The following is a 144,179-nucleotide window of genomic DNA, read 5'->3' as shown; positions in this document are numbered from 1 at the left end:
AAAGAACTGACATTTCACCAAAGATATTTAAATGACAAATAAGAGCACAAAAAGATGTTCAACATTATTAATCATTAGGAAAATTAAAATTAAAATCACAATGAGCTATCTCTTCACACTTATAAAAATGGGTAAATTTAAAAATAGTGACAACACTAAATGCTAGTGAATATGGGTAGAAATTGTAATGCTCATGTATTGCTGATCAGAATGTAAAATGAAATGGTACAGTAACTCAGGAAAACAGTTAGGCAGTTTCTTATAAAACTAAATATGCAACCCAGAGATAAAACCATCCAACCCAGAGATAGGGCATTTAACCCAGAGATATGAAAAGATCTGTTTAAGCAAAAACCTGTACATATTATGTTCACATCAGCTTTATATCTAATAGCCCCAAATTGGAAATAACCCAGATGCCTTTCAATAGGTGAATGGTTAAAGAAACTGTGGTACTTCTATATCATAAAATACTAGTCAGCAATACAATGAACAAACTTGATACACACAGAAATTTAAGTGAATCCCCAGGGAATTATGTTGAGTGAGAAAAAGCCAATCTCAAAATATTACATATCATATGAATCAATTTACATAACATTCTTGAAGTGAAAACAATGTTAAAACATGAAGAACAGATTAGTGGTTGCCAAAGATTAGTGATTGGGGAGGGTGTTACGCTGACCCCTTAGAGAACTGTTCTGCAGTTTGGCTGTGTCAATATCAGTATTCTGGTTTTGATATATTTTGCCACTGTGTGAAACTATGTATAGAGTACATGAGATCTCTGTGTTCCTTCTTACAACTGCATATGCATCTAAAATTATCCAAATTTTTAAAATAATTAAAATATCAGTTAGATAACCTCTTTGCCAGTTTCTCTTAATCTAAAGCAACAATTATTGAATTATACTTGCACTTACAGAGTTCCACATTACAACATCTTTATGAGTATTTTGTTATCTAATTATTATAAATCTATTCCCAAATACCCCAAGGAAGGCAACAGCCACAGGGTATGCATACAATTATGTCTTCAGTACAATATATTGGTATCTTTAAGGATATGTGTATATATTTAATATTTAGTGATCTCAAGAACTTTTTAACCTTCATCATGTTCAATCCCCTTCTATAGCATCAAGTTCCATGAGCTCAAACAAAGGCTTATTTTATTATTATCTTGAACAATACACTACTGACAAAGGAACTTATTATTCATTCCATCATCAAAGCCATTAAAGATCCAGCATGAATTGTTTTATTATTGTCTTTGCCAATCTCCTCTTCCTTGGCATGATCTCTAACATATTTTTTAATAAAGCAAAATAATTTGTTCTTTGCAAGTAACTACATTTCACCATGAACTTCAGTTTAGGAAACCACACCATCTCCGTATATGCTCCCTGAATGCAGTATGAAATTTATTATTTTTAATAATGAGTTTTAACTAATAAATTTGCAATCTGTCTTCTAACTGAAATATATTTATACATGAAAATATATTTTGGAATAATTTTAATATATAAAGATTTTATCGGGGCTTCCCTTGTGGTGCAGTTGTTGAGAATCTGCCTGCTAATGCAGGGGACACAGGTTCGAGCCCTGGTCTGGGAGGATCCCACATGCCGTGGAGCAACTAGGCCCGTGAGCCACAACTACTGAGCCTGCGTATCTGGAGCCTGTGCTCCGCAACACGAGAGGCCACGATAATGAGAGGCCCGTGCACCGTGATGAAGAGTGGCCCCCACTTGCCACAACTAGAGAAAGCCCTCGCACAGAAACAAAGACCCAACACAGCAATAAATAATTAATTAATTAATTAACTCCTACCCCCAACATCTTAAAAAAAAAGATTTTATCATTTTTGGAGAAAAATGTGGAATTCTGCTGAATAGAAGATGTAATAATAAAGTATTTACTCTGACAAATGTTAAAAAAGCAATTTTTTAAACACGTATCAGGGAAGAGTATATTATTTAATAATCCTGAACTAAAACAAGGTGATATGAACAAATGTCACTTGACATTGAATTTTGTAGACATGTCTGACAACAAAATGAGTGAAAAAATATTTCTGTGTTTTCATACCATTAAATGAAAGATGTGCTACTTGGAACACTGAAGAAATAAGAGAAGGTATTTGTCACAAAATAAAAGATGTATATACAATTACAAGGAATTCTGAATTCCAAGATTATGAAAGCTAAATCATTTATGTCTTTCTAATTATATACTAATTTATGCTTATATTTGAAATTCTAGGAAAAGGAAGAGTAAAATACAATAAAGGGAGTAATCTATATATTCTCCACAAGGATCACAATAACTACTAAAACAACTTTGGTGAATTTCTTTCAATATGTCTCTGTGTGTGTGTGTGTGTGTGTGTGTGACTTGTTATAGTGGTCATAGTGTATTTATTGTGTGTTGCCTCTTTATTTAACTATGTAAGATGAGCAACTTTCTGTGTCTATAAATATAACCAAGCTACACAGTTTTTAACAAATGAATAGAATTTCCTTCTTGTGTCATAATTTATTCATTAATTCATGTATTCTTGGACATTTGTGAATGCTCATAGTGTTGAAATTGGGTATAATCTTGCAATATATATTCTAGTATATAAATATTTTGCATGTATCTGATAATTTGCTTACAATGTATTACTAGAGCATGATATATCAAAACATACATCCAGTTTTCAGAATTTTTGTATTAATTTATTATTTGTCCCTCAGGAAAAAAAAAAATTCTAATTTATAATCTCACCAACCAGATATAAGATTGCCTGTTTTCCTACCCACTTCCCAAAACTAGATATCATAATTTGTCAAATCATAATAATAATTCTTATCATTATTATTACTTTACCTATGTGAACTTTCCAATATTTGACTTTTTACCTAAAAAAGCCTATTTCACAAGAATAAATCCATCATATGACAGTTTTCTAACAGAAAACACTGTTATTCTCATTTTAATTTTTATTACATTAATTCCTAATGAGATTGAACATTGCATGTATATTTGACTATTACTTTTATTTTTGTATTCTTTATATTCTCTATACATTTATTTGTATTTGATTGTTGTATTTTTTAGCAAAAAATGTTCCTAGATAATTATTTTGTTTATAACTTTGTTTTATTTCTGATAGCAATTAATTTTAATTTTAAATACAACAAATATTTTTCAAGTTATTGTTTTTCAGGGGGTATAAATTATATCATCTCCACTTTGATGTATAGCAACCATGAATTTATATGCTCCTTTTTTTATGTTTTCACACTTTGCTTTAAACTCACATCAAAATTTTGGGTTATAGTAAGGGATAGGGGATTAATCCCCTCAGCAGAAAAACATATTCATCTCCTTTAATTTTCATTTTGAGGGATTAATTATTCACTAAATTTTGAGAAAATATTTTCATGTATTTTAAGTGATAAAATATTTCATTATTTGTTTCAATTAACATAAAAATTTAAAATCACTATGGAGTGAAAGATTTAATGCCAGGTTAGAAACATAATGGTCTCTAATTTTCCCTTGTATTCTCAGTCTAAATTGTCTCTATTTTAAAGAGCTGTGGGATGGGAGGTTAGAAAGTTTGCATGACATTATGAACCCTTAATGTAATTAAATGTCCACTCTTAAGACTACAATATGATTTTGACATTTTTAACCAAAATCATCTGACATTTTCTTATGGCTTACAGTTAAATGATCTTTCAAGTAAGATTACCTGTGTGGTTAAGATTCCAAGAATGAAGATAATTGAAAAAGTAACTTCTGTCAGTAGAGAATTTCATACCATACCAATTTGTACTTGGTAAACTGAAGTCTACCTTGTAGATAGAATTACAAAATAGCCAATTAACACTAATGGCAGATCTTTCTGCTCTCCAATTATATTAAAGAAGTAAAGAACGTGAATTTTATTTCAAGAAATCAGACTACTGAGACTATATTATTAAGTAGATACAAGTTTTATTTGATATCTCCAAGCCCCCATTGTATTTTGCCAATCACCTTACCCGAGTATATCCATACTAACAACCTATGCTTGCTCTTTCCCCACCAGACAGTGAGGCACCAGCCCTTCTTATTTTATTTTTTCTGCCCGATAATCATACCATTTAATACCTTTTTCTATTACCAGAGGATTATACCTTCTTATGCAAGCTAAACTTACAGTGATTATAAAAATATATTACTTAAAAATAAAATATAAATATAATAATGGTATCATATAATAACCCTCACAGATGCTATAGAGAGAAGAAATTTTGCAATGTCTTAAATCAAAAGAGTAAATTAATAACAATCATATAGAAGGTAATTGAGCCATATTCTGGGCCAACGTTCTTTTTTTTTAACATCTTTATTGGAGTATAATTGCTTCACAATGGTGTGTTACTTTCTGGTTTATAACAAAGTGAATCAGTTATACACATACATATGTTCACATATCTCTTCAAACTTGCATATCCATCCCTCCCACCCTCCGTATCCCACCCTCCTAGGTGGTCACAAACCACCGAGCTTATCCCCTGTACTATGCGGCTGCTTCCCACTAGCTATCTATTTTACATTTGGTAGTGTATATATGTCCATGCCACTCCCTCACTTTGCCACAGCTTACTCTTACCCCTCCCCATATCCTCAACTCCATTCTCTAGTAGGTCTGTGTCTTTAGTCCCGTCTTATCCCTAGGTTCTTCATAACTTTGTTTTGATTTGTTTTGTTTTCTTAGATTCCATATATATATATATATATATATATATATATATATATATATATATATATATATATATATATATAATATGTTAGCATACGGTATTTGTTTTTCTCTTTCTGATGTACTTCACTCTGTATGACAGATTCTAGGTCCATCCACCTCAGTACAAATAACTCAATTTCGTTTCTTTTAATGGGTAGTAATATTCCATTGTACATATGTGCCATATCTTCTTTACCCATTCATTGGTTGATGGACACTTAGGTTGCTTCCATTTCCTGGCTACTGTAAATAGAGCGGCAATGAACATATTGGTACATGACTCATTTGAATTATGGTTTGCTCAGGGTATTTGCACAGAAGTGAGATTGCTGGGTCATATGGTAGTACTATTTGTAGTTTTTTAAGGAACCTCCATACTGTTCTCCATAGTGGCTGTATCAATTTACACTCCCACTAACAGTGCAAGAGTGTTCTCTTTTCTCCACACCCTCTCCAGCATTTATTGTTTCTAGATTTTTTGATGATGGCCATTCTGACCAGTATTAGATGATATCTCATTGTAGTTTTGATTTGCATTTCTCTAATGATTAATGATGTTGAGCATTCTTTCATGTGTTTGATGGAAATCCATATATTTTCTTTGGAAAATTGTCTATTTAGGTCTTCTGCCATTTTTGTATTGGGATTTATTTTTTTAATTGAGCTGCAAGAGCCACCTGTAAATTTTGGAGATTAATCCTTTGTCAGTTGCTTCATTTGCAAATATTTTCTCCCATTCTGAGGGTTGTCTAGTAGGTGGGTGAAAAAGGATCTTTCTGTGATTTATGTCATAGAGCTTTCTGACTCTGTTTTCCTCTAAGAGTTTGATAGTTTCTGGCCTTACATTTAGGTCTTTAATCCATTTTGAGCTATTTTTTTTTGTGTGTGTATGGTGTTAGGGAGTGTTCTAATCTCATACTTTTACATGTACCTGTCCAGTTTTCCCAGCACCACTTATTGAAGAGGCTGTCTTTTCTCCACTGTATATTCTTGCCTCCTTTATCAAAGATAAGGTGAACATATGTGCATGGGTTTATCTCTGTGTTTTCTATCCTGTTCCATTGATCTATATTTCTGTTTTTGTGCCACTACCATACTGTCTTGATTACTGTAGCTTTGTAGTATAGTCTGAACACAGGGATCCTCATTACTCCAGCTCCATTTCTCATTCTCAAGATTGCTTTGGCTATTCGGGGTCTTTTATATATATATATATATATAGAAATCGTGAAATTTGTTCTTCTAGTTCTGTGAAAAATGCCAGTGGTAGATTGTTAGGGATTGCATTGAATCTGTAGATTGCTTTGGGTAGTAGAGTCATTTTCACAATGTTGATTCTTCCAATCCAAGAACATGGTGTATCTCTCGACCTATTGGTATCATCTGTAATTTCTTTCATCAGTGTTCTATAAATTTCTGCATACAGGTCTTTTTTATCCTTAGGTAGGTTTATTCCTAGATATTTTATTCTTTTCATTGCAGTGGTAAGTGGGAGAATTTTCTTAATTTCACTCTCAGATCTTTCATCATTAGTGTATAAGAATGCCAGAGATTTCTGTGCATTAATTTTGTATCATGCTACTTTACCAAATTCATTGATAAGCTCTAGTAGTTTTCTGCTAGTATCTTTAGGATTCTCTATGTAGAGTATCATGTCATCTGCAAGCACTGACAGCTTTACTTCTTAAGTGATTTGGATTCTTTTTATTCCTTTTTCTTCTCTGATTGTTGTGGCTAATACTTCAAAAACGATGTTCAATAATAGTGGTGAGAGTGGGCAACCTTGTCTTCCTCCTGATCTTATTGGAAATTGTTTCAGTTTTTCACCATTGAGGATGATGTTGGCTGTGGGTTTGACCTATATAGCCTTTATTATGTTCGGAAAAGTTCCCTGTATGCCTCCTTTTGCAGGGTTTTTATCATAAACTGGTGTTGAATTTTGTCAAAAGCTTTCTCTGCATCTATTGAGATGATCATATGGTTTTTCTCCTTCAATGTTTCAATATAGTATAGCACGTTGTTTGATTTCCATATATTGAAGAATCCTTGCATTCTGGAATAAACCCCACTTGATCATGGTGTATGATCCTTTTAATGTGCTGTTGGATTCTGTATGCTAGTATTATGTTGAGGATTTTTGCATCTATGTTCATCAGTGATATTGGCCTGTAGATATCTTTCTTTGTGACATCATTGTCTGGTCTTGGTATCAGGGTGATGGTGGCCTTGTAGAATGAGTTTGGGAGTGGTCCTCTCTCTGCTATATTTTGGAAGAGTTTGAGAAGGATAGGTGTTAGCTGTTCTCTAAATGTTTCATAGAATTCACCTGTGAAGTCATCCTGGGCTTTTGTTTGTTGGAAGATTTTTAATCACAGTTTCAATTTCAGTGCTTGTGATTGGCCTGTTCATATTTTCTATTTCTTCCTGGTTCAGTCTCGGCAGGTTGCACATTTCTAAGAATTTGTCCATTTCTTCCAGGTTGTCCATTTTATTGGCATAAAGTTGCTTGTAGTAATCTCTCCTGATCCTTTGAATTTCTGCACTGTCATTTGTTGCTTCTCCTTTTTTATTTCTCATTCTATTGATCTGAGTCTTCTCCCTTTTTTTTGATGAATGTGGCTAATGGTTTATCAATTTTGTTTATCTTCTGAAAGAACCAGCTTTTAGTTTTATTGGTGTTTGCTATTGTTTCCTTCATTTCTCTTTTATTTATTTCTGATCTGGTCTTTATGATTTCATTCCTTATGCTAAATTTGGGGGCTTTTGTTGTCCTTTCTCTAATTGCTTTATGTGCAACATTAGCTTGTTTATTTGAGATGTTTCCTGTTACTTAAACTAAGATTGTATTGCTATAAACTTCCCACTTTGAACTCCTTTTGCTGCATCCCATATGTTTTGGGTCATTGTGTCTCCATTGTCACATGTTTCTAGGTATTTTTTGATTTCCTTTTTGATTTCTTCAGTGATCACTTCATTATTAGTAGTGTATTGTTTAGCCTCCATGTGTTTGAATTTTTTACAGTTCTTTTCCTGTAATTGATATCTAGTCTCATAGCATTGTAGTCAGAAAAGGTATATGATATGATTTCAATTTTCTTAAATTTACCAAGGCTTGATTTGTGACCCAAGATATTATCTATCCTGGAGAATGTTCCATGAGCACTTGAAAAAACTGTGTATTCTGTTGTTTTTGGATGGAATGTCCTATAAATATCAATTAAGTCCATCTTGTTTAATGTATCATTTAAAGCTTGTGTCTCCTTATTTATTTTCATTTAGGATGATCTGTCCATTGGACAAAGTGGGGTGTTGAAGTCCCCTACTATGTTGTGTTACTGTTGATTTCCCCTTTTATGGCTGTTAGTATTTGCCTTATGTATTGAGGTGCTCCTATATTGCTTTCATAAATATTTACAATTTTTCTATCTTTTTCTGGGTCAATCCCATGATCATTATGTGGTTTCCTTCTTTATGTCTTGTAATAGTCTTTATTTTAAAGTTTATTTTGTCTGTTATGAGAATTGCTACTCCAAATTTCTTTGATTTCCAGTTGCATGAAATATCTTTTTTTCCATCGCCTCACTTTCAGTCTTTATGTGTCCCTAACTCTGAAGTGGGTCTCTTGTAGACAGCATATGTATGGGTATTAGTTTTGTATCCATTCAGCCAGTCTGTGTCTTTTCATGTGAGCATTTAATCCATTTACATTTAAGGTAATTATCGATATGTATGTTCCTATTCCCATTTTCTTAATTATTTTGGGTTTGTTATTGTAGGTCTTTCACTTCCCTTGTGTTTCTTGCCTAGAGGAGTTCCTTTACCATTTTTTGTAAAGCTGGTTTGGTGGTGCTGAACTCTCTCAGCTTTTGCTTGTCTGTAAAGGTTTTAATTTCTCCATTAAATCTGAATGAGATCCTTGCTGGGTAGAGTAATCTTGGTTGTAGTTTTTTATCCTTTATCACTTTACGTATGTCCTGCCACTCCCTGCTGGCTTGAAGAGTTTCTGCTGAAAGATCAGCTGTTAACCTGATGTGGATTTTCTTGTGTGTTATTTGTTGTTTTTCCCTTGCTGCTTTTAATATGTTTTCTTTGTATTTACTTTTTGATAGTTTGATTAATATGTGTCTTGGTTTGTTAATCCTTTGTTTATCCTGTATGGGACTCTGTACTTCCTGGACTTGATTAACTATTTCCTTTCCCATATTAGGGAAGTTTTCAACTATAATCTCTTCAAATATTTTCTCAGTTCCTTTCTTTTTCTCTTCTTCTGGGACCCCTATAATTCGAATGTTGGTGTACTTAATGTTGTCCCAGAAGTCTCTGAGACTGTCCTCAGTTCTTTCGATTCTTTATTCTGCTCTGCAGAAGTTATTTCCACTATTTTATCTTCCAGGTCACTTATCTGTTTTCCTGCCTCAGTTATTCTGCTATTGATCCCTTCTATAGTATTTTTAATTTCATTGATTGTGTTGTTCATCATGGATGTTCCTTCATTAGTTCTTCTAGGTCCTTGTTAAATGTTTCTTGCATTTTTTTCTATTCTCTTTCCAAGATTTTGGATCATCTTTACTATCATTATTCTGAATTCTTTTTCAGGTAGACAGCCTATTTCCTCCTCATTTGTTAGGTCTTCTGGGTTTTTACCTTGCTCCTTCATCTGCTGTGTGATTTTCTGTCTTCTCATTTTTCTTATCTTACTGTGTTTGGGGTCTCCATTTTGCAGGCTGCAGGTTCGTAATTCCCGTTTTTTTTTGGTGTCTGTCCCCAGTGGCTAACATAGGTTCAGTGGATTGTGTAGGCTTCCTGGTGGAGGGGACTAGTGCCTGTGTTCTGGTGGATGAGTCTGGATCTTGTCTTTCTGATCGGAAGGTCCACATCTGGTGGTGTGTTTTGTTCTGTCTGTGGCCTTATTATGATTGTAGGCACCCTCTCTGCTAATGGGGGACATTGTGTTCCAGTCTTGCTATTTGCTTGGCATAGGGTGTCCAGCACTGTACCTTGCTGGTCGTTGAGTGAATCTGGGCCTTGGTGTTGAGTTGGAGATCTCTGGGAGATTTTAGCCATTTGATATTATGTGGACCTGGGAGCTCTCTGGTGGACCAATGTCCTGAAGTTGTGTCTCCCACCTCAGAAGCACAGCACTGACTCCTGGGTGGAGCACCAAGAGCCTTTCCTCCACACGGCTCAGAATTAAAGGGAGAAACAGTAGAAAGAAAGAAAGGAAAGAAAGAAAGAAAGAAAGAAAGAAAGAAAGAAAGAAAGAAAGAGGAGAAAATAAAGTAAAGTAAAGTAAAGTAATTAAAAAAATAAAAATAATAATTATTAAGAGAAAAGATTTTTTTTTAAGTAAAAAAACAAAAACAAAAACATAAAATCGACAGACAGAACCCTAGGATAAATGGTGAAAGCAAAGCTATACAGAAAATCTCACACAGAAGCATACACATACACATTCACAAGCCTCTCGGGCTGGTGAGTGCCATTCAGCACCGATCCTCTCTGCGGGAATCTCTCTGCTTTGCCCTCCACACTCCTGTTGCTCTGCTCTCCTCCACGGCTCCGAAGCTTCCCCCCTCCACCACCCGCAATCTCTGCCTGTGAAGGGGCTTCCTAGTGTGTGGAAACATTTCCTCCTTCACAGCTCCCTTCCATTGGTGCCAGTCCTGCCCTATTCTTTTGTCTCTGTTTTTTCTTTTTTCTTTTACCCTCCCCATGTACGTGGGGAGTTTCTTGCGTTTTGGGAGGACTGAGGTCTTCTGCCAGCATTCAGTGGGTGTTCTATAGGGGCAGTTCCACGTTTAGATGTATTTCTGATGTGTCTGTGGCAAGGAAGCTGATCTCTGCGTCTTACTCTTTCACCATCTTCCTCAACTCCCCCAGCTTTCTTAACATCCTTAATAATACATTGCAGAGGAAAGTAGCTTTTCTATTCATTTGTAAGATTGAAATTAAATTTTATAAGTCCTTAGAAAGATAGCAAAACAAACTTTATAAAATTTATATTTACATAAATGTAGCAATCATAAAAATCTTTGGGGGAGTGTTTGTCCCTGTTGAATTACCATGTTTCAATTAATAAATCCTAGATAATTTCTATAAGCCCATTGAATAATTATCTGGGGCACCCAGTTTCCAAGGAAATGAGTAAGTCATTATTTGTTCTAAGATATTAAAAATTTTATTTTTATCAACTCAGAAATAAGCAGTCTTGTATTTTAAATGCATTACAAGTGTATGTACTTCTTTGAACGAAACTCTGCACAGAAGGCAAAACTGCAGGAAATCCGAAAAGTGCAGTTTGATTGAATATTCAGCTAATACCCTTATCTCCATGTTAAAATGTTTACATAAGCTAGCTAATACTATCAGTCTTGCATGGTTCTCAGTCAACCCCCATACAACTAATCCTGTTGCAAGTGATCATCATTCCATTAAAGTAAATGTAGTAAATTTTGCACAATTCTAGTTGACTTTTATAAGGTTGTCACAAGAAATCCTTTATTAAAATTTTCTTATAAAAGTGTTTTTGCAATATTTGCTAGGGGAGAAAGAAAAAGAGACTGGCACAATGAATTCTATGTTCTTCATTATAACCGAGACACTGCAATTTATTTTACCATAAACCTATCCTCTTTCAGTGATGAATTTATGCAATATACACATTTATGTTTTGAAAGCTTAGGGAGAATGTTACCAATTTCCTTCCTGAACCTAGGACACTGAGTCATGCAATTAGAATTTAGTTTCAGGAATGCAGAGGGACTTGGCCAGAAATATACCTGAGCTGGTATCAATTAATTATTATGGACCTTGATTAAAAGTCCAGAAAAATAGATTATCCTCAGGTCCCTTTAGATTTAGGTTTACATGATGAAACTTTATTTGAAGTCTTGTGTGTGTTCTTTTCTTTTGGAATCCAGTTCTGAGCTATGAAACTTACACTCTTTTTTTTTTTTTTTTTAGTGAATCGCCTTGTCCCTTTATTCGAATAAATTTCTTCACATGAATGCCATCTCAATTTCTTCAGAATAGATGGTAATGTTGCTGAAAACACCCTGATAATGAATTTTATGACTCTGCTCTGAAAAAACAAAAAAACACTTTCATTTGAAAGCAGTTAGTAAACTTCAAGCACTGCTTTAATCAACTCTTCATAAAATTGGTAACATTTACTTTAGATTAGCAATTGTGTCTATTTTTAAACAAGAAGTACCCACAATGTGCTAAAATAGCCTCATCTGTGAGAAAGAATGTTGCTGTCCAAATGTTTTTCATCAAGACCTAAAACACATTTTGCTATTTTGAGTGAAGAAAGAATTTATTTATCCCTTTCATATGATGTGTTTAAAGCAGTTTAACCAACTATAATAGAATTCCCAGGCTCTGTCTCTATGGCACAAGTTATTTTAAGTGTAATATTTCTCAATGCTATTTATTCTGAAATCAAAGTCCCTGTTTAAATTGTTTATAAAAAATAATGTCAGATAATATAAGCAATGATGTATCTGTTTCAAACTTAGTAAATTAAACAATAACCAATATAATTTTGGCTAACATCTCATAAATATAAGCATTTTTATTGACAAAGTGGACTCTATTGCCAAATTACCAATTGGATATCTTTACTGACTAAATGCTTTCAAGGTTCTTTCTGTAACCTTGCCCAGAAATAATATTTTCAGATTTTATTTTAAATGCAAGACCTCAAGAAAAGGAAACAAAAATTTTAAAGTGGAAAGATAAGCATAGATTGAGAGCATTGAGGTAAACAAAAGATAAAGGTGGTTCAAGTCATAGATTATATTAAAAAATACTGTAAACCATGGCAGGTCTTGTCAACGTGTTTACTAAGATTTCTGTCTTAAATGGAACACGGTATTAGTCATGACAAAATATAATTTTTATTAATAATTTTGCATTATATTTAAAATTGAAAAGTAAAATATGGATCAAAGGGAATTACTTGATCAAAAAGCACTCTGCAAATTAATGTGTTTTTCTCTAAAATATATTGGCTATTTACAAATATCTTGTTTTGTTCAAATCATTGCTACATTATTTGCTTTATTTTGTGTGGTAAAAATACTCTTCTTTCTAAAATAAGGGTAATTGAGGTTTAGCTTTCAAAGTTTAATGGATCTATTTACTGTTATAAGCTTACAATCCAGTAAGCATGAGAGAAGAGTCTTAGATTCATGTCCTAATTTCTGTAATGCTGGTGAGTCAAAGTTCTGAAATTTGTGTTATTTTTTAAACAATGTAACTTCTGCTCTAGAAACATTTTAAAGCTGCAGTAATCTAGGTCCCTCTTGCTGTTGACCATCAATAGTAAATGCCAAGATTTCCTGCACTGAAATATCATGAAAGCAATTTAAAATTTAGGCTTCCTTTTTAGATCTGTCACACCCAGAGAGAGGTTGAGGTTTTTTTTTTTTTTAATTTTTCATAAACTTGAATTTTACAGTTTTGAAAGTAACAGAAGGAAGGACCCCAGGAGACTAAAGAAGTACATAAGTTTTAGCACCAGCAAATCTGTCAAGCAACAGGCAGAGCAAAATGCAATTTCCACAAGAGCCTCAAAGGGGATAGATTTGCAAATTTTGTGAAATGGGATTAACCTGAACAGTGGCAGGTCAGGTTTAAAAATGTAAAGCAGGGTTGGTTAAATATGTCCCTGCTTCTTGAATTTGTATGATGATACTTCTCGGTGGACAGAACTATTTGGTTTGAATTATTGTATGGTTATTGATTATTCATGTAAAACAAACCATTTTCAGCATTTCTGCCTTTGCTCATGGGTATCATTTTGTTAGTTATGCTGGATATATTTTTATGTATATAATATTCACTATAGTGAGAATGACTTTAACTCAAATATGAGAATGTTCTGAGCTAGATTTTACTTAATTTGAAGTTAACTCTTTAGACATTGCATTTGTTCTGATGCCCAAACACTCTGCTCTGAGAGCTCTCAACCCTGCATTTTAAAGCCAGTCTTAATATTGTATTTTATTTAGTTTGCTCTTAAGACAAAGCAAGAAATATAACATGCTTGGTAATTACTACATAATGAGTGAGAAGGTACATTTTCTTGCTTTTTACTATTATGTTATTTTTTTCTCTGTGAATTATTTTTTTAATTTTGATTTTAATAACAAAGCCCTCCTTTTTCTGGACTTATTTTTTTCTTCCATCTTTTATATTTCCCCAACCTTTGACAAGTCTATTAGCATACTTAATCATTTAGAAGATGTCTTCAATTGCCAAGATGCCATAAAACCCTATTTTTATTTATACCTGCATTAAATTTAACTCCAGGCTCACACTTCACAAAGAATACGCATTTTGCAAAAGACTATCACTGCAGTAAATTAACGGTGCTATGCTCATGCAAAAAATTGACACAAGGTTATGGGGGCAATTATTTGTGACTGGATGTGATCTTTACTATATGATGGGCTAAAACTGAACCATCTAAAGACATTTTTGTGTTATGTGTTCTTGATGACATTACCTTAGGAGACAATTGATAGAATTATGCACTATTCTTACCACATGAACAGTGTAACAATTAATTTGTCACTTAATCTAATCAGATAAACCTCTACAAAGAGTTGTCTGCCTTCTGATAATGAGCTAGCAACGTTAAGGCTGAAATTTATTTTTGGCAGTCGTTCTGAGATGATTTCCAATGCTCACAAAAGAACATAGAATTTAATCAAACTTTAGAAGGCACACTATCTTCTACAGAGTTGAGAGCATTAGTCATCATCGTATTTGGAGTATTTTTTCATCGTAATGATTTGCAAATTCTTGGAAATTGAAAGAGAAAATACTGTTTAGACTGCCTCTGTACCTTCATAATCTGTGGTGTACTAAAAAGTACAAACAAATAAATAATTGTAAAAATTATGATGGTGCTTTTTTGGACCCTCTATGGTGACCAAATTGACAAATAGCTATAAATGAAATTCCACCCCCAATGTTTACATACCTATACATTGTAGGAAAAAAAGAAGAAATTTGTTTGATGGAAAAAGTACCTAAAAGAAGCCAGTATTTGAATTGATTCATTTTCCTATCTTAAATATCATTCTATTTTCCTCTATTATTCTCTGTTGTCTGCTCAGGGATTAGCAATGGAAGCATGAAGATTTTGATATTTAAACTTGGGTTAAAAACATGCAAATCAATTCATAATTCTTTCTTTACTTCTTATCACAGGTTCACTGAAATATTTCTGTAGTACCTATCGTGCATAAAACATAAAAAGAAATACAATAGACATATTACTAAAGAGTAACATGCTTTTTAATCTGCTTTTTCTTTGTATCCATCATATATATAACTAACATATTTATATCACCCTCAGTCTTCTGTTATTTGGCAGGTAATAAGAAATAGCACATTAACGACCAATAACTTTTTAATCTACATATGTTAAACTATGATTTTAATGAAAAGCACACTAGAAGTAATTAATAGCAGAACAGATAGGTGATGTGGAAGATAGAGTAATGGAAATCAGCTAATCAGAACAGCAAAAAAAAATAATTATAATAAAATGAAAACAGTTTAAGAGATCTCTGGGGTAGCATGAAGTTTACCAACACTTGTATCATAGAGGTCCCAGATGGAGAAGAGACAAATGAGGGAGTCAAAAATCTACTTGATGAAATTATGTCTGGAAATTTCCCAAACCTGAAGAAGGAAACAGATATTCAGGCACATGAAGCTCAGAAGGTCCCAAACAAGATGAACCCCAAAAAACTTCAAACAAAGACACATCATAATTAAAATGCAAACGTAAAAGATGAAGATAATTCCAAAGTCAGCAAGGGAAAAAAATCCATATACAAAGGAACACCTATAAGACTCTTAGTTGATTTTTCTGTACAAATGTTGCAAGCCAGAAGGGAGTGGAATGATATATTCAAAGTGCTGAAAGGAAAAACAATCTGCAGCCCAGGATACTCTACCCAGCAAGATTAATTTTTAGAATGGAAGGAGAGATAAAGAACTTCTCAGGAAAGCAGAAACTAAAAGAGTTCATCAATACTAAAACTACCCCCTCCCAAATGTTAAAGGATCTTCTCTAAATGGAAAAGAAAAAGCTATAACAAGAAACATGTATCTATAGAAAAGGAAAAATTCCACTATTAAAGGCAAATATATGGTAAAGGCTAAGGATCAACCACTTAAACTTTTACAAAGAGTAAGAGACAAAATATTGTAAAAGAAACTCTAAGTACAATAAAAAGTGAGGGGATAAACATGAAGATGTAAAATATGACATAAAAATCACAAAATATGAGGAATGGGAGTAAAAAAAAAATGTAGATCATTTAGAATGTGTTTGGTCTTAAATGACTACCAGTTTAAAACAAGTATGTAAAGTTATAGGTCAACCCCATGGTATATGAACCCCATGGTAACCACAAATCAAAAACCTACAACAGATAAACAAAAACTAGAGATAAAAGGGCACAACCATACCAATAATAAAAAATCATCAGAGTACAATGGAAAAAAACAAAAAGAAAAATAAATGAACAGACAAGAACTACAAAACAACCAGAAAACAAGTAATAAAATGGCAGTAAGTACATACTTATCAATAAATACTCTAAATGGCAATGGACTAAATGCACCAATCAAAACACATAGGATGGCTGATTGGATAAAGAAATAAACAAGACCCCTCTATATGCTGCTTGCAACATACTAACATTAAAGTGATAGCCACAGACTGAAAGTGAGGGGATGAAAAAATATATTTTATGAAAATGGAAGTGACAAGAAAGTGGGAGTAGGAATATTCATATCAGACAAAATAGTAGGGGACTTTAAAACCACACTTACATCAATTGACAGAAAATCAAAAAGGCAACAGTGGTCTTGAATGTCAGTTGGCCTTAATAGGTATCTAAAGGATATTCCATAAAAAAATAGCAGAATACAAATTCTTTTAAGAACACATGGAACATTTTCCTGGATAGATCATGTGCTAGGCCACAAAACAAGCCTCAACAAATTTGAGAAGATAGAAATTATATCAAACCTTTTTTTTCCAAACACAAAGATATGAAATTAGAAATCGAGTACAGAAAGAAAAATGGAAAAAATAACAAACATATGGAGACTAAACAACATGTTTCCTAAAAAACAATTGGTCAAAGAAGTAATCATAAAATACCTTGGTACAAATGAAAATGGATACAAAACTTTCCAAAATCTACGGGGTTCAGTAAGAACAGTTCTAAGAGGGAAGTTTGTAGCAATACAAGCCTACCTCAAGAACAAGAAAAATCTCAAATAACCTAAACATCCATCTAACTGAATCAGATAAAGAAGAACAAACAAAGCCTAAAGTCAGAAGAAGGAATGACATAATAAAATCAAAGAGGAAGTAAATAAAATAGAGATAAAAAAACAGTAGAAAAGAACAATGAAACCAAGAGGGGTTTTTTGAAAGATATACAAGATTGATAAACCTTAAGACAGGCTCAACAATAAAAAAATGTGTACACAAATAAATAAAATAAGACATGAAAGAGGAAAAATACTAACCAATACCAGGGAGATACAAAAAGAATCATAAGAGAATACTATAATTAGGTGTATGCCAAAAGTTGGACAAACTAAAAGAAATGGACAAATTTCTAGAAACACACAACCTTCCAGACTTAATCAGGAAGAGACTGATAATCTAAACAGACCAGTCCCTCATAGTGAAATTGAATATGTAACAACAACAACAAAAATCTCTCAACAAACGAAAGTCCATGACTGGATGGCTTCAATTGGAAATTTTACCAAATATATAAAGAAAAGCTAATACCATCCTTCACAATCTACTCCAAAAAATTGAAGAGTATGAATACTCTCAAATTTGTTCTTTGAGTCCACCATTACCCTGATACTAAAACCAGACAAAGACACTGCTAAAAAAGAAAATTACAGGCCCATATCTTTGATGAATATAATGCAAATGTCCTCAACAAAATATCAGCAAATCAAGATGAACAATATATAAAAAGTGTGATCTATGATCACCTGTGATTTATTCCATGGATGCAAGGTTTGTTCACAAATCACAAATCATTTATTTAATTCACAAATCAAACAATGTGATACACCACATTAACAAAAGGAAGAATAAAAAATCACATGATCACATCATTAGAGGCTGAAAAATCATTGGACATAATTCAGTATCATTTTATCATAAAAATTCTCACCAAAGTCAATATAGAAAGAACATATTTCAACATAATTAAGGCCATTTCTGACAAACACACAGCTAACATCATTCTTAACGATAAAGAGCTGAAAACTTTTCCTCTAAGATCAAGAAAAAGATAAGGATGCAATCTCTCACCACTTCTATTTAATATAATATTGGAAGTCCTAGTCACAGCAATCAAACCAATATATATATATATATATCACCCAAATTGAAAGGGAAGAAATAAAACTGGCACTATTTGCAGATGACATGATACTCTATAGCGAAATCCCTAAATTCACCATCAGAAAGCTGTTAGAACTACAAAATGAATTCATCAAAGTTGCAGGATACAAGATTAACATACAGAAATCTGTTGCTTTTCCATACACTAGTAATGAACTATCAGAAAGAGAAAGGAAACAAACCCGTTTACAGTCACAACAAATATAATAAAATATTTTAGAATAAACATAACCAAGGAGGTGCAAGAACTATACTCTGAAAGTTATAAAACATTGATGAAAGAAATTGAAGATGATACAAAGAAATGGAAAGATAGCCAATGCTCTTGGATTGGAAGAATTGATATTGTTAAAATGGCCATACTATCCAAAGCAATCTACAGATTTAATGTAATCCTTATCAAATTATCCATGACATTTTTCACAGAACTAGAACAAATAATCCTAAAATTTGTATGGACCCACAAAAGAACGCAAAGTGACAAAGCAATCTTGTGGAAAGAAAAATAAAGCTGGAGGTATCACTCTACCAGACTTCAGACTATACTACAAAGTTACAGTAATCAAAACAGCATGTTACTGGCACAAAAACAGACACCTAGATTAACAGAACAGAATAAAGAGCCCAGAAATAAACAAACACACACTTATGTCCAATCTACAACAAGGGACACAAAAATATACAATGGAGAATATACAAGGGAGAAAAAAGCAGTCTCTTCAACAAGTGGTGCTGTTGAAAAGTGGACGGCTTTATGTAAAAAATGAGATTAAAACATTTCTTCACACCATATTCAAAAATAAACTCAAAATTGTTTAAAGACCTAAATGTAATACCCCAAACCATAACACTCCTAGAAGAAAACATAGAAAACTATTTGACATAAATTGTACAAATATTTCTTTGAATTTGTCTGCTAAGGAAAAATAAATAAATCTAAAATAAGCCAACTGGATCTAATTAAACTTAAAAGCTTTTGCACAACAAAGGAAACCATGAACAAAACAATAAAATCTACTGAGTGGGACAAAATATTTGAAATATATAAGGGGTTAATATACAGAATACATAAACACTTCATACAACTCAGTATCATAAAAACAAACCACTAAATTTAAAAATGGGTAGAACACCTGAATAGACATTTTTCCAAAGAAGACAGATGGCTGACAAGAACATGAAACATGAAGAACATGAAACACGAAGAACATGAAAAGATGCTCAAAGTGCTAAAGATTAGAGAAATGCAAATCAAAACCACAATGAGATATCACATCACACATTTCAGAATGGCTATTATCAAGAAGTCTACAAATAAATGTTGCCAAGGATGTGGAGGAAATGGAATCTTCGTACACTCTTGTTGGGAATGTAAATTGGTGCAACCACTGTGGAAAACATCATGGAGTTTCCACAAAACTAAAATAGAACTACCAAATGACCCAGAAATTTCACTCCTGGATTTATATCCAAGGAAAACAAAAACACTAATTTAAAAAGAAACATGCACCCCAATGTTCATAGCAGTATTATTTACTATAGCCAAGATATGGAAGCAACCAGAGTGTCCATCAACAGATAAATTTATAAAGATGATGCAGTATATACATACAATGCAATATTGCTCTGCCATAAAAACGACTGAAACTCTGCCTATTGGAAAAATGTGGATGGACCTAGAGAACATTATGCTTAGCAAAATTAGTCACATAGAAAGATGAACACTGAATATTATCACTGGATACTATAAAACTCTTAGAGGAAAACATAGGCAGAACACTGATATAAATCACAATGTCTTTTTGGATCCACCTCCAAGAGTAACGAAAATAAAAACAAAAGCAAATGGGACCCTATTAAACTTAAAAGCTTTTTCACAAAACCTAAAAGCTTTTGCAAAAAATAAAAATAAAAAAAAATAAACAGGACAAAAGCGCAACCCACAGAATGGGAGAAAATATTTGCAAATGAAGCAACCGACATGGGATTAATTTCTAAAATATACAAACAGCTCATGCAGCTCAGTGTTAAAGAAACCAATCAACCCAATGAAAAAATGGGGGGAAGATCTAAATAGACATTTCTCCAAAGAAGACATACAGATGGCCAAAAAGCATGTGAAAATATGCTTGACATTGCTAATTATTAGAGAAATGCAAATCAAACTACAATAAGGTATCATCTCACACTGGTCACAATGGCCATCATGAAAATGTCTACAAATAATAAATGCTGGAGAGGGTGTGGAGAAAAGGGAACCCTCCTCCACTGTTGGTGGGAATTTAAATTGGTAAAACCACTATGGAAAACAGTATGGAGGTTTCATAAAAAAAAACTAAACTAAAATTAGAACTACAATATGATCCAGCAATCCCACTCCTTGGCATAAATCTGGAGAAAACCATGATTCAAAAAGGTACATTCACCCCAATGCTCATTGCAGCACTATTTACAATAGCCGAGACATGGAAGCAACCTAAATGTCCATTGACAGGGGAATGGATAAAGAAGATGTAGTACATATAGGCAATAGAATATTACTCAGCCATAAAAAGAATGAAATAATGCCATTTGCAGCAACATGGATGGACATGGAGATTATCATACTAAGTGAAGTGAGTCAGACAGAGAAAGGCAAATATTATATGATATCACTTATATGCAGAATCTAAAAAACATAATGTTACAAACTAACCTTTTTACAAAACAGAAACAGATTCACAAACTTAGGGCAGAAACTTATGGTTACCAAAGGGGAAAGGTTGTTGGGAGGGATAAATTAAGAGTTTGGGATTAACATATACACACTACTATATATAAAACTGATAATCAGCCAGGACCTAGTATATACCACAGGGAACTCTAAACAATATTCTGTAATAACCTATATGGGAAAAGAATCTGAAAAAGAATGGATATATGTATCTGTATAACTGAATCAGTTTGCTGTATACCTGAAACTAACACAACATTGTAAATCAATTATACTCCAGTATAAACTAAAAATTAAATTAAAAATTAAAAAAAGAAAGAGGTAGAAACTACTATGTAAAGATTAGATAAGCAAAAGGGTATATTGCACATAATGGGGAAATATAGACATTGATTTTTAATAACCTTAAATGGAATACAATCTATAAAAATGTTGAACCACTATGTTGCACACTTTAAGCTAATATAATATTGTAAATCAACAATACTTAACTTACAAATAATAATAAATAAAATTGACTATTTCACACAAAAAAAGAATTCTATTATAGTCAATGTCATAACTATAAACCCAAAATATAACTGCAATATTTAAAGACTCAGTTGATAACCTGAAAATATACATTGTTCTACATCAAAAGAAAAAACTGATATAACATGTATCATCAAGAAATATTTTTACTCATTCGTTGGATAGTTTTTCTTCTTTTTTTTTTTTTAACTTTCCTGGAGTTTTGGAAATGTTCTGTGCCACTTCCCCTTACCTACACTATTGATATCTTGAAACATTCTGGGATCTGGAACTGTCCAGGGACCCTAATATTATCCTCATTGATAATGGTTATAATATAAAAATAATTTTATATTATATAAGTTAAATATTAAAATTAATGGTAAAAAAATCAATGCTAAATATTCACTTTAGAAAGAATATTCCAATATTCCTTATCACCACAGTCTTAGCAAAGTCAGGGGTCCTCTTGTTTCAGCTCTAATATGAAAAGGACTTGTGAGTTTTCAAAGCTGTCCTTTCAATAGAAAAAAAGAAAAATGAAAAACTAGAAAAAATGAAATCAGTAGCTTTGTACCTTTCAGAGAAAATTCAGGCAAAGCTGCACTCCAAAATATGGAGAGACAGGTGCTTCCAGAGAAAATACAGCTACTGAGATCTGTTTATCTACAGCAGAAGCTAGTGGAGCCATGAATTGGTAGGAACTCTTAAATGGTACTTTTCATGAATTGCTGGAGGCTGGTGGCCTAGCATGAGAGTAAGAAGCTTCTGATGCCCTTGGTCTTAGGGGGACCCCCCCTCACTTTACCATCCAGTTAACACAACAGTTTTTATAAACAGGGAAACAATAAAGATCCCCTGTTGCCCTACCATGGAGACAGAACAAGTAAATATTGTGAAATATGCCCAGAGGGAAATCTCTATAAAAAAATCTTACTCTCCAGGGTGGAGGACTTCTTTAAACAGTGGTTCTGAAATTTCATCCTATTTGGAGAAAGGAATTCCTTTCCACTGTACAGCTTGCAGAAACTCCAGTCTTACCTAAGGAAAATAACAAAAACAAACAAACAGAAACTTTTAACAGAGGACAGGACTTCTAGTAAATACATTTTGAAGGAAGTAGGAATCAGGGGGAAATGGCTAAACCACTGGAAGATGGAGAGAAACATTTGGAAAGGCTGCAGTCCCAAAATGCAGACATGGTAATGGAGAATTAATTAGCATATTATAGAGCACTTCTCTTTCCCCATATTATATTACTACAAGAGCAGGTTGTTATAATAGTATATTATAATGGTATATTATAATGGTATATTTTAGCTTATAATACTGCAAGGCATAGTTTCTCCCTGAATAGCAGCAAATAGAAAAGCCATATAGCCAGGAAAGGAGACCATAAAAAAGGACACTGCATTTCCAATGAAAATTCAATTAACAGTCAAGTTAATAAAAATAAGGGAATTTTATGTGAGCCAAACTGAGCATTATAACCTGGGAAACAGATTCTTAGAAAGCCCTGAGAACTTTTCCGTGTGTTAGAAGTCAAAGGCAAATTCATATACATTTTCAAGACAAAGGATCATACATCAAAATGACATACTGATATTTTACATAAAGTTCACCAATGATACATAGTCCAGGTAAGTATGTACAGAGTGAGCAGCAAGTCACTATGAACCCCTAAAGAGTTGAGAAATAATGCTATTCTTCTAAGAGGTTACATTGTTAGTGTTAGAAGAAAGAAAAAACATTTATTTTGATGGTTGAGCAGTCATCCCCATCTTTGACGAGTTCTGGTTAATGTGTAATGCAGAGGCACACAGCACATTAGGGAGGGAAGAAGGCCCAAACAAAGAAGAGATAATTTTAAGTTTAAGTTTTCTTATCTTGCCTTAAAATATAAAATTTATTTCATCAGCATAAATTTGAAGCCTCTGGAAACTACAACTACAACAAACATTAAATGCACAGCTATTCCTAGACAGATTATCATAACCCCTTACAATGAAGACCTATTTACCTCAGTTCCTGTTACCCAACAAACATGTTTAGTTTTCAACAAAACATTAGAAGAAATATAAAAATACCAAAACAATACATTTATCAGAAGATTCAGACATGACTCAGAGATAGTAATTATAAAATAGAGACTTTAAAATAACTAGTATTAAGTATTAAGAGTTCGAATGGAAAAATAGACATCATGCAAGAACAGATGTGTAATTGAATAAGAAATAAGGAAACTTCTTAAATAATTTATATAAACAAATAAAATATAGTACAAAGAATTAAGAATGCCTTCAATGGGCTTATCAGTAGACTCAACATGACTGAGGAAATAACCAAGGAAATTGAACATAGATCAATAGAAACTTCCCAATCTGAAACCCAAACAGAAAATAATAGAATTAAACATTCAAGAACTTTGGGCACAATATCAATAAATGTAATATATGCATAATCTGAATATCATCAGGAGAATAGAACCAGGCAAAAGAAATACTTGAAGTAGTAAGGACTGAAAACTTCCCCAAATTAATTACAGACATCAAACCGCAAATACAAGAATCTTAGAGAGCACCAAGAAAAATAGCTATTAAAAAGCTTACATCTAAGAACATCATATTCAAAGTTCAGGAAACCAAAGACAAAAGCAATATCTTGAAGGAAGCCAGAGGAAGGGAGGGGAAATGCCTTACCTATAGAAGAACAGTAAATAGTTACAGTGGGCTTCTCATCACAAACCATAAAATCAAGAATAGACTGAAGAATTATGGTAATTGTTGAAAGAAGACATATAAACAACTTAGAATGCTATATCCTGTGAAATTATTCTTCAAAAGTGAAAAGAAAGAGACTTCATCTTACAAAGAGAAACAGGTAATCTCTAATAAATACATTGCTCTACAAGAAATGTTAAAATAAGTGCTTTTCAGGGAGAAGAAAATGCTACAGGGCATTAATTAGGTATATCTTGAAAAAAAGAATACTAGAGCATGTATAAATAAAGTTAAAATAAAGTTTTCTTATTTTTATTGATCTGTAAGATAACTGTTTTACAAAAGCAATAATTGTAGCAAACGGTTAGGTTAATGTTGCATATAGACAAGAAGTGGAGAATGGTGAGAGGGGGACTGTGAGTTTTCTGTGTAAGTTGCCTACATTATAGGTGGATAGGTATAGAGGTATGTGAGGTAGACAATAATTAGTTAAAATGTATACTGGAAAATCTTGAAAACTATTTACTAAAAAAATAAGCATGAATGGTACATTAAGAGAAGACAACTAATTGAAAAATACAAAATTCTCAATGATAACCAGACAAGTCAGAAAACAATGGCAAAGAAAAATAATGAAACAAACAGTAAATACAATAAATAGAAAATAGTTACAAAGATGGTATATATTAATTCAATTATATCAATAAGCACTTAAATTTGAATGATCTAAATCCAGCAAAAAAAACAACAACATAATGTTAGACTGGTTAAAAAAATAAAACAAAAACATAAACCAACTTAATATTGTCTAAAGGAAACATTGTAAATAGAAAGACTGAGATGTAAACGGATAGAGAAAAATAAGCCATGCAAACACAAATCAAAAGTAATCTGAAGTATATATATTTATTTTAGATAAAGGAGTGAAGATTATGAAGTATAAAGAGAGCACTACAAAATTATAAAAAGGACAATTCACCACAAAAATATAACAATATTAAGTATATATGGATCAAATGACAAAGAATCAAAATGCATGGTATCTGGTCTTACATTTAGGATTTTAATCAATTTTTTAACATCTTTATTGGAGTATAATTGCTTTATAATGCTGTGTTAGTTTCTGCTTTATAACAAAGTAATTCAGTTATACATAAAAATATATGTCATATCTCTTCCCTCTTGTGTCTCCCTCCTAACCTCCCTATCCCATGCCTCTAGGTAGTCACAAAACACCGAGCTGATCACCCTGTGTTATGTGGCTGCTTCCCACTAGCTATTTTACATTTGGTAGTGTATATATGTCCATGCCACTCTCTCACTTCATCCAGCTTACCCTTCCTACTCCTCGTGTCCTGAAGTCCATTCTCCATGTCTGCAACTTTATTCCCGTCCTGCCCCTAGGTTTGTCAGAAACTTTCTTCTTTTTTTTTTTTTTTTTTTTTAGATTCCATATATATATGCACTGGTATATGGTATTTGTTTTTCTCTTTCAGACTTACTTCAGTCTGTATGACAGACTGTGTCAATCCACCTCGCTACAAATGACTGTGTTGTCTCTTTTTAGGGCTGAGTAATATCCCATTGTATATATGTGCCACATCTTCTTTATCCATTCATCTGTTGATGGACACTTTGGTTGCCTCCATGTCCTGGCTATTGTAAATAGAGCTGCAATGAACAATGTGGTACATGACTCTTTTTGATTTATGGTTTTCTCAGGGTATATTCCCAGTAGTGGGATTGCTGGGTCATATGTAGTTCTATTTTCAGTTTTTTTAAGGAACCTCCATACTGTTCTCCATAGTGACTGTATCAATTTACATTCCCACCAACAGTGCAGGAGGGTTCCCTTTTCTCTACACCCTCTCCAGCATTTATTCTTTGTAGATTCCTTGATGATGGCCATTCTGACTGGTGTGAGATGATATCTCATTGTAGTTTTGATTTGCATTTCTCTAATGATTACTGATGTTGAGCATCCTTTCATATGTTTGTTGGCAATCTGTATATCTTCTTTGCAGAAATGTATATTTAGGTCTTCTGCCCATTTTTGGATTGGGTAGTTTGCTTATTTGCTATTGAGCTGCATGAGCTGCTTGTAAATTTTGTAGAGTAATCCTTTGTCAGTTCCTTCGTTTGAAAATATTTTCTCCCATTCTGAGGGTTGTGTTTTCATCTTGTTTATGGTTTCATTTGCTGGGCAAAAGCTTTTAAGTTGTATTAGGTCCCATTTGTTTATTTTTGCTTTTACTTCTATTTCTCTAGGAGGTGGGTCAAAAAGCATTTTACTGTGATTTATGTCATAGAGCTTTCTGGATAAGTTTTCCTCTAAGACTTTTATAGCTTCTGACCTTATATTTAGGTCTTTAATCTATTTTGAGTTTCTTTTTGTGCATGGTGTTAGGGAGGGTAATAATTTCATCCTTTTACATGTAGTTGTACAGTTTTCCCAGCAACACTTATTGAAGAGGCTGTCATTTCTCAATTATATTCTTGACTACTTTATCAAATATAAGGTGACAATATATGCATGGGTTTATCTCTGTGCTTTCTATCCTGTTCCATTGATCTATATATGTGTTTTTGTGCAAGTACTATAGCATCTTGATGACTGTAGCTTCATAGTATAGGCTGAAGTCAGAGAGCCTGACTCCTCCAGCTCCAGTTTTCTTTCTCAAAATTGCTTTGGCTCTTCAGCATCTTTTGTATTTGCATCCAAATTGTGAAGAGTTTTGTTCTTCTGTGAAAAATGCCATTTTTAGCTTGATAGGAATTACACTGAATCTGTAGATTTATTTTGGTAGTATAGTCATTTTCACAGTGTTGTCTCTTCCACTCCAAGAACATGGTATGTTTCCATCTGTTTGTATGATCTTTAATTTCTTTCATCAGTTTCTTATACTTTTCTGCATGCAGGTCTTTTGTCTCCTTAGGTAGGTTTATTTCTAGGTATTTTATTCTTTTTGTTGCAATGGAAAATGGGAATGTTTCCTTAATTTGTCTTTCAGATTTTTCATTGTTAATGTAGAGGAATGCGAGAGATTTCTGTGCACTAATTTTGTATCCTGCTACTTATCAAATTCTTTTATTAGCTCTGGTAGTTTTCTGGTAGCATTTTAGGATTCTCTATGTATAGTATCATGTCATCTGAAAACAGTGAGAGCTTTACTTCTTCTTTTCCAATTTGGATTCCTTTTATTTCTTTTTCTTCTCTGATTGCTTTGGCTAAACCTTCCAAAACTATGTTGAATAATAGTGGTGATGTGGACAAGCTTGTCTTCTTCCTGATAATAGAGGAAATGATTTCAGTTTTTCACCATTGAGAATGATATTGTCTATGGGTATGTCATATATGGCCTTTTTTATGTTGAGGTAGGTTCCCTCTATGCCCACTTTCTGGAGAACTTTTATCATAAGTCGGTGTTGAATTTTGTCAAAATGTTTTTCTGCATCTATTGAGATGATCATATGGATTTTCTCCTTCAGTTTGTTAATATGGTGTAACACATTGTTTGATTTTTTTTATATCAAAGAATCCTTGCATTTCTGGGATAAACCCCACTTAATCATGGTGTATGATCCTTTTATTGTGCTGTTGGATTCTGTTTGCTAGTATTTTGTTGAGGATTTTCTCATCTGTGTTCATCAGTGGTATTGGCTGGTACTTTTCTTTCTTTGTGACATCATTGTCTGGTTATAGTATGAGGGTGATAGTGGCCTCGTAGAATGAGTCTGGGAGAGTTCCTCTGTCTGCTATTCTTTGGAAGAGTTTAAGAAGGATAGCTGTTAGCTCTTCTCTAAATGTTAGATAGGATTTGCCTGTGAAACAATTTGGTCCTGGGCTTTTGTTTGTGGGAAGATTTTTAATTACCATCTCAATTTCAGTGATTGTGATTGTTCTGCTTATATTTTCTAATTCTTCCTGGTTCAGTCTCGGAAGGTTGTGCTTTTCTATGAATTTGTCCAATTCTACCAAGTTATCCATTTCATTGGCATATAGTTGTTTGTAGTAATCTCTCATGATCCTTTTTATTTCTGCATTGTCAGTTGTTACTTCTCCTTTTCATTTCTAATTCTACTGATTTGAGTTTTCTCCCTTTTTTCTAGATGAGTCTCACTGATTGTTTATCAATTTTTTTTATCTTCTCAAAGAACCAGCTTTTAGTTTTATTGATCTTTGCTATTGTTTCCTTCATTTCTTTTTCATTTACTTCTGATCTGATTTTTATGATTTCTTTCCTTCTGCTAACTTTGGAGTTTTTTGTTCCTCTTTCTCTAATTGCTTTAGGTGTAGGGTTAGTTTTTTTATTTGAGATGTTTCTTGTTTCTTAAGGTAGGATTGTATTACTATAAACTTCTCTCTTAAAACTGCTTTTGCTCTGTCTCATAGATTCAGGATTGTCGTGTTTCCTTTGTCATTTATCTCTAGGTGTTTTTTGATTTCTTCAGTGATCTCTCAGTTATTTAGTAGCATATTGTTTAGCCTCCATGGGTTTGTATTCTTTACACTTTTTTCCTGTAATTGATATCTAGTCTCATAGCATTGTGGTCAGAAAAGATATTTGCTATGGTTTCAATTTTGTTACATTTACTGAGGCTTGATTTGTGACCCAAGATATGTTCTATTCTGGAGCATGTTCCATAAGCACTTAAGAAGAAATTGTATTCTGTTGTTTTTGGATGGAATGTCCTATAAATATCAAATCAATCTTGTCTAATTTATCATCTAAACTTGTGTTTCCTTATTTATTTTCATTATGGATGATCTGTCCATTGGTTAAACTTGGGTGTTATAGTCCCCTACTATGATTGTGTTAGTGTCTATTTCCCATTTTATGGTGGTTAGCATTTGCCTTATGTATTGAGGTGCTACTATGTTGGGTACATACATATTTAGAACTGTTTTATCTTCTTGGATTGATCCCTTGATCATTATGCAGTGTTCTTCTTTGTCTCTTATAATAGTCTTTATTTTAAAATCTATTTTGTTTGATATGAGAATTGCTACCCCAGCTTTCTTTTGATTTCCATTTTCATGGAATATATTTTTCCATCCCTTCACTTTCAGTCTACATGTGTCCCTAGGTCTGAAGTGGGTCTCTTGTAGAGAGCACACATACAGGTCTTGTTTTTGTGTTCATTCAGCCAGTCTATGTCTTTTGCTTGGAGCATTTAATCTATTTACATTTAAGGTTGTTATCGATATGTATGTTCCTATTACCATTTTCTTAACTGTTTTGGGTTTGTTATTGTAGGTCTTTTCCTTCTCTTGTGTTTCCTTCCAGAGAAGTTTCTTTAGCATTTGTTGTAAAGCTGGTTTGTTGTTGCTGAATTCTCTTAGCTTTTGCTTGTCTGTAAAGTTTTAATTTCTCTATCAAATCTTAATGAGATCCTTGCTGGGTAGAGTATTCTTGGTTGTAGGTTTTTCCCTTTCATCACTTTAATATGTCCTGCCACTCCCTTATGGCTTGCAGAGTTTCTGCTGAAATATCAGCTATTAACCTTATGGGGATTCCCTTGTACATTATTTTTTCTTTTTCCCTTGTTGCTTTTAATATATTTTTTTGTATTTAATTTTTGGTAGTTTGATTACTATGGGTCTTGGCATGTTTCTCCTTGGATTTATCCTGGATGGGAATCTTTGCACTTCCTGGAGTTGATTGACTATTTCCTTTCCCATATTAGGTAAGTTTTCAACTATAATCTCTTCAAATATTTTCTCAGTCCCTTTCTTTTTCCTCTTCTTCTTCTGGTACCCCTATAATTCTAATGTTGTTTCACATAGTATTGTCCCAGAATTCTCTGAGTATGTCCTCAATTCTTTTCATTCTTTTTTTCTTTACTCTGATTTGCAGTAGTTATTTCCACTATTTTGTGTTCCAGGTCACTTATCCATTCTTCTGCCTCAGTTATTCTGCTACTGATTCCTTCTAGAGAATATTTAATTTCATTTATTGTGTGGTTCATCATTGTTTGTTTGCTCTTTAGGTCTTCTGGTCCTTGTTAAACGTTTCTTGTATTTTCTCCATTCTACTTCCGAGATTTTGGATCATCTTTACTATCCTTCCTCTGAATTCTTTTTCAGGTAGATTGCGTCTTTCCTTTTCATTTTATCGCTCTGGTGGGTTTTTACCTTGTTCCTTCATCTGCTGTGTGTTTCTCTGGCTTCTCATTTTGCTTAACTTACTGTGTTTGGTGTCTCCTTTTTGCAGGCTGCAGGTTCATAATTCCCATTGTTTTTGGTGTCTGCCACCAGTGGCTAAGGTTGTTTCTGTGGGCTTTGTAGTCTTCCTGGTGGAGAGGACTTGTGCCTGTGTTCTGATGGTTGAGACTGGGTCTTGTCTTTCTGGTGGGCAGGTCCGTGGCCAGTGGTGTGTTTTGAGGTATCTGTGACCTTATTATGATTTTAAGCAGCCTCTCTGCTAATGGGTGGGGTTGTGTTTGTGTCTTGCTTGTAGTTTGGCATAGGGTGTCCATCACTGTAGCTTGTTCTTCATTGAGTGGAGCTGGTTTTCATCATTGAGATACATATCTGTGGGAGAGCTTTCACTGTTTGATATTACATGGAGCTGGGATGTCTCTGGTGATCCATTGTCCTGAACTCAGCTCTCCCTCTTCAGAGGCACAGGCCTGACACTTGGCCAGAGCACCAGGAACCTGTCAGCCACATGGCTCAGAAGAAAAGTGAGAACAAAGAAGCAAAGAAAAAAATAATAAAATTAAAAGTAATTAAAATAAAAAATAAGAAATTTGTTGAAAATAAAAAATATATATTTTTAAAAAGGAAAGAAAGAAATAAGAGAACAACCAAACCAAAAAACAAATCCACCAATGTTAACAAGCACTAAAAACTATATTAAAACACAAAACAAAACAGACAGACAGAAACTTAGGACAAATGGTAAATGCAAAGCTATACAGACAAAATCACACAGAGAAGCATACACATACACACTCACAAAAAGAGCAAAAATTATATAGATATATAGATATATATATATTAGAAAAAAAAGGGAAGAGAGAAACCAAGTCAATAAACAGATCTACCAATAATAATAAACTCTAAATACTGAAATAAGATAAACATAAAACCAGAAACAAATTAGATGCACAAAGCAAACCCCAAGTCTACAGTTGCTCCCAAAGGTCTCCACCTCAATTTTGGGATGATTCTTTGTCTACTCTGGTATTCCAGAGATGTAAGATACATCAAGTTGATTGTGGCGATTTAATCCGCTGCTCCTGAGGCTGCTGGGAGAAATTTCCCTTTCCCTTCTTTGTTCACACAACTCCTGGGGCTCACCTTTGGAACTGGCCCTGCCTCTGCATGTCGGTCTCCTGAGGTCGCCTGTTATTCACTCAGACAGGATGAGATTAAAGTAGCAACTGATTAGGGGGTCTGGGCTCCCTCAGGCCGGGGGGAGGGAAGGGTATGGAATGCGGGGCGAGACTGTGGCAGCAGAGGCCAGTATGACGTTTCAACAGCCTGAGGCATGCTGTGTGTTTTCCCATGGAAGTTGTCCCTGGATTATAACACCCTGGCAGTGGTGGGCTGCAGAGGCTCCCTGGAGGGGACATGTGGATAGTGACCTGTGCTTGCCCACAGGCTTCTTGTTGGCTGCAGCAGCAGCCTTAGACTTTCATTCCCGTCTCTGGTATCTGTGTTGATAGCTGCAGTTCACACAGTTGTCTGGAACTCAGTTAGGTGGTGCTCTGAATCCCCTCTCCCTGTGTCCCCTGAAACAATCGTCTGTTGCCTCTTAGGCTATTCCAGACATTTTCCCAGACTCCCTCCCTGCTAGCTGTGATGCACTAGTCCCCTTCAGGTTGGGTTCACCCAGTCCTCTCCCTGGGATCAGATCTCCGAAGCCAGAGTCTCAGCCCCCACCCACCCCAGCAGCTGAACAGACAAGCCTCTCCAGCTGGAGAGTGTTGGTTGGCACTGATCTTCTGTGCGGGTAACTCTCCACTTTGCCCTCTGCACCCCTATTGCTGTGCTCTCTAGCTTCCATCCCCTGCAGCCCAGTCTCCACCAGTGAAGGGGCTTCCTAGTGTGTAGAAACTTTTACTCCTTCACAGCTCCCTCCCAGAGGTGCAGGTCCCATCTGTATTCTTTTGTCTCTGTTTCTTCTTTTTTCTTTTGCCCTAACCAGGTACATGTGGAGTGTCTTGCCTTTTGGAAAGTCTGGGATCTTCTGCCAGCATTCAATAGGTGTTCTGTAGGAGTAGTTCCATATGTAGATGTATTTCTAATGTATTTGTGGGGAGGAAGGTGATCTCCACATCTTACTCCTCCACCATCTTGAAGGTCTCTCTCTTTAATCCATTTTGAGCTTACTTTTGTGTATGGTGAAGCAACCGAAATGTCAATTGACAGATGAATGGATAAAGAAGATGTGGTACATATATACAATGGGATATTACTAAGCCATTAAAAAGAATGAAATAATCTCATTTTCAGCAACTTGGATGGACCTAGAGATTATCATACTAAGTGAAGAAAGTCAGACAAAGACGACTATCATATGATATTGCTTATATGCAGAATCTAAAAAAAGATGATACAAATGAACTTATTTACATTACAGAAACCGACTCACAGACTTAGAAAACAAACTTATGGCTACCAAAGGGGAAAGGTTGGGGACGTGGCGGGGAGGGATAAATTGGGAGTTTGGGATTGACATGTACACACTACTATATTTAAAATTGATAACAAATAAGGACCTACTGTATAGCACAGGGTACTCTGCTCAATATTATGTAGCAACCCAAATGGGGAAATAATTCAAGAAAGAATAGATACATGTATATTTATACCTGAATCACTATGCTGTACACCTGAAACTAATGCAACATTTTTCATCAAGTATACTCCAATAAAAAATAAAAAGTTAAAAAAAAAAAGAAAAGCTGATAGTAAACAATACCTTGACCAGAATTGGAGAGAATAAGCTAATCTCAAGTTTTGGAAGCCTGGACTCTAGGGACATATTTCCCTTAAGGGCATTTTCCAATCCCAAAATAAATGATGGAAAAGCTAACCAATGTTTGACAGTTTTGTGTGGCTCAGGGCAAAATAATTTGAAGCCCTGAGCCTCTCAAATGTAGAAAAATGTCTAATAAACTCTCTACTATTTCATGTGGGGAAAAAGAAATCTACCTTTTTTGATTTTTCCTGCCAGAAGGACAAGGGGATTTTTCTCCAGTCTTCACTGTAAGAACCTGATAGGACACCTGAAACTAACAGAACATTGCTCATCAACTGCACTCCAATATAAAATAAAAATTTTAAAAATGCATTAATAAAAATGATGGAACTTCAAGGACAAATAGGCATATCTACTACTATAGTTGGAGAGTGCAAACCCCCTTTCTGAGTAACTGATAGATTCAGAAGGCAGAATTTCAGTACAGGTAAAAATGACAGTAGGAGCACTCACCATCAACATAACCTCATTGATATTTACAGAATCTTCCATCCAGCAACAACAGAATACATATTCTTCTCAAATTCAAATCTAACTGTCACCATGGTACACCACAATTTTGGCTATAAATGCACCTTAACAAATTAAAAAATAAATACTAATCATAACAAATTAAAAAATATACAAATCATAACAAATATGTTCTGAGAAAAGTGTAATTAGGTTAGAAATTAGTAACTGTAACTTGTAAAATCCCCAAATATTAGAAGATTAAGAAACACTCTTTTTTTCTTTTTCTTTTTTAAAATTTTTATTGGAGTATAGTTAATTTACAATGTTGTGACACTTTTAAGTAACAGATAATTTAAATATATCTCAAGAGAAATTAAAAATATTTCAAACTAAATGTAAATGAAAACTGATTTGTCAAAATTTGTGAGGTGATTCCCACTTCCAACATGGCAACATAAGACTCTGCACAGACTGCTGTTTTACAAAACTAGATTAATATATTTTTTAAAAAAAACCACCCAAATATTTGAGATGAATGTCTTTGAAGTGAATGCCTCAGTAACCAAAAGCTTAATATCAGCCCTTTTCATTATAATCAAAAATATTTTTGTCAAGCACTTACATTACACACAAACATATTTTTTAAAAGCAATTTTATGTTCACAGAAATACTCCATGGAAATTGCAGTTTCCATATACTAATATTTCCCCTACAAGAATTCCTCAATTGCAACAATTGATAAAAAAAACACTGATACATTATTAACTGATGTCCATAGTTTACATTAGGATTGACCCTTCATGTTGTACATTTATATGGGTTTTGACCAATATATAATGTCGTTTCCACCATTTGAGTTTCACTGCACTAAACAACTCCTATGCTCCACTTACTCATCCCTTCTCTCTCTGCCTGAACAAAACCCCACTCATCTTTCTACTGTTTACAGAGATTTGTCTTTTCCAGAGTATTTTATATTTGGAGTCATGCACTATGTAGACTTGTCAGACTTGATTCTTTCAATTGTGAATATGAATTTAGCATTCTTCCATGTCTTTACATGACTTGATAATGCAATTATTTTTATCGATAAATAATATTACCTCGTATGGATGAAGCACAGTTTGCTTATCCATTCACCTATTGCCATAAATTTTGGATGATTCTAGTTTTTGACAATTATCAAAAAAAAAGCTATAAACATTTTTGTGCAGGTTTTTGTGTGGATGTAAGTTTTGAACTCCTTTGTGTAAATACCAGGCAACAAAATTGCTGGATCATATGGTAAAATTATGTTTATTTTTGTAAAAACCTGCCATACTGGCTTCCCAAATTGCTGAACTGTTTTGCATTCCCAATAGAAACAGTTAAGCGTTTCTGCTATTCCACATCTTTACCAGCATATGGCATTGTCAATATCTTCTGTTGTAGCCATTCTAATAGGTGTGTAGTGGTATCACTTTGTTAGTTTAAATTGTATTTTTCTAATGAGATATGTTAAGCAGCTTTTTTTCTGCTTTGAAAGTTTTTACTATGTTTGATTTGGAGAATATGACAATTTCTGTTTATTTTCTGTGAATTTGTATTTGTATTCTTTACCTATTTTTATTATGGATTATTCCATTTTTGTTCCAATTGTTACTGATTTTTTTTTAAAAAAAGCTTTATTATTTAGGGCAATTTAATTTTCACAGAAAATTGAGCGGAAAGTAGAGAGAGTTCCCATATACCCCCCATTCCCATTCATACATAGCCTCACTCATTATTAACATCTCCCACCTGACTGGTACACTTGTTACAAATGATGATCTTACACTGACACATCATTATCACCCAAAATCCATGGTTTATATTAGGATTCACTCTTGATGGTGTACATTCTACGGGTTTAGACACATTTATAATGGCATATGTTCACCAATATAGTATCATATAGAGAAGTTTCACTGCCCTAAAAATCCTCTGTGTTCTGCAAATTCAGGCGTCCCTTATCCTTAACCCCTGGCAACCACTAATATTTTTACTGTCTCCATAGTTTTTGTTTTCTAGAATGGCATGTAGTTAGAATCATACAGTATATAGACTTTCCAGATTAGCTTCTTTCATTTAGTAATATGCATTTAAGTTCCCTCTCTGTCTTTTTCATGGCTGGATAACTCATTTGTATTTAGTGCTGAATAATATTCCTTTGTCTAATGTATCATAGTTTCTCCATACATCTAATGAAGGACATCTTGGTATCTTCCAAGTTTTGACAATTATGATTAAAGCTGCTATAAACAAACATCCATGTGTAGGCTTTTGTGTGGACATAAGTTTGCAAGTTCTTTGGGTAAATACCAAGGAGGGTAATAGTTGTATCATATGGTAAGAGCATGTTTAGTTTTTTTAAGAAACTGTCAAACTTTTTCCCAAAGTGGCTGTACCATTTTGCATTTCTACCAGTAATGAATGAGAATTCCTCTTGCTCACACCCTGACCAGAATTTGGTGCTGACAGTTGTCTTAGTTTGTCCAGGCTGCTATAACTAAATACCATAGAATGAGTAGCTTGAAACAACAGAGCATTATTTCTTACAGTTACACAGGTTAGGAAGTCAAAGATCAAGTTACCACCATGTTCAAGTGAGGGCTTGCTTCCTGGTTCATAGCCAGCAACTTGTTGCTGTTTCCTCACATGGTGGTAGGGGCTAAGGAAATTGATGGGATCTCTTTCGTAAGAGTATGAAGTCCATTTATGAGAGCACCACAGTTATGACCTAATCATCTCCCCAAAGCTCCCACCTACTCATACCTTTGAAAAATATCTATATCTATATCATCTCTCTCTCTCTCTCTCTCTCTATATATATATATATATATATAATCTATATCTAGATCTATCTATCTAAGTAAACAAATAAATATATAAATAAAACCTTTGAGTTTTGGGATTTCAATACATAAATTTTTGGAGAACACAAATATACAGACCATAACATCAGTGTTCCGGATTTCAACCATCCTAATAGGTGTATTGTGGTATCACATTGTTGTTCTAATTTGCATTTCTTTAATGACATATGATTTGGAGCATTTTAAATGCTTATTTGTCACCTCTTTGTCTTTTTTGTAGAGCTGTCTGTTTAGGACTCTTGCCCATTTTTTAATCAGGTTGTTCATGTTCTTATTGTTGAGTTTAAGAATTCTTTGTATATTTTGGGTAACAGCCTTTTATCAGATGTGCTTGCAAATATTGTCTCCCAGTCTGTGCCTAGTTGTTTTTTTTGTTGTTGTTCTTTGGAGGTTTTTTTTTAATAATCTTGACAGTGTCTTTCATCAAGCTGAAGTTTTATATTTTACTGAATTCCAGTTTATAAATTCTTTTTTTTTCATTGATAATGTCTTTGGAATTATATAAAAGTCATCACTAAACAAAGCAAAGGTTATCTAGATTTTGTCCTATTATCTTCTAGGAGTTTTATAGTTTTGTGTTTTACATTTAGGTCTGTGATCCTTTTTGAGTTAATTTTTCTGAAGAGTGAAGAATGCAAGATCTGTGTCTACTTTTTTTTTTTTTTGGCAAGTGAACATCCAGTTTTTCTTAAAGATTAAGTGAGTCTCTTGTAGGCAGCATATAGTTTGGTCTTGTTTATTTTTATCCATTTAGCTACTCTAGAATTTAGTCTATATATAAAAGTATATAATAATTACATATAAAATAATTATTGATAGGTAAGAATTTACTAATGCCATCTTAGTTGTTTTCTGGCTATTTTGTAAATTCCTTGCTTCCTTCTTCCTCTCCTGTTGTCTTCCTTTGTGAATAAATAATTTTCCAAAGTGGTATGCTTTGATTTTGTTGCTTTTGTCTTTTGTGTATATACTGTAGGTTTTTGTTTATAGTTCCCTTGAGACTTACATAAAATATTATAGTCTGCTTTAAGCTAATGATAACTTAACTGCTATCACATACAAAATCTCTACCTTTACTCTCCTTGTTCTTTTGGTGTTATAATATTTCCCTGATTCTTCATAAATCCTGTATACTTGCATAGGTACCTACACATTTGAAGAAGCAGTAACCTGTTCCAGATTTTATGTCCTGACTTTTTGTCAATAAAAAGCCTTTACCTGCATGTGGTGGAATGCTGGATTATGCTGTAAACCTGAGTTTAGTAGTGTAAGATGCCAAGTGCAGAGTCATTTGGTGGATCCAAGTCCAGAGGAGAAGTTTTATGGGTCAGGTCACTGCAGTCCATAACATTGACAACTTCATGATCCTTGGAAAGAACTGCATGGGATTTCCAGTGTCTGCAAGGACTGCTGGGATCCTCAGCTGCATCTCCAGATCCAACAGTTAAGAATTAGTTCAGGCAGTGGTATTGGCTGAAACTTGGTGTGTGCACATACCTGGCTAGAGGTGGAAGCTGCGGTTGCCTGTGTGGTGGCAGAAGCCAGCTGCAGACAAAATGTAGTGGCAAGGACATTGGAAAATAGCAGGGGCTGGGGCCAACTGAAGGCACACTAGAAGCCCAGGCTGTTGTCATGCACTTGTATGATTGCAAGGGCTAGTGGCAGGAGCACTCGTGATAGTTGAGATTGGTGATAGGGTTCAGGTCTATGGCATGCAGGTACACAGGTACAGGGGCTAACCACAAGTGCAAGCATAGCAGTGAAGGTCAGCTGAGAGGGTCTAGGCTGGAGTCTTGCACGTGCACAGTGACAGAGGCTGGAGCTGGCTGCTAGTGTGGGTCCTGGCCTGTGGCAAGAGGGATGAGGGAAAGTGGTGAGGACTTGGTCTGCTGTTGTCTGAAAACATGAAAACATTTGAAGGAAAACTTCAGCAGAGTGGTCTGTGGTGGCTGTGCTAGCCATTGGTTTCTTGTGTAGTAAAATCTGCTGGGATCCTCTACAGGTCAGCCTGTGGGGTCAGTAATTAGGTCTTCAGTGATGAATTCTGGAGGGGCCTACAGCATCTGAAAGTGTTGTTGAGGTTCTCAGACACTGAGTGGCTGATTCTGATAGCCCCTGCCCTTCTTGTTTGTTCCTTATCATTTCTAGATGTCTCAGTTTTGCTGGTCTCTGTACCAGGTAAAACAAAATGAGTCCTTCTTGCAGTGCCCCAAAAGGCCAGGAAAGTTGGTCATTCATCCCATTCTCCTTTTCCCAGTGAGGGGAAGTCTTTTGGGCTGAGCAGTTCCCTCTTGGTGCTGAGCAGTGGTAGCCTGGAGATGGAATGATGCAGGAAAAATAAAACTCCTCTTTCTACTCCTTTTTTATGGTTATTATCAGTGGTTTTTAGGTTGTTTTTTTCTCTACTGCATTGCTAAAGATTCCTAGGTGAACAGCTGAGCTCTCCCAGAGCATTTTTGTTCATGGATAGCTGTCTAATTGTTAATCTTTATAGAAGAATGAAAGCTGGGTTCTCCTACTCTGCTGTCCGGTGATGTCACTTCACTCCTCATTTATTTAGTTATTCAATCATTTATTTGACTATAGAGTCATGGACATTTATTTTGTACTCTTGGTTATAATCTCACACTATACTTTCCTAAAAGTATTCCAGCTTTGACCATTGGAAAATGTTTTGATTGCCTTCTATGTGCATTTGGCAGATTTCAACATTATAGATTCTTTTTATCTATGAATCTATCTATGTATTTATTTATCTTTGTATCTGTCTATCTATCTACCTATTATTATTAATTTTTTTCATCTTGAGTGCTTTCTTATTTTCTAGTACTAAAGTTGCTCCAAGCTCATCTCATATATTACCTGCTTCGGTCCTAGAATCACCAGTTTCACCAAGAAGTCCTTGTTCTTTTTATTGGAGAATGGTATTCGAAGCCAAAATCTGGATGCTAACTTTTCTCTTTGCTACAGGAGGGTCCTCATTTCCAGGTCCTTTCAGGTGATATATAAAACAAATAAATATGTGCATATAATAACTTGTGTATATACACATATCTCAATCACTATATCTATCTATCTTTATCTGTATCAGTATTAAGCTACACATGTGTTCATACTGATGTATCCAACTCAAATTCATTATCACAATCATTATTCTAGGCTGCTCCACTTATTCATCTGCAACTTCCCACTTCACAATACATGGATGGTGGATTTAAAATTGTTAACCTCAACATCATGGGAAAAAATATTTTTTTCAACTCAAGTGCTTATGTGCGCTTCTGTTTGTCTTCAGTCTTACAGATTCCACTAATTTTCAGAATGACTTGAGTCAGTACCTTCTCCTTCCATACATTTCAGTAATTTCACATATCTGTAGTAAAGTTAGATAGCTATATTACATTCTATAATGCTGTGATTCTCAAAACTCCTAAGTAACTTTTTAAAATTTGGATACATTGTCATTCTTTGTGCTATAAATTTTTATGGGTTTAAAAAAATTATATTGTCAAATATCCACCATTAAATCTTCATGCAGAATGCTTTTACTGCCTAAAATTACCCCTGATTCCCCTCTTTAACCTTTCCTCCATGTGAACCCCATGCAACTACTGATTTTATCGATATTATAGTTTTGCCTTTTTCCAGAATATTTTATAATTGAAATCTAGCAGTATGTAGAATATTCAGACTGATTATTTTCACTTAGCAATATGTATTTGCAACTCATCCATGTATTTTCAGTGCTTAATGGCTCATTTCTTTTTACCACTGAATGACATTCCATTGAATCCATGAATCACAGTTTATCCACTGATATATTAAAGGACATCTTGGAGGCTTTTGGTTCTAGCGGTTATGTACTGTGTATAAACATATGCATAAGGCTGGTATAAACATCAATATAATGTTTTTTGTATGGGCATAAATTTTTAAATCAATTGGGTATATATCTAGAAATGCAAGTGCTGGATTATACGGTGTGTTAGGGTTCTCCAGAGAAACAGAATCAATTGGAATTGTTTCTGTTTCTCAGGAGAACCCTAATCTATTAAAAATAGATTATATATAATATGCATAACTGTTACATATATATTTATTTATTATAAGAAATTGGTTAATGTGATTATAGAGTCTGAGAATTCCAAACCCAATAAAGCCAGTGGGGTAGTGCCAGTCCTAATCCAGAGACCTGAGAACCAGGAGAGCCAATGGTGTATGTTTCAGTGTGGGTCTGCATCCAAAGGTAGAGGAAGACTGATGTCCCAACTCAAAGATAATCAGTTACTATAAACAGCAAAAGGAAACCAGGCTATGCCTGCAACACATCACTTGGAAATCTTATCAGCTAAATATCCAAGTTGATCACTTACAAATCTTACCACACAGTTGTAGGACACAATTCAGTTAAGCATTCTGCCACTATGTAAAAAGATCTACCTTACCTCCAGTTTATAAAACATTTTTATTTACATCTGATACCTCACCAGCAGTACCTTTAACATTCATATTTATGTATCATTCTGTTATGATAATATATCTATTATCTAATATGATATATATATATATCCTCTTCTATGTTTCTCACTTCCTTCTCAGCCCTCACCATCAACACTTTTAATAGACAAATTTCTACCAACATTATATTTAAGGCAAGGTGGGATTTTTATATCAACCACTTCAAAATTTTTCCAGACCCTGGAAATATCCGATTCCAGAGCCACTTCCATAATTTCAGTTATTTGTTAGAGTAGCACCCCAATTTCAGGTACCAACATCTGTGTTATTTTCCTGTGGCTGCTGTATCAAATTACCAAAAACTTGCTGTCTTAAAACAAGAAAAATTAGTTTTCTTGTAGTTTTGGAAGCCAGAAATAAAAAATCAGGATCACTGGACTTAATTCAAAGTGTTATCAGGGGAGAATATTCCTTACTTCTCCCAGTCAAACAATTAAGAAGTCAAACATTTATTTATAACTATTATAAACTTCTGGGAAAATGAGTTTTTAAGAATAGCCTATAAAACTTTGAATGCAAAGAAAAATAATGGGTAAGGAGAGCTAATTACCTTATTTTTTTGTGGCTAGTTATATAAACATAAAATTTACCATTTTAACCATTCTTAACTGTACATTTTAGTGGCATTATGTATATTCACATTGTTGTTCAAGAAATACCACCATCCATTTTCAGAACTTTTTCTTCTTCTCAAACTGTGACTAATTCTGTTTCCATGAAACAATTCCCCATTGCCCACTGCCCAGTGCCTGTTAGCCACTGTTCTTCTTTCTGTATCCATGAATTAACTAATCTAAGTAACTTAGTAATTGAAATCATACAGTATCTGTCCTTTTATGACTGGCATATTTTACTCACCATAATGTCTTCAAGGTTCATCCATGTTGCAGCATGTGTCAGAATTTTCTTCCTTTTTAAGACTGAATAATATTCCATTGTACGTATATGCCACATTTTGCTTATCCACTCATCTGTTAATGGACATTTAGGTTATTTCCACCTTTTAGCTATTGTGAGTAATGTTGCTATAAACAATAGGGTACAAATTTCTGTTTGCATCTTTAGTTTCAATTCTTTAGAGTATAAACCCAGAAGTAGAATTTCTGGATCGTATTGTAATTTTATGTATAAATTTTTAAAGAATGGATTACGTTATTGAAAGTTATAGTGTATTCACTTGTTATGAAACTTCAACAAAAATATTTAGAATTTATTGAAATATAAATACTCAATGTAATAGAATAGACACAATTGGAAACTGGAATTTTATTTGAAAAAGAAGCCCTTCAAAGCAGTGGGGAAAATTTAGTCAATACATAGTGTCAAAGCATAAATTCTATTTAGAACAAAGAAGGATCCCTATTTCATCATTCACATCAAAGTAAATGCCAGATTAAGTAAATATTTAAATAAAATATTTGACACCTTTCGATTACTTGACAAAAACCTACAAGTGAATTTCTGGATAACCTTGTAGAAAATGCCCTTCTAAGAATGTGAGATGCACATTATCAATGTTCACTAATATCTGATTATAATATTATTCTGGCTACACAGTAGGGTTTCACTTCCCTTATATTTTGAATTTAGGAATGACCTTTGGAATTATTTCCACTAGAAAATGTGGGTGATACCAATTAAAAGGCTTATTTGATTTTCAATATATTAAGAATTGGAGAGAAGATTCTTTGTTTCTGCCATGTGTCTAGTGGTTGGGTTTTCCCTAGTGTGGTTCACTCTTTACTGTGTCTCTGTGTACTTATGTGAATACAGCTGTGACATTTATTCTTAGATGTGGGTTTGGTTTGTCTAAAGAAAAGTGCATTATAAATTTTGATGGAAGTAACCAAGTAACCCTCTATAAAAACTGCATCAATAAGTATGATAGATAAATTAAAAAGCACATTAAAAATAGGAAAGTAAAGCATAATCTCAAATTACTCATTAGTCAAATAAACACAATAGAAACTTTAAATTAATTCAAAATAAATGATAATTAAAATAATATATACCAAAATTTGTGAATTGTAACTAAAAATATGCCAAGGTATAATGTATAGACTAATGCATGTACTAGAAAATAAGAAATTAAGCATACAACTCATGACAATAGAAAAAAAACAACAGCAAAACTCAAGGAAAATGGAGTAAAGTATATAATAACAATTAGAGAAAACATAAAGAGAAATGAAATAAAAATAAGAAGGTAAAAAAAGACCCTAAACTGATGCTTTGAACAGACTAACAAAATATAAAATTTGAAAAACAAACAAAACACCAGGAAGTCGTGGTAAAGGCATCCCAGAGCAGGAGGACCCAATGTTATTCCAGTGCAGCAAAGGACAGAGTGATGATTCTGACATTTGGGATGATACAGCAGTGATAAAAGCTTATGATAAAACCATGGCTCCATTTAAGGCACACTTTAAAGAATGGTGACATTTCTGAAGCTTCAGATAAACCAAAAGGCACACCTAAAAGAAAACCTGGTTAGGAGAATAAAAGCCAAAATAAGAATACCACAACTCTCTTGAAGCAGTGGAAAGTAGGTGACAAATGTTCTGCTGTTTTGTCAGAAGACAGATGCATTCACACAACTAACATTGTTTCAGTTGATTTTAAGAGAGAAAACCGTATTGTGGTTTACACTAGATATGGAACTAGGGAGGAACAAAATCTGTCTGATTTACTTTCCCCAACCTCTGAAGTAGCTAATAATATAGAACAGAATGTGCAAGATACTGAAAATGAAAGTCAAATTTTGACATATGAAAGTGAGAACTCCTCCAGGTCTGCTGGAAATAAACCAAATAATATCAAGTCAAAACTGTTCCATGGGGAGCTTCCCTGGTGGCGCAGTGGTTTAGAGTCTGCCTGCCGATGCAGAGGACGTGGGTTCATGCCCCAATCCAGGAGGATCCCGCATGCTGTGGAGCGGCTGGGCCCATGAGCTGTGGCGGCTGAGCCTGCGCATCTGGGGCCTGTGTTCCATGGCGGGAGAGGCCACAGCAGTGAGAGGCCCACGTACTGAAAAAAAAAAAAAAAAAAAAAAGCTGTTTCACGAAAGTCTTCTCTCTCTCCACCTCATTCTCCTATGCCAGGATCAGGACATGGCCCAGGAAACAAATCAAACACCATCACCACCACCACACTTCCTATCATGCTGGCTGCCTCCATTTCCTTCTGGGCCACCAATAATTCCCTCATCACTTATCACATGTCCAGATTTTCCTGATGATGCTGATGCTTTGGGAAATAAGCTAATCTCCTGATACATGAGTGAATATCATACTGGTTACTCTATGGGTTTCAAACAAAATCAGAAAGAAATAAAAGGTGATCACATTTTAATTAAGGAATAATTCATAGAGTGTTCTTTAATTGGTGCAGCTCTCTCCCAAGAAGAATGATATTTTTATGTGCCTTGATCCATGTGAACAAAAGTTTCATTATTTTCATCATACACACTTGGTTAGGTGGCACAATCATCTGCATTTGCCCTTATTGCATGTGACTCATGTCAACCAGGTGATTTGTTTTGTTTTGTATTTTTTTTTTTTTCAGTATGCAGGCCTCTCACTGTTGTGGTCTCTCCTGTTGCAGAGCACAGGCTCCGGACGTGCAGGCTCAGCGGTAATGTCTCTCAGGCCCAGCTGCTCCATAGCATGTGGGATCTTCCTGGACCGGGGCACGAACCCGTGTCCTCTGCAACAGCAGGTGGGCTCTCAACCACTGCACCACCAGGGAAGCCCCAACCAGGTGTTTTTAAGTAGTAATCAGTTTGAATAACTGAACAATGAAAATGTGAGTTACTAAAAGAAAATCGAGGACACGTATAGTTCAGAAAAGTCAATCTGTCAGGCTTGTGTAACTTTCTTAGTATGTTAAAATTTTATTAATGTACTTAAAAATAAATAATAAATCTTTAAGTAAAACCACCTTTCATCAAAATCAGTAAGAAAAAAATAAAAGGAAAAACAGTATGAAAAATATAAGAGAAGCAGGGGAATGTCAAGATGGCAGAACAGGAAGACCTTGAGCTCACCTCCTCCCATAGGCATACCAAAATTGCAAATATTAACTGACAAACTGTCTATGAGAACAACCTAAGCACTAGCAGAAAATAGTTTTGACAGCTAAAGATAAAAAGAAGAAACCACAATGAGACGAGAGGGACAGAGACATAGAAAAGTCATGATGCACACCAAGTTAGGCAACCCACAAATGGGAGGATAATCACAATTGCAGAAGTTCTTCCCAAGAACTGAGGGGTCCAAGACCCACATTGTTCTCCCCAGCCCAGTGGTCTTGCATCAGAAAGATGAGCTTCCAGAACATCTGGCTTTGAAGGCCAGCAGGTCTTACATATGGGAAATCCTAAGAGCTGTAGGAAACAGACTCCACTCTTAAAAGGAATGTGTAAAATCTCACATGCTTCAAGTCACAGTGCAAAGGCAGTAGTTTGACAAATCCTGGGTCAGACACACTTGTTGATCTTGAAGAGCCTTCTGGAGATACAAGAGGCAATTGGTAAACTACCAGGGGATGAAGATGTTGCCAGTAGCCATTTTGGGGCACTCATTCTACTGTGAGGGCACTGGTGCTGGCAAGCAACAATTTGAAATCTTCCCTCTAGCCAATTAGTGCCAGGGGCTCACCAACCCACCAGCCACAGAGATCTCTGGGCCCCACAGTTAGCCACACAGGGACCCAGCCCCACCCACCAGCCAACTGGCACCAGCCTTAGGACCACACAGGTTGCAGGCAGCCAAGCAAGACACAGACCTGCCTACCAGTGGACCAGCAACCACCAAACAAGGCAGGGCCTGATAGCCAAACATGTCAGGGATCATACTCGCATACCAGTAAAAGCACAGTCAACCCAACCACAAAAGGTGGCCCCATGCAGCCCACATAGAAGCCCCCTCCCCAAGAACATTAAGCTCTGGTGACCACAGCAGAATGGGCTTCTGGGACCCATAATGTGTCTTCTACTTAAGGCCACTTCTTCAAGATTAGGAAAAGTAACAGACCTATAAAATACATAAAAATAACACAGAGAATTAGGCAAAATGACGAGATGTAGTAATGTATTCCAAAAGAAAGATCAAAAAACATCCTCCAAAAAAAATTAAGTGGTTATAAGCAATCTAAAATATTCAAGGTAATGATTATAAAGATGTTCAATAAAATAGGGATAAAAATGAATAAACACAGTAAGAATTTTTTTAAAAAAAGAGATAAAATATAGAGAAAATAACAAAACAGAGCTGAAACATATGAAAACTGAAATTAAAAATGCACTAGAAGAAATCAACAATAGATTAGAGCATATAGAGGAACAGATCTGCAAATTGAAAGATGGAGTAGTGGAAATCACCCAAGCTGAGCAGAGATATAACTTCAACAAATTATATCAATGTTAGCAATAACATTAACTCCATTTGTAATGTGGTATTAATCTTTGATCAGTTTAATTGGATAGATTAGATGTTAATATATATTCAGATTTTGTGCATAGAATTGGTAAACTTCCTGGGGATGGAGAACTTAGAAGTGAAATTCGGTTATTGATTGAGTTTTGCACTTATGAGAGCTTATAGTCTTATTAATTGAATGGATAAGCACTTTATCTTTTTCTATGTTTTCTCCCCCCCTATATTCTAGAAATAGGAAAATTGGAATAATTTGTTCCTTGAGGCTTAAATACTGTTTGGCCCATAAAGCCATTTTGCTGTAGTATATTTTGTGGGGCAAATATTGTTGACAATTTATTATTTTCTTTTAGGATTATTGGATTCTTATTATTTTCTTATTGAATTACTTTCAGTAATTCATTTTTATATTATTTAAAATACAATTCAAAATTTTCAACAGAAAATTTGTTCATAGCATTGTTATACAGTTTAACTCTTTCCCTATGCTTTTCTTCATTCTGATGCAACACATTTATGTTTTAATTCGTTTTTATTTTGTTTTATTTTATTTTATTTTGGTTTTGTTTTCCCCAAAATATTTCTCAATTACTTTCATCAAGTCCAGAATATCTGAATCATTTTTGCACTCTATTTCATTGTGTCCCTTTAATATTCTTTATTCCTCTAAATCTTGAGATTATTTTTCCTTATGAAGATAAGTAATTTTCAAACATGAAGATAAATATTGACTGCATTAATCAATTTAATTAAGCTCATGTTATTGTCCCTATTATCCCTAAAACCTTTTACAGTGGAAATTATAATGTTAAATAGAACTCATTCAAGTTTAGGCTCAAGCAAATGTGGAGCTCTCAGGTATATGAATTGGCATGACTCTGTAGAAGAATAAACACTTTTATTGATTTTTATCAATCAATCAATCAATCAATGAAATATAACAGCATTTTGCTATACAAACACCATTTTGATTTTATTTTACAAATATGTGTATTTTAAGGAAACAAAATTATAAAGAGATTCTGTTAAACTATCTAAATGTTAGATAGTTCTTCATTTGATGAACATTTACGATAAGCATAGTTAAACCAAGTGGACAGTAGAAATTGAAATTCATTAGAAGAATGATACTTTAAGTCAGGATTACTTAAAACTCTAGGAAATAAAATAGTAAGTTTTGGTAAAATTCATTATACTTGACCAAAGCAGTTTAACTTCGAGGTTTCAAAAATAAAACACTTTCAGATACAAATCATTTTAAGGAAAAATGTACCTAGAATAATATATAAAATTAACACTGTATAAGATAAAATTTTACAGTGTTTGGTTTTGCTATGATTAATTTAGAAAGAAAATATGTAGGCAATTTGCCCTTTATATCAACAAATATAAATTTACATATTTAAATTTTATTTATGAAATTGACATGTGTGCATTACATACAATGATGAAAAATACAATTAAGGCTTTAGAAAGAGAATCTTTAAGAAAAGCAGCCTAATAACTTAAATGTGAATTTTAAACTTATTTATTTTAACAATCAAATATAAATTTGCATTTATGCATTTCAGATTTCATGCCAGTTTCTAGATATGGAGCACCTTAATATCCCTTTCCCATTTAAAATTCTTGCAAAATACATATTCTTGGTTTTCAATTAATTTATTTGCTTCTGTCTTCTCTTTGATTTGGTTGCATACAACTTATAAAAATTATTTCAGCTATAGCAACTGTCATGAAGAATCTCAGAAAAGTTACAATTTTAGAATAACATATTACTTAAATACATATTTAATTAATTTCCTATTGATCATTATATTATAGTTAAGTTACATTTTACTTAAAGTTGCTGCACAGATAATGAAACACTAAGTCTCTGAGTAATTTGAGCATATTACTGCATTGATTTCACTTTTTAGCTACTATTATTCTGAGGATAAAATGATTTTATGAGTAAAACAAACCAAACCAGCTCAACAACTATGTATCCTTTATTTTAGTTGTAAAACTAAACCAAGTGGAAGTTTATCCAATTATTTGACTTACTTTTGAAAAAATTATCTAAAGATATAATGTTGTATTTAGAAAGATTAAAGCCTATTATTACATAAATGTTTAGGTTTGTTTTCCAAAGGAAATATTAAGATATTTCTATCAATACTATTTTTAATATTATGCTTTGATTTCCTGTGTTTTATCTATTTAGGTTTTTCTTAATTTCCTACCCTAAATTATGTACCTCCTATTCTTTCTCATATTATTTTATTCTTACTCACTTGAGGTTAATTATAACATACTATAAATCAGAAGTGAATTTATTGGTTTACTTTAGGAACTGTCTTCTTAGTAGACTGAAAAATCCATGAGATGAAGGGATATCCTAATATGACATAATGGAAAGAGTCAGGGCTCTGGAGCAAGGCTACCTGTTTTTTAATCCTAGCTGTATCACTTGTTAGACATGCAAATGTAAACATGTTATTTAACTTATCTGTGCCTCAGTTATTCATGTGTAAAACAAAGATATAGTACATCTTCCTCAAAGTGTTGTGAGAATTTAATGACTATATTTATTGCATAGAAAATTGCCTGACACAATGTAAGAACTATGTAAGAGTTAATTATTGCTGCTGTAGTTTTAACTATTTTGTCAGTGACTAGCTGAGTGTTTGGCAAATAGCAAGCATAGAGTGAATATTTATTGAATGATTGAATAAACAAACAAACAAACAAACAAATTTTATCTATTCAGCACCTATCATCCTATGTCTGTGATGGTGCTTTGCTAAAAGTTGAAAGCAGGTAAAAAAGATGTATGAGTAGGCAGTTATAATATAAAATTACAAGAATAACAATAAAATATCTATTATATATCAGAGGAGATATTATCTCTACATAGAAAGACAGGGGTGGTCTCTGGAAGAATATAATAGGAATATAGTAGATTAAGAACCAGACTAATACTGAGAGAACCTGGTTTCTATTAAACGTTCCATCACTTTCTCTTTGGAAATTTGGCAATATCACTAGATCTATTAGTCTTTAGTTTTCTGTTTAAAATATAGAATTTTGACTGCCCTACCTATTTGGGGGAGGGGAGACACTGACAAGAGGAAATACTTGCTGAAAGTCAATATAGACTATAAAGTACTATGAAAGCATAAGGTTTCCTTTTTGGTGGTATAAATGTTTATAATGCAAGAAAGCATCACAGTTGGCTGAACATGAATTACTCTTTCCTTTTAACCTGTTTTAAAACCACTTCAAATATGATAATAACAAGTGTATTATTATTTCTGTCTAGTTGTTATTTTTTTCTCTCTTTACTTCATTCATTCTTTAGCTTCTTTTGAACTTGTCTTTATTAAAATTCTAACTCATATAAATTACAAAAGTGATTTTTACCTTTGTATTCCAAAGTCTAAAAGAAGACAAAAACTTAAGCTTGTATATAAGTAGGTATAAAGTAGAATGCTTTCCAGATGTGTTAACAATCTAGTTATTTTATAACCATATAAAAATAAAATAATTTGAATTATTTTATCAAATCTGTAGGGATGCATTTTTGAGGTGCTTTCCAACCAGTAAATATTTAGTTCCAAATAAAGCAAATAAAGGTGAAGTTAAAATTAAGGTAATTTCAAGTCTCCAAAACTCTCAGATAATCAAATCCTTCTACTCTGTTGATCTAATAGTTGACACTATTTACCTCTCAAGTAAATGGTTTCATATGGCTATAGTGAAAAATAATCCCACATTTCTCAAAACATTTTTTTCCCAGTACCAAGTATTCAGAGATACATTTAGGGTCTGTGTATGTCAGCTGAGTCTAGCAATGAAAAAATCAGTGGATAACAATCCACCTAAGAATAATTTTTCTCCCTAACAGCAAGCTTGGCACTGAAGTATAATCAACCATTTGCTCTCATTCTTGTGTGTGTCTGTTTTTATTTGTTTGTTTGCTTGTCTTGGTGAGTTTGCATCCTTCCTATTATAAATCACTATATTTGGACTAATATTGTACTATTTTTTTTTTTCTTGCTGTACGCGGGCCTCTCACTGCCGTGGCCTCTCCCGTTGCAGAGCACAGGCTCCGGACGCGCAGGCTCAGCGGCCATGGCTCACGGGCCCAGCCACTTCACGGCATGTGGGATCTTCCCGGACCGGGACACGAACCCTTGTCCCCTGCATCGGCAGGCGGACTCTCAACCACTGCGCCACCAGGGAAGCCCATAATGTTGTACTATTTGATAGGCATTTTAACATTATCAGAGTACTTTAGAATACCCTAATATGTGGTTCCATATATTTCACAAAATGTCACTCATTATTCTTCTATATATTAATATAATTCTTCTTCTCTCTATTAAGAAACTTCATAACTTTCTTAATTCTGCTTAGACAGAAAACATTTTAAAATAGAAGCCTCTATATATTCAGACTTTGATTCAAATCAAAAGCTGATTCAGGGACATCTAGTTTCTGGTTCAATGTACATGAAGGTTAGAAGCTGTCATTCTGTTTTAAGAACAAATAAACAGCTGAAAAATCAATAACTCTTCTTGGATCCACCAGAAATGAGAGAACCCAGGACAAACTGCTGCTTCCAAAATTGGAGAGACAGAGAGGCAAATACAGAAAATCACAACTTACTGATGTAGTAACCCATGACCAGAAACCTCCTTGGGAATGAGTCGGGGTGGAAAAACTTAAATTGTAATTGATCAATAGCTAGAGGCCCAGTGTGGACAAGTCGGAGACTTAAAACTCCAGGGAGACTCACTTAGAGGTGTGCCCTCACATTTATGTGAGTTTTACTTCCACAAGCTAGACCAGGATTTCACAGTGAACACATATAATGTAATATAATATAATATAATTTAATATAATAATATAATATAATCATTATTATGATATAATTAATATAACATAATATATAAAATGAATGATACAACTGATACAAGAAGAGGAAGGAAATATGATATTTTTGGTTATTATAAGGTATTTGCACCACTTCTGAAGCAGAATAGTGTTACTTAAATGAGACCCTGGATTATTTCTAAATGCATATTGCAAACTCTAGGGTAAACACTAAAATGCATAAAAAAGAAAGAAATGTAACTAATATGTTAACAAAGGAAAAAATGGGAATCATATAAAATGTTTGATTAAAACCACAAAAGTAGGAAAAAGTGGAAGGCAAAAATGAAGAACCAAAAACAAAGGCAATGAGTAGAAAATAGTAACAAATATGGTAGATATTAATCCAGTTATATCAATAAAAAATTTACATGTCAGTGGTCTCAATATACTAATTAAAAGACAGAGATTATCACAGTGGATCATAAAACAAGACTCAACCTATCCAAAACCCATTTGAAATATAAAATATTATATTTTATATATGTATATGCATGGAGAAAGTTATACCATGCTATCATTAATCAAAAGAAAATAGAGTTGATATATTAATTTTAGACACAATAGAACTCAGAGAAAGGAAAGTTATCCAGGATGAAAAGTGGGGCATTGCACGATGATAAACATATCAATTATCCATGAACACATAATAAACCTTAACATGCATTGCCTAACAACAGAGTGTCAAGATACATGAAGGAAAAAAAAAAGAAATATAAAGGGAAATAGATAAATCTTCTATTAGAGGTGGAAACTTCAATACCCTTCTCTCAGAAATGGACAGGTCCAGCAAGAAGAAAACAAGTTAAGGACACAATTACATTTAAGAGCACCATAAACAACTGGATATAATTGACATCAACTACTTCATCCAACAGCAGCAGAATACACATCCTTCTCAAGGTCACATGGTATATTCACTATAAGTAGACCACATTCTTGGCCATAAAGTACTCCTGAAAAAGTAGACATTATCAAAAATATAGATATTATACAAGGAATGCTCTCAGACAACAATGGAATTAAACTAGAAATAAATATCAGAAAGAACTTTAAAACATCCCAAAATACGTAGGGATTAAATACAGGTTTCTAAATAACACATAGATCAAAGAAGAAATATCAAAAGAAAATTTAAAATTATTGAGCCAATTGAAAATAAAAATAAAGCTAATAAAAAATTGTAGCATGCATAAAAAAGTGCTTAGAGGGAAATTTCATTGTACATGAAATTTATATGCATGTACACTCAATATGTATATGTATGTAGCACTGAATGAATACATAGAATCAATAATCTAAGCTTCCACAATAGGAAACTAGAAAAAAAAATTTTTAAAGTGAGCAGAAATAAAGAAATTAAAATTAGAGAAGATATCAATGAAATTAAAAACAGGAAATCAATAGAAAGAGTCAACCAAATCAAAAGCTACTTCTTTGAGAAAAAAATTTAAAAAGCCTCTACCTTAGATTACCAAGAACAAAATGGAGAAGAGACAAATAATTAATATCACAAATAAAAGGGAAAACATCACTAAGACTGAATGAACATTCAAAGAATAATGAATAAATATTATGAATAATTCAATGCTCACAAATTTTATAATGCAGGTGAAATGAACAAATGTTGAAAGACACGATCTGCCAAAATTCACACAGGAATAGACAATCTGAATAGGCCTATAGCTATTAAAGAAATTGAATCCGGATTCCCTGGTGGTGCAGTGGTTGAGAGTCTGCCTGCCAATGCAGGGGACACGGGTCCGTGCCCTGGTCCGGGAAGATCCCACATGCCATGGATCGGCTGAGCCCGTGAGCCATGGATGCTGGGCCTGTGGTCCACAGCCTGTGCTCCACAATGGGAGGGACCACAACAGTGAGAGGCCTGTGTACCACCAAACAAAACAAAAGTATATATATATATATATATATATATATATATATATATATATATATATATATATATGAAATTGAATCAATATATCATAAACTTATAAAACAGAAGAACCAGACTTAGGTGGGTTCACTGGTGTATTCTAATAAACATTTAAGGAAGAAATCATACCAGTTCTCTACAATCTCTTCTGGAAACAGAGGGAATACGTCCTAACTCATTCTATGAGGCCAGTTTTCATAATATCAAGCAAAGACTTTACAAGAAAAGAAAAAAAAAAACAAACTAAAGACCAATATTTCTCAAGAAGTTAGATGCAAAAATTCTCAACAAAATATTAACAAATTTAATCTGAGGTATGTAAAAAGAATTATCCATTATAATCAAGTGTAATTTATTCTAATTTTCAAGATTGGTTTAACATTCAAATGTCAATTAATGTAATCCATCACATCAACATATTCAAAAGAAAAATCACATGACCACATTAATAGATGCAGAAAAACATTTTAAAAAATCCAACACCCATTAATGATAACAATTCTAAGTAAACTAGAAATTGAGGGGAATTAAGTCACCTTAGTAAAAAATATGTAAAGAGGAGAGTGGCCAAGATGGCAGAGTAGGAAGACTCTTAAGATCACCTCCTCCTACAGGCACACCAAAATTGCAACTATTTACAAATCAACGATCCATGAGAGCAACCTGAAAACCAGCAGAAAATATATTCTACAGCTAAAGATATAAAGAAGGAACCATAACAAGATGAGTAGGAGGGGCGAATATGTGATAAAGTAAAGATCCATACGCCTGGGTAGGCTACACACAAACAAGAGGATAATTACAATTGTAGAGGTTCTCCCCAAGGAACAAGGGGTCCAAGCACCACATTGGGCTCCCCAGCCCAGGGATCATGAACTAGAAAGATGAGCTCCCAAAATACTTGACTTCGAAGGTAAGAGGGGCTTACTTTCAGGAGAGCCAGAGGATGGTGGGAAATAGAGACTCTCCTCTTGAAGGGTGCACACAAAATTTCATATGCTCTGAGATTCGGGGCAGAAGCAGTAATTTATTTATTTTTTTAATTTTTATTTTTTATTGGAGCATAGTTGATTAACAGTGTTATATTTGTTTCAGGTGTACAGCAAAGTGATTTGGTTATACATGTAAATATATCTACCTTTTTTCAAATTATTTTCCCATTTAGGTTTTTACAGAATACTGAGCAGAGTTCTCTGTGTTATACAGTAGGTCCTTGTTGGTTATCTATTTTAAATGTAGCAGTGTGTACATGTCAATCTCAAACTCCCAATCTACCCCTCTTTCCCACCATTCCCCTCAGTAACTGTGAATTCGTTCTCTAAGTCTGTGTGAGTCTGTTTCTGTTTTGTAAATAAGTTCATTTGTATCATTTTTTTAGAGTCTGCATGTAAGTGATATCATATGATATTTTTCTCTCTCTATCTGACTTACTTACCTTAGTATGATAATCTCCAGGGGGAACATGAAAAGATGACCAACAGTGCTAATTATTAGAAAAGTGCAAATCAAAACTACAATGATATATCATCTCACACCAGTCAGAAGGGCCAGCATCAAAAAGTCTACAAACAATAGGGCTTCCCTGGTGGTGCAGTGGTTGAGAGTCTGCCTGCCAATGCAGGGGACACGGGTTCATGACCCGGTCAGGGAGGATCCCACATGCCATGGAGTGGCTGGGCCCATGAGCCATGGCCACTGAGCCTGCGTGTCCAGAGCCTGTGCTCCACAATGGGAGAGGCCACGACAGTGGGAGGCCTGCGTACGACAAAAAAAAAAAAAAAGTCTACAAATAATAAATGTTGGAGAGGGTGTGGAGAAAAGGGAACCCTCGTACACTGTTGGTGGGACTAAATTGGAACAGCCACTATGGAGAAGAGTATGAAGGTTTCTTAAAGTAATGAAAATAGAGCTACCTACATATGATCCAGCAATCCCACTCCTGGACTAATAGCCAGAGATAAACATGGTTCAAAGGGATACATGCACCCCAATGTTCATTGCAGTTCTGTTTACAATAGCCAAGACATGGGCACAACTTAAATGTCCATTGACAGATGAATGGATAAAGACGTTGTGGTACAAATATACAATGGAATATTACTCAGCCATTAAAAAGAATGAAATAATGCCGCTTGCAGAAGCAGTAATTTAAAAGGACCCTGAGTCAGACCCACTTGTCAATCTCAGAGAGCCTCCCAGAGAGGCAGGTGGGAATCATAACTCACCGTGAGGATGTAGATGCTGGCAGCAACCAGTTTTGAGAGCTCATCCCACCATCAGGACACTGGTGCTGATAAGAACCATTTTGGAATCTATAAGAAATGATGGATGTTCACTAAACCTATTGTGGTAATCGTTTCATGATGGATGCCACTCTAATCATTAATGTGTGCACCTTAAACTTATGCAGTGCTGTATGTCAATTAAATCTTAATAAAACTGGAAAAATATGTACCAAAAAAACCCATAGTTAACATTATAATTAATGTTTAGAATTTCAACCCTTTCCTACTAAGGTAAGCAAAAATTCAGGGATGTCTCCTCTCACCACTGTTTTTCAACATCATACTGGAAGTCCTAGGTAATGCAGTAAGACAAGAAAATAAAGTATATGTATATTAACTGGAAATAAAGAAAACTTACTTTGCAGATGTCATGATTACCTATATGGAAAATCCAAAAGAATAGACCAAAAAATCCTGGAACTAATATGAAATTATAATACGTTTGCAGGATACAGTGCTAATATGCAAAAGGCAATCACTTTCCTGTATGCCAACAATGAATAAATATAATCTGAAATTAAAAACACAATACTGGGGCTTTCCTGGTGTCAAAGTGTTTAAGAATCTGCCTGCCAATGCAGGGGACATGAATTTGATCCCTGGTCCGGGAAGATCCCACATGCCATGGAGCAACTAAGCCCATTGTGCCACAACTACTGAGCTTGCACTCTAGACCCCACGAGCCACAACTACTGAGCCCACATGCCACAACTACTGAAGTCTGCATGCCTAGAGCCCGTGTTCAGAAACAAAAGAAGCCACCACAACGAGAAACCCATATACCGCAATGAAGAGTAACCCCTGCTAGCCACAACTAGAGAAAGCCCACACACAGCAACAAAGACCCAACGCAGCCAAAAATAAATTAATAAAATAAATACATTTATTTTAAAAAAAGCAATACCACTTACATTAGCACCCCCAAAATGAAATATTGATACATAGGTAGAAATCTAACAAATATGACAAGATCTATATGAGGAAAACTATACAATTCTGATGAAAGAAATCAAAGATGAACTAAATAAATGGAGAAATATTTTATGATCACAGACAGAAGGACTCAGTATTGTCGAGATGTCATCCTTTCTTAACTTAACCTATGCATTCAATTCAATCTCAGTTAAAATCCCGGGAAATTATTCTGTGTATATTGACTAACTCCTTCTAAAGTTTAAATGGAGAGGCAAATAATCGAGAATAGCCAACACAATACTGAAGGAGAAAAACAAAGATAGAGGACTGAAAATACCCAAATTTAAGAAATTATAAAATTACAGAATAGACTATTTGATCAATAGAACTGAATAGAAGGCCCAGAAATAGAGGCACATAAATATTGTCAACTGATCTTTGACAAAGGATCATAAGTAATACAATGGTGTAAAGATACTCCTTTCAATAAATGGTGCAGCAACAATTGGGCATCGACATAAAGAAAAATTAATCTAAACACAGACCTTACACCCCTCATAAAAATTAACCAAAATGGATCACAGGCTTTGATTTCAAATGCAAAGCTATGAAATTTATAGAAATTAACAGGAGAAAATCTAGATGACCTGGGTATGGTAGTGACTTTCTGGATGCAATATCGAAGACACAGTCCATGGAAAAAAATAATTGATAAGCTGTTCTTCATTAAAATAAAATAAAAAATCTGCTCTGAAAAAGACAGTGCTAAGAGAATGGGAAGACAAACCAGGGACTGGGAGAAAATATTCATAAAAACATTTCTGATAAAGGATTGCTATACAAAATATGCAAAAAAACCTCTAAAACTCAACAGTAAGAAAAATAAGAACCTCAGTTAAAAATGGGTAAAAGGCCTGAACAGACACCTCATCAAGGAAGATAAACAGATGGCAAATAAACATATGAAAAGCTGCTCATTCTCATATGTCATTAGGGAAAAACAAATTGAAACAATGAGATATTACTACACACTTATTAGAGTGGCCGTAATCCACAACACTGACAATGCTAAATGCAAAATGTTACAGCCACTTTCTAATACAATTTGGCAGTTTCTTACAAAACTAAATATAATCTTTATATATGATCCAGCAATCACACTTCTTGGTATTTAAGCAAATGATTTGCAAACTTTGTCCCCACATAAACCTACTTATGATTGTTTACATAAGTTTTGTTAATAATTAATAATTAGCAAAATTTGAGAGTTACTTAGACTTCCTTCTGCAGATGCATAGACCTGCAGTATATCCACACAAAGGGATATTATTCAGTACTAAAAAATAGTGATTTATCAATATGTGAAAACACCTGCAGGACACTTAAATGCATATTACTAAGTGAAGAAAAGCCGATCTGAAAAGGCTACATACAATATGACTTCAATTATATAACATTGTGGACAGGCAAAACTATGAAGGTAGTAAAATTTCAGTGGTCCAGGTGTCAGGGGAGAGAGAAGGCTAAATAGGTGCAGCACAGAGGATTTTTAGGGTAGTGAAACTACTCTGGATAATACTATAATGTTGGATACATGTCTTTATGAGTTTGTTAAAACCCATAGAATGTACACCACCAAGAATGAACCCTAATGTAAATTTTGGGTGATAATGATAACTTTGGATGATAATGTGCCAATGTACATTCATTGATTGTAACAAAAGTTTTACCCTTATTCAGGATGTGATAATGAGTGAATCTGTGCATATGTTGGGGCAAGGGGCATATGAGAAATTTCTGTACCTTCTGCTCAAATTTCTGTGAACCTAAAACTGCTCTACAAAATAAAGTCTTCTTTTTTTAATTGGTTTTGGACAGCATAATTAAGAAAATGAGAAGTTTTGTCAAAAAATATTTTAACTGCTTTAGAAGCCATGAGGCTGAACCAAACAAACAAAATATTCAACCAGGAGCTAGGAGACCTGGTTATTTTTTTTCTATTTAATTTTTTTAAAAAATTGAAGTGTAGTTGCTGTACATTATTATACATCAGCAACCACTTAGATGTGTAATTTGGGATACAACATTTAATCTCTAAGGATTCCTTTTTATCACACACAAAAGTATAGCATCAGCAGGTGCGATCTAAGGTCTCTTTTGACATTAAACTATGAAGTCACAATTCTGAAAAAAAAAGTGACCCCTAAAATGTTTCTTCTACCTGATACTTTTTATCAGTCCTAAGTGTTACTTGTCTAGGGAAATGGATGAGGTTAAACTACGTCCTTTTACTTCAAAAAGTTTGGTAAGGAAAGAAAATGATATTCTTCATTAATAGCATATAATAAATAAATAATATTTTTTAGATTTTTTTTAAGGTTTCTGTTAACCTGCTCCCACTATCACCATGGGCTAGTTGAAAGTTGTCTGTATTTTATAAAGAGATAGTAGCACAAAATAAATCATGATGCAAAACCAAGCATATAATCAACTATCTCCCTGAATTTATTTTTGTCATGTTATAGTACCCAATAAAATGTTCGCTATTTTTCAAGTGGTCATTATAATGATAATAGCAATAACTGAGGTTTATACTTAAAATATACAAGAATTTCCAAACAAAAATAAGTTAAATTGTTTATTGTGATTATAATTGCAATCGTCTTTTTGTTCCTGATGAACACTTAGTAAGTAGGGGTAAACATATTGGTTCATTTTAACTATTCCAATTTTGATACATAAATTTTCTTGAAAAATTTTTGTACTAACTTCAAGCATTTAACAAGCTGTATTCTAATAAGGTTTTTTTGGTTCACAGCCCTTAGAAAATTACCTATTTGCTGTTTTTAAATGTTAAGTTTACTTCCGCAAAGTATCAATTTGTCCTGACAACACTTTCCGGTTTCCATGTATCGAAAGTGTACTCATGGGGTAAATAATCCCCTGCTTTCTCACACCAGGAAATTCAGCAAACTGACTGAATTCTAAAAGGGGTGGGCATGGGAAGGGAAAAAGAACACAACATGAATTTAATCAAAATCTCAGGTAGCTCCATTCACTTTTAGAAGGGCACTGTGAAAAACCTGCTTGTGACACTCTTTAGCTCATTTTTTAAGTAAAGAAAAATACTGCAGAAAGAATGCCTTCAGTCAACACAACACAGACCATCAGGCCATGTAGAAAGTAAACCCCAACTCCAGGGACAAATTACATAAAAGTACATTTGAATCTGGGGAAAAAAATATATGTAATTCTTCAGTTTCCCAAGGCTCAGAAATAGAATGGTACCAAGGTGTGTAAGCTGTATTTTTTTTTCACAACTACACATCTACATTTGCCTATTGGTTGACTGTATTTCAAGACAAGATTTTTTTAAATCTTAACTGTTATTTTTTAAAATCTGTGGTTGCCAGTTCTTCATGTGATAAACATTAATAATCAGTTATTTACTGTGTGAAGATTGATTTTAAAAGTCCATTCTGAAGAGTTAAACTGAAGACAAGAAAGATAAAACTCATCCACCATTTTTATTTAAATGAGCTTGATATATATACATGGAAGAGTGATGATTGATTAGCAGATTTAGCAATGCAAAATTCATGACCTGGAAAAGAGCAAAAGTAGTGGCATGATTCAGATGAAACCATAAATGAATTGGCTTCAAAATATATTTGGAAAACATAAAATGAAGACACTAAGAATAGATGTTTATTGAACAGCCATGTTATAAATTGGGGGAGGCAGAGAAATGGGTTAACTGCTGAAGAAAGAAATGGTGTAAATGTCAAAACTATACATCAACTTCACTACATCTTCTACATATACTGCTTTCTATTCTTGCAAAATTTTTCAAGAGAATATAAGGATGACATTGCCTCAGAGCTATGGAAACATGGAATTTTGACATTTAAAAATAATTGTTGAAGCTTTTTGCCTTTTTAAAGATTTTTTTAATTCTAAAGTATCACATATAATTAAAAAATAAAGTGTTGCAGTTTCTTATAAAACTAACTATGCAATTACCACATGACCCAGAAATTACACTCCTTGGCATTTATCCCAGAGAAATGGCAATTTATATTCACACTTATGTTCATAGCCACTTCATAATAGTCAAAACCTGGAAATAGCTCAGATGCCCTTCAATAGGTGAATGGTTAAACAAACTATGATACAAGTAAACCAGGAAATACTACTTGGCAAAACATAAATAAATGATTTTAATACATATTGAACCATCATGCAACAAGTTGAATGAATTCCCAGGCAGTTACATTAAATGAAAAATGTTAATCCTGAAAAGTTACACACTGTATGGTTCCATTTATATAATATTCATGAAAGGGTAAGATGTTAGATTTAGAGAACAGATTAGGAATTGCCTGGGGTTAGGGATGATTTTTGGGGGGAAAAGAGATGAGGGTGGCAATATAAGGATAACAAGAGGGATCTTTGTAGTAATGAGACTGTTTTGTATCTGCACTATATCAATAAAAATATCATGTTGTATTTTTTCTTTCCAAGAATTTACTACTGTGACAACCGGGTAAGAGCCATGCCTAATATTTATATATTATTTATTATAACTGCATGTGAATGTACAGTTATCTCAAAAAATATTAAAACAAGTAAATTGGTATCCAGGTTTCAAAAGTGTGAGAGAGAAATATATGGAGAGGAGAGAGTTTCTCTGCTTAAACTTCCCTCAAATAAAAAATTATGTAGACTAAAAGGCAAATTCTTTCTTTAGTGCTCTTACATATTGACACACATATTTTGGATTATTATATATTATATGGCTCTTAACTAATGTATCAGTTTTAGCCATTATTAGTTGTCTTCCTCTAGTGATAGATATACTACTTTAAAATATTACTTACTTTTCTGTCTGATCCTCTAAATGCAGATATAAGAAAAAAAATGTAATAAAATGCCCCAAGTTTAACATTTTATATTTGTGTATTGCTCACATCAGAGCCCACTAGAATTTTATGATTGATTTTCTTCTCTTGTACAAGTTTTATTTATCCTGAAGTTAATAATTGTCTTTTTTTGTTCACCTGCATAATATTCCAAATATATATTTACATTTTAAATGATTCACCAAACTGTGATAAACATGTGAGTTTACATGTGAATTTTCATAACATTCTATTATGTCAAATAATTTATTAACTCTATTTCCTCTTGATCTCACTCCTGTAGTCCTTTGTCCTCCTGCTCCAATCTAAACTATTTGCTTTCTCGTCCTGTTACATTAATGTTATCTTCTAACGTTTCACTATTGAACTGTTTTCAGTGTTCCATGTCTTTTTCTTTGTTTGCTCCATGATTTTGCTGGATCACCTTTTTCAGTAGATTCTTAAGAAAAGCTTCTCTGGAATACAAAATGTGTGCGTCTTTGCTTGTTTAAAAATATCTATATTTTACCATCATACCTAAATGTTAACTGATGTTTTAAATTCCAGATATTACAACATGGAAGTATTGCTTTAATTTCTATCATATAATGTGACTTTTAAGAAATCCCATGTCATTCTGCTTTTCATTCCTTGGTATTCAAGGCTTTCTGTGTTTTGCATTATTTTGTTGTTGTTGATGATGTTATTAATGATGATGATGATGTTTTTTAGTTTGTTTTCTGAATATTTTTCTGTTCATTTTGTTAGGGTTTTTATATGCACTGTTAAACTAGAGGCTTGTGTCCTTCAGTTCTGAAAACAATATTCTTATAGTATTTCTTTGGTTATGTTCTCCCTTCTGATTTTTCCCTTTTTCTTAAAAGAAACTCTTATTAGTCAAATGTTAGACCTCCTGATGTGATCCTCTCAGTCCTTTGCTTATTCTCTCTAATTTTCATCTCTTAGTCTTTTGGTTCTCCTTTCTAGGAGACTCATAAGTTTTAGCTTAAGAATTTTGCAGTGAAGTTTATTTTGAGAAACTGCAGATAAACTCCTTTCTTCTCTACCATTCCTCTCCACCTTTCTCTGCCTTTTTCCCTTCTCTTATTTTGAAATTAGCCAGAAGAGGCATTCCAATAGTTTACAGGTTAAAATATAGTACACAGTAAGATAGGTGTAAGCAACAAAGAGACTATAAGAAGCAGTGATGAGCAACTTATAGCTCAAAGACTACAGATGGCTTAGCCACATAATTTCAGGATTAAAGAATATAGAAGTATGTCTGTATTATATATTCTCACTTATGCCTACACATTAATATTTTAGTGACTATAAGGCAGTACTTACATTTTCATTGGCTTTTTAAGTTTTATATAGGATGCAGTCTAAGTTCTAAGAATATGCGTAGGACTCAATAAAGCTATTTTTATTTTGAATGAGAAAAAGGCCTATGAACATTTTTACATTTCTGAACTTACCTGCATGTGAAAAGAATTGCTCACCAATGTGCTGTGAGGGAAGCCAATGACTAGATACTAATGGATACTACTAGAGTCCTGACATATACAGATGGCTTCAAGGTCTTGGCAACTGAGGCAAAGCGAGGGACATATTAATTTTCATCTAGTCATTAAAAGTTTATGGAAAAACTACGATATGCAGGTGAGCATGAAGAGTTTACTTTGCATTTTATAGTTTACTTTCTATAGCTACTGAAAAATATATTTTAACTGAATAAATGAATGAATGCATACTAGAATGATAGTCTCAACTCAAGAGATTGGAAAACAGTACTTACAGTGTTTAATTTAAAAACTATGCTATATGTATTATAATCAGCCAGAAATTATCTAAACACAAAATGGGTGGGTTTTAATGAAATAAGGTTAAAAGAAGAGGAATTATTTTATTTTTTCTATTATGGTTACAAGATTATATATATTTGTCAAAACCAATAAATTGTACACATAAATAGGGTTATTTTATTTTATGCAAATTATACATCAATAATTCTTATTTAAAATACACAGTTTAAAAAGTATTCTAAAAATAATTTTTCCAAACAATAAATGTTATTGAAAAGGAGGAGACAAAAGCAAGACTATTTCATGGATAACCTTACATACAGATGTAGGGAAAAATCGTTCAGATTGCTTATTATTCCCATAATAAATGCTCACTGTAGCCCATATAGATTTATTTTCTATCCATCTGTTATAGAGCATATATTCTGATTGGTTGGTGGTAAGGTAACAGGGTGAGTTTTTAGGAGTCAATATCATCAACTTTCTGGTCTCAAACAGTCTTGGGTTGGTGTGCTTGTGATCAGCAGTTTTCATCTGGTGGAGGTCTGCAGTTTTCATCTGGTGGGGTCTGGTTTCTGTAAAAACAACTTAGAAATGTGTGTCAGACCTTGTTATCTATATCTTCCTGGGAGCATGGGAACAGAAAGTTCTGTGATTCTGCTATGTGGCTGATTTATAGTCTAAATTTTTACCAGTTTCCAGGCAACAGCTTTTCTTTGTTTCTAGATGGTCACATTTCCTAATCATTAACACGTGAACCAGACTTTCTGAGGCTCAGGGGAGGCCTAAGAGACTAAAGCGAAGCTTTTTACTTCAAGAAATGAGGGACACAGGAGAGGGGCATCATGTTTACCTGAGAGGGTCCTGAAGGGCTCTGCTTGCTTTCAATCCTCCATCTTCTTTGTTACTCTTCAATCCTGAGGATACTTGGGGTGGGGAAATAAGGGGAATACATTTTTATATAGAGAGATTAATTATAAATTTGAACAAGTTTAATTCCCACTCCTGTTTTTAAATTTCCCCAAATCTTTGAGGGAACAGAGCTACAACCTCTTTGGCTACTTCCTGCTGAAACAGGGCATAGTCTTGCCTCAATTTGGGGGATGGATGCCAAGTTGGAAATATTCTAAAATTCCAAGTCTTGGATCCAAGTCTTGCATGATTAAGATCTTAGTCCCTTGGTCCACTGTTCTGGTGCAACAGACCCAGTTAGAAGTTGGATGAGGAGTGACAACCCAAACTTTAATAAACCATGGAAAATAGATTTCAATCTCTGAGGAATTCAAGAGAATAAACCTGAAAACCACTATGAACCTTGCATTTCTGGGGAGACTTTTAGCCAGGTAGCCAGTTGCCCAATTTCATTTAAGCAGGTTTTACCTTCTGATGTGAAGTTATATTTATACATCAGGAGCTATTGACCACTGCACATATGTCTTCTTTCTCTGTTAAAATTTAATCTAAAGAAATTTTATTGTCTAGTAGTATTATGACTAAAGAATCTAGTGCCTTATGTTGGGAAGCTATGGATTGAACTGTCTTGTTTGCTACTACCATTATTAAAGTAAAAGAAAAGTTTCATAGTTACAAAAAAGAGACCTTGAGGCCATAAGATTGCAGTTGGTAGCTGCTAGCAGATATTGTCTTGAGAATGGCTGGTAGTGTCCTTGAATCTGACATAGTTCAGAAAATTTAAATTCTCATTAATACAAAAACACATCTGAAACCACATCCACAATGGGCACCCAGCTCTATTTGGGATGCCTGAAACAGAGTTACCCTATTTTGATTTTCAAATGTATCATTTTCCTTAATGGTTACAGCAGATATACAATGTATACTTGATAGACCACAAAATAGGCTGCTGTAGCTTAAGTTAAATCATGTATAAGCCAGAATGACTTTCCTGTACCTCAATATGTGAAAAAAAAAATTTCTATCATTTCCCATTTTTGTTTGCAAATTTTTCAATAGAAATCTTTGATGATCAAAATATTTGTCCCTCAATGCCAGGGTAGTTGCTACCTTCCCTGGATGAATCATGTCCCTTGCTGCTAGCCCTACTTTTTGTTTATATGTATATTTGCTTAGTTATCCACTTTGAAGGAAATCTAATCAGACATAGTGAAAAAGCTCAGAGATATGCTAATGAGAAAACATTTTATAGGCTATACATTCTATAAGTCATATAAAATTGTCACACAAACATTGTACATGTGCTTTTAGCAGTAGACTTAAAGCAAACAATGATACAGATCATGAGTAGTTATACTCTGTGACAACTTCACTAGAGAATTTTCTTCCTCCTGAACACTGGGTCAAAAGTATGGTTAGAAGTAAAACAATAACTTTCCATTTTCACTTTGATAGGGAGACAAACATTTGGTAAGCAGTTCAATTGAATTAGTAGGATGGGTTTTACTTACAAGCTTAGTCCAGATTCTTGGGTCAGCTGCTTACCACTGCTATCATCATCTCCTTATCTTGGCATGAGTGTCATTTGGGGTCAGCATACTTTCTATAGGCCAGTCTAATGTAAAGGCCCTTCTTAAGTCTGAAATATGAATTCAAGAATCAATTTCCTTCAGTTTCACTGTACGTGAGCTAGTTAAGAGTACATTATAAGAGTCCATTTATCTAGTTGAAGACAGTCCTTTAAATGATGATGCCTTTCGCAGTACACATAATCTCTTGGTTGCAGGTCATGGGGCACATGATCTTCACCCAAAGATACATTACCGTGATCAATTTCAGAAACAAGCTTAGAATGTCTTTTTAATAACAATTAAACTTTATAATAATGTAACATAGCAACAAGGCATCATCTTAGATGTAGATAATAAATTCAAAACCTCAGAATGTATAAAAACTTAATATCCACAAAGATGTATTATTGAAACATAATTTGTCTCTCTAAATTATCTTCATTTCTACTAAATCTAGTCAAATTAATACTAATTTGTTTGCAAAATAACTCTTTACCTGATAATTTACATAAGTGAAACTGATTTTATAGGTTATTTTAAATTGGCTGTGCTGGAACTTTTTATAAGGAATCTCAGACTGGACTTTTTAAAGGCTTCTCAAGGCTAGGAATGTCACACCAAGGGCTTGTCACAGACTCTGCCTATGATATTATAGATTTGAGTGAATTCCTCTCTTCTTGATATTCCCAAAATATCTTGAAATTCCTGCACCTGCCAGGAAGTGGCCTTCTTTACTCACCTGGAAAGACTGCAAGGTACAAGGCTGCCCCTCCAAAGGGTTTATGTTTTCATAAAGTCCACCTTAGTTCTTTGAAGCTGTCTGGTCATATTTGATTTCATATATTTTTCAAATATGGCATTTCAGTTAAAGCCATGGCAACATAACCTATATTTCCAACTGTGTTCTGTTATAAGGAGAACAGATTCCTATTGAACTTATGCAAATAACTATATTTTCATGAAAATAGGAGTACTCCCTAAGATTTTCCAAATTCTGGAGGGATTGGGTAGAGAGAAAAGGTAAATGTTTCAATTCTACTTACAAAGGTATAATTTAGCAAGCTGTTATACTTCATAGCTTAAGGGAAAGATTTCTTTATATCTGGAAAACACAGATTAAAAGTTAGTAATATTTCAATCCTATATAACTAATCCTTGATATTAATATTTTCTTAACAGTTTCATGAAACCATCAGGGTTTCCATCTGAACTCTTTCATTTCTTACCCAGTTCAACAAGATGATCTGAAAGTTATCAGATATCTGCACTTGTCAAAAAGTCCTTTCTATGAATCTTCTTAAAAGATGTAGCATTTTTGCAAAATTATCAGACTGAAACGATAAATGTTTATGAATAACAAAAGACTTTAAAGGCACAGTTAAAGATCTGATTACAATGCAATTGACAAAGAAGCTTAACCAAGTTGTTGTGACATACAACACTTTAAGATAATAGCTAGAATTATGATTGATAACATTATACCAGGATATTTTCAAATTTTAGGAATTTCATATAATTTTAAAACACTTATATTAATGACATTTACCTTTGCAATATAACTTAAGAAGGTTTATCACCACTCATTTGACAATGCTTCCAATGTAACTTAACAACCAAATAATCCTAAATATTTTAATATTTCTCTCTGAGATCCTTCAGGGGCCCTTTGAAGCATCTTCAAATTAGCTACAAGTCAAAAGAATTTAATTTGAGGAAGTTTGTCAAAATTATCAAAAGCTTTTTAAAATACCTGGCCAAATAGAATCAGAGGTTACTGTGAAACAATACTTATTCACTTAACCAAAGTGACAATAAAATATTTCAAAGGCAAATACAGAAAGTTACATTAGGTAATTACAGATTACCAAATGGTAAAGAAACTTACAGTCTGTTATCAAAATCAGCTCCATATTCCAAGAAAACTTTGGTCTCTTAACAGAGGGAGAAAAACAAATTCCTGATTTGCAACAGCATACTTCTTTTAATAACAAAATTCATTTACTCAATTAAATTCAATCTAATGCTAGCCAGTATTGACCATGCATAAAACACTTTTTTCAGTGTTCATTTTCCAAAAACTTTCCACAACTTTCTGTATCCATATTAGTTTGTCCCTATATCCCTTCTCATCTAGAAATAACCAGCTTCAGTACAAAATTACTTTCCTTTCTCTTAACAAAATATTTCCATTCTCCATACTTTCTCTTAATGACAACATTCATTCTACTTTCTTTACATACTGAAATGTTACCCTTAGTGTTTCTAGTAGTTTTAATTACATATATTAGCTTTTAATCCTTAAAAACCTTAATCTTTAGCAAAAACCAAAAAGCAGATAATTGAACTGTTTGTTCTAATCAGCATTTCCTGATTAGAAAACTTATGAACATGTTTTATAACCTCTAAAATCATACATTTTTTCACAGCATAATTTATTTCATCAATGTGGTACAAGGTTGGTGTCCAAAAACCCAAATATCTTTAGTTTTTCCTCTCATAAGTACATAAATGTCAAAAAACTTAGACTTGTCTAGCAGGTAATGATGTGCCAGTATTTTATCTTATTTGAAAATGTTCCAGACATTTAATGAATTCTCCTCATTTAACCTAATTTATCAAAACTCTAAAGTTTCAAGTTACCAAAAATCTGGAAAAACTAAAACATAACTATTCTTAAAGAGTTCACCTAAAAAATTTTATTCCATTTGTCTCTATGTCATTACTTATGATAATGTCATCATCCCAAATTAATTTTTTCTTGACAAATTTTGCAACAGAAAAAAATATGAACATATTTGACTTTCAGTAAACCTAGTTACAATAGAAGTATTATACTTAATGACTCTAAAGATCCGTCTGTATTAATTAAACCAACAAACAAATTTATTTTCATTGACAAAAATGTTAGCCCTGGATCACTTGATCCTTTAAACTTTGGTTTAATTTCTGTTATATTTAGAAATGTTTGATTTGTATTCACTTACTTTCCTTTAAGACAATTAAATAGAGCTTATTTGCAAATTAATTTTTACATAAAGACAGACAAAACCAGAGATCTTATGGTTCATTTTAGAACTTATTCATGAATCAGGTATTTCAATATACAATGTATTAGTTTATAAATAACAATTGGAATAAGGTAAGTTTACTCACTTGAGTTTAAATAGCCTCTTTCCCCTTTCAATTCTAAATTCTACTAATTGATCTATGGTGGTAGTCTCAGGCAATGTGGGATGCATTTGCATTTCAAGAACATGATAAGATTTATAACTTCAAGCTTTCTCCTAGGAATAATTTTGTTCTCTCAGGGTCAGAATTTTGAAAAGTTGTTTTATCAAGCCAGCTTTCTCTAACTGCACATGCAAAAAGAACCAGTTTTGGAATGTCAAAAAAGTTTCATCTAGGCCATTTATCTCCAAAGTCTAAAGAACACTGTAGCTACTCAATGTCAAAATAATTATCATCTTTTTCATTCTTTTCATAGGAGCATAACTAAAGACTTCTCAATTTTGTGAAATACATCCCAGATGGCTACAAGATGGAACAGAACTCTGATGACCCATTATCCCTTATTCACTATTCACACTACCAGAAACAAGCAAACCAATCCTAAGTGGTCTCTCAGGGTCAGAGTTCCCCTAGAATGAGAGTGGAGAGCTTCCTCTTACATCCCAATTGGTGGTGTCAAACGGCCAAGTGAGCCCTACTGTGCCTGGCAGTGCCAAATAGCTGGTTCCCAAACCCCAAAGGAAACTTCTAATTAAGGCAACCCAAAGGGAGGAATACCCTGGTGCTGCCACATGCAAGACTCTACTACTTACTAGAGACATCTTAACCAGCCAATGAAAGTCTTATTTCCTTCACCACAAAAACCAAAAGCACTATAGGCAAACAATGCCTGGTCAGCAGCAAGTGATTTGGGCTTTCCCTGAGACAAAGGTGCTCAGGAAGCTGCTGGACAGGATTCAAGAGCCACCACCAGCGAGGGGTCAGTGTGACATGGGTGAGATGCCCACTTGGGATGGTAGTCCCTTCATGGTCTCTAAAATTGTTATCAAAACCAGATTCAGGTTAGCTCTCCTGACATTCAGCAAACCAGATCTACTGACACAGGGTTGTGGTGAAGGAGAATACAGTATTTAATTCAGGGTGTCTGGCAAGGAAAATGGACAGCTAGTGCTCAAAAGACTCAAACTCCACAATGGCTTTCAGGGAAGCATTTTTAAAGGCAACAATAGGGGTGTGAGTTGCAGGATGCCTGATCAGCTCATAGATGTTCTTCTGATTGGTTGATGGTGGGGTAAAAGATTGATGTTTTGGGAGTCAACATCATCAATTTTTTGGACCCAACTGCTCCTGTGATCAGCAGTATTTATCTGGTAGGGGCCTCTTTTCTGTAAAAACATCTTAGAAATGAGTGTCAAACCTTGTTATCTATATCTTTCAGGAAACAGAGAATCCAGTGACTCTGCTATGTAGCTGATTTATAGTCTAATTTGTTACCATTTCCCAGCCCAACTGCTATTCTTTGTTTCTAGATGATCACATCCTTAACTTTTGAGCAAGCCTTTCTGAGACTCAGGGGAAGCTTAAGAGACTAAAGCAAAGCCTTTTACTTCAACATGGGGGACATGGGGAAGGGGTTCTTGTACACCTGACTGGGTCCCATTGGGTCCTGCTGAAATTCAATATATTTGTCACAATTAATGAATCAATATTGATATATGATTATTAACTAATGTTTATACCTTATTCATACTTCTTTAGCCTAATATCATTTTTCTGAACCAAAATCCAATCAGGGATACCATAGTATATTTGTCATCATGTGTCCTTACAATGACATTTAAAAAAGTTTAGAAATACATTTTTTAACTGAAACATAGTTGATTAATAATATAATAATGTGTTAGTTTCAGGTATGCAGCAAAGTGATTTATGTATATATAATATATATATGTATGTGTATGTTTTCAGATTATTTTCCATTATAGGTATTATAAGATACTGAATCTATTTCCCTGTGCTATATAGTAGGACCTTGTTGTTAATCTATTTTATATATAGTAGTGTGTATATGTTAATCCCAAACTCTTAATTTATCCCTCCCACCCCCCATCTTTTCCCTTTGGTAAGCATCAGTTTGTTTTCTATGTATGTGAGTCTATTTCTGTTGTGTAAATACGTTCATCTGTATTGTTTTTTAGATTCCACATAAGGTGGCATCATATGATGTTTGTTTTTCCCTATCTGACTTACTTCACTTAGTATGCTAATCCCTAGTTCCATCAATATCAGTGCAAATTGCATTATTTCATTCTTTATATGGTTGAGTAATGTTCCACTGTATAAATATACTACATCTTCCTTATCAGTTATCTGTGGATGGACATTTATGCTGCTTCCAAGTTTGGCTATTGTAAATAGTCCTGCTATGAACATTCGGGTGCATGTATCTTTTTGAATTAGAGTTTGCATCATCTCCAGATATATGCCCAGGAGTGTGACTGCTGGATCATATGATAACTTTATTTCTAGTTTTCTAAGGAACCTGCATACTGTTCTCCATAGCGTCTGCATCAATGTCCATTCCCATCAACAGTGTAAGAAGATTTTTTTTTTCTCTACACCCTCTCCAGCATTTATTTGTAGACTTTTTCATTATGGCCATGCTGACTGGTGTGAGGTGATACCTTGTTGTGGTTTTGGTTTGCATTTTTTTAAATAATTTCCGATGTTGAGCATCTTTTCATGTTCCTGTTGGCCATCTGTATGTCCTTTTTGGAGAAATGTCTACTTAGGTCTTCTGCCCATTTTTTTTTTTTTTTTTTTTTTTTTTTGCGTTACGCGGGCTTCTCACTGCTGTGGCCTCTCCCATTGCGGAGCACAGGCTCCTGGATGCGCAGGCTCAGCGGCCATGGCGCACGGACCCAGCCGCTCCGCGGCATGTGGGATCTTCCCAGACCGGGGCACGAACCCGCATCCCCTGCATCGGCAGGCGGACTCTCAACCACTGCGCCACCAGGGAAGCCCTCTTCTGCCCATTTTTTGATTGGAATATTTGGTTTATTGATATTAAACTGTATGAGCTATTTGTGTAGTTCAGAAATTTATTTCTTGTTGTTTGCATTGTTTGCAAATATTTTTTTCCCATTTTGTATGTTGTGTTTTCATTTTGTTTATAGTTTTCTTTGCTGTACAAAAGCTTTTAAGTTTAATTAGGTCCCATCTGTTTACTTTTATTTTTATTTCCCTTACTCTAGGAGACTGATCCAAAAAGATATTGCTGCAATTTATGTTAAAGAGTGTTCAGCCTATGTAATCCTCTAGAAATTTTATCCAGTCTTACATTTAAATATTTAATCTATTTTGAGTTTATTTTTCTATACAGTATTAGAGAGAAATATTCTAATTTCATTTTTGTTACATGTAGCTGTCCAGTCTTCCCAACACCATTTCTCCATTGTATGATCTTGCTTCCTTTGTGATATATTAATTGACCATAAATGCATGGGCTTATTTCTGGGCTTCCTATCCTGTTCCATTGACCTATGTGTCTGTTTTTGTGACAATACCATACAATTTTGATTACTATAGCTTTGTAGTGTAGCCTGAAGTCAGAGAGCATGGTTCCTCTTGCTCCATTTTTCTCTGTCAAGATTGTTTTGACTACTTGGGATCTTTTGTGTTTCCATACAAATTTAAAAATGTTCTGTTCTGGTTCTGTGAAAAATGCCATTGGTAATTTGATAGGGATTGCACTGAATCTGTAGATTGTGTTGGGTTGTAGGGTCATTTTCACAATATTGATTCTTCCAATCCAAGAACATGGTATATCTTTCCATTGTCCTCAATTTCTTTCATCGGTGTCTTACAGTCCTTGGAGTACAGGTCTTTTGCCTCCTTAACTAGGATTATTGCTAGGTATTTTATACTTTTTGATGCAATGGTAAGTTGGATTGTTTACTTAATTTATCTTTCTGATATTTTGTTGTTAGTGTATAGAACGGCTTCCTTACACTGCTCTTAACTATGACAGTTTAGTAGACTTTCCTCGTTTTTGATGACCTTAGTAGTTTTTTTATTGCACAAGTATTCTGTAGAATCACAATAAATTTTCTGATTATTTTCTGATTAGACTGTGGTTATATGTTTTGCAGAGGAAGAAAACAGAGGTTAATTTCCATTCTTATACCATCATATCAAGGGTATATACTATCAATATTACTTATTACTATGAATATTAAGCTTGGTCATCTGCTTAAGGTAGTCTTTGCCAGGTTTCTCCAGCTCTTTTTTAATGTCTTTCCATACTGTTATGATTTGGAAGGGTGTCATTATACACAGTTCACACTTAAAGAGGGGGGATTATGTTCTGTTTCTTATACATACATTATTTGGAATTCTTCTAAACAGGAGATGTGTGTATTTACACTATTTATTAATATATTATGTTATTTATATCAGTAAGGATTCATGCATAATTATTTTATACTTTGGGTTATGATACAATACTACTTTATTTTCCCCTTGAATTTTTTCAGCTTTGGCTCATTGGGAGCTCTTTAAGTTGGCTTTCATTCTGCTTTAATGTCTATTTTCCAATTCAACATGATGATACATATTACAAAAAGTCATTATTATGATATATGATTTTTAACTTCCTTACCTGTACTACATATTGCATTTAAATGTATAATAATTCTAGAAAGCATATAATATAATGATATTACAAATATCAACTATCTCCACATATTCCCCCAAAATTCACTATTCAAATCTTTTTTTAATGATGTAAATTGCTCAGTGAATATTTTTAAAGGAACTATAGAGGATAGACATTTCATCATACTGTACATAGTATTTTACTCAGCAAAATAAATACTTGGCATTTTTGTTCTCTCCTGGAAGTGCTCCATCCACCTTAGCCTCCAGATATGTTCTTTTTCAACTTTTCCCAGGGTCTAAATTCCAACTCTAAACCTTTTTCTCTTCCAAGATTTTTACTGTGGGTCTGTCTTTGGGCACCAGTCACCATTACTTTATCTAGGTGTGGTGAAGGCTCTGTGTCATTAGTTACTTTTTCAAGATCTAAAACTTCCCTGTGTAGCAGAGGTCAGGATGGAAACTAATGGAAGTTAGTAGCCAGAGTCTTAGTTGATGCAAACACTTTATTGTGACTGTAGCCACATACAGTTGTGATTTTCCCCTCAAACAAAATATGTAATTAGTAAATTTTATAATTTGTAAATGATAGAAATTTCAGATTAATTTTGTGACCCATGAAGTGAGGATTATTATTTTATGAAGGGCCAGGTAGAAGCACCTGGAACTGTCTCTTATCTCCCTGTAAAAATTGTAAATCTACAGAAATATATTATTATTTATAGAATTACAAATATTACCATCTAAGACTTGAAAGTTATATAGGTGGAGATTTTAACACAATCTCACTAGGCTGCCCTGCTGAGTTGTTAAAATGTTAGATGTGAGTAAAATTGACAAGATGGCAGAGTAGAAGATACCAGTCTTTGTCCCCCTATGAAAACAAAACTTAAATAATTATCCATGAAAGAAAATTTACAGGGTTCAAGGGTCCATTTAAGAACCTATAGCTACATAGTGCAACAACAAAAACAACAAAAATGGAGGCTAACCACACAGAATCACTAGGGAGATGGCTTACCAGAAATGTCCAGAGACAGGAATAAAAATACATAAAATAATGGGATGGATAAAAAAGAAAAATAAGATATAACAATATGTTGCCTACAAGAGACTCACTTCAGCTTTAAGGACACATGTAGAAAGGATAGAAAAAGGGATTCTAAACAAGGGAACCAAAAGAGAGTAGGGATAGCTATAACTCCTATAGGTATGAGAAAAAATACACTTTAACTGAAAATCTGTAAGAGAAGACAAAAAGAAGTTATTATAATGATAGACAAAAATAAGTTATTATAATGATAAAGTGAGAAATTCATCAAGAGGGTATAAGAATCATAAATATATGTGCACCTAACATTAGAGCACCTAAATACTGGGTTGACCAAAATTTTCATTTGGGTTTTCATTAATACATTATGGAAAACCCTGAATGAACTTTTTGGCCAAACCAATATATTAAACAAATACTAACCTATCCAATGGGAGAAATAGACAACCATACAATAATAGTAGGGAACTTCAATACCCTACATTAAGGAGTGGATGATAATCCTGACAGAAAATCAAAAAGAAATTTTTGGGAGGAGCTTCAAGATGGCAGAAGAGTAAGACATGGAGATCACCTTCCTCCCCACAAATACATCAGAAATACATCTACATGTGGAACAACTCCTACAGAACACCTACTGAACAATGGCAGAAGACCTCAGACCTCCCAAAAGGCAAGGAAATCCCCACGTATCTGGGTAGGGCAAAAGAAAACAGAAAAAAAACAGAGACAAAAGAATAGGGACGGGACCTGCAAAAGTTGGAGGGAGCTGAAAAGGAGGAAAGGTTTCCACACACTAGGAAGCCCCTTCGTGGGCAGAGACTGCGGGTGGTGGAGGCGGGAAGCTTCAGAGCCATGGAGGACAGTGTAGCAACAGGGTTGTGGAGGGCAAAACAGAGAGATTCCCGCACAGAGGATTGGGGCAAACCAGCACTCACCAGCCCTAGAGGTTTGTCTTCTCACCCACCGGGGTGGGTGGGGGCTGAGAGCTGAGGCTCAGGCTTCTGAGGTCAGACACCAAGGAGAGGACTGGGGTTGGTGGCATGAACACAGCCTGAAGGGGACTAGGACACCACAGCTAGCTAGGAGGGTGTCCGGGAAAATGTCTGGAGCTGCTAGAGAGGCAAGAAACTTTTTCTTGCCTCTTTGTTTCCTGGTGTGTGAGGAGAGGGGATTAAGTTCCACTTAAAGGAGCTCCAGAGACAGGCACAAGCCACGAATATCAGCACAGAACACAGAGACGGGCATGAGATGCTAAGGCTGCTGCTGCAGCCACCAAGTCAGTGTGCAAGCGCAGGTCACTATCCACAACTCTCCTCCAGGAGCTTGTGCATCCTGCCACTGCCAGGGTCCCGTGATCCAGGGACAATTTCCCCAGGAGAACACACAGCATACCTCAGGCTGGTGCAAAATCACGTGGGCATCTGATTCCACAGGCTAGGCCAGAACTCTGTACCCCTCCCACCACCTGACCTGAGTAAGCCAGAGCCCCAGAATCAGCTGCTCCTTTAACCCTGTACGTTTTTGAGTGAAGAACAGATGCCCTCAGACAACCAACATGCAGAGGCAGGGCCAAACCCAAAGCTGAAACCCAGGAGCTGTGCAAACAAAGAAGTAAAAGGGAAATCACTGCCAGCAGTCTAAGGAGCAGCAGATTAAATCTCCACAATCAACTTGATGTACCCTGCATCTGTGGAATACCTGAATAGACAATGAATCATCCAAAACTGAGGAGGGGGATTTTAGCAGCAAGTATACACACACACACACACACACACACACACACACACACACACACACATATATATATTTCACTTTTTCTTTTTTGTGAGTGTGTATGTGTATGCTTCTGTGTGTGATTTTGTCTGTATAGCTTTGCTTTTACCATTTGTCGTAGGGTTCTGTTGGTCTGTTTTTTAATTTGTTTTTTTGTTTTTGTTTTTGTAATATAGTTTTTCACAACTGTTATCATTGGTGGATTGATTTTTGGTTAGTTTCTCTCTAATTTCTTTCTTTTTTTTTAATTTACTTAATTTTTTAAATAATTATTTTTATTTTTATAACTTTATTTTATCTTTCTTCCTTCCTTTCTTTTTTTCTTTCTTCCTTTCTTTCTTTCTTTCTTTCTTTCTTTCTTTCTTTCTTTCTTTCTTTCTTTTTCTCCCTTTTATTATGAGCATTGTAGATGGCAGACCATTGGTGCTCCAGGCAGATATCATGGCTCTGCCTCTGAGGTGGGAGATCCAAGTTCTGGATATTGGTCCACAAGAGACCTCCCAGCTCCAAATAATATCAAATGGCAAAAATCCAGATATCTCCATCTCAATGCCAAGACCCAGCTCCACTGAACGACCAGCAAGCTCCAATGCTGGACATCCTATGCCAAACAAATAGCAAGACAGGAACACAACCCCACCCATTAGCAGAGAAGCAACCGAAAATCATAATAAGGTCACAGTCATCTGGAAACACACCACCAGATGTGGACGTCCCCACCAGAAAGACAAGACACAGTTTCATGCACCAGAATACAGTCACTACTCCCCTCCATCAGGAAGCCTACATAAACCACTGAAACAACCTTATCCACTGGGGGCAGACACCAAAAACAATGGGAACTACAAACATTTTTGAGCCTGCGAAAAGGAGACCCCAAAACAATAAGTTAAACAAAATAAGTCAGAGAAACACACAGCAGATGAAGGAGCAAGGTAAAAACCCATCAGACCAAACAAATGAAAAGGAAATGGGCAGTCTACCTGAAAAAGAATACAGAAGAATGATAGTAAAGATGATCCAAAATCTTGGAAATAGAATGGTAAATAGAAGAAACGTTTATCAAGGACCTAGAAGAACTAAAGAGCAAACAAACAGTGATGAACAACACAATACATGGAATTAAAAATTCTCTAGAAGGAATCAATAGCAGAATAATTGAGGTAGAAGAAGGGATAAGTGACCTGGAAGACCAAACAGTGGAAAAAACTACCACAAAGCAGAATAAAGAAAAAAGAATGAAAAGAATTGAGGGCATGTTCAGAGACTTCTTAACATTAAGCACACCAACATTAGAATTATAGGTGTCCCAGAAGAAGAAGAGAAAAAGAAAGGGACTGAGTAAATATTTGAAGAGAAAACTTCCCTAATATGGGAAAGGAAATAGTAAATAAACTCGTGGAAGTACAGAGAGTTCCATACAGGATAAATCCAAGGAGAAACACACCAGGACACATATTAATCAAACTATCAAACTATCAAAAATTAAATACAAAGAAAACATATGAAAAGCAGCAAGGGAAAAGCAACAAATCACATACAAGGGAGTCCCCATAAGGTTAAAAACTGATCTTTCATCAGAAACTCTACAAGCTAGAAGGGAGTGGCAGGACATATTTAAGTGATGAAGAGGAAAAAAACTACAACCAAGATTACTGTATGCGACAAGGATCTCATTCAGATTTCACAGAGAAATTTAAAAATATATTACAGACAAGCAAAAGCTAAGAGAATTCAGTACCACCAAACCAGCTTTACAACAAATGCTAAAGAAACTTCTCTCGGAAGGAAACACAAGAGAAGGAAAAGACCTACAATAACAAACCAAAAACAAATAAGAAAATGGTAATAGGAAAATACATATTGAAAATTACCTTAAATGTAAAATGTATTAAAGATTCCAACCAAAAGACATAGACTGGCTGAATGGATACATAAACAAGACCTGTATATATACTGTCTAAAAGAGATCGATTTCAGACATAGGGACACATACAAACTGAAAGTGAGGGGACGGAAAGAGATATTCCATGCAAACGGAAATCAAAAGAAAGTTGGAGTAGCAATTCTCATATCAGACAAAACAGACTTTAAAACAAAGACTATTAAAAAAACAAAAAGACAAAAAAACAAAGACTATTATAAGAGAAAAAGAAGGACACTACATATTTATCAAGGGATCAATCCAAGAAGAAGATATAACAATTGTAAATATTTATGCACCCAACACAGGAACACACCAAAACAAAAGGCAAATACTAAGAGTCATAAAAGGGGAAATCATAGTAACACAATCATAGTAAGGAAGTTTAACACCCCACTTTCACCAGTGGGCAGATCATCCAAAATGAAAATAAATAAGGAAACACAAGCTATACATGATACATTAAAAATGATGGACTTATTTGATATTTCTAGGATATTCCATCCAAGAAAACAGAGTACACTTGCTTCTCAAGTGCTCATGGAAAATTCTCCAGGATAGATCATATCTTGGGTCACAAATAAAGCCTTGGTAAATTTAAGAAATTTGAAATTGTATCAAGTAACTTTTCCAACTACAATGCTATGAGACTAGATATCAATTACAGGAAAAAATCTGTAAAAAATACAAACACATGGAGGCTAAACAATACACAACTTAAGAAACAAGAGATCACTGAAGAAATCAAAGAGGAAATAAAAAAAATACTTTGAAACAAATGACAATGAAACACTATGACTTAAAACTGATGTGATGCAGCAAAAGCATTTCTAAGTGGGAAGTTTATCGCCATACAATCCTACCGTAAGAAACAAGAAACATCTCAAATAAACAACATAATCATACACCTAAAGCAATTAGACAAAGAAGAACAAAAAAAACCCCAAAATTAGCAGAAGGAAAGAAATCATAAAGTTCAGATCAGAAATAAATGAAAAAGAAATGAAGGAAATGATAACAACGGTCAGTAAAACTAAAAGCTGGTTTTTGAGAAGATAAACAAAATTGATAAACCATTAGTCACACTCATCAAGGAGAAAAAGGAGACTCAAATCAGTAGAAATACAAATGAGAAAGGAGAAGTAACAACTGACACTGCAGAGATACAAAGTATCATGAGACGTTACTACAAATAAGTATATGCCAAAAAAATGGACAACCTGGAAAAAATGGACAAATTCTTAGAAATGAACAACCTTCTGAGGCTGAACCAGGAAGAAATAGAAAATATGAACCGAGCAATCAGAAGCACTGGAATTAAAACAGTGACTAAAAATCTTCCAACAAGCAAAAGTCCTGGATGAGATGGCTTCACAGGCGAATTCTATCAAGCATTTAGAGAAGAGTTAACACTTATCCTTCTCAAACTCTTTGAAAATATAGCAGGGGGAGGAACACTCCTAAAGTCATTCTACGAGACCACTTCCACCCTGATACCAGAACCAGACAAAAATGTCACAAAGAAAGAAAACTACAGGCCAATATCACTGTTGAACAAAGATGCAAAAATCATCAACATAATACTGGCAAACAGAATCCAACAGCACATTAAAAGGATCATACACCATGATCAAGTGGCGTGTATCCCAGGAATGCAAGGATTCTTCAATATATGTACATCAATCAATGTGATACACATATTAACAAAATGAAGAAGAAACACCATATGATCATCTCAATAGATTCAGAGAAAGCTTTTGGAAAAATTCAACCCCGATTTATGATAAAAACTCTTCAGAAAATAGGCATAAAGGGAACTTACCTCAACATATTAAAGGCCATATATGACAAACCCACAGACAACATCATCCTCAATGGGGAAAAACTGAAAGCATTTCTGCTAAGATCAGGAACAAGACAAGGTTACCCACTCTGACCACTAATATTGAACATAGTTTTGGAAGTTTTAGCCACAGCAATAAGAGTAAAAATTAATAAATAAATAAAAGGAATCCAAATGGGAAAAGAAGAAGTAAAGCTGTCACTGTTTGCAGATGGCATGATATTATATATAAGGAATCCTAAAGATGCGACCAGAAAACTACTAGAGCTAATCAATGAATTTGGTAATGTCACAAGATACAAAATTAATGCACAGAAATTCTTGCATTACTATACACTAATGATGAAAAATCTGAAAGTGAAACTAAGAAAACACTCCCATTTACCACTGCAACAAAAATAATAAAATATCCAGTAATACACCTACCTAAGGAGGCAAAAGACGTGTATGCAGAAAATTATAAGACCCTGATGAAAGAAATTAAAGATGATACAAATAGATGGAGAGATATACCATGTTCTTGGATTGGAAGAATCAACATTGTGAAAATGACTCTACTACCAAAAGCAATCTACAGATTCAACGCAATACTTGTCAAACTACCAATGGCATTTTTCATAGAACTAGAACAAAAAATATTGCTCTTTGTATGGAAACACAAAAGGCCCCAAATAGCCAAAGCAATCTTGAGAAAGAAAAATGCAGCTGGAGGAATCAGGCTCCCTGTCTTCAGACTATACTACAAACCTACAGTAATCAAGACAGTATGGTCCTGACACCAAAACACAGATATAGACCAATGGAACAGGATAGAAAGCCCAGAGATAAACCCATGCACATATGGTCACCTTATCTTTGAAAAAGGAGGCAACAATATACAGTGGAGATAAGACAGCCTCTTCAATAAATGATGCTGGGAAAGCTGGACAGGTACATGCAAAAGAATGAAATTAGAACACTCCCTAACACCATACACAAAAATAAACTCAAAATGTATTAAACACCTATATGTAAGGTCAGACACTATAAAACTCTTAGAGGATAACATAGGCAGAACACTCCATGATATAAATCACAGCAATATCCTTTTTGACCCACCTCCTAGAGAAATGGAAATAAAAACAAAAATAAACAAATTGGACCTAATGAAACTTAAAAACTATTGCGCAGCAAAGGAAACCATAAACTAGATGAAAAGAGAACCCTCAGAACGGGAAAAAATATTTGCAAATGAAGCAACTGACCAGTATTAATCTCCAAAATTTACAAGCAGCACATGCAGCTCAATATCAAAAAAAAAAAAACAACAACAACCCAACCCAAAAATGGGCAGAAGACCTAAACAGACATTTCTCCAAAGAAGATATACGGATTGCCAACAAACACATGAAAGAATGCTCAACATAATTAATCATTAGAGAAATGCAAATTAAGACTACAATGAGATATCATATCACACTGGTCAGAATGGCTATCATCAAAAAATCTACAAACAGTAAATGCTGGAGAGGGTGTGGAGAAAAGGGAACACTCTTGCACTGTTGGTGGGAATGTAAATTGATGCAACCAGTATAGAGAACAGTATGGAGGTTCCTTAAAAACTAAAAATAGAACTACCATAGGACCCAGCATTCCCACTACTAGACATATACTCTGAGAAAACCATAATTCGAAAAGAGTCATGTACCACAATGATCATTTCAGCTCTATTTATAATAGCCAGGACATGGAGGCAACCAAAGTGTCCATCGACAGATGAATGGATAAAGAAGATGTGGCACATATATACAATGGCATATTACTCAGCCATAAAAAGAAACAAAATTGAGTTATTTGTAGTGAGGTGGATGGCCTAGGTTCTGTCATACAGAATGAAGTAAGTCAGAAAGAGAAAAACAAATATTGTATGATAACACATATATATGGAATCCAAGTAAAGAAAAATGGTCATGAAGACCCTAGGGGCAAGACGGAAATAAAGAAGCAGACCTAATAGAGAATGGACTCGATGTTATGGGGAGGGGGAAGGGTAAGCTGGAACAAAGTGAGAGAGTGGCATGGACCTGTATACACTACCAAATGTAAAACAGATAGCTAGTGGGAAACAGCTGCATAGCACAGGGAGATCAGTTCGGTTCTTTGTGGCCACCTAGAGGAGTGGGATAGGGAGGGTGGGAGGGAGGGAGATGCAAGGGAGAAGAGATATGGGGATATATGTATATGTGTAACTGATTCATTTTTTTATAAAGCAGAAACTAACACACCATTGTAAAGCAATTATACTCCAATAAAGATTTAAAAAATAAAATAAAAAAAGAATTTTGGACTTCAACCATATTTCGACCAAAAGGGCCTAAAAGACATATACACATTTCATTCAACAGCAGCAGAATTCACATTTTTCTCAAGCACACACACACACAACCTTCTCTTGGAGAGTTTATATGATAGATCACAAAACAAGTCTTAGCAATTTTAAGAAGACTAAAATCATACCAAGTAACATTTTTGACAAAAATGGTATTAAACTAGAAATCAATAACAGGAAGAAAACTGGAAAATTTACAAATTGATGCAAATTAATCATCACATTCCTGAACAATCAGTGAATCAAAGAAGACATGAAAATGGAAATTTAAAAACGTCTTGATAGAAATGATCTCAATTAAACAACCTGAATTTATACATCAAGGAACTAGAAAAAGAAAGACATTCTAAGCCTAAAGTTAGCAGATGGGAGAAAAAAAATTAGAGCAGAAATAAATAAAATAGAGACCAGAAAAGCAATAGAAACAAAAAAGAAAAACAAAACAAAACAAAAACTTGTGTTGTTTTTTTGAAAAGATTTAAAAATTGAGTGTTAGCAAGAGTAATGAGATAAAAAAGAGAGACAATTCAAATACAATCATAAATGAAAGAGGACACATTATCACTCACATAAAAATAAAGGGTCATAAAAGACTACTCTAAACAGATGCTAACAAATTGACATCATAGAAGGAATCGATAAATTCTTAGAAATGTACAACCTACTAAGAATCAAGAAATAGCAAATTTGAACAGATCAGTAATGAGTAAGGAGATTGAATCAGTAATAAAAAATTCCCCCAAAAGAAAAGCCCAGGACCGGATGACTTCATGGGTGAATTCTACCATATATTTAAAGAAGAATTAATGTTAATCCTTCTCAAGTTCTTTCATTATTATTATTATTACCCATTGATAATTCTTCCATCATTATTTCACATATTAAAGAAAAAATAATACTCTCCCCCAAATTTTACAAGGCCAGCATTACCATTAAAACCAAAGCCAAGTAAGTACACTACAAGAAAAGAAAACTACAGGTTAATATGCCTGACGGACACAGACACAAAAATTCTCAACAAAATATTGGCAAACAGTGTGGAGGTTTCTCAAAAAATTAAAAATAGGCTTGTCATAAGATCCAGAAATTCCACTTCTGGATATTTATCCAGAAGAGTTAAAATCAGGATTTCAAAGAAATATTAGAACCACAATATTCATTGCACCACTATTCACAAAAGCCAAGATGTGAAAACAACATAAATGTCCATTGATGGATGAATGAATTTTTTTAGTGTTGCATTCAGAAAACAGAATACTATTCTGCCTTAAAAAAGAAGACAATTGCTCAATATTGGACACCATGGATAGATGAAACTTGAAGTCATATTATATGAAATAATCCAGTCACAGAAAGATACTGCATGATTCCTTTTATATGAAGTATCTAAAATATTTAAACTCATAATAAAATAGTAGAATGGTAATTACCAAGGACTGAAGGAGATGGGGGAAATGGGAAGTTGCTAATCAATGGGTATAAAGTTTCAATTATGCAAGATGAATAAGTTCTAGAGATGTGATGTACTACATTGTACCTACAGTTAATAATACTCGGTTGCACACTTAAATTTTTGGTAAGAGGGTAGATCTACTGTTTAGTACTCTTATGAAAATAAAATTAAAGTAAAAATAAACAAAAAAATCCCTAAAAGCCCAGTCAACCAAAATAAAATAAAACAATGCAAACATAGGCCCTTTCCATTTAGAAGTAATGATGAGAAGCATCATTAAGAATAAAAATGTATTTTAGATATATACTTGCCCTCCATTTCTGGAACACATCTACTAGAACAAATATTAATTGCTTATAGAATATGTTATCAATTACCACAATATCCTACACACTATCATCTTTTACAAGGAATTGTATGGTATGGTAAAAAGAAGTACAGCAATAGCTTCAAATATAATATATTTTACTTGCTGTAACATGTAACCTACAACCAAAAAGTATTGCTTGATAGAGTTGTGGAAGGGACTTCTAAAGGCTCATATATGGTAAAACCTAGAAGATAACACCCTATGTTGACCAAATGTATGAAGTGTAGGCCTTAAACCACTAGTTAACACAAAGTGTTATATCTCCCATAGCAATAATACAAAAGACTGGGAATCAAAATATGGGGCTAGAATTAGGCCTTCATTATTTTACCAAATCACTCATTTAATTATTGCTCTCACTTCCTTTTCCAGCGACGTTCACATTACAATAACTTTGAGCTCACTAGGTTCCAAATAAAGGAACATTCCATCAGTAAACAAAATACTGGATCTATTATTTTAGAAGCAGAGTTTGCCCCTTGGCAATTGCGGCCTCCTTATTATGTCAGCTGAAAAGGAAGAGAAGGAATTGCAGGATAAAAACTGAAATAAATGAGGTATTATTATCAATTTAGGCCTTGTGACCAGAAACAAAGGCAATAATTATAGCAGCCACTTGTCATGTATTTGCCTTGGCTATGTTTTTAAGGGCTCTTGGGTACTCTGAATAATAAACTAAGAGAGGCTTCAGCTTCATCTGACTGTAAGCATTGACGCCAAACAACAGTGTTAGCCTATCTTTGCTGCTTTATAGCCTGGCATCAACTTTTCCTCCATACTGATGTAACTTTGGTCTGGCATCCTCCTCCAGTGCAGTCCTATCTCATCCACATTAAAAACCTGCTGGGGTAAATATGCACCTTCATCAATAATTTCTCAGTGCATTCCAGGAAATTCCCGGGCAGCTACATTATCTGCATTCACTGCCTGTCTACTTACTTTTATGCATGTTCACACCTTTGAAAGTTCACAACTTGAAGGTTCATATGTAGGGGACTTACTGTATACATTTCTGCATTTCTAGCCCAGACACCTCCTTCTAGAAGTCTCCTTATTGAGAGAGGACTTAGCTAAGTACTTTTCAATCACCTCCACTGAGAATTCCTTATCGGGACCCTTAGCCAATCTATCTGATAACTTTTCCACTCCTAGTCCTTTCCCCCTTTCTTGCTCATCATCCCCTGTGACCATAAAGTGGCAGATTCTTCTGTTCAGCACTTTCATGAGGGAGTCAGCTTTCCCTACTTGGATGTCACCAGACCCTCACCCAGTGCAGTTCTGAAGAGAAAAACGGAGTGAGAGAATATTAACACTAGTTTCCTTTTTGGCCTCTTGCTTTTGCTATCACAGTAAGTGAATTAAAGCTTAATTGTTTATTTGATTTGACTCATTGATTTAACTGACCACATCAACACCCAGCAGCTTACTTTTATTTGATTTTAGTCTTTTGGTACTCTGAGCACACCATGAGGTAATAAATGAGTGCTATTTTAATCCATTAAGGTTTGGGTAGTGTGATGTGAAGCAATAGAAAACTAGTACAACTACTTTTTTTTTTTTTTGTGGTATGTGGGCCTCTCCCATTGTGGAGCACAGGCTCAGCAGCCATGGCTCACGGGCCCAGCTGCTCCGTGGCATGTGGGATCTTCCCGGATGGGGGCACGAACCCGTGTCCCCTGCATCGGCAGGCAGACTCTCAAACACTGTGCCACCAGGGAAGCCCTACAACTACTTTTTTTTTTTTAATTTTTTTTGATGTTGGGGGTAGTAGTTTATTAATTAATTTATTTATTTTTGCTGTGTTGAGTCTTCGTTTCTTTGCGAGGGCTTTCTCCAGTTGTGGCGAGTGGGTGCCACTCTTTGCCGTGGTGCGCGGGCCTCTCACTGTCGCGGCCTCTCTTGTTGTGGAGCACAGGCTCCAGATGCGCAGGCTCAGTAGTTGTGGCTCATGGGTCCAGTTGCTTCGTGGCATGTGGGATCCTCCCAGACCAGGGCTCGAACCCGTGTCCTCTGCATTAGCAGGCAGATTCTCAACCACTGCGCCACCAGGGAAGCCCCTACAACTACTTCTTGAATAATAATAGTGACTTCAAGATTGTTGTGAGGTATCACCTATATAAAATTCTTTGTATAAAATATTCAAGAATTGTTAGCTCACTTCCCACTTATTTAAATGAAAATATAGAAAAACAGATGACTATATGGTGAAATTTAAGACCCTCTTCAAAAAAATTGTCTCTGTATCTTCCTCACAACTATGTAAGTGCTGAAAATTACAGATAAAAAAAAGTTTTGTTTATTTTTTTCTAATGTGAATAGGGCAAATTATCATAGGTAACATTTACATCCTAAGTATTCTCAGGGTTGTTCCTGAGTCTAAGGGCAAATAAAATGAAGTCAATAACAAAGTTGCTGAAGATGAGTTTGGAGAAGAAATTTATGAAGCTACCAAAAAAGATGGAAAGGTATTGCAAAGCTTTATTAGAGGCAATGTTAGTCAAAATATTGGAGTAAGGAATTTCAAAATTCCATAAAAGTAATAAAAAATTGGCAAAAAATCCCTGTCAGAATCAATATGTTTAGTCTCTGGAAGCTAACCAACAACTTGCAGCAACCAGGAGAATGCTTAATCAAGAAAAATTAGCTGAATCTCAGTAAGACTACTATTACCTAATTGAGAATCTCTCAGAGATGGAGTGGCTACTTGGAAGAGCATATCCTGAAAAAATTTAAGAGTCAGATGTATTAGTCACTGCTGCCTGGAGCAATGGATAACAGTTGAGGAAAACAATAGACTAAACAAAAAATAAAAAATAAATAAAAATAAAAACTTGGAAGAGAAGGCTTAGCATGAGATGCTTTGGGCAATAAGGACTTTGAAAAACTCAGAGGTATTCATAGAAACTTAGAAGGCTACAGACACGCCAACAGTTGTGCACAGGATTAGGAAAGACCTGAGAAGGCACTAAGCTCTCACCTTTGAGTGACCTTCAGGATCTGTGCAAGCAGTATGTGAAAGCTAAAGCAAATCATAAATTGTCTGCTAAGTGTTGAAAGTGTGCCACAACACACATAGCTCAACTGAAAAGACTGAAATATTTTTTGCTTTCATATATTAAAGGAAACCTATGTCAAATTATTAGCTGACTATTCATCTAACAGAACATAAACGTCAGTAGCCACACATGACAAAGAATACAGACATTACGACCCAGGAGGAAGATGGCAGAAGAGTAAGATGCGGAGACCACCTTCCTCCCCACAGATACATCAGAAATTCATCTACACGTGGAACAACCCCTACAGAACACCTACTGAACGTGGACAGAAGACCTCAGACCCCCCAAAAGGCAAGAAACTCCCCACATACCTGGGTAGGGCAAAAGAAAAAAAGAATAAACAGAGACAATAGGATAGGGACGGGACCTGCACCAGTGGGAGGGAGCCGTGAAGGAGGAAAGGTTTCCACACACTACAAGCCCCTTCGCGGGCGGAGACTGCAGGTGGCGGAGGGGGAAAGCTTCGGAGTAGCGGAGGAGAGCACAGCAACAGGGGTGTGGAGGGCAAAGCGGAGAGATTCCGGCACAGAGGATCGGTGCCCTCAGGCACACACCAGCCTGAGAGGCTTGTCTGCTCGGCCACCGGGGCTGGCGGGGCTGGGAGCTGAGGCTCGGGCATCAGCTTTCAGTCGGAGCGCAGGGAGAGGACTGGGGCTGGTGGCAGGAAGAGAGCCTGAAGGGGCTAGTGCACCACGGCTAGCCCGGAGGGAGTCCGGGGAAAGGGTCTGGAGCTGCTGAAGAGGCAAGAGACTTTTTTCCCTTTTGTTTCTTGGTGCGCGAGGAGAGGGCATTAAGAGGGCTGCTTGGGGAAGCGCCGGAGACAGGCGCGGACCTCGGAGACGGGCGTGGGATGCTGGGGCTGCTGCTGCCGCCGCCGCCGCGGGGCCTGTGTGCGAGCGGGGGTCACTGTCCGCCCTGCCTTCCGGAGGGCCTGTGCACCCCGCCACTGCCGGGGTCCCGGGACCCGGGGACGGCTTTCCCGGGAAAGCGCACGGAGCGCCTCGGGCCGCTGCAATGTCACGCTGGCCTCTGCTGCCGCAGGCCCGCCCCACACTGCGCGCCCCTCCCTCCCCTCTGCCTGAGTGAGCCAGAGCCCCCGAATCAGCGGCTCCTTTAAACCCGTCCTGTCTGAGCGAAGAACTGACGCCCTCCAGCGACCTACGCACAGAGGCGGGGCCAGGTCCAAGGCTGAGACCCGGGAGCTGTGAGAGCAGAGACAGGGAAATCTCTCTGTGCAGCCTTGGAGGCAGCGGATTAAAGCTCTACGGCCCATTTGATGTGCCCTGGGTCTGTGGAGTGCATAAATGGACAGCGAATCATCCCAAATTGAGGAAGTGGACTTTGAGGACAAGATTTAAGACTTTCCCCCCTTTTCCTCTTTTTACAATGAATTATTCCAAATTAAGGAGGTGGACTTAGAGAGCAAGATTTCAGACTTCTCGCCCTTTTCCTCTTTTTACAACGAATTATCCCAAATTGGGGAGGTGGACTTGGAGAGCAAGATTTTTGATTTTTCCCCCTGCTCTCTTTATGTGAATGTGTATGTGTAATCTTCTGTGTAAGATTCTCTCTGTACAGCTTTGCTTCCACCATATGTCCCAGGGTTCTATCTGTCCGTTTTTTTGCAATAATTACTTTTTAATTTTAATAACGCTACTATATTTCATACTTTATTCTATTTTACTTTACCTGCTCTTTCTTTTTTTCCTACCTTCCCTTCCTCCCTCCCTCCCTCTGCTCCTCCTTTCCTTCTTTCTTTTTCTTTCCTCCCTCCCTCCCTCCCACCCTTCTTCTTTCCACTTTCTTTTTCTTTCCTTCCTCCCTCCCTCCCTCCTGTCTTTCTTTCTTTCTTTCCTTCCTCCCTCCCTCCCTTCTTCCATTCACTCTTCCTTTTGCTTTCATTCCTCTCTCCCTCCCTCCTTTCTTTCCTTCTTTCCATCCTTCCTCCCTCCCTCCCTCCTTTCTTTCTTTCTTTCTTCCTTCCTTCCTTTCTTCCCTTCTTACTTTCTTACTCTCTCTCTTTCTTTCTTCTACTAATTCTTTCTTTCTACTTTTTATCCCTGTTATTCTGAGCCGGGTGGATGAAAGGCTCTTGGTGCTGCAGCCAGGAGTCAGTGCTGTGCCTCTGAAGTGGGAGAGCCAACTTCAGGACATGGGTCCACAAGAAACCTCCCAGCTCCACATAATATCAAGCAGTGAAAATCTCCCAGAGATCTCCATCTCAACACCAGCACCCAGCTTCAGTCAACGACCAGCAAGCTACAGTGCTGGTCACCCTATGCCAAGCAACTAGCAAGGCAGGAACACAACCCCACCCATTAGCAGAGAGGCTACCTAAAAACATAATAAGGCCATAGGCACCCCAAAACACACCACCAGACGTGGACCTGTCCACCAGAAAGACAAGATCGAAACTCAACCACCAGAACACAGGCATTAGTCCCCCCCACCAGGAAGAGTACACAACCTACTGAAACAACCTTAGCCACGGGGGACAGACACCAAAAACAACGGGAACTACGAATCTGCAGCCTGCAAAAAGGAGACCCCAAACACAGTAACATAAGCAAAATGAGAAAGCAGAAAAACACACAGCAGGTGAAGGATCAAGATAAAAACCTACCAGACCTAACAAATGAAGAGGTAATAGGCAGTCTACCTGAAAAAGAATTCAGAATAATGATAGTAAAGATGATCCAAGATTCTATTTCCAAGATCCAAAATCTTGGAAATAGAATAGACAAAATTCAAGAAACAGTTAACAAGGACTTAGAAGAACTAAAGATGAATCAAGCATCGATTAAAAACACAATAAATTAAATGAAAAATACTCTAGATGGGATCAATAGCAGAATAACTGAGGCAGAAGAACAGATAAGTGAGGTGGAAGATAAAATAGTGGAAATAACTGATGCAGAGCAAAATAAAGAAAAAAGAATGAAAACAACAGAGGACAGTCTCAGAGACCCCTGGGACAACATTAAATGCACCAACATTCGAATTATAGGGGTTCCAGAAAAAGAAGAGAAAAAGAAAGGGACTGAGAAAATATTTGAAGAGATTATAGTTGAAAACTTCCCTAATATGGGAAAGGAAATAGTTAATCAAGTCCAGGAGGCACAGAGAGTCCCATACAGAATAAATCCAAGGAGAAATATGCCAAGACACATATTAGTCAAACTGTCAAAAATTAAACACAAAGAAATCATGTTAAAAGCAGCAAGGGAAAAACAACAAATAACACACAAGGGAATCCCCATCAGGTTAACAGCTGATCTCTCAGCAGAAACTCTACAAGCCAGAAGGGAGTGGCAGGACATAATTAAAGTGATGAAGGAGAGAAACCTGCAACCAAGATTACTCTACCCAGCAAGGATCTCATTCAGATTTGATGGAGAAATTAAAACGTTTACAGACAAGCAAAAGCTGAGAGAGTTCAGCACCACCAAACCAGCTTTACAACAAATGCTAAAGGAACTTTTCTAGGCAAGAAACACAGCAGAAGGAATATACCTACAATAACGAACCGAAAGCAATTAAGGAAATGAGAATAGGAACATACATATCAATAATTACCTTAAATGTAAATGGACTAAATGCTCCCACCAAAAGACACAGAGTGGCTGAATGGATACAAAAACAAGACCCATATATATGCTGTCTACAAGAGACCCACTTCAGACCTAGAGACACATACAAATTGAAAGTAAGGGGAAGGAAAAATATATTCCATGCAAATGGAAATCGAAAGAAAGTTGGAGTAGCAAATCTTATATCAGACAAAATAGACTTTAAGATAAAGACTATTAGAAGAGACAAAGAAGGACACTACATAACGATAAAGGGATCGATCCAAGAAGAATATATAACAATTGTAAATATTTATGTACCCAACATAGGAGCACCTCAATACATAAGGCAAATACTAACAGCCAAAAAAGGGGAAATCGACAGTAACACAATCATAGTAGGAGACTTTAACACCCCACTTTCACCAATGGACAGATCATCCAAAATGAAAATAAATAAGGAAACACAAGCTTTAAATGATACATTAAACAAGATGGACTTAGTTGATATTCATAGGACATTCCATCCAAAAACAACAGAATACACATTTTTCTCAAGTGCTCATGGAACATTCTCCAGGATAGATCATATCTTGGGTCACAAATCAAGCCTTGGTAAATTTAAGAAAATTGAAATTGTATCAAGTATCTTTTCCGACCACAATGCTATGAGACTAGACATCAATTACAGGAAAAGATCTGTAAAAAATACAAACACATGGAGGCTAAACAATACACTACTCAATAACGAAGTGATCACTGAAGAAATCAAAGAGGAAATTAAAAAATACCTAGAAACAAATGACAATGGAGACACGACGACCCAAAACCTATGGGACGCAGCAAAAGCAGTTCTAAGGGGGAAGTTTATAGCAATACAATCCCACCTTAAGAAACAGGAAACATCTTGAGTAAACAACCTGACCCTGCACCTAAAGCAATTAGAGAAAGAAGAACAAAAAACCCCCAAAGTTAGCAGAAGGAAAGAAATCATAAAGATCAGATCAGAAATAAATGAAAAAGAAATGAAGGAAACGATAGCAAAGATCAACCAAACTAAAAGCTGGTTCTTTGAGAAGATAAACAAAATTGACAAACCATTAGCCAGACTCATCAAAAAAAGAAGGGAGAAGACTCAAATCAATAGAATTAGAAATGAAAAAGGAGAAGTAACAACTGACACTGCAGAAATACAAAAGATCATGAGAGATTACTACAAGCAACTCTATGCCAATAAAATGGACAAGCTGGAAGAAATGGACAAATTCTTAGAAAGGCACAACCTGCCAAGACTGAATCAGGAAGAAATAGAAAATATGAATAGACCAAACACAAGCACTGAAATTGAAGCTGTGATTAAAAATCTTCCAACAAACAAAAGCCCAGGACCAGATTGCTTCACAGGCGAATTCTATCAAACATTTAGAGAAGAGCTAACACCCATCCTTCTCAAACTCTTCCAAACAATATCAGAGGAAGGAACACTCCCAAACTCATTCTACGAGGCCACCATCACCTTGATACCAAAAGCAGACAAGGATGTCACAAAGAAAGAAAACTACAGGCCAATATCACTGATGAACATAGATGCAAAAATCCTCAACAAAATACTAGCAAACAGAATCCAACAGCACATTAAAAGGATCATACAACATGATCAAGTGGGATTTATTCCAGGAATGCAAGGATTCTTCAATATATGCAAATCATTCAATGTGATACACCATATTAACAAGTTGAAGGAGAAAAACCACATGGTCATCTCAATAGATGCAGAGAAAGCTTTCAAGAAAATTCAACACCCATTTATGACAAAAACCCTGCAGAAAGTAGGCATAGAGGGAACTTTCCTCAACATAATAAAGGCCATATATGACAAACCCACAGCCAACATTGTCCTCAATGGTGAAAAACTGAAACCATTTCCACTAAGATCAGGAACAAGACAAGGCTGCCACTCTCACCACTCTTATTCAACCTAGTTTTGGAAGTTCTAGCCACAGCAATCAGAGAAGAAAATGAAATAAAAGGAATCCAAATTGGAAAAGAAGAAGTAAAGCTGTCACTGTTTGCAGATGACATGATACTATACATAGATAATCCTAAAGATGCTACCAGAAAACTACTAGAGCTAATCAATGAATTTGGTAAAGTAGCAGGATACAAAATTCATGCACAGAAATCTCTGGCATTCCTGTACACTAATGATGAAAAATCTGAAAATGAAATGAAGAAAACACTCCCATTTCCCTTTGCAACAAAAAGAATAAAATATCTAGGAATAAACCTACCTAAGGAGACAAAAGACCTGTATGCAGAAAATTATAAGACACTGATGAAAAAAATTAAAGATGATACAAATAGATGGAGAGATATACCATGCTCCTGGATTGGAAGAATCAATATTGTGAAAATGACTCTACGACCCAAAGCAATCTACAGATTCAATGCAATCCCTATCAAACTACCACTGGCATTTTTCACAGAACTAGAACAAAAAATTTCAAAATTTTTTTGGAAAAACAAAAGACCACGAATAGCCAAAGCAATCTTGAGAACGAAAAATGGAGCTGGAGGAATCAGGCTCCCTGACTTCAGACTATACTACAAAGCTACAGTAATTAAGACAGTGTGGTACTGGCATAAAAACAGAAAGATAGATCAATGGAACAGGATAGAAAGCCCAGAGATAAACCCACGCACATATGGTTCAACTTATCTTTGATAAAGGAGGCAGGAATGTACAGTGGAGAAAGGACAGCCTCTTCAATAAGTGGTGCTGGGAAAACTGGACAGGGACATGTAAAAGTATGAGATTAGATCATTCCCTAACACCATACACAAAAATAAGTTCAAAATGGATTAAAGACCTAAATGTAAGGCCAGAAACTATCAAACTCTTAGAGGAAAACATAGGCAGAACACTCTATGACATAAATCACAGCAAGATCCTTTTGGACCCACCTCTTAGAGAAATGGAAATAAAACCAAAGATAAACAAATGGGACCTAATGAAACTTCAAAGCTTTTGCACTGCAAAGGAAACCATAAACAAGACCAAAAGAAAACCCTCAGAATGGGAGAAAATATTTGCAAATGAAGCAACTGACAAAGGATTAATCTCCAAAATTTATAAACAGCTCATGAAGCTCAATAGCAAAATAACAAACAACCCAATCCAAAAATGGGCAGAAGACTTAAATAGGCATTTCTCCAAAGAAGATAGACAGACTGCCAACAAACACATGAAGGAATGCTCAACATCATTAATCATTAGAGAAATGCAAATCAAAACTACAATGAGATATCATCTCACACCAGTCAGAATGGCCATCATCAAGATATCTAGAAACAATAAATGCTGGAGAGGGTGTGGAGAAAAGGGAACACTCTTGCACTGCTGGTGGGAATGTGAATTGGTACAGCCACTATGGAGAACAGTATGGAGGTTCCTTAAAAAACTACAAATAGAACTACCATATGACCCAGCAATCCCACTACTGGGCATATACCCTGAGAAAACCATAATTCAAAAAGAGACATGTACCAAAATGTTCATTGCAGCTCTATTCACAATAGCCCGGAGCTGGAAACAACCTAAATGTCCATCATCAGATGAATGGATAAAGAAGATGTGGCACATATATACAATGGAATATTACTCAGCCATAAAAAGAAACGAAACTGAGCTATTTGTAATGAGGTGGATAGACCTAGAGTCTGTCATACAGAGTGAAGTAAGTCAGAAAGAGAAAGACAAATACCGTATGCTAACACATATATATGGAATTAAAAAAAAAAGTCAGGAGGAACCTAGGGGTAAAACGGGAATAAAGACACAGACCTACTTGAGAATGGACTTGAGGATATGGGGAGGGGGAAGGGTAAGCTGTGACAAAGCGAAACAGAGGCATGGACATGTATACACTACCAAATGTGATGTAGATAGATAGTGGCAAGCAGCCGCAGAGCACGGGGAGATCAGCTCAGTGCTTTGTGACCGCCTGGAGGGGTGCGATGGGGAGTGTGGGAGGAAGGGAGATGCATGAGGGAAGGGATGTGGGAACAGATGTATATGTATGACTGATTCACTTTGTTATAAAGCAGAAACTAATAAAAAAATTAAAAAAAAAAGAATACAGACATTACAAAATTAGTTTAGAAAAATCACTAAACAATCAAGCCAAGTTAAATCAGCTACAGTAAGCAGCAATAAATCCTGGGAGGGGTAGAATACTTTCCAGGGTTACTACATTACAATATACAGAATGTCCAGTTTTCAACAAAAAGTACAAAGCATGCAAAGAAAAAAGAAAGAATTGTCACCAAATCCGTTTGTGTGCTGGGCACATAGTGATGCCAAACAAACCAAAACATCAGAGTTTGGAGTTGAGAAAGGTTTATTGCAAGGCCCAAGCAAAGAGAACGGGGTGGCTCATGCACAAAAGACTTGAACTCTCCAGTGGTTTTTGGAGAAGAGTTTTTATAGGCAATAATTTTGGGAGAGGTCTGAGGGGTGTGTGACCTTCCTCTGATTGGTTGGTGGTAAGGTAAGAGTGGTGTTACAGGAATCTCAATCATCAGCCTTCTGATTCCAACCAATCTGGGGTCTGTGTGCTTGTGCTCAGCCTGAAGTTACCATCCTCCACCTGAGTCCGGGGTGGTGGGGCTTAGTTCCTGTAAGAGAACTCAGAGATGTGTATCACATGATTTTTTTTTTTTATATCTGTTGAGGAGGAACTGTATCCTGCCCCATCACTGCACTATTGTTTCTTGACTGCCTTTCCTTTGTTTCTGCATTCCCTCAGTCCTCTAGTTAGTAACTGTTTGAATCTGCCCTTTGGAACTCAGAGAAGGTCTAGGAGGCTGAAACCTTTTTCCCACAAACAAGAAATGGGGCCCAAACAAAATGCTTTTGTACCTTGGATGGCCCTACAGGATCCTGCTGGGCTTCAATATGGCCCTTACACAGGGAACAAAAGCAATTAATAGAAACTTTATCAAGGAAACTTTAATGTTGGACTTACCAGACAAAGGCTTAAAATCAGCTGTTTTAAATAAGTTAAAACAGCTATAGTAAACCATGTCCAAAGATCTAAATGAAATCATGAGAATAATGTTTTATGAAAGAGACAGTATCAGTCAGTAAATGGAGAATACCAATAGAGCATCAGTAGATAAGTCATAAGCAGCAGTTACAAATATATATTATGAAAGCAAAAAGTACAATGTCAGATACATTTATGGTTAAGAAATTTTCTGCAAGGGTGTCAATATCATTCAATGGGGGAAAAATGTGTTTCAAAAAATGGTGCTGGACAACTGTATATCCACATACAAAATAATAAATTTGTACCCCATCTGAAACCTTATACAAATATTAACTCAAGATAAACCAAACACTTAAGCATATTAGCTAACGTTATAAAACTCTAAGAAGAAAACAGAGAAGTAAAACTTCATAACATTGGATTAGGTAATAGTTTCTTAGAAGGACAGCAAAAGCAAAAACAATAAAAGAAAAAATAGATCAGTTAGGGTTTATTAAAATTAACAACTTTTGTGCAACAAAAGACACTGTCAAGAAAAGGAAAAAGCTATCTAAATATAAAAAGAATATATTTTCAAATCATATATTTGAGAAGAGTCTAGTGTCCAGATATATAAAGAACTCTCAAAACTTAGTAACAAAAAGACAAAAAAATTAAAATAAGCAAAATAATTAAATAGACATTTATACAAAAATGATATACAGATGGCCAAAAAGCATATGAATAAATGCTCACCATCATTATACATTAGGGAAATGCAAATCAAAACCACAATGACATATCACTTTACATTCACTGGGATAAGTAGAATCAAAATATTAGGGAACCGCTGACCAAAACTCCCCACCTTGCAAAACCCCCCACCTTGGCCAGGCATGAGAATAACCACTTACTTGAGTTACCTCATAACAGGAGGCCTCAATAAGAAACACAGTGCTGCCGCCGAAAACTAACCGGGAAAATTTGGGAGGAGCCAAGAGGAGGAAGGAGATGCCAGCCCATAATATGTCCTGCCAACCTAACAAAAGCCCTCACCCTGGAATCCATCTTGGCCGAGAGATGTGTGCACCACCAGGAAGGACCCTGAGTCAGATCAAATATGGGCACAAGCAAGATGATTGACCAGAGACAACCCCAAAACCTAACTCTATTACCATAAACCTGAGACTGCAAGCTACATGGCAGAGAAGTTCTCCTGGGTTCCCTTAACCTTCTTCTCTCTGCCCATGCACCCCTTCCCAATAAAGTATTTTGCTTTGTTAGTATGTGTGCCTCCTCGGACAATTAATTTCCTAGTGTTAGACAAGAACCCACTCTCAGGCCCTGGAAGAAATCCCTCTTCCAGGAACAAAAAAGCAGAAAATAACAAGTGATCAGGAGGATGTGGAGAAATGGGAACCCTCATATATTACTGGTGGGAATGTAAAATGGTGTAGCTGATGTGAAAAACTATTTGTGTATTCTTCAGAAACTTAAACACTGAGGTATCATATGATATAGCACTTCTACTCCTAGGTGTATACTCAAGAAAATTTAAAACATATGTTCCTATGAAACTTGTACATAAATGTGCAGAGTAGCATTATTAATAACAGCTAAAGAGTGGAAACAACCCAAATATTCATCACCAATAAAGGGATAAACAAGATGTGGTATATTTATAAATTGAATATTATTCAGTCATAAAAAGTACTGAAGTACTGACACTTGCTACAACATGGATGAGCTCTAAACAGTTTAGACTAACATAAAGAAGCCAGATTTAAAAAGGCAATACATAGTATAATGGCATTTTCCAGAATAGTGAAATCAATAGAGACAGAAAGTACATTAGTAGAGCCCAAGGTCTGGGGGTGGTGTAAGGGCTTGTTGATGCTTAAGGAATACAGCATTTATTTTGGCAGTGATTAAAATGTTCTGGTACTAGATAGTGGTGATGGTTGCACAGTATCATAAATGGATATACTTAAAAACTCTCTGGGTTTTATGCTTTAAAATGGTTAAGATGGTGAATTTTATTTTATGTAGATTTTCATTCAATTAAAAAAAAATCAGAAAAGTAGGAGCCAGCATATTATTCGTGGGAAAATTTATCTTCACACCTTCTAAATTTATATCAAAGTATTACTTATTAGAAGGGCTTATTTTATATATATATATATATATATATATATATATATATATATATATATATACATACTTTTTTATATATTTGAGTCTTTGAACAAAGCCCTTCCAGCACCCTGAATAAATAATAAAAATTGAGATGCTACTGAAATGATTTTCTAAGAAAAAAATTTATAAGTTTAATCATAAATGAAGCTCAGTATTTTACAAGGTAAAAATAAATAAATAAATAATACCTCAGAAAGTTTTAAAACACCAGACTGTGTCCATTCATTAAACACTTCAAATATAATAAGTAAAAAAATATTATTTATGACAAATTTCCAGGTGCTCTTATGAAAATCGGTAATTTGAACAATATGTGGTTTTCAAGCTTTTTAGAAATCATTGGTCAAATATTAAACCTATAAATTCCTTTTAAAAGTTTATAAAGATAGAGAAAAAATAAAGATTTAACTCTGCTCTTTTTTGTTCTGTGTGTATGCGTTTGTGTGTGTGTGGGGGGTATATGTATATGTTTGGAGACTTAGGGGTGATTTTTGTGTCAATGTATTAACACAAAATTATAAGGCAACTCAACAGATAAAAATTTGTGTCTCTCATATGTTTTATGATATTTGTTATATCCTTTTAAATATATACCCTAGTTTCTAAGTTTAGTTTCTTCACCCTTAATTTCTTTTTCTTTAGCACAACATACAGAATGCTTTGATTTTTCTGCTTTTATAATAATATTGTACTTAAAGACTAATGACAATCTCTGTCACCCCCCCTTAATCATAAAGTGAGGTAAAAATATATGAATAACATGAAATTTAGCACAAATTGTAGTTTTCTACTTAAAGTTATGAAAATTCCCTGAATCATAGAATCCTAGAATGTTCAAGGTGAGAAAAAATCATAAATAGTATAAGGTAATCTAAAGATTCTCATTTTATAGATGAGAAAAAAAGGAATAAAGAACTAATGTCACCTAACTTTCTAGGACTTTTTTCAACAATTCCATAAGGCTCTTTTCAATCTTTCCATAAAAGAGTTACAAATACTATTTACCACAACCTGAGTCTCACAACTCATGTTTAGGAAGTTGTAAGAAGTAAGGTCCAGGTAAAAGAAGGTAGGGGCTTCCCTGGTGGTGCAGTGGTTGAAAGTCTGCCTGCCGTTGCAGGGGACATGGGTTCATGCCCTGGTCCTGGAAGATCCCACATGCCAAAGAGCAGCTGGGCCTGTGAGTCATGGCCACGGAGCCTGCGCATCTGGAGCCTGTGCTCTGCAACGGGAGAGGCCACAACAGTGAGAGGCCCGCATATTGCAAAAAAAAAAAAAAAAAAAAAAGAAGATAGCCTCTTGATCAGGACAGAACTGGATTACATTCTTGATCAGGCATTTATTAGTTCTGTGTCCTTGGGCAATTTACAGGAACTTAACCATAAAAAAGACCAAAAGAGAACCCTCAGAATGGGAGAAAATATTTGCAAATGAAGCAACTGACAAAGGATTAATCTCCAAAATTTATAAGCAGCTCATTCAGCTCAATAGCAAAAAAACAAACAACCCAATCCAAAAATGGGCAGAAGACTTAAATAGACATTTCTCCAAAGAAGATATACAGACTGCCAACAAACACATGAAAGAATGCTCAACATCATTAATCATTAGAGAAATGAAAATCAAAACTACAATGAGATATGATCTCACACCAGTCAGAATGGCCATCATCAAGAAATCTAGAAACAATAAATGCTGGAGAGGGTGTGGAGAAAAGGGAACACTCTTGCACTGCTGGTGGGAATGTGAATTGGTACAGCTGCTATGGAGAACAGTATGGAGGTTCCTTAAAAAACTACAAATACAACTACCATATGACCCAGCAACCCCACTACTAGGCATATACCCTGAGAAAACCATAATTCAAAAAGAGACATGTACCAAAATGTTCATTGCAGCTCTATTCACAATAGCCCGGAGATGGAAACAACCTAAGTGTCCATCATCGGATGAATGGATAAAGAAGATGTGGCACATATATACAATGGAATATTACTCAGCCATAAAAAGAAACGAAACTGAGCTATTTGTAATGAGGTGGATAGACCTAGAGTCTGTCATACAGAGTGAAGTAAGTCAGAAAGAGAAAGACAAATACCATATGCTAACACATATATATGGAATTTAAGAAAAAAAATGTCATGAAGAACCTAGGGCTAAAACGGGAATAAAGACACAGACCTACTGAGAATGGAGTTGAGGATATGGGGAGGGGGAAGGGTAAGCTGTGACAAAGCGAAAGAGAGGCATGGACATATATACACTACCAAATGTAAGGTAGATAAATAGTGGGAAGCATCCGCATAGCACAGGGAGATCAGCTCGGTGCTTTGTGACCGCCTGGAGGGGTGGGATAGGGAGGGTGGGAGGGAGGGAGACACAAGAAGGAAGGGATGTGGGAACAGATGTATATGCATGCCTGATTCACTTTGTTATAAAGAATAAACTAATAAAAAAAAATTCCACTCTTCTCATTTCTAAATTTGGGGCAATATTAATTTTTCATTTTATGACTATCTTGGAATTTATGATGGATAATGTAGGTAAAGCACTTGGCACTTATCAGAGCTTCATTTAGTGGGACTTAGCATATCATAATTTTTCCTATTACTGGTCCATTCATAATTATTTTGATCCACTGATATATAGAAAATGTCAGCTCAAGTTTCACAGCCTGCCTTTACTTAGGGTGGCCTTTAGCCTCAGAATATTAACACTGTGCTAATGAACTCTCTTCCACGGGTAAGATCAATTACTTTAAAAATTTGGCACTACATTTCTTGTAGGCATTCCTTATGCCCTATCATAGTTTGTATTATAGTTTATCAGATATAACCAATATATCAGCCTCCTCTATAAGAAAAAAAAAATCACATTCACATTCAAGTTAAAACCGTCTGTAAACCTCTTCACACAACTGGCTTATTTTTTGTTTTTTGTTTTGTTTTGTTTTGTTTTGTTGTGCCCAGCTTTTTGGATTGAATGTTTTACCATTAAATTTAGATGCTTACTCTTAAAAAGAGCCAAGTTAAATTGTATATGCTATTTTGAATAAATTCCCTATGTTAATTGACACCTTTTCCTCTGTGGGGGTATATGAGTATAATATTAATGAATTTTTGATATTGTCAACTGGAAAGAAAACACAATATGAGAGCTGTGAGTTCAGTTTTATTTGGGGACTTACTGAGTACTATAACCTGGGAGACAGCTTCTCAAATGGCTCTGAGGTGCTGCTTTGAAGAGATGGTGGGCGAGGTCAGTATATATATATATATATATATATATATATATATATATATACACATATATATACACACATATATATACACACACATATACATACATATACATACATACATATATACACATATATCAATACACATGTGTGTGTATATATATATATGTATAGGTGATATATATAATATATATAGGTGAGATTATATATATATATATATATATATATATATATATATATATATATATATATATATATATATATGAAGGGAGTACATGCGATCAAGCACACATCTCAGTAGAAAGGTGCTGCTAGTCATGAGGAATAGATGTCTCTATTAACGATTTTAGTGTTTTTCTAGGTATGAGAAGATGCAAGAAATTGGGTTCATAAAATTTTCTCCTCAAATATCTATCTGAAGGCCTGTTCTGCTAGTTTTTCCCGGAGCACAGGATGCCTCAGTCCTGATCTCCACCCTGAAGTCAGTTCAGGGTATGTTAAAGGTCAACGATTGCAGTGGCTAGTGACTTAATTCTTGTAGAACCAGATGCAAGCAAAAATTTTTTAGTGGTCAGTATGGTAGCAATCAAGTTTGCAAAGAAGGTAGAAGAATAAATAATACCAAATGTATAGGTTTCTGCCAATAATAGGATGAAGGTGAACAAGATGCAGTCAACAAGGGAGAGCGAATATGAGATAATGAGTCAAAATGAAACTACAAACATTTTTCCACATTTCAAATCTTTGTCACCACTTCTAATCTCACCAAAATATGTTTTGGGCCCCCTAGAATACTTACCTTTAAATAACTTCATTTTGACAGGGTTGTTACCAATACCACTGTTGAGGAGGAAGAAAATTTCCTCCACCTTTCTAGGTTCTTCTGGCTGGTCTAGGAAATAAATTGGTATGAGACAGATTAACAGGAGAAAATAAAATTTTAAAACATTTATGTATGGGAGAACCCCAGGAAAACTGAATAACTCACAAAAAGGCGTAAGTCCTACATTAAATACCATTTTCAGCTAAAATCAAAAGAGGATATTGGGGGTAGTGATTTGGGACTTCAAAGGGAGGAAGGCAATTCACATGAAGACTGAAAAGCAAGTGTTTGGTAAACATTTTTGGGAGCCATGCAGAGGCAATGGTATAAAGAAAGGGATTAAAAAAAAAGAAAAGACTTTGCAAGGCTCTTTGCTGTCTACACATCTAGTTCATATTATAGTTATCTATGGTGATAGCTCCCTTTCTGGAACAGATCCTCTATCTACATTTTTTTTTAAGCAATTAGGGGAAAGTCAAAATTTCTTTCTGAGTCTTCTGGGCCTTGATTGTTTTCAGCTAAAAATAATCCACATTCCAAAGAGACATTTCGGGGTGGCAAATTTTGTTCTTCTATAATACAAATAAAAAGTTATAAAATTGGAATATATGCCTTTTATAATTCCTGTTCTATGTTCTTCTACTATTCTGATACCCCTCACAGGGTTAGTAAGTAACACACATACACTTATGCACACACAATACCATCAATAGTTTATGAGGCTCAGTTATGTTGAAATAGCAAATCTTTACATATTGTATATTTTTTTCTTTCAGATATTAATCCTCTTTGTGGATTTAGTTAATAAGATAAGCAGGAGAATTTCACATTTGTGGTATAAGCATATCTGTAGTCATATGATCCAGGGCAACCAGGGAGTGTTGCCCATAGGCACAAGAAGATAATTAGGAATCTTTTCTCTGTGTTCAATTGAAAGTCTCCAAAGTAGTTTCAAAACTTTTTTTTTTTTTTTTTTGTGGTACATGGGCCTCTCACCATTGTGGCCTCTTCCGTTGTGGAACACAGGCTCAGGATGCACGCAGGCTCAGCGGCCATGGCTCACGGGCCCAGCCGCTCCGCGGCATGTGGGATCTTCCCGCACTGGGGCACGAACCCGTTTCCCCTGCATTGGCAGGCGGACTCTCAACCACTGCACCACCAGGGAAGCCCCAAAACCTATTTTAAAATGACATCTAGCAGATAAATATTGTCAACTGACATATTGAATTTTGAACATTTTGCATAACATAAAACAAATTATCTGAGGTATTGAGGGAGAAGTAACTGGTGCCTGTTCTGTGTAAGAGAATGAATACTTACCTTATCAATAAATTGGTGTCTTTAACACCTAGTTACACTATATTACAATATGTGTAGGTATGTATTTTTATTTCTCCTCTCTGTTTGGAGCAATTTATTATTTTTTTTTCTTTAGCTACAAAATGTATGAAGATAACAGAGATTTCTTAAGGATGAGGTGGAAAACTTGGTAATTAAAACACAAAAAATAAAGTTCCAACACAGCAAAAAAAAAAAAAAAATCTGCCCTTTCAAAATTTGAGAATATTTAAATATTTTTAAAATTATTACCATGTAATATGTGTTTACATTTGTTGTAAAATATAGGGCATGAAATTAAGAAAACAGAGGTTACTCATAATCCCATAATCCCACTAGGTTGATATATCCACTGACAAGATTTTATACTGATATATATATATATCACATACACACACTTCTATTGTTTTAATTAAATATATACACATTTAAAAGTTCTTGATAAATGTTGAGCATATATTCTCTAAAATACTTTAATTTAGCTGTAAACCTATAAGCAATATATGTGTTTCTATCTTCCCGTTCACTTAATCTGAACAATTTTTACACATTTACAATTTTGATGGCTAGAAAAATATCTTTTTAAAAAAATTTTTGCCTTTCTTCCATCAGTAGTACTTGAACACACACTGAATACTGTCAAGACTTAGTCTTAGCATCCTACATTTAAAGAAGAAAACGCATAGAGTGAAAAACTGCTAGGTACCAGAAAAAATAGATCCAATTCATGTACTCTCTCACTCATAATTAGCCATTAGTTGCATTTCATACCAGTTTTCTCAACAATAACACCAGACTAATAACCCCTGTTCTGCCTGTGTACTGAATTGGTGTGAGGATCAAATGAATACAAAGTGATCAATGTGAAGCACCTTGTCAGTGCACCACACAAATGTTGCTACAATATCTATTCTCATCAATTCTTATTTTCCTCTTAGCATGGGAAGAGACTAAGCCATACTTCTGATGGAAAGGTGCTGTTCCCAAGAACCTGGAAGATGGTAATGTTAGTCAACTTTCCTAAAGCCACCTATCAAAACGCTGACAGGGCTGGGCTTGACATTTAATATTTTCAAATCCATTCTTTTCCTCAGCTCTGTAGACCATTATCCACGTGTCTCTTCTCCAAAAATGAACAATAAAAGTAATGCTAACAGCAGACTATAAAATACAGAAACGAATTCCATAATAATTCATATCAATTTTACCAATTGAACAGCAATAAAATAAGTGGTTATGGGTGAGGAAAATTCATACACCTGTACACACACACACACATACGCACATGCGATCATGCAACTTTTATGATAGTGAACATTATAACCATAGAAAATATATGGTTTTCCTAGAGCTAATTGTTCTTTGTTGAAATTTTTTTAAATGTAAAAGACAACAGCTAAAAATTTAAGTGAAACATCACTTTATTATGGAAGATAAAACTACAGATGCAGGCAAATTATAGTAAAACTTAGTGAGATCATGGATATGTGTACATTTATACCCACATATATATCATAGAGTTAACTATAAATCCCTATTTTGGACATTAGGATATCTGATGAATAAATTTATCAGAGAAGAAGTTTTGGTAGAAAGCTCATACTCATTAGCACCTAATTAGTACCCAATAATTATATCAATTATGAGATGAAAGCCAAATCAACTTTGTGCATTTTGAGATATTCTCATACCAGCTTCCTCAGTAGGCCTTTGTAAATGAAGATTGATAGGAAATATTAATTAAGAGCACACCCAAAATAACCTTAGTTAGAGTAGAATATTTTCCACTTCATACCAGAGATTCAGCTCCCTGAGAAGTGATTTTATTACATACACACTATGTACTACAAGGATACTAAGATGTTAAATGGCCTGCATTTTACAAGACTTTTTCATTTTCAAATGTTAAGAAAACCAACAATAAAATAGTGTCACTGTCAGTTTTTTAAATCAGAGGAACATGACTCTTTTTCATGGGCTGGACCTTGAAGCAAGGGAAATTTTATGCAGTCTCAAAGCCATAGAGAAATATATCTTCCATGAAAGGCAGTGTAGTGTATAAGAGTATGAAACTTGGTTCTCTGGGTTTGAATCCTGATTCTGCCACCTATTGGATGTGCCTTAATTTTCTTACCTATAAAATGAGAATAATAATAAAAATAATTAAAAGATAATAAAAGGGTACTGTTAGGATTAAATAAATTAATATATGCATAGCATTTATAATGCCTATAATGCTCAATAAGCATTTGATATTTATTATTACATGGTACATACAAAAAACTGTGGGCCAATAATAATAGGGGAATCATGTCTTCTTTCTTCAATGTGTACAATATTCCTATGACAGGCACTATATATTTGGTGGTCACAATCCCAGTTGTAATACCTCAACATAATTTATCTGCCCTTCATAAAATAGTTCTTCTTTGCAAGTATTTTTGGATGTTGGAAAATACATGAATTCTGGCATCAGAATACTATTCCCACCACTTATTAATTTTACGATTTTTGGCAATGACACTCCCCCGAAGGTGTTATTTGTTAAAGGAGTTAATGTATGTGAAATCCCCTGATACAGACTAGTTGCTTTAACAAAATTAATTATTTCCCCCCCTCTGGTAATATTGATTCTTACCAGCCTAAAATAGTGTCAAAATTCTTCTTGGTAGTTGAGGTTGACCTTTCCTTTTTTTTTTCAGAGATAATGTGATCATATTGTCATTGCTTTGCAGGAAACAATTAGTAGTGTGTTCATATACACATTATTCAAGTCATATGACAAAATGAAGCAAGTATATTTTTCTTTTCCTTGTTTTCCTGAGGAAAATGAATTATGTGGTAGATTTATTGAAATATTGGTCCCAATTTCCCCCTTCACAGTATTCATGTCCTTTGCCAAGCAACACTGTACTACCCTTTCACTGTGATTCTGCAAATTACCATATGACATGCCAATAAGATGTTGGCTTATAAGATGGAACCAGATATTTGAAAAACATTGCATAACTGGGCTAGCTTGCTTTTTCTCCTCTATGATTACCATGAGAGCATGTCCAGTCTAAATTGATGGAAGATTGGAGCGACATAACACAAATGTTAGTCATCACAATCTTTTCATCTGAGGCCATCCTTGATCAATCAACATCTAGCTGATGCACAGACATGTGAACAAGCTCAGCCAAGGTCAACAGAGATTTAGAGATGACCCACAGCTGACTTCAGGCCTAAGAGCAAACACTGCCAATATTAGCCAAACTCAGCTCCATCCAGCTAAAACCCACAATCTCATGAACTGAATAAATGTTTTCAGTCTTATGCAACTGATATTTTGTGGTTATTTATTATGCAAAAATATTGAGGTAATAGATAATTGATAGGAACTTGAGGAGATAATATAACTTGCTTAAGAACACACAGTTGGTAAGCTGAAATTTGAACCCAGGTCTGTCTGGCCCCAAATCTCATACACTATAACAAATGAAACATATTATAGTATGACTTTTAAGGACACGGTTGTTTGGAATTATACCCGCTATGATTCTCTGTTACTTCTTAGTCATAAGAAAAATTATAATTCTCTTTGCTAAAATACATGAAGATATTATTTGTTCCCTTCTATATATAATATTGATAAACAGCAGGATTGTTTAATGTGTTATAGAATAAATACCTAAGGAAACTTTTTAATTTGATCTGGAAAACTGAACTCACCATTAAGATGAACTTAATAAAGGCCAGAGGGTAACTCCTTTAAAGGTTATCAAAGTTATAAAAAATATTTTGCATATATAGTAGGAATAGTCCATTGAGAATAATGAAATTTCAGTACACAGAATACATGCAAAAGATAATTTAACAATAGTTCTATCTGATGAAAATGAGCTTATTTTCCTTTGTTGACCTGAAACAGATAAACTACTAGATATTTCACCTGCAAAGATGGGTTTATTTAGGATGAGGAAAGAATTGCAATTTGGGATCTGTAAGAATGACAAGCCACGTGCAAGTCCCCACATGCCAAGGGCAGCATAATGTTTTTTATAGAGAGGAAAAGGAAGCTGAGAGGGCTATGTTAAAAAAAAAATCCATGGTTTTTTATCAGCTAAGTCTTCCCCCTGAAAGAAGAGGAGACTATTCTTCCTGTTGGGTTCTGCTATCATTGCAGAGCATGAGAGCTCCCCCTTCTGGTCTCCCAGCTTCATTTAATTGAGGTTTGTTTAATTTTTTACACCTTCATAGTTCAGATACTCTGTAACTCATGAACTTGATTCTTTAAAAAGATATGAGTTACTTGAACTGTGGAAGAAAATCACAGCCAGTATATTTCATTCAACAAATTTTTGTGAAATATATACTAGGTGTCAAGCATTGTATGTGGCACTGGGTTTATTACAAAATTGATATTCTGGACAAAATTAGCCAAGAAAAATTGCATTTTCTGAGATGACTTAGTGAAAGGATGAAATGAAATTATTATTAATTTTTACATTGAATATGTAATTTGCTTTACATTTATGATTAACTTCCATATGCATTATTCCAATTGACTTTTACAAGTCTAGAAAAGGGAATATTGTTTTATTTTTTATCTTACCTTCAAAAAAATTCAGGCTTAGCATTATGATGTGGTTTTCTAAAGGTCTTACAAGAAATATATGCAATAGATTAGCTTGAAACCAGTCCTTTGATTCTACCCCACCCTGGGTGATTGATTGACTTTAACGCACCATACTTTCTATTACCATATTTTCTGGAATCTACCTTTAATAGTTAATTTTATGTCAACTTCACTGGGACACAGGGTGCCTGGATCGTTGGCCAAACAGTATTCTGGATGCATCTGTGATGGTGTTTTTGGTGAGATTAACATTTGAATCAGTGGAGTGCAGAAAGCATAAAGCAAATAAGCCTCTCTAATGTGGGTGGACCTTATCCAACAAGTTCAAGGCTTGGATTTAAAAAAAAAGGCTGACCTTCCATGAGTAAGAAAGAATTTCTTCCTGCTTGACTGCCTTGAGCTGGGATTTTGATTTTTTTTCCTGCCATTGGACTCAAACTGAGACATCTGCTCTTACTAGGTCTTGAGCCTGCAGACTTTCTGATTAGAAATGTATCATTGACTCTCCGGAGTCTTCAGCTTGCTGACTTGGGACTTGTCAGCTTCCATAATTATGCATGGCAAGTCCTTATAGTAAATCTCTCTCTCTCTCTCTCTCTCTCTCTCTCTCTCTCTCTCTCTCTCTCTCTCTCTCTCTATATATATATATATATATATATATATATATATATATATATACTTTTTTAAATACATCTTAATGCATTTAATAAATACACTTTGTATATGTATATAATCTTCTTTCCTATCAGTTCCACTTCTCTGGAGAATTTTAACTAATATACACTGCCATTGATCCACAATGTATATTTATTTTATGTGTCAATAAAAAAAATAGTCCTCAAGAATAGTCATGTGCCACACATGAATTAGTCATAGCAGTCATTTCATTGATTGGAGTTTAATTCAAATCTTCCAATGACTTGAAAATTTCTCCTGATGTAACTTACATTGCTTGGTATATAATAGACAGTACTTCCTTTAGAGCCTGACAAGCAAGGTGTGAGCTTGCAGTCCTATAACTCATTGGTCCCAGGTTTTGTAGTATATTCCTTAAAAAAATTAGGTCTTTATAGTGCCTAAGGTGAGCCTGGACAAAGTTGTCTTATGAGTGGAATACCTGAGCTCAGATGGGGACTATTTGGGTCTTGATCCCTGTTTCTAATTTTGATTGACTCATCAGACCTATACTTTAATCATTGGATTAATGAGATGCCCCTAAGAGCACGAAGACTGTCTACAGAGTAGTTCCAGGGTCATGTGGACAGGCCTAAGTTCCAAAAAATGCATCTGGCTTGCAAGTGAATTATCTTTTGTTGGCTGGAGTAGTGTTTCTTTTATTGGATTGCATGAGATTGACATGTCATTGCATTTGTGGTCATTATTAATGTGGTTAAGTATCAACATTTGAGTGAATCATTGGAATTAAACATTCATATGTAGCACAATGGATGGAATAAGGAAATAAAGAACCTTAACTAAAGTGGTATTGAGGAACTACAGATTAGTAATAACTCTGAGTTTAGGTGATTTTAGATCCAACACAGACTAAAATTCAGGGCTCTAGGCTACTGAATATCTACCACTGACCCTTGGGCTTGAGATGCATGTGTGACCCCATGCATTAGCTCTCACTCCTCTATATTCCTATCATGAGGGTCAGTGTATATTACTTGAAGTCAGTGGGGGTGAAGGAGTCACCCCTGTTGCTGACACCTATGGCAGTAGCCTAATCTTTTCCAGAAGCATTGCACAACACCTCAAGCACTCCTCCAAGTTAAACTGTGCTTATCTTATATGAAAGCTGTCAAAATATTTTCTTCTTTGGCCCTCTCAATTAACGTCCTCTCTTGCCTTGATGTAGTGAGGCTGTGCTTTCCCAGATCAGTAGTAATCTGCACTAGATGAAAGATGAACATTCCTTGTATAAATGGGATTGCCTTTCTCACTCCACTCATGAACCTGTTATCTATCCCCTCCCCTGCTGATGGTGTGTGGATGACAGGGGTTCAATCACCTTTGAAAGGAATCACATTCTAGGAATGTAATGATTGCAGCCTAATAAAATGAAGAGAAAACATGGTTGGAATATGCATTCTTTGATAGTTTTGCTAAAAAATTCCAGATGATATATCAACATGACTAGAAAATAAATTGGTTGGAGTCCCAGAAGGAGAAGAGAGAGAGAAAGGACATGAGAAAATATTTGAAGAGATTATAGCTGAAAATTCCTGTAACATGGGAAAGGAAACAGTTATCATAACCCAGGAAGCACAGAAAGTACCAGGGAGGATAAACCCAAGGAGGAACATGCCAAGACACATAGTAATCAAATTGACAGAAATTAAAGACAAAGAAAAAATATTAAAAGAAACAAGGGAAATACAAGAAATAACATACAAGAAAACTCCCATAAAGTTATCAGCTGATTTCTCAGCAGGAACTCTGCAGGCCAGAACGGAGTGGCACAACATATTTAAATTGATGAAAGGGAAGAACCTACAACCAAGAATACTCTACCGAGCAAGGCTCTCTTTCAGATTTGGTGGAGAAATCAAAAGCTTTACAGACAAGCAAAAGTTAAGAGAATTCACCAGCAACAGACCAGATTTGCAACAAATGCTAAAGGGACTTCCATAGCAGAAAACAAAAGGTTACAACTAGAAACAGGAAAATTACAAATGAAAAAGCTCAACACTAAAGGCAAATATACAGAAAAGATAGAAAATCATCCACACACAAATATGCTATCAAAACCAGCAATTGTGAGAAGAAGAGAACAAAAATGCAGGATATTGGAAATGCATTTGAAATTATAAGACCAGCAACTTGAAACAATGTTTTTATATAGAGACTGTTTTATCAAAACCTCATGGTAACCACAAACCAAAAATCTACAGTAGATACACACATAAAAGCGAAAAAGATATCCAAACACAGTGCTGAATTTAGTCATCAATTCACAAGAGAAGAGAACAAAATAGGAAAGGAAGAGAGAAGATCTACAAAAACAAATTGAAAACGATGAACAAAATGATGATAGGAACATACATATCGATAATTACCTTAAAGAAATGGATTAAATGCTCCAATCAAAAGACATAGATTGGCTGAATGTATACAAAAACAAGACCTATATATATGTTGTCTACAAGAGACCCAAGTCAGATCTGGGGACACATACAGACTGAAAGTGAGGAGATGGAACAAAGTATTCCATGCAAATGGAGATCAAAAGAAAGCTGGAGTAACAATACTCATATCAGACAAAATAGACTTTAAAATAAAGACTACTACAAGAGACAAAGAAGGACACTACATAATGATCAAGGGATCAATCCAAGAAGATATAACAGTTGTAAATATATATGCATCTAACATAGGAGCACCTCAATATATAAGGCAAATACTAACAGCCATAAAGGAAGAAATCGACAGTAACACAATAATAGTGGGAGACTTTAACACTCTACTTTGTCAATGGACAGATCATCCAGACAGAAAATCAATAAGGAAACACAAGCCTTAAATGACACATTAGACCAGATGTGCTTAATTGATATTTATAGAGCATTCCATCTAAAAGCAGCAGAATACACATTCTCCTCAAGTGCACATGGAACATTCTCCAGGATTGACCACAAAGAGAGCCTTGGTACATTTAAGAAAATTGAAATTGTATCAAGCGTCTTTCCGATCACAGTGCAATGAGATTAGAAATCAACTACAAGCAAAAAACTGTAAAAAACAAAAAGATGTAGAGACTAAACAATATGCTAATAAACAACCAATGGATCACTGAAGAAATCAAAGAGGAAATCAGAAAATATTTAGAGACAAATAAAATTAAAACACAACAATCCAAAATGTATAGGACACAGCAAAAGCAGTTCTAAAAGGGAAGATTATAGTAACAATATCTTACCTCAGGAAACAAGAAAAATCCCAAATAAACAACCTAAACTTACACCAAAAGCAACTAGAGAAAGAAGAACAAACAAAACCTAAAGATAGCAGAAGGAAATAAATCATAAAAATCAGAGCAGAAGTAAATGAATTAGAAACAAAGAAAACAATAGAAAAAGATCAATGAAACTAAAAGCTGGTTTTTTGAAAAGATAAACAAAATTGATAAATCTTTAGCCAGATTCATCAAGATAAAAAGGATAATATAGAACTCTTAGAGGAAAACATAAGTAGAACACTCTGACACAATTGCAGCAAGACCTTTTTTGGCCCACCTCCTAGAGTAACAAGAATAAAAACAAAAATAAACAAATGAGATTTAATTAAACTTAAAAGCTTTTGCACCAAAAAGGAAACCATAAACAAAACGAAAAGACAACCCACAGAATGGGAAAAAAAAATATTTGCAAATGATGTAACTGAAAAAGGATTAGTCTCCAAAATTTACAAACAGCTCATGCAGCTCAATATCAAAAAAAACTAACAACACAATCAAAAAATGGTCAGAAGACCTAAAGAGACATTTCTCCAAAGAAGACATACAGATGACCAAGAGGCACATGAAAAGATGATCAAAATTGCTAATTATTAGAGAATTGCAAATCAAAATTACAATGAAATATGACCTCACACTAGTTAGAATAGCCATCATCAAAAAATCTGCAAACACTAAAAGCTGGAGAGGGTGTGGAGAAAAGGGAACCCTCCTACACTGTTGGTGGGAATGTAAACTGGTACAGCCACTATGGAGAACAGTATGGAGGTTCCTTAAAAACTAAAAATAGAGCTACCATATGATCCAGCAATCCCACTCTCAGGTATAAATGTGGAGAAAAACATGGTTCTAAAGGATACATGCACCCCAATGTTCATTTCAGCACTTACAATCACCAAGACATGGAAGCAACCTAAATATCCATCAACCAATTAATGGATAAAGAAGATGTGGAATATATATACAGTGGAATATTATTGAGCCATTTAAAAGGATGAAATAATGCCTTTTGCTGCAACATGGATGGACCTGGAGATTATCTTACTAAGTGAAGTAAGTCAGATGGAGAAAGACAAATATCATATGATATCACTTATATGTGGAATCTAAAAAAAAATGATACAAATGAATTTATTTACAAAACAGAAACAGACTCACAGACTTAAAGATTGAATTTATGGTTATGGGGTGAACGTGGGGGGAATAGACTGAGAGTTTGGGATTGACATGTACACACTGCTATATTTAAAATGAAATGCCTACAATATTTTTTAATTAAAAAATTAATTGTCATTCACATTTTCTTGAATAATCTACAAAAGACTGGCTTTTGTGATTATCACCAACTTAACACAGTAACAACCATTTAGAGAATCATTGAAATCCAGTATTCATAGGCAGCACAGTGAATGATGCAGTACCAAATGTAATGATATAAAGAGCATTAAATAAATGAGGTTAGAGATATCAGAGGCTGATAATTTGTATTATTTCAATACAAAGAGATTTTGAAGTGCTGTGGCATTGTAATAACAGCATTGCTACTTTTTCTTATAGTGGGACATATGAAATTAGGCAGGAACAGCATATTCAACAAGAAGAACATGAAGAGATGGTTCCTATATCTTAACAGAAATATATAGAGCCTGGACATTATAAAGAAACTTTACCAGCACTGATCGTCCAATGAACAATATGTAAGTACAGCATTTCTACTCATTATTCTAAATCTCCATTAGTAAATTATTGTATCTAACATGAGTCCATGAATTTTATAAGAAATATTTAATCAAATTATTTTTATAGACAAGACCTCCTCCCCACACAAAATTGTGCACTAACTCCCACACTTTAAGCATGGCTCTAATCATAAGTAATCATTTTGCATATATATCAGTATTAAAACAAGCTCCATCCTCATACACTTTGAGAATTTTTATATCTTGGTTTTTGCTTAGCAAGCAATTATGGAATTTCAGTCAGTTCACCAAAATTATTTTTGCTTAACAATTATAAAATTTACCAATATTCTCTTTCCAAGCATTTCAGTGTACACAACTTGTTCTTTCAAAGTTTTATCATATTGTAATTGTTCTAAAAATTGAAATGGCAGTTAAATTCAAAATATTACACCTACACCAGTGAAGAACATAATTCAGTGGAATAGGTAACAGTATGAACAGCTATGAACAAGTTTACACGTGCATAGTCATTGAAGACTGCTCTCTGGCTGACCAAAACATTACATGATGCAATCAGTTGCAAATTACACTCTAATTTCAGACACAAGAAAATATGGAGAAAAACGTGCCTCTTAAGATATTAAAAAAATACGGTATTTCTGGGCTTCCCTGGTAGTGCAGTGGTTGAGAGTCTGCCTGCCGATGCAGGGGACATGGTTTTGTGCCCCGGTCAGGGAAGATCCCACATGCCGCGGAGCGGCTGGGCCCGTGAGACATGGCCACTGAGCCTGTGCATCCAGAGCCTGTGCTCTGCAATAGGAGAGGCCACAATAGTGAGAGGCCCACGTATCACAAAAAAAAAAAAAATGGTATTTCTAAAATTTTATGTCAAAGGAAAAGAAGGTATATACATAGAATAGAGCCATTCATTTAAAATTCACATAGAAGTGTTCAAAATTGTTGTCTTTCGCTATTATACAATTTGCATTAAAAACATTTAGGTAGACTTCCAGTTTCTCGTCTGATATAAAAAGTTTTTGAGCCTTCACTCCCACCCCAACCACAAGGGGAAAAGTAGCTGAAAACAACTGAATATCAACATTTCTTCTTAGATCCATCAGAGAGTAGAGGTCACTGGACAAACCACTGACCCCAAAACTAAGGAGACATGAGAATACTGAGATTCATAGCTTCCAAAGAGCAAAAGCCACTTGTGATGCAACAATTCTTATGAAATCTTAAAGAATACTTGAAAATTGCTTGATATTTAGCAAGGATTAGATTGAGATATATAAACTCCTGGGAGCTCAGCTTTGGGAGGATGGGTCAAATATTCATGAGTTTTACATACAGTAGCTCTACTAGTTTCTTAATGTACAGGTCAGAGAAAAATTCATTTCTGCTTCTAACAGGAAAACAGGAAAAGGAGCCAGTTTGAAACACATGAAGAGTGCTCTGTTCTCCTTAACAAATGCCTGCTGTCAAAGGAAACTATTTTATCAGAGTCAAACTGTCCTGTGGGAATTGAAGTACCCAGTGCTACTATCTCTAGACTTCCTGTCTAACCTAAGGCAATTAAAAGCTGAGAAAACTTGTGAATGTCAAATCCCAGTGTTATATGCTCACTGAAAGAATGAGACCTACCTATGACATTATAGAATGCTTTCCTATCATGACATACATTAGCATCACATCTGTAAAGTTGCTGTATAATAACAGAAGTTCACAGCTAAGTGCAAGAATCAGACTATATTGAAGAGGCAGTGATTAAGAAAACCCAAAGAAAACAGTGCAGAGAAAAACAAGGACACTAAAAAATTTTAACCTCTGACACCTCGAGATTCAGCAAGCAGTAAACAAAACCTAGGTCCTAGAGAGATAAGCATAAACCTTCACACAAAAGCCCTATTTATCTCAGTTCCTTTTACTGAATACTACATGCCCAGCTTTCAACAAAAACTGACTTTATTCAGAAAAGAAAGAAACAGTCTGAAGAGACAAAGAAAGTCCCAGAACCATGCTGAGATACAGCAGATTTTAAAATTATCAGGGAATTTGAAATAACTATGATGAATATGCTACAGTGCTAATGGAAAATGTGGACAATGTGCAAGAACAGATGACTAATTTAAGCACAGAGAAATTCTAAAAATAAGCAAAAGGAAATGGCTAGAAATTAAAATACTATAACAACATAAATAAAGGATGCCTTTGATGAACACATTAGTAGGCTAGACACTACCTAGGAAAGAGTAAATGATTTTAATGATATGTCAATAGAAATTCCAGAAATGTAAAACCAAAGAAAAAAAGAATTAAAAATTGGAACAGAATATCTAAAAACTGTGGGGCAATTACAAGTGCTGAAACATATACATAATGTGAATACCAAAATGGGAAAAAGAAAAAGAAGCAGATGACATATTTGAAAAAATAATAGATGCTATTTTCAGAGGATTTCAGGAAGTTCAAGAAACATTAATCAAGAAAAATACCAACATATCTAAACCTAGGCATATTATATTCAAAAGGCAGAAAATCAAAGTAAAAGAGAAACTTTTGGAAAAGGCCAGAGTGGGAAATAACACTTCAGCCATGGACGAATAAGATTACAAGTGATATTGGACGTCTCTTCAGACACCACACAAGAACAAAATAAAGGGAAATATTTAAAAGCTTGAAAGAAAAAAAACCCTAGCAAACTAGATGTCAATATCCATTAAATTATTATTCAAAAGTAAAGGAGAATTAAAGACTTCCTTAGACCAAAAAAAAAAAAAAAAAAAAAAAGAAAGAGAGAGAGAAATTTCATTAGTGGACCTGAGTTGAAGGAAATGTTAAAAAGAAGTTCTTCACAAAAAAGAAAATTCTTATAGGTTAGAAAATTGGATCTACGTGAAGAAAGGAAGATGGTTGGAGAAGGTAAAATACAATATTTAATTTTTCTTCTTAGTTGATCTAATAGATTAGTTTGTTCAAAGGAATAATAACAACAATGTATTCAGTGATTATAGCTTATGTATAAATGAAATGAATGAGAGCAATATTACAAGGGATTGGAAGGAGGAATTAGGAATGCTCAGTTACAAGGTACTTGCACTAGTCAGGAAGATACATAATGTTATTTGAAAGTGGATATATATTATTTGAAACTATGCACTGCAAAATCTAGGTCAATGACTACATAAAGTAGAAAAACACATATAATTGATATCCTAAGATATAGAGAAAATTGAATTATATAAAATGTTCAATAAAAACAAAGGACACAGAAAAATATTGGAGACAAAGAAACTAACAACAAAGGCAATAATAGAAAACAGTAACCAATATGATATATATTAATCTGACTGTACAATAATTACATATCAATTGTTAAATACATAAATTAAAAGGCAGACAGGGGGGCTTCTGGGAAGATGGCAGAAGAGTAAGACGTGGAGATCACCTTCCTTCCCACAGATACATCAGAAATCCATCTACATGTGGAACAACTCCTACAGAACACCTACTGAACGCTGACAGAAGACCTCAGACCCCCCAAAAGGCAAGAAACTCCTCACATACCTGGGTAGGGCAAAAGAAAAAAGAATAAACAGAGACAAAAGTATAGGGACGGGACCTGCACCAGTGGGAGGGAGCCGTGAAGGAGGAAAGGTTTCCACACACTAGAAGCCCCTTCGCGGGCGGAGACTGCGGGTGGTGGAGGGGGAAAGCTTCGGAGTAGCGGAGGAGAGCACAGCAACAGGGGTGTGGAGGGCAAAGCGGAGAGATTCCCGCACAGAGGATCGGTGCCCTCAGGCACACACCAGCCCGAGAGGCTTGTCTGCTCGGCCACCGGGGCGGGTGGGGCTGGAAGCTGAGACTCGGGTATCGGTTTTCAGTCGGAGCACAGGGAGACGACTGGGGCCGGCGGCAGGAAGAGAGCCTGAAGGGGTTAGTGCACCATGGCTAGCCCGGAGGGAGTCCGCGGAAAAAGTCTGGAGCTGCCGAAGAGAAAGGAGACATTTTCTTCCCTTTTGTTTCCTGGTGCACGAGGAGAGGGCATTAAGAGCGCTGATTAAAGAAGCTCCAGAGACGGGCGCGAGCTGCGGCTAAAGGCGCGGACCCTGGAGACGGGTGTGGGACGCTGGGGCTGCTGCTGCCACCGCCACAAGGCCTGTGTGAGAGTGCAGGTCACTGTCCACCACCCAATTCCGGGGAGCCTGTGCAGCCCACCACTGCCGGGGTCCCGGGACCCAGGGACGGCTTTCCCGGGAAAGCGCATGGAGTGCCTCGGGCTGGTGCAACGTCACACCGGCCTCTGCTGCCGCAGGCCCGCCCCACACTGTGTGCCCGACCCTCCCCTCTGCCTGAGTGAGCCAGAGCCCCCGAATCAATGGCTCCTTTAAAGCAGTCCTGGCTGAGTGAAAAACGGACGCGCTCCGGCGACCTATGCACAGAGGTGGAGCCAGGTCCAAGGCTGAGACCAGGGAGCTGTGAGAGCAGAGAAGAGACAGGGAAATCTTTCTGTGCAGCCTCAGAGGCAGCTGATTAAAGCTCCACGGACCGCTTGCTGTGCCCTGCGTCTGTGGAGTGCATGAATGGACAGCGAATCATACCAAATTGAGGAGGTGAACTTTGAGGACAAGATTTAAGATTTTTTCCCCTTTCCCTCTTTTTACAACGAATTATCCCAAATTAAGGAGGTAGACTTTGAGAGCAAGATTTTCGATTTTTTCCCCCTGTTCTATTTTTGTGAAAGTGTATGTGTATGCTTCTGTGTGAGATTTTCTCTGTATAGATTTGATTCCACCATAGGTCCCATGGTTCTATCTATCCGTTTTTTTTTTCTTTCTCAATAATTACTTTTTTTATTTTTAATAACACTACTATATTTTATACTTTATTCTATTTTACATTATCTTCTCTCTTTTTTTTCTACCTTCCCTTCCTCCCTCCCTCCCTCCAACCCTCCTTTCTTTCTTTCTCTCTTTCTTTCCTTCCTCCCTCCCTCACTCCCTCCCTACTGTTTTTCTTTATTTCTTTCTTTCCGTCCTTCTTCCCTCTTTCTTCCTTTCTTTCTTTCTTTCTTTCTTTCCATTCTCCCTCCCTCACTCCTTTCCTTCTTTCTTCCATCCTTCCCTCATTCCTTCCTTCCTTCCTTTCCTTCTTCCTTTCTTTCTCTCTCTCTCTCTTCTACTAATTCCTTCTTTCTACAATTTCTCCTCTTTATTCTGAAATGGGTAGATGAAAGGCTCCTGGTGCTGCAGCCAGGAGTCAGTGCTGTGCCTCTGAATTGGGAGAGCCAATTTCAGGACAAGGGTCCACAAGAGACCTCCCAGCTCCACATAATATCAAGCGGCGAAAATCTCCCAGAGATCTCCATCTCAACACCAGCACCCAGCTTCAGTCAACGACCAGCAAGTTACAGTGCTGGTCACCCTATGCCAAGCAACTAGCAAGACAGGAACACAACCCCACCCATTAGCAGAGAGGCTGCCTAAAAACAAAATAAGGCCACAGACTCCCCAAAACACACCACCAGACGTGGACCTGTCCAACAGAAAGACAAGATCGAGCCTCAACCAGCAGAACACAGGCACTAGTCACTCCCACCAGGAAGCCTACAAAACCTACAGAAAGAACCTTAGCCACTGGGGACAGACATCAAAAACAAAGGGAACAACGAATCTGCAGCCTGAAAAAGGAGACCCCAAACACAGTAAGATAAGCAAAATCAGAAGACAGAAAAACACACAGCAGGTGAAGGAGCAAAATAAAAACCTACCAGACCTAACAAATGAAGAGGTAATAGGCAGTCTACCTGAAAAAGAATTCAGAATAATGATAGTAAAGATGATCCAAGATTCTATTTCCAAGATCCAAAATCTTGGAAATAGAATAGACAATATGCAAGAAACAGTTAACAAGGACCTAGAAGAACTAAAGACGAATCAAGCATCAATTAAAAACACAATAAATGAAATGAAAAATACTCTAGATGGGATCAATAGCAGAATAACTGAGGCAGAAGAACGGATAAGTGAGGTGGAAGATAAAATAGTGGAAATATCTGATGCAGAGCAAAATAAAGAAAAAAGAATGAAAAGAACAGAGGACAGTCTCAGAGACCTCTGGGACAATATTAAACGCACCAACATTCGAATTATAGGGGTTCCAGAAGAAGAAGAGAAAAAGAAAGGGAATGAGACAATATTTGAAGAGATTATAGTTGAAAACTTCCCTAATATAGGAAAGCAAAGAGTTAATCAAGTCCAGGAGGCACAGAGAGTCCATACAGAATAAATCCAAGGAGAAATACGCCAAGACACATATTAATCAAACTGTCAAAAATTAAACACAAAGAAATCATATTAAAAGCAGCAAGGGAAAAACAACAAATAACACACAAGGGAATCCCCATCAGGTTAACAGCTGATCTCTCAGCAGAAACTCTACAAGCCAGAAGGGAGTGGCAGGACATAATTAAAGTGATGAAGGAGAGAAACCTGCAACCAAGATTACTCTACCCAGCAAGGATCTCGTTCAGATTTGATGGAGAAATTAAAAACTTTACAGACAAGCAAAAGCTGAGAGAGTTCAGCACCACCAAACCAGCTTTACAACAAATGCTAAAGGAACTTCTCTAGGCAAGAAACACAGCAGAAGGAAAAGAGCTACAATAACGAACGCAAAACAATTAAGGAAATGGGAATAGGAACATACATATCAATAATTACCTTAAATGTAAATGGACTAAATGCTCCCACCAAAAGACACAGATTGGCTGAATGGATACAAAAACAAGACCCATATATATGCTGTCTACAAGAGACCCACTTCAGACCTAGAGAAACATACAGATTGAAAGTAAGGGGATGGAAAAGTTATTCCATGCAAATGGAAATCAAAAGAAAGCTGTAGTAGCAATTTTTTTATCAGACAAAATAGACTTTAAAATAAAGACTATTAGAAGAGACAAAGAAGGACACTACATAATGATAAAGGCATCAATCCAAGAAGAAGATATAACAATTGTAAATATTTAGGCACCCAACATAAGAGCACCTCAATACATAAGGCAAATACTAACAGTCATAAAAGGGGAAATCGAGAGTAATAAACTCATAGTAGGGTACTTCAACATCCCACTTTCACCAATGGACAGATCATCCAAAATGAAAATGAGGAAACACAAGCTTTAAATGATACATTAAACAAGATGCACTTAATTGATATTTATAGGACATTCCATCCAAAAACAACAGAATACACATTTTTCTCAAGTGCTCATGGAACATTCTCCAGGATAGGTCTTATATTGGGTCACAAATCAAGCCTTGGTAAATTTAAGAAAATTGAAATTGTATCAAGTATCTTTTCTGACCACAATGCTATGAGACTAGACATCAATTACAAGAAAAGATCTGTAAAAAATACAAACACATGGAGGCTAAACAATACACTACTCAATAACGAAATGATCACTGAAGAAATCAAAGAGGAAATAAAAAAATACCTAGAAACAAATGAAAATGGAGACACGACGACCCAAAACCTATGGAACGCAGCAAAAGCAGTTCTAAGGGGGAAGTTTATAGCAATACAATCCCACCTTAAGAAACAGGAAACATCTCGAGTAAACAACCTGACCCTGCACCTAAAGCAATTAGAGAAAGAAGAACAAAAAACCCCCAAAGTTAGCAGAAGGAAAGAAATCATAAAGATCAGATCAGAAATAAATGAAAAAGAAATGAAGGAAACAATAGCAAAGATCAATAAAGCTAAAAGCTGGTTCTTTGAGAAGATAAACAAAATTGACAAACCATTAGCCAGACTCATCAAGAAAAGAAGGGAGAAGACTCAAATCAATAGAATTAGAAATGAAAAAGGAGAAGTAACAACTGACACTGCAGAAATACAAAAGATCAGGAGAGATTACTATAAGCAACTCTATGCCAATAAAATGGACAACCTGGAAGAAATGGACAAATTCTTAGAAATGCACAACCTACCAAGACTGACTCAGGAAGAAATAGAAAATATGAATAGACCAATCACAAGCACTGAAATTGAAACTGTCATTAAAAATCTTCCAACAAACAAAAGCCCAGGACCAGATGGCTTCACAGGCGAATTCTATCAAACATTTAGAGAAGAGCTAACACCCATCCTTCTCAAACTCTTCAAAACAATATCAGAGGAAGGAACACTCCTAAACTCATTCTACGAGGCCACCATCACCTTGATACCAAAACCAGGCAAGGATGTCACAAAGAAAGAAAACTACAGGCCAATATCACTGATGAACATAGATGCAAAAATCCTCAACAAAATACTAGCAAACAGAATCCAACAGCACATTAAAAGGATCATACACCATGATCAAGTGGGGTTTATTCCAGGAATGCAAGGATTCTTCAATATACGCAAATCAATCAATGTGATACACCATATTAACAAGTTGAAGGAGAAAAACCATATGATCATCTCAATAGATGCAGAGAAAGCTTTCGACAAAATTCAACACCCATTTATGATAAAAACCCTGCAGAAAGTAGGCATAGAGGGAACTTTCCTCAACATAATAAAGGCCATATATGACAAACCCACAGCCAACATTGTCCTCAATGGTGAAAAACTGAAACCATTTCCACTAAGATCAGGAACAAGACAAGGCTGCCCACTCTCACCACTCTTATTCAACCTAGTTTTGGAAGTTTTAGCCACAGCAATCAGAGAACAAAAGGAAATAAAAGGAATCCAAATTGGAAAAGAAGAAGTAAAGCTGTCACTGTTTGCAGATGACATGATACTATACATAGAGAATCCTAAAGATGCTACCAGAAAACTACTAGAGCTAATCAATGAATTTGGTAAAGTAGCAGGATACAAAATTAATGCACAGAAATCTCTGGCATTCCTGTACACTAATGATGAAAAATCTGAAAATGAAATCAAGAAAACACTCCCATTTACCATTGCAACAAAAAGAATAAAATATCTAGGAATAAACCTACCTAAGGAGACAAAAGACCTGTATGCAGAAAATTATAAGACACTGATGAAAGAAATTAAAGAGGATACAAATAGATGGAGAGATATACAATGCTCCTGGATTGGAAGAATCAATATTGTGAAAATGACTCTACTACCCAAAGCAATCTACAGATTCAATGCAATCCCTATCAAACTACCACTGGCATTTTTCACAGAACTAGAACAAAAAATTTCAAAATTTGGAAAAACAAAAGACCCCGAATAGCCAAAGCAATCTTGAGAACGAAAAACGGAGCTGGAGGAATCAGGCTCCCTGACTTCAGACTATACTACAAAGCTACAGTAATTAAGACAGTGTGGTACTGGCATAAAAACAGAAAGATAGATCAGTGGATCAGGATAGAAAGCCCAGAGATAAACCCACGCACATATGGCCAACTTATCTTTGATAAAGGAGGCAGGAATGTACAGTGGAGAAAGGACAGCCTCTTCAGTAAGTGGTGCTGGGAAAACTGGACAGGGACATGTAAAAGTATGAGAGTAGATCATTCCCTAATACCATACACAAAAATAAGCTCAAAATGGATTAAAGACCTAAATGTAAGGCCAGAAACTATCAAACTCTTAGAGGAAAACATAGGTAGAACACTCTATGACATAAATCACAGCAAGATCCTTTTGGACCCACGTCCTAGAGGAATGGAACTAAAAACAAAGATAAACAAATGGGACCTAATGAAACTTCAAAGCTTTTGCACAGCAAAGGAAACCATAAACAAGACCAAAAGACAACCCTCAGAATGGGAGAAAATATTTGCAAATGAAGCAACTGACAAAGGATTAATCTCCAAAATTTATAAACAGCTCATGCAGCTCAATAGCAAAAAAACAAACAACCCAATCCAAAAATGGGCAGAAGACTTAAATAGGCATTTCTCCAAAGAAGATATACAGACTGCCAACAAACACATGAAAGAATGCTCAACATCATTAATCATTAGAGAAATGCAAATCAAAACTACAATGAGATATCATCTCACACCAGTTAGAATGGCCATCATCAAGAAATCTAGAAACAATAAATGCTGGAGAGGGTGTGGAGAAAAGGGAACACTCTTGCACTGCTGGTGGGAATGTGAATTGGTACAGCCACTATGGAGAACATTATGGAGGTTCCCTAAAAAACTAAAAATAGAACTAACATATGACCCAGCAATCCCACTACTAGGCATATACCCTGATAAAACCATAATTCAAAAAGAGACATGTACCAAAATGTTCATTGCAGCTCTATTCACAATAGCCCGGAGATGGAAACAACCTAAGTGTCCATCATCGGATGAATGGATAAAGAAGATGTGGCACATATATACAATGGAATATTACTCAGCCATAAAAAGGAACGAAACTGAGCTATTTGTAATGAGGTGGATAGACCTAGAGTCTGTCATACAGAGTGAAGTAAGTCAGAAAGAGAAAGACAAATACCGTATGCTAACACATATATATGGAATTTAAAAAAAAAAATGTCATGAAGAACCTAGGGGTAAAACGGGAATAAAGACACAGACCTACTTGAGAACGGACTAGAGGATATGGGGAGGGTGAAGGGTAAGCTGTGACAAAGCGAAAGAGAGGCATGGACATATATACACTACCAAACGTAAGGTAGATAGATAGTGGGAAGCAGCCGCAGAGCACAGGGAGATCAGCTCGGTGCTTTGTGACCGCCTGGAGGGGTGGGATAGGGAGGGTGGGAGGGAGGGAGATGCAATAGGGAAGGGATGTGGGAACAGATGTGTATGTATGACTGATTCACTTTGTTATAAAGCAGAAACTAATAATAAATTTAAAAAAAAAAAGAAAAAAAAAGAAATGAAAAAGGAGAAGTAACAACTGACACTGCAGAAATACAAAAGATCATGAGAGATTACTACAAGCAACTCTATGCCAATAAAATGGACAACCTGGAAGAAATGGACAAATCCTTAGAAAGGCACAACCTGCCAAGACTGAATCAGGAAGAAATAGAAAATATGAATAGACCAATCACAAGCACTGAAATTGAAACTGTGATTAAAAATCTTCCAACAAACAAAAGCCCAGGACGAGATGGCTTCACAGGCGAATTCTATCAAACATTTAGAGAAGAGCTAACACCCATCCTTCTCAAACTCTTCAAAACAATATCAGAGGAAGGAACACTCCTAAACTCATTCTACGAGGCCACCATCACCTTGATACCAAAACCAGGCAAGGATGTCACAAAGAAAGAAAACTACAGGCCAATATCACTGATGAACATAGATGCAAAAATCCTCAACAAAATACTAGCAAACAGAATCCAACAGCACATTAAAAGGATCATACACCATGATCACGTGGGGTTTATTCCAGGAATGCAAGGATTCTTCAATATACACAAATCAATCAATGTGATACACTATGTTAACTAATTGAAGATAAACAATATGATCATCTCAATAGATGCAGAGAAAGCTTTCGACAAAATTCAACACCCATTTATAATAAAAACCCTGTAGAAAGTAGGCATAGAGGGAACTTTTCTCAACATAATAAAGGCCATATATGACAAACCCACAGCCAGCATCTTCCTCAATGGTGAAAAACTGAAAACATTTCCACTAAGATCAGGAAGAAGACAAGGCTGCCCACTCTCACCACTCTTATTCAACTTAGTTTTGGAATTTTTAGCCACAGCTATCAGAGAAGAAAAGGAAATAAAAGGAATCCAAATTGGAAAAGAAGAAGTAAAGCTGTCACTGTTTGCAGATGACATGATACTATACATAGAGAATCCTATAGATGCTACCAGAAAACTACTAGAGCTAATCAATGAATTTGGTAAAGTAGCAGGATACAAAATTAATGCACAGAAATCTCTGGCATTCCTATACAGTAATGATGAAAAATCTGAAAGTGAAATCAAGAAAACACTCCCATTTACCATTGCAACAAAAAGAATAAAATATCTAGGAATAAACCTACCTAAGGAGACAAAAGACCTGTATGCAGAAAATTATAAGACACTGATGAAAAAAATTAAAGATGATACAAATAGATGGAGAGATATACCATGCTCCTGCACCAGCAGAATCAATATTGTGAAAATGACTCTACTACCCAAAGCAATCTACAGATTCAATGCAATCCCTATCAAACTACCACTGGCATTTTTCACAGAACTAGAACAAAAAATTTCAAAATTTGTTTGGAGAAACAAAATACCCTGCATAGCCAAAGCAATCTTGAGAACGAAAAACGGAGCTGGAGGAATCAGGCTCCCTGACTTCAGACTATACTACAAAGCTACAGTAATCAAGAGAGTGTGGTACTGGCACAAAAACAGAAAGATAGATCAATGGAACAGGATAGAAAGCCCAGAGATAAACCCACGCACATATGGTCAATGTATGTTTGATAAAGGAGGCAGGAATGTATAGTGGAGAATGGACAGCCTCTTCAATAAGTGGTGCTGGGAAAACTGGACAGGAACATGTAAAAGTATGAGATTAAATCATTCCCTAACACCATACACAAAAATAAGCTCAAAATGGATTAAAGACCTTAATGTAAGGCCAGAAACTATCAAACTATTAGAGGAAATCATAGACAGAACACTCTATGACATAAATCACAGCAAGATCCTTTTGGACTCACCTCCTAGAAAAATGGAAATAAAAACAAAATAAACAAATGGGACCTAATTGAAACTTCAAAGCTTTTACACAGCAAAGGAAACCATAAACAAGTCAAAAAGACAACACTCAGAATGGGGGAAAATATTTGCAAATGAAGCAACTGACAAAGGATTAATCTCCAACATTTATAAGCAGCTCATGCAGCCCAGTAGCAAAAAAACAAACGACCCAATCCAAAAATGGGCAGAAGACCTAAATAGACATTTCTCCAAAGAAGATATACAGACTGCCAACAAACACATGAAGGAATGTGCAACATCATTAATAATTAGAAAAATGAAAATCAAAACTACAGTGAGATATCATATCACAACAGTCAGAATGGCTATCATCAAAAAATCTAGAAAGTATACATGCTGGAGAGGTTGTGGAGAAAAAGGAACACTCTTGCACTGTTGGTGGGAATGTGAATTGGTACAGCCACTATGGAGAACAGTATGGAGGTTCCTTAAAAATCTACAAATACAACTACCATATGACCCAGCAATCCCACTACTAGGCATATACCCTGAGAAAAACATAATTCAAAGAGACATGTACCAAAATGTTCATTGCAGCTCTATTCACAATAGCCAGGAGATGGAAACAACCTAAGTCTCCATCATTGGATGAATGGTTAAAGAAGACGTGGCACATATATACAATGGAATATTACTCAGCCATAAAAAGAAACGAAATTGAGCTATTTGTAATGAGGTGGATAGACCTAGAGTCTGTCATACAGAGTGAAGTAAGTCAGAAAGAGAAAGACAAATACCCTATGCTAACACATATATATGGAATTTAAGAACAAAAAAAAAGTCATGAAGAACCTAGGGGTAAAACAGGAATAAAGACACAGACGTACTTGTGAATGGACTTGAGGATATGGGGATGGGGAAGGGTAAGCTGTGACAAAGCGAGAGAGAGGCATGGACATATATACACTGCCAAACGTAAGGTAGATAGATAGTGGGAAGCAGCTGCATAGCACAGGGCGCTCAGCTCCGTGCTTTGTGACCATGTAGAGTGGTGGGATAGGGAGGGTGGGAGGGAGGGAGATGTAAGAGGGAAGGGATATGAGAACATATGTATATGTATAACTGATTCACTTTGTTATAAAGCAGAAACTAACACACCATTGTTATGCAATTATACTCCAATAAAGATGTAAAATAAATAATTAAATAAATAAATAAATAGAGGAATAATACTGGAAAATTAACAAATATGTAGAACTAAATAACCCCTTTCTGAAAAAAAACGGAATCAAAGATGAAATCAAAAGTAGAATGTTTAAAAAAGTCTTGAAACAAACAAAAATAGAACCATTCCAAAACATATGGGATGCTGCAAAAGAAGTTCTATGAAGAAAGTTTAGAGTGATAAACTCCTTACATTGAGAAAAAAAAGAAGCAGATAAACAAGTTAACTTTATCCTTCAAAGATCTAGACTAAGAAGAACAAACTAAGTCCAAAATTTGCAGAGAAAAATAATAACAAATATCTGATCAGAAATAAATGAAATAGAGACCAAAAGAGCAATTAACAAAAAATCAATGAACTAAGAGCTGGATATTTGAAAAAAATAGGAAGCAAGAGTCAAATAAAAACAATCAGAAATGAAAGAAGAGGCATCACAGCTGATACTACAAAATAAAAAGGGTTTGGGACTTCCCTTGTGGTGCAGTGGTTAAAAATCAACCTGCCAATGCAGGGGACATGGGTTCAACCCCTGGTCCAGGAAGATCCCGTATTCTGTGGAGCAGCTAAGCCGATGCACCACATGTGCCTAGAGACCATGCTTTGCAACAAGATAAGCCACTGCAATGAGAAGTCTGTGCACCACAATGAAGAGTAGCCCTTGCTCACCACAACTGTAGAAAGTCTGTGTGCAGCAACACAACCAAAGATAAATATTTTTTAAATGGTTATGAGGCCTTCATGAACAATTACACACCAAGAAATTGGACAACCTAGATGAAATTGATAAATTCTTCGAACAATGAAACCTATCAGAACTGAATTGTGAAAAACAATTGAAAATGTGAACATATCAATAATGAGTGAGAATATGGAATCCGTAATAAAAATCTCCCAAAAAAGAATAGCAAAGACCAGATGGTGTCCCTAGTAAATTCCATCAAACATTTAAAGAGGGTTAATAACAGCTAATAACTCTTCCAAAAACCTGAAGAGGATGGAAACACCGCAACCCATTTTACAAGGCCAGCATTACCCTGATACAAATGCCAGATAATGATACTCTAGAAAACTACATCACTATCCCTGATGAATATAGATAGAAAAATTCTCAACAGAACATTAGCCAACTGAATTCAGCAACACTTCTAGAGGATCATACATCATGATTGAGTGGGCATTATCCCTGGGAAGCAAGGATGGTTCAACATATGCAAATCAATAAATGTCATACACACATTGTTAGAGTGAAAGATAAGAATCATATGATTATCTGATTAGATGCAGAAAAACAGTGAGAAAATACAATAAATTTTCATGTTAAAAGTTCTCAACAAATTAGTTATAGGAGGAACATGATAAAGACCATATACAGCAAGTGCATAGCTAACATCTTACTCAACAGTAAAAGATTGAAATCTTCTCTTCTAAAATCAAGAACAATAAAAGGGTGTCCCTTCTCACCATTCCTATTAAACATAATACTGGAAGTACTAGCTAGAGCTCTCTCATTCAAGAAAAAATAATTATTCAAATAAAAAATAAAGAAGTAAAATTGTCTTTGTTTGCAGATATTATAATCTTAAATAGAGAAAACGTTAAAGACCCCACCAACAAATGTCTTAGAACTAGTAAACAAATTCAGTAAATTTTCAGGATACATAATTAATGCATAGAATTCAGTTGCATTTCTATATACTAACAACAAACTGAAAAAGGAATAAAACAATCTCATTCACAATATCATCAAAAGATATAAAATACATATGAATAAATTTAACCTTGTAGGTGAAATATATGTACACTTAAAAATAAAAGACTTTGATGAAAGAAATTGAAGACACAAACAAATGGAAGCCACACCATGTTAATTAATCAGAAAAAATTAATAATATTAAATTGTCCATACTACCCAAAGCCATATATAGATTCAATGAAATCCTTACCAAAATTTCAATGACTATTTTCACACAAAAAAATAATCCTAAAATTTGTATGGAACCATAAATAACCTCAAATAACCAAAACATTCCTGAAAAAGAAGAAACCCAAGGCATCACGCTTCCATATTTTAAACTGTACTACAAAGTTAAAACAATCGAAGTATTATGGTACTGGTATAAAAATAAACACATAGATCCACGGGACAAATTCAAGAGCCAAGAAATAAACCCTTATATATTTATGGTCAAATAATATTTGAAAAAACTGACAAAAGCATTTAATGGGGGAAAGTATAGTCTCTTCAATATGGTTCTGGGAAAACTGAATAACATCATACAGAAGAATGAAATTTGATCCCTACATTACGCCACTCAAAAAAATTAAATTGAAGTGAATTAAAGTCTTAAGTATAAGACCTGAAACCTTAAAACTCCCAGAGAAGAACAATGGGGAAAATTTCTTTGACATTAATCTTGGCAGTTTTTTTTTTTTTAATTTTTTGTATAAGACACCAAAAGCACAGGTAACAAAACCAAAAATTAATAACTGTGACTACAACAAACTAAAAAGTTTCTGCACTGCCAAAGAGACAATTAACAAATGAATAAGCAACATACGAAATGAAAGTAAATATTTGCAAATTATATATCTGACTAGGTGCTAATAGCCTAAATATATGAAGAACTCATACAACTCAATGTTAAAAGAAACAAATAATGCATTTAAAAATGTACTAGAATAGACATTTGTCTAAAGACATATAAATGGCCAACAGACACATGTAAAGATGCTCAACATCACTAATCATCAGGGAAATACAAATCAAAACCAAAATAAGTTATCACCTCACTGCCGTAAAAATGACTATTATCAAAAAGACAAGCAATAACAAGTACTGACAAGGATGTTGGAAGGGTTCCAAATTCCCTTTGGAACCCTCATGCACTGTTGGTGGAAAGGTAAATTCGTACAACCACTATGGAAGACAATATGGATTTTCCTCAAAAAATTAAAAATAGAACTACCATACAATTCAGCAATTCCATGTCTGGGTACTTATCCAGAGAAAATGAAAACACTGATTTGAAAATATATGCATCAGTGTTTATTCCAGCATTATTCACAGTAGCCAAGATATGGAAGCAACCTGAGTGTTCATTAGTAGATGAATGGATAAGAAGAATGCGTGTATATATATATATATATATATATATATATATATATAATATTATTATTTATCATAAAATAAAGAATAAAATTTTGCTATTTGTGACAACAAGGATGGTCCTAGAGGGTATTATGATAAGTGAAATAAGTCAGAGAAAAAAAATACAAAGAAAGAAAATTATTTCTCTTATATATGGAATCTAAAAAACAAATGAATGAACATAACAAGACATAAAGAGACTCACAGATACAAAGAACAAACTGGTGTTTGCCAGAATGGAATGAGGAGAATAAAGAAATAGGTAAAGAGATAAAGAGATACAGACATCCATTTAAAAAAAAGTTAAGTCATAAGGATGTAATGTTGTGCATAACTAGACTTATTGTAGTGGTCATTTTGTAATGTATAAAACCATCAAATCACTACATTTGTACACCTGATGCTAATATAATACAATAAGTCAATTATATCTCAATTAAAAATTAGTTTACATTTTATAGAAAGCTTAATAAATAAAATAATATAATAAAGTTATGAAATACTTTCAGACAAATCTAACAAATTCATATAATACTCTTATACAGCAAATTACAAAATATTAGTGGCAAATTTTTAAAGAAGACTAAAATAATTGGAGCTATATTTTTTAAATTATAATTATTAAGAGAATATGATGGTGATTTAGGGATATAATAATAGACTAAAGTAATAGAATTTAGAGATGAAAGAACAGACTTGATTTTATATGAATCCTTGGTATAATAATAGTGAGAATAAAAATCAATGAGTAAGAGGATGATCTTTACACAAAATCATTTGTGAACAATCTATTATTCATAGGGGGGTAGAGGGGAGGAAATTATGTACTTTTCTCACCTCACACACCAAAAGTAACATAGATCATAGACTTAAGGAGAAAAAATAAATAAATTATGATTCTTTTAGAGAGTAATGGAAAATATTCTGTGACTTCAGAATTGGTTAAGATTTGATAAATACTATGTGCACACATACATTCCTCTTAAAGAAAAGGATAGATACATCTACATTAAAATTAAAACTGTCTGGGAGATTGGTTCAAGATGGCGGAGTAGAAGAATGTGCACCCACTCCCTCTTGTGAGAGCACTGGAATCACAATCAACTGTTGAACAATCACTGACAGGAAGACACTGGAATTCACCAAAAAAGATACCCCACATCCAAAGACAAAGAAGCCACAATGAGATGGTAGGAGGGGCACAATCACAATAAAATAAAATCCCATAACTGTTGGGTGAGTGACTCACAAACTGGATAACACTTATACCACAGAAGTCCACCCACTGGAGTGAAGGTGCTGAGCCCAACGTCAGGCTTCCCAACCTGGGGGTCTGGCATCGGGAGGAGAATTCCTAGAGAAACAGACTTTGAAGGCTATCAGGATTTGATTGCATGACTTCAACAGGACAGGGGGAAAGAGAGAATGCACCCTTGGAGGGAACACACAAAGTAGTGTGTGCATCAGGACCCAGGGGAAGGAGCAGTGACCCCATAGGAGACTGAACCAGACTTACTTGCTAGTGTTGGAGGGTCTCTTGCAGAGGCAGGAGGTGACTGTGGCTTACCATGAGGACAAGAACACTGGCAGCAGAAGTTTTAGCAAATATTCCTTGTGGTGAGTCCTCCCAGAGTATGCCATTAGCCCCAGCAAAGAACAGGGTAGGCTCCAGTGTTGGGTCTCCTCAAGCCAAACAACCAACAGGGAGGGAACTCAACCCCACCCATCAGCAGACAAGCAGATTAAAGATTTACTGAGCACTGCCCACCTGAGCAAGGCCCAGCTCTACCCACCACCAGTCCCTACCATCAGGAACTTGTACAAGCCTCTTAGATAGCCTCATCCACCAGAGGGCAGACAGCAAAAGCAAGAAGAGCTACAATCCTGACACCTGTGGATAAAAACCTCATTCACAGAAAGATAGACAAGATGAAAAGGCAGAGGGCTATGCACCAGATGAAGAAACAAGATAAAACCTCAGAAAAACAACTAAATGAACTGAAGATAGGCAACCTTCTAGAAAAAGAATTCAGAATAATGATAGTGAAGATGACCCAGGACTTCAGAAAAAGAATGAGGGCAAAGATCGAGAAGATGCAAGAAATGTTTAACAAAGACCTAGAAGAATTAAAGAACAAACAGAGATGAACAATACAATAACTGAAATGAAAAATACACTAGAAGGAATCAATAGCAGAATAACTGAGGCAGAAAAACGCATAAGTGACCTGGAAGACAGAAAAGTGGAATTCACTGCTGCAGAACACAATAAAGAAAAAAGAATGAAAAGAAATTAAGACAAACTAACAGACTTCTGGGACAACATTAAATGCAACAACATTCACATTATAAGGGGCCCAGAAGGAGAAGACAGAGAGAAAGAACCTGAGAAAACATTTGAAGAGATTATAAATGAAAACTTCCCCAACATGGGAAAGGAAATAGCCACCCAAGTCCAGGAAGCACAGAGAGTCCCAGGGAGGATAAGCCCAAGGAGAAACATGCTGCGACACATAGTAATCAAATTGACAAAAATTAAAGCCAAAGAAAAATTTTTGAAAGCAACAAGGGAAATACAACAAATAACATACAAGGGAACTCCCATAAGTTTAACAGCTAATTTCTCAGCATAAACTCTGAAAGCCAGAAGGAAGTGGCAGGATATATTTAAACTGATGAAATGGAAGAACCCACAACCAAGATTACTCTACCTGGTAAGGATATCATTCATATTCAATGAAGAAATCAAAAGTTTTATACACAAGCAAAAGCTAAGAGAATTCAGAACCACCAAACCAGCACTACAACAAATGCTGAAGGAACTTCTCTAAGTGGGAAACACAAGAGAAGAAAGGACCTACCAAAACAAATCCCAAACAATTAAGAAAATTGCAATAGGAACATACATATCCATAATTACCTAAAATGTGAATGGATTAAGTGTTCCAGCCAAAAGACACAGGCTTGCTAAATGGATACAAAAATAAGACCCATATATATGCTGTCTACAAGAGACCCAATTCATACCTAGGGACACATACAGACTGAAAGTGAGGGGATGGAAATAGATATCCCATGCAAAAGGAAATCAAAAGAAAGCAGGAGTAGCAATACTCATACCAGATAAAATAGACTTAAAAATAAAGAATGTTACAAGAGACAATGAAGGACACTACATAATGATCAAGGGATCAATCCAAGAAGAAGATATAATAATTATAAATATATATGCACCCAACATAGGAGCACATCAGTACATAAGGCAACCGCTAACAGCTATAAAAGAGGAAATCGACAGTGACACAGTAATACTGGGGAACTTTAACACCACACTTACACCAATGGACATATCATACAAACAGAAAATTAAAAAGGAAATACAAGATTTAAATGACACAATAGACCAGGTATATTTAATTGATATTTATAGGATATTCCATCCAAAACCAGCAGATTACACTTTCTTCTCAAGTGCACATGGAACATTATCCAGTATAGATCACATCTTGAGTCACAAATCAAGCCTTAGTAAATTTAAGAAAATTGAAATCATATCAAGCATCTTTTCTCACCACAGCACTAAGAGATTAGAAATCAGTTACACAGGAAAAAATGTAAAAAACACAAACACATGGAAAGTGAACAAAACGTTAATAAATAACCAAGAGATCACTGAAGAAATCAAAGAGGAAGTCAAAAAAAATACCTAGAGACAAATGACAATGAAAATGCAATGATCCCAATCCTATGGGATGCAGCAAAAGCAGTTTTAAGAGGGAAGTTTATAGCAATACAAGCCTAACTGAAGAAACAATAAAATTGTCAAGTAAACATCTAACCTTACACCTAAAGGAACTAGAGAAAGAAGAAGAAGAAGAACAACAACAACAAAAACCCACAGTTAGTAGAAGAAAAGAAATCATAAAAATCAGAGCAGAAATAAATGACATAGAAAAAAGAAAACAATAACAAAGATCAATAAAATTCTTTGAGAAGATAAATAAAATTGATAAACCATTAACCAGACTCATGAAGAAAATAAGGGAGAACACTCAATTCAACAGAAATAGAAGTGAAAAAGGAGAAGTAACAAGTGACACTGCAGGAATACAAAGGATCATGAGAGACTACTACAAGCAACTATATGCCCCAAAAATGGGCAACCTGGAAAAATGGAAAAATTCTTAGAAAAGCACAACCTTCCAAGACTGAACCAGGAAGAAACAGAAAATATAAGCAAACAAATCACAAGCACTGAAATTGAAACTGTGATGAAAAATATTCCAACAAACAAAGCCCCAGGACCACATGACTTCACAGAGGCATTCTGTCAAACATTTAGAGAAGGGCTAACACCTATCCTTCTCAAACTCTTCCAACATATAGTAGAGGGAGGAACAATCCGAAAGTCATTCTACGAGGCCACCGTCACACTGATACCAAAACCAAAGATGTCACAAAGAAAGAAACCTACAAGCCAATATCACTGATGAACATAGATGCAAAATTCCTCAACAAAATACTAGCAAAGAGAACCCAACAGCACAATAAAAGGATCATACACCATGATCAAATGGGGTTTATCCCAAGAATGCAAGGATTATTCAATATATGCAAATCAATGAATGTGATAAACCATATTAACAAATTGAAGGAGAAAATCCATATGATCATCTCAATAGATGCAGAAAAATGTTATAAGAAAATTCAACACCGATTTTTGAGAAAATCCCTCAAGAAAGTAGGCATAGAAGGAACCTGCCTAAACATAATAAAGATGCTATATGACAAACCCACAGCAAACATCATTCTCAATTGTGAAAAATTGAAAGCATTTCCTCTAAGATCAGGAAGAAGACAAGGATGTCTACTCTCGCCACTATTATTCAACTTAGTTTTGGAAGTCCTAGCCATGCAATCACAGAAGAAAAAGAAATAAAAGGAATACAAATTGGAAAAGAAAAAGTAAAACTGTCACTGTTTGCAGATGACATGATATTATACATAGAGAATCCTAAAGATGCCACCAGGATACTACTAGAGCTAATCAATGAATTTGGTAAAGTTTCAGGATAAAAATCAATGCACAGAAACCTCTTGCACTCCTATACATTAACAAAGAAAGATCAGAAAGAGAAATTAAGGAAACAATCTCATTCACCATTGCAAAAAAAGAATAAAATACCTAGGAATAATCCTAACTAAGGAGGTAAACAACCTGTAGTCAGAATATTGTAAGAAACTGATGAAAGAAATCAAAGATGACACAAAAAGTTGGAGAGATATACCATGTTCTTGGATTGGAAGAATCAATACTGTTAAAATTACTATACTACCCAAAGCAATCTACAGATTCAGTGCAATCCGTATCAAATAACCAACGGCCTTTTTCACACAAATCAAATAAAAAATCTTAAAATCTGTATGGAGACACAAAAGACCCCGAATAACCAAAAAAAAAGAGCTGGAGGAATCAGACTCCCTGACTTCAGACTATACTACAAAGCTAGAGTAATCAAGACAATATGGTACTGGCACAAAAACAGAAAAATAGATCAATGGAACAGGATAGAAATCCCTGAGATAAACCCACACACCTATGGTCAACTAATCTATGACAAAGGAGGCAAGGATATACAATGGAGAAAAGACAGCATCTTCAATAACTGGTGCTGGGAAAACTGAACAGCTACATGTAAAAGAATGAAATTAGAACACTCCCTAACACCATATACAAATATAAACGCAAAATGGATAAAAGACCTAAATGTAAGGCCAGACACCATCAAACTCTTAGAGGAAAACATAGGCAGAACACACTATGACATAAATCACAGCAAGATCCTTTTGGACCCACCTCCTAGAGAAATGGAAATAAAAACAAAAATAAACAAATGGGACCTAATGAAACTTAAAAGTATTTTCACAGCAAAGGAAACTATGAACAAAAAGAATAGACAAACCTCAGAATTGGAGAAAATATTTACAAATGAGTAAACGGACAAAGGATTAATCTCCAAAATATATAAACAGCTCATGCAGCTCAATATTAAAAAACAAACAAACAAACAACCCAATGAGAAAATGGGCAGAAGACCTAAATAGACATCTCTCCAAAGAAGACATACAGATGGCCAAGAGGCACATGAAAAGCTGCTCAACATCACTAATTATTAGAGAAATGCAAATCAAAACTACAATTTGGTATCACCTTACAGCATTTATAATTGGTGTCATCAGAAAATCTACAAACAACAGTTGCTGGAGAGGGTCTGGATAAAAGAGAACCCTCTTGCACTGTTGGTGGGAATGTAAATTGATACAGCCACTGTAGAGAACAGTTTGGATGTTCCTTAAAAAACTAAAATTACAATTACCATATGACCCAGCAATCCCACTACAGGGCATATAACCAGAGAAAACCATAATTCAAAAAGACACATGCGCCCCAAGGTTCGTTGCAGCACTATTTACAATAGCCAGGTCATGGAAGCAACATAAATGCCCATCGACCAATGAATGGATAAAGGAGATGTGGTACATATATAAAATAGAATATTACTCAGACATAAATTGGAATGAAATTGTGTCATTTGTAGAGATGTGGATAGATCTAGAGACTGTCATACAGAGTGAAGTAAGTCAGAAAGAGGAAAACAAATCTCGTATATTAACACATATATGTGGAACCTAGAAAAATGGTCCAGGTGAACAGGTTTGCAGCCAGAAATAGAGACACAGATGTACAGGTCAAACATATGGACACTGAGCGGGGAAAGTGTTTGGGGGAGGGTGTGATGAATTGGGAGATTGGGATTGATATATATACATTAATATGTATAAAATGGGTAACTAATAAGAACCTGCTGTATAAAAATTAAATAAAATAAAATACAAAAATTAAAAAAACCTGTTTTTTAAACATATTAGAAATACTGAAAAATTACCTATAAAATTAGCTCACAAAGAACTAGTTTTCATAATAAATAAAGAACTTCTACAACTCAATAAGAAAAAAATAATCCAAAAGGAAAACGGACAAAAAGTTTAAACAGGCTCTTTATAAAGAGCAAATCTTAATAGCCAATTACATATAAGAAGATAATCTCATTAGTAATGAGGATCAGTCTACCATAAGCTACAATCAGGAAACAGTACATAACTACTATTTGACAAAAACAATGACATTACTTAAGGATGGCTGGAATTTGAAGCTCTTCCACTGCTAGTAGAGGATTAAATCAGTAAAACATATATGGAATATATACATATACATATATATATATATATAGCTTAATAAATTCAAACATCTTCCTAACCTGTTACCCAACGATTTTACTGCTAGGTTTATAAGGAAGAGAGATGTCTGAAATACATAATTTTGTTATATTCAATGGAATATTTTATAGCAGTGAAAAGGAATAATAAATGATACTGTAACACCCATTGACATGGATGTCCTTTACAAACATGATTTTGAGCAAAAGAAGCCAGTCATAGAAGAATGCATTTAAAAAATGACTAAATTTCTACAAAGTTCAAAAACACAGAAAACCTAACAATATATTTTTCAGACATAAATATGTGGATGATAAAATTCAAAATAAAAGCAAGAGAATGGTTCCTAAAGATAGATATCATGTCTGGGGGAGGGGGATATTTTTCAATGAGGGTTATGCAGGTTTCTGTTGCAAGAATTTTTATTTTATAATTTTTATTAAACTACAATCATACAGTGATGAACCTGATGGTGATGATGATAGGAATATAGATGAATAGGTGATAGAGATATAGATACATGATAGATAGATACCAGTTGATAGATATTTACTGAATACTTACCATGTGTAGGACACTCTAATTAAGATGTATTTTATCATTTAGTCTCTAAAGAAAAGTACATGTTAAGTACTAATTTTATCTCCATTGTAAAATAATGAAATGCAGACACAGCTTGCTAATGGAGCCTGAATTCCAACAAAGACAGTTCCATAGTCTACACACTGGACCTGAAAAAAATAGACAGCTAGATATTCCTCCAGCAAAGATTTTTTTTTTTTTTCAGGATCATCAGAGTTGATCATCATTCAAGTCCCCTCACAGCAAAGGAAGAAGAACATTTTTATAAAGAGGAGAAGGACTTTGGAAAGGCTAAAGTAAACAAACAGTCCATGTCTTTTTATTGGTTGAGTTCATGCCAGTAAAACGGAGGAATCCTTCTTGTTAGGCTCTGCTGTTATCTTTGCAAGACATGAGAGCGCCTCCTTCTGGTCACAATTGAAGTTCCTGTTTATTAGTTTCTTTATATTAACTGCATTTGATTAATATCTCTTTCTAAAAGCCTCACTAATCTAGAGTCAAGTTTTTGAGTTTCTGAAGTTTTTTGTCTTTCAATATTAGAAAGGACATTTCCTGGGTGTCCTGTCTCATGCACAGATTGGAAACTTGTTAAGTCACATTCAAGTAACAAGAAGGGGTATGAGGGAGTACTCTTAGGTACTTCTGGTCTAAAGTCCATGTGTTACCAAGAACACAGACATTGGAGATCATCTGAAGTGTTATGTCATCATTAATGGTTTGGTGACAAACTTCCAACAGGCCTGCTCTGGATATCTGGGAAAATGTTTCATCAGATATTGTTTGCTTCAATGCCAGGAAACCTTTACTTTCAGTTCACCAGATGATGTGCAAGTCTAGTCAGGGTTCAGTGCATTTTTTAGGTGTGTCATGTGAATCCAAGAGTCTATTCTTTGGAGTTTTGTAGCACAAGGTTTGGTTAGCAGTATTTGATAAGGGCCTCTCCAGAAGGCTACAGAAAGTTCTTTTGGAGATACCTTTTTCAATAGGCAAAATCTCCATGTTGCAAGGTGTGATGTGTAAGACGTTTGTCTCCTGAGGGTGCATTATGAAAAGATTACTCTACCAAAGCATAGTTATTTTTAATAGAAACAATTAGGTCTTTGCAATATTGAAATACCTCTCCTTTTTATCAGTTGTGGGCCAAAAAAAAAAAAAAAAATGCCGGGAGCCAAGTGAATCCTCTGCCTATCTTGAAGAGTGACAGTTTATGAATTCCAAAAGGAGTGGATCTGAGATGTAGAAGGACCAATGGCAATGCTTTTGGTCAAGGTATTTCGAGGGCCTCTACAAAATGTGCCAGTTGAGTCTTAATAATGCTGTTAATGAATTGGACTAAATCAGAGGATTGAGGGTGGTAAGTGCAGTGAAAATGTTGTATAACCAGACAAACAGTTTAGACTTATTGGCCAAGAAAATGGGTTCCTCAATAACTATGAAGTTCCAGGGCAGCTCCCCAGGTGGGGAAAATATTTTGCAAAACGATTTGAACCACAGAAAGGACAAAGGAAGGATTCAGTCCAGTGTGAAAACATACAGACCATGACTAAAACATATTTATATCCATACATTAGATAGAGTAAATTGTATGAAATCCATTTGCCAGACCTCAAATGGTTTATGATACAGTTTAAAATGTCTAGGAGGAGTACAAACAGGCTCCCATGTGTTGTACTTTGGACAAGTGGGACAAGTGAGGTAGGTACTTTGTGTAGCCTTGTTAATGTTTCCCCACAAATAATAATTTATTAAAGTTACCATTTTTTCAGTAGACAAATGGTTTAATATAGGTACAGTGGTAAGGAGTGGGAATTTTTTAGTAGGTAGGACTAGGTTCTTATTTGGTCTAAAGGAGAGCTTTCTCTTTTTATCAAACCAAGAATTGTTGAATTTCCAATCTCGTTTTTCCTTTTCTGAGGCCAACTGTTGGGCTTCCATTTTTTTCTAAATTATTATTTGAGGAAATATACCTTGGGACTATGAAAGAGGTTTGGCTGCTCTTGGTCCTTTAAAGGCAGTATTCTTTGCAGAAATATCATCAAGGTGATTTTCCTTAGCTTCCACAGGATCAAGTTTAGAATGCCCTGGAATCTTAATAATAGCTAAAGTGGCAGGTAAAAGTATTGCATTATTCCTAAACTTAGGGGCCATTTTAATTTTAATTTTATTTCCACCAGAAGTAAGGAAGTCACATTTCTTCCACAACATTCCAAAACAATGAGCTACTACAAAAGCATATATACTATAAGTATAAATATTGCAGCTTTGTCCTTGATTAAGGTACAAGCCCATGAAAGAACCTGTAATTCATTCTGTTGGCCTGAAGTAGCCATAGATAAAGATGCTACCTGAACAACATCAAAAGGAGTTGCAATAGCACACCCAGCACAATATTTGCCAATGTCATCTTTTAAATAAGAACCATCAGTGAACCATGAAAAATAAATATTACCCAATGGAATTTCCTATAGATCATCACGAGGAGTAAGGAGGTGATCCATCAGCACTAAGCAGTCATGAGAAACTTTGTCAGTGATGGAGGAGAGAAGAATAGCAGGGGTAAGTTTATTACAATACAAAGAGTTAGTGAGCAGCAGTTAACAAAAGAATTGCATAGGAGTTGAGGTGGATAATTGAGAAATGTTAAGTGTGCTGAAAATTCAGGAGAGCTTCTACTGCATGAGGTACAAAAATGGGTCAAGGGGATCCCACAACTGTTTTCTCAGTGGCCTTAACCAAAAGGGCAATGACTGTAATCGATTTAAAGCAAGGCGATTATCCCCATGCCACAGGGTTCTGTTGCTGGATATAATATCCTATTTGTCACTGGTGATCCCTGTGTTTTTGAGTGAGTACCCCAAGGGCATTTCTTTCCCTTTCTGTATATAAAAAGGAAAAAGAGAGTCTGAAAATTGGGATGCCAAAGGGCAGGTGGCATCAAACACTCTTTTAAGGTCTTGAAGTCTATGTCATCTTGTTCTTTTTAGAAAATTGGGTTGAGGTTGTTATTGTTGTGTAAAAAATATAGTGGTTTGGCCATTAGACAGAAATATTGGCAATAAACAACTAGCCTGAGAAAACCTTGCAGTTGGCATTTAATTTTAGATTTGGGAAACAGGACACCATGAAGTCTATCTGGATTTATGTGTAGCCCTTTTTCTGATATCAGATGCCCTAAATATTGAAACTGGGTTTGTGTAAACTGGAATTTTTCTTGGCAACCTTATGTCTTTTTAAGGCTAAAGTCTTTAGCAAGTGGATGTTGTCTTCCTCTGAGGAAGCCTGAGACAGAGAGCAAAACAGCAAATCATCCACATATTCTAACAGAGTAGAAGCTAGGAATATTTATATCATCCAGATGAGCCTTCAGCATTTGGGAGAAATAAGAATGTTTCTAAGAAAAATGCTGAGGTATTATTGCTCAGCTGATTTATTTTTTTTCTCCCGTAGTGAAGGCAAAACAGTATTGGCTAGCTTCATCAACTGGAATACTAAAGAGTGCACTGCATGAATCAATTAAAGTTAAAAAAATACTAGCAGTGGGAATGGATGTTAGTAACATATGAGGGTTAGGAACAATAGGGTGTCAAGGGATAACAATGTGTTTTATTGCTTGGAGGCTCTAGACAAACCTCCACCCTTAACCCTCAGGTTTTCTTACCAGTAAAATGGGAGTGGTACAGGTGTTGGTACAGGTATCATGAGGCCTTGAAGCTTGTAATCATCTATTATGGGCTTTATACATTGAAGGCTTTTTACATAAAGGGTATTGGTTAATTCTGGGAAGAGGTTTTGAGGGACCTGTTTGAATCTTGGGGAGTTCACTGTAAGTTTTGCCAAAATCTGTTGGAGATTTTGCCCATTAGGAAGGTGGTAGCTTATTCAACAGGAACAAATAATCAGTGTTTCTAGAATTTGCTCTAGTACCCTCTAAGATGAGGCAAATAAAAGATTTCAAAGGGTCATTTAATTCACCTGGTTGGTTACTTTGGTGACTACTATCAATTTATAGAATTATTTCCCCCTTTGGGGAGAAGGAAATTCTGGCATGATACTTCTTTAAGAATTCTCAGCCTAATAAATGTGTAGGAGAAAAGGAACTAAGGAGAAAAGGATGGATATCCCTCAAATGGCCTAAACAAAAGAGATTATGTTCAGAAACAGGGATCTCTTTGGATTCATGAGAGATTTGCATTGTTGAAACTGTTTTAGTAATCTGAAGGAAGAGCTGCTTTCTAGTAGTGGGGTTGAGCACTGAGAGTGTGGCTCCGATATCATTTAGAACTCGAAGAGATTCGCCCCCAATCTGGAGACATACTTTACCAAGACAATTAAAAGGAGGGATTGGGAAGAGCCCCTGTAGTTCCTCAGAGCCACATCATTGAGAAGTGAGAGAATGTTGGAAAGGCTGGTTAGAGGGCTGAAAGTGCCTAAGGCACTTCAAAATTGTAGCAATGCTTTTCCCAATATCCTGGCTCTTTGCAATAATAGCATAAATTAGAGGGGTTTTATTTTTGTTTAGGAGCCTTCATTTTATGGAGTTAAAGGTAAAGAATTTCAGTGTTTTTTTCTTTGAGGTGACTAATGTAGACTGGGAGAAAGCTGCTTTGCGAAATTAACTAAATATGGAGTGGACATAGTTTCCCATTCCTTCTTGATCCTTTTACTAGAAGGGAAATGTTCTGGTTCAGTCCATTAATAAACATAGTGTTAAAAGCTATCCAGTGAAAACAACATCTGAAGGAAGATCAAATTTTTCCTTAAAAAATCAGAAGTTGATTGTAATAGTCATGAATAGGTTCATCATATTTTTGTATGCAAGCCTGATATTTGATCCAATCAAGAGGCTATGGAGAGGCCCTAGTAGTTGCTTAACAATAGCTTGAGCCTGATCACATGATAGGTCAGTGGGCTGGTCTCTCACTTGTCATTCTAGAGACCATTCTGAATTCTTCCAATTAGTGTTTTTCACCCAATGCCAAGCTTGGCCTTCACTGACAAGCATATGAACCAGCTGATATAAGTCAGAGAAACCAGGTTAATATGTATGAATGACTATATTAAATTCCTCAGCAAATCAGAGAGGATCTTCAGTTACTTTGAAAACTCTTTACCTATGGCTGACAGTTTAGCATTAGTCCAGGGAATATAAGAAATTAAGGGCTTAGCTTCTGGATTGTCACAAAACTTAATTTTTAAGGTACAGGTTCTGACAAAATAAGAGGAAAGGGGAGTGGGGAGAGTTTCAGAAAAAAAAAGGAAAGTTTGGTGAGATAATTAGTATAGGGGATTTGAGGGTATAGTGGAGGTATAGGTGGTGTAGAAGGAAAGGGAGAAGATGGTGCCTGGGACAGAGGCTAGCCAAGAGGAGGCAAGGGAGAGAGATAAGCTGGCACTGGAGGTGGAGCCTGAGATAAAGAAGATAAGGAAGAAGACCCTAAGGCTTCAGGGCTCATTTTATCTTTCTTTAATTCCTTGTCTGTCTCAGTTTATCTTAAAATTTTATTTTTTTCAGAGGCAATTTTAGACTCCTGATAACGTTGGGAAGCCTCAAAATACCAATTGAAATAAGTGTTTCA

At 35.2% G+C, this 144,179-nt stretch overlaps 1 pseudogene across 1 annotated transcript; it reads left to right on the top strand.

The window, feature by feature from the left end:
- Nucleotides 1-43,378: 43,378 nt before the first annotated feature.
- LOC307069738 (survival motor neuron protein-like) lies at nucleotides 43,379-113,654 on the top strand (annotated as a pseudogene). The gene is made up of 2 exons: nucleotides 43,379-43,909; nucleotides 113,582-113,654. The product of its transcript is annotated as a survival motor neuron protein-like (transcript).
- Nucleotides 113,655-144,179: the final 30,525 nt, after the last annotated feature.

The sequence above is a fragment of the Hyperoodon ampullatus genome, assembly GCF_949752795.1.
Source record: "Hyperoodon ampullatus genome assembly, chromosome: X".
Classification (NCBI taxonomy): domain Eukaryota; kingdom Metazoa; phylum Chordata; class Mammalia; order Artiodactyla; family Ziphiidae; genus Hyperoodon; species Hyperoodon ampullatus.
Note: the sequence above shows the minus strand (reverse complement) of the source record. Positions and strands in the feature narration are given on the sequence as shown.